Source organism: Ahaetulla prasina, chromosome 3 (genome assembly GCF_028640845.1).
Source record: "Ahaetulla prasina isolate Xishuangbanna chromosome 3, ASM2864084v1, whole genome shotgun sequence".
Taxonomy (NCBI): Eukaryota; Metazoa; Chordata; class Lepidosauria; order Squamata; family Colubridae; genus Ahaetulla; species Ahaetulla prasina.
The window spans coordinates 87,151,321-87,295,499 of NC_080541.1; positions in this window are offsets into that span (position 1 = coordinate 87,151,321).

The window sequence follows — 144,179 nt, forward strand, 5'->3', positions numbered from 1 at the left end:
TGGAAAGCGAGGGGGCAGAAGTCATTGAAATGGTCCAATGGTTTCCCTTAGTTTATGTTTTATTCGTGGTGTTGAAAACAAATCACCTACTATAAATAAAAAAAGAATTTGTCTTTTTTTATATAAATGAAAGAGAGACAAGCCAATCAAGGAATAGACAACCACCCTTTGTTTCTCTTAAGTTAAATATAAAATTGGTCACAATGACTGAGAATTCTGGGACCTGCAGCCCCAACCCATCTGAAGGGCATGAGAGTGGAAATGTTACACTGATCTAATCAAAGGACCATCTAAATTAATCCAAATACTATATTGCCCTCCCTTCCACCTTCATCTGCAGGGGGAAAATCATCTGAAAGTGACCCCTAAAACAAATGACTTCATATCATTCATATATGATATGAAGTCATATATGAAGTCATATATGGGGTTCGGTGTTTTTGATGCCACTGAGTTTCCTCTGTTACAAATGATCAATGGCACATTCCCAATATTGTGAGGAAAGAAATATAACTGTTTGGTAACTGTATGGTTACCAAAATATTGTATTGAATAGCCATATAAGAAAAGACCAGGCATCCTATTTGATGAGATGAAGTACAAAACCTCTTTATGGCTATAAACTGTAAACCTGAATTTAATTAAAACCCTTTTGCTAAGTTTGAGAGGAGATTGTTCCCTTTGACAATGCATCTTCTCTTTGGGATGCATTTCTGTGGTACCAAGTCTGAAAACTACAGAACCAAAATAAGTAAGGTAAACACGGTTTAAATTTACCAGGATACCAATCCTTTTGGCGAAAACCGTGTCCTAACCCTAACAATAATCCTCTGTCTACAGACTAAAAAGTATCAAATAGCCTATGAATGAGCAGAAAGTAACAATTGTATTTGTATACAGTATATTTTCCCCCCTCTCTTTTATATGAAATAAAGGAGTTATGGTTCTAGGGGAGGGATGGGAGTTCATGAATAATTAGTGTATTTTAGCTTATGATGTTAAATGCTATACCCTGCATTTGCTCTGGGAAGTCCGGGGGGGGGAGGGGGGCTGGGGGAAGGGGGGGAAGGGGGAGGGGGGGTCGAGGGCAAAGGAGGGTAAATATTTGTTAAAACTGTGGTACTTTTTTTTAATAGTAATAAAAAAATCCTCTGTCTAAATCAGGTTTAGACACAAATCACCACCCAGATTTGTTGTTTCTGAAGTATGTTCAATGAGTTGATGTAATCAACATTATTTGTGCAATTGATATTATGTCCTAATGATAAAAATGATCTGAATGACAGGAGAATGGTTTACAATTATACAAGTGATGTAGTCAATTATGTAAATTTAGATTGACAGTCTTTTTCCCCAAATGGTCCATGATATCTCTGGTGGCTCAGACTGCTAAGACAGTCTGTTATTAACACAGCTGCTTGCAATTACTACAGGTTCAGATCCCACCAGGCCCAAGGTTGACTCAGCCTTCCATCCTTTATAAGGTAGGTAAAATGAGGACCCAGATTGTTGGGGGCAATAAGTTGACTTTGTATATAATATACAAATGGATGAAGACTATTGCCTGACATAGTGTAAGCCGCCCTGAGTCTTCGGAGAAGGGCGGGATATAAATGCAAATAAAATAAAATAAAATAAATCAAGCTTTTATTATAAAGAGCCATTTAAGCATGACACAGTCCTCCCTACTCTCTCAGAATCAGTTGCATCCTCTCTGTATCCTGTCCTATCACCCCATCTGTGATCTACCCCGAGAGCATGTAAAGGACTATAAGATTAACTCTGACTCATCACCTATAATAAGCTATTCTTTTCAACAAAAGGCACTTTGGAGATTTCTTCTTCCACATTCTGTTTAGATAGTGAATGTTCTAAACTGATGTTGTCATCACCCTCCAGATGAGGTGAAAGGGGAGGAGAAAATCCAATAAAATTGGTGTATGGAAATGAAGTCTTTGAGATTCTCTCGCACAATGTCATCCTTTTTTTTTAATTTAGGAGAGAACAACTTGACAAATACAACTCTGTACTATCTTGGGAGGCAGGGCGGGAGGGGAGCAGAATATAGTAGACTAATTTTGATGGTATTCAGCCCTTTCTGCCTCCCTCCCTCTTCCCTCAGATGCCTTCAAATTGAAGATATGGCTATCCAAGGAAGCGCTGCAGCCCAGGGAGTTCTTGTCAGCCATTAAGGCTTGGCAGCGATAAACACCCCCTTGAGCATCATATACTCTGAAGCACAGATGTGTTAATCCACATTATGATAAACATTACTTAGGGTAATTTTACTTCCACTAGTAAGACACTTTATCAAAGGAGAAGCATATTTTCTTACTTCAGGCAAAAGAAGCAAGCAACTTAAGCAGTTAATAAGCTTGAATTGATCTGTGAAGGGTAACACAGAAGAGATCCATCTGTTTACATTACAACACTCGTTAGCACAGGAAGATATTCTGTCAATAAAGGGCATTTTATGTCTTGCCTGTTAATCACTCTATACTTGCCTTCTCCCCCATGACAAACTTTAAACTAAGGACAGTCAAGGGGAGCAAATTGTTTCAGCCAATTTGCATTGCCTGAATCAATGCACAAACAGAAATGCAATTATCTTTTTGTTTTTTCATATTGCAGAATGTTGCAATGCAACTTTCTATTTCAAGAATTTACACAAACATGCATACCTCAGGGAATTTTGTATACTAACACAAGGGGAAACACTGAGTACGAAACATCAGATTTAGAAAACAACGCCAGAAAACACATAATTGGGAGAAATTGCATAAAACATTGTGTTTATCAGGACAAACAGTATCCCAAACTGCATATATTAAGAGGGAAAATACGTATACAAATATGCAGGTCTTTTTTGTGTCGTATTCTTATTTTTTAGGAGGGAAAAAATCATATCTAATGTTGAAATGGGAAAATACTTTTCTATCATTGAAAGTTGAAGTGTACATGTGCCTGTCTCTACCTTAAATACATCCTAAACCTAGTCTGGGTCATGACATGTATGTGAAATCCAAACAAAAACAAACCAAGTACCCTTGTGAGTAATAAAACAACTGAAATACTGTAACAGCAATATAGACATCAGCAGTGCTCTCAGGGCACAATTTGACAATGTAATCCAGGGCCTCATTTAACAGTATAAAAATCACTAGCCAAACACATCGGCTTCTCTGCTGATCTCTTATTTAGAAGAACTGTCTCCAGCTGACCATTAACTCTCTCAACTACCTCATATTCAAAGACAGCCCCCTCTCCATCTGGGTTATAAAATGAATAGAAACCTTTTCCTTTCCTTCTTCCAGGACAACTCTTTTATCACATTCCAGATAGTTGAGGAAAACCTGTTTCACAGTTCCTTGTGAAATCTTACCAGTGTTTAGAGGTCTCTTAAGTAAAAAATAGAATCATGCTGTTTTAACTTTGAGCTCATTTTTAAACTTACTTTGGGCACGTTTCTTAATGGGGAAACAAGGTAAACGTTAAGGTGAGGAATCAGAATATCTTGGAGATAATCATTAGCTTCCTTGGTAGAATTCATTGTATAGTACCGTAGATTACTGCTAGATGCAATTAGGATCAATCTAATGGGAAAGTATTAGAGAAATGTGAGCAGCTAACATGTAATCCCATCAGATTTATTGTTTTAGTAAGTGGATTAAAAACAAGTCAGTACATTTTATAAGCTATAAGAAAGCCATACACCATTAAACTAAAGTCCCGCATTTTGTTCTATAGTGGTCAACCAGATGCCATTGGAAAAGGTGAGGAGAAAAAAAAAAGGATACACCCTTTTGAGTGCATTCTTTGTTTACAGGCCTACCGTCTCTGATCCTGAATATATAACAACCATTAAAATCAGTGGTGGGATTCAAGTAATTTAACAACTGGTTCTCTGCCCTAATGATTTCTTCCAACAACCAGTTTGTCAAACTGCTCAGAAAGTTAACAACCGGTTCTCCCAAAGTGGTGCGAACTGGCTGAATCCCACCACTGATTAAAATACATACTTTTATAACTTTATTCCTTCTTAAAACTATCTAAATTAATGGTCATCACAACATTTTATGGTAAAGGTTCCCCTTGCACATATGTGCTAGTCGTTGCTGACTCTAGGGGGCGGTGCTCATCTCCGTTTCAAAGCCAAAGAGCCAGCGCTGTCCGAAGAAGTCTCTGTAGTCATGTTGCCGGCATGACTCAACACCAAAGGCGCACGGAACGCTGTTACCTTCCCACCAAGGTGGTCCCTATTTTTTCTACTTGCATTTTTACGTGCTTTCGAAACCGCGAATTTGATAATTTAACTGTTTTTTTTTTTTTTACAAAGATGTACTTTGCTATAGGAGCTGTGGATTTCCACCATTTAATTGGATTATCTCAGGTTCTCCATATTTTCCTCTGTGCATGGCACCAAAAAGCGTAGCTTGTCCTTATTGTGTAATTGCTTTGGGCCTTTGGTTCTTTTGGGCAAATATTTTGTGTGTGTATTTGCTAGCGCTAATGTGATCCTTTTTGAGGTGTGACAAAAAAAATGAGCATGTTTTGCATATATAATGATTTTCTATTTTTTATACAGTTACGTTATTGGCAGGTGTTTTTTTTTTTTGTCAAATCTGCTTTAATGATTTGTTCAAGAAATTTCTTCTTTTTCTGTATATTTTATTTATACATGTTAGGACAATATCTTCTTCCAGCTTTGGAAGATGGACACACAAATAAGGAACATGTTGCTCTCTGATCACAGAAGGAATCTGTTCGTACTTTTTGTACTCCTTACTCCTCAAGATTTCCCAGCCTATTGTATTAGACTCTCTTTAAAAAAATGGATAAGGAGAGAATTTAAGGAATGGAATATGATATCCTTATACCTGTGTAAATCATGTGCCCTGCTGCCACCAAATGATAGCCTCCCTTATTATTCTGCATGCATCTCTTGTCACATGGACCATAAAAAGAGAAGGGAAGAAATGGCACCTTGGAAGGAATCATTTACTTTTGCTTACCTTGTATAAAGAAAAGAAAAGCACCGTATCATTTTAAATTAGGATTGATGGCCTCAGGGAGTTATATAGCATGATATGCTTTTCTCCCAATTTTCCCCAGAAGCTTCATGCATCTTAAAATAAAATAATGCTTCTGTCTTCCCCTGAGATTTCCCTTATCCTCCTTCTAAAACAACAAGAAGAATAGAATATTTAAAACACACAAAGCACTTGATAAATCCAAGGACAAAAGCTAGCAAGGCAGTGTGCAGATCCTCTATGTGTGGTTCAGTCCATGCATATCAGAATGGGAGGAAACACACCTTTCCGGATAGGGCAAACAGATTAGATTAATCTGTTTAATTTTATTAATCTAGATTAATTTGCTTCTACACAGATGTGAAAGATATTAAAGTTATGCCCCACTGATCTCAATTCCAGCATTTGCACATTTTCTATGATAGCCAAACTTTCCCTCTTTGCAGAATGAGACTAAAATCCAATCACATGTTAATTTTCCAGAGAAAATTCCAGAGAACTGCCTCCTTGTTGACATTGCTCAAGTTACCCCAACATCTTACAGACTTCCACGTGTTTACTGCAGGGGTGGGTTCCACTTACTTTTACTACCGGTTTGCAGCGGGACCATGCATGTGTGCAGATCACTCATGATGATGTTGTGGTGGGTGGGTGGAGCCTCCTGCTGGTTTTACTACCGGTTCTATAGAACCGGATTGAACCAGGAGCAACTCACCACTGGTTCACTGCCAATATTAACAGGAAGAATACCTTTGTTGATGTATGTGTTGGTTTCCATACAATAAGCTTTTCTTCCAGAAATAGCTGGATCAAAACATAGCAGTCTTGGGAATCTGATGTCACTTGAGCAATGTTGTCATGAGCACGCTGTTAGGTCTCCCATTAATGTAACACTTAAATATGAGTTGAATTGCTGTCATCTTAGTATATTGATAAAATTGGGATTTGGCAGGTAACCGTAAAAAATTATACAGTTTGTCACACATATATTAGACATTTACCAGAGTAAAGGTGCTGCTTACAGCTTTTATTTGAATTTGTTGTAGGTTGATTGTAGAGAGTGATGATTCTGACATGAGGTCTCCTAGGAATCATGAGGATTCCTAGGAACATAATCACAATCACACCAAGACTGGGAAACAGGAGGTAGAAGCAGTAAAATAGTGAGCTGGAATTAATTCTGCAAACATTATTTTCTTCAACTCAAACCTACTTTCCATATTAGTTTGACTCATAAAATCTGCTTTGCAACCTTTCAGATTGCAGGTTAACATTTAAAAAAATAGAAAAAATAGTCTCTTTCAGTTTGTGTTCAGGTTGTAGTGAATTCATTAAAACTTCTGTGCATTTTTTCTTTTTTTGCAACCATATGAAGATGGTTTGCTACTTCCAGAATACTTTTTCAGCTGCGTGGTCTAATCTACTTTTCTGATACTTTCTAATAATTTCCCATCCAAACTCTATCAAGATCTGATCTACTATAGCATAGCTTTTCATGATCAACGTTGGTTATATGCTATCAAGTAAGAGTATTAGAGTAGAGAGGATTCTGCAACTCTTATATAGCATCCACCCGTATCATATGATCATTTAAAGATATAGCAAGCATTTTCACTTTTTTCTTATTGAAAAATATAAACCAATTTGAATTGAACACTATTTTGTGAGAAAATACACAGAAGCTGCTTTAGAATTAATCAGATTATAGGTACAACCAGACCAGTGGTGAAATCCAATTTTTTTTACTACCAGTTGTGTGGGAGTGGCTTGGTGGGCGTGGAAGGGAAGGATACTGCAAACTCTCCATTCCCAACCCACTGCAGGAGAAGAATACTGCAAAATCCCTATTCTCTCCCCACTCTTGGGGGAAGGATATTGCAAAATCTCCATTCCCACCCCACTCTGGAGTGGTATTTGCGGAGGTGGTATTTGCCGAACTGCTCAAAATTTCCACCACTGGTTCTCCAGAACCTGTCAGAACCTGCTGGATTTCACCCTTGAACTAGACCATGAGTGTCAGTATTGACTGGAAGAAATTTTCTGGGGTTTCAGCCAACATGCCAATGCAGAGCTTTAAAACTTGGGAGTTCCTGTATGATCTGTTGTTGAGCAATATCTTTGCCTTCTAATCTTACTAAGCTGTGCAGCTGAAAACAGGATAAAACCTGTGGTTAGCCTAGAATCCCTTAAGGAAGGAAGCAATGGAAAGCAGACACTTTCACCTCCAAAACCCTGGAATACTTATCTGGTTGGTCTACAACATAGGTCTTCAAACTTGGCAGCTTTAAGATTTGTGGACTTCAACTCCCAGAATTCTTCAGCCAGCATAGCTTTCTGGGAGTTGAAGTCCATAAGTCTTAAAGCTGCGGAGTTTGGGGACCTCTGGTCTACAATGAGTGCAGTTACCCTGGTGAGATTCTTGTAAATAGGCAAATGGCAATAAACATATTGCTCTGGTCAACTCTCAATGCCCTTCTGGCTCCATGCACTTGACAGAACCTGGATAACTGGGACCCATCATACAAACACAGTCATCACTCCTCTTAGGATGCACATTCCCCTGGAAGAATCCCGTTTCTGATTTTGGATCCACTGGTGGGAACTGCTATCAAGGAATAAAAGGATTACTTCACGGGATTTCAAACAATAACACTCAATAAATCAAAGAGTTTCTACCACTGATAATAAAAAGAATAGGAGATTGTATAAATAGAATTTCATTAGCAGTACCAGCTTCTCCTATTAAGAATACAGTCTTGGATTAACAGAAATAACCCAGGTCATTTCAACCATCCTTTGCATTTTGCCAAATCTAATGGGAATTCCCAGATTTCTTTTATCACCCTGTTCCTTTTTTCTACTTCTATTATTTTAAATGTCTTGAAATGTATTTTGCTCTTTCCCCAGGGCAGGGGTCAGCAACCTGCGGCTCTGGAGCTGCATGTGGCTCTTTCATCCCTCTGCTGCAGCTCCCTGTCATTCAAAATATGTGTCACAACTCCAATGTGCAACACCTGCCAGGACAAAATTTATTGAGCTTTTCAACCCCTGGTAGGCCAATCATGGATAAATCCAAGAAAAGAAAAGTTTCAGAAAAAAACAGAACGTTTAATGCAACTACATATGCTAGTTTTGTGGCCACTCAAGAAATAGTCAGGCACGGGAAGGGTTTTGTGGCTTCTTTTCTGTGGGAAACGGGTCCAAATGGCTCTTTTGAGTGTTTAAGATTGCAGACCCCGCCCCAGGGTGTGATAAAATATCCTGTTCTTTCCCCCTGCCAGAACCTATAGATGTGAAAATGTGGAAATGGAAATTCCTTTATAAAGTCATTTAAATTAATCTTGTTAAATTAAGACTATAAGCAAAGTAAATAAACAAATAGGCACAAAAAAGAATAAATAGCCATATTTTAAAAAAGAATCATAACAGTTCATAACCATCTATGTATATGAAAGTAAGTAATGGACATGTTTTTAAAAGCGTAAATATTTACATCCCTAGGATACAAGGAGACTTGGCCATCTAGAGATACATTATTTTCTCAATACCATTCTTTTTTTTTTTTTTAAACAGAATGTGTAGTTTAAGTAAATTTGGTCACAGACCAAACACAAAAAAATGCCGTTTCACATTAACAATAGGACAAGGGACTTCTGCAAGAATAATTCAGTATATATGGATTTCTTTTACAAGCGCAGAGAGGTTGTGAGCTTAGATTGGCAGAGTTCAGGCTTTATTTAAAACTAGTTAATGGAATATGCCCAGCTAGTGGCAGCACTTAGTTTACCTTGATTGAACTCAAAAGTCAAATAGGGTAAGACCTAATTTGTTGGTGATATCAAGAAACACAGGAACTATAGGCTAGACTGAGAATGAAGAGACAAATGTCCTGGAAGAAGGCAATGGCAAATCACTTCTATACTGTTCCCAAGAAAACTTGATGTTAGATATCTATCTGGGAGAGTGGTATTCTGGAATCTGAACTAACTGTATGCTAAAAAGTGGACATTTTATTTATCTATTTGAAACATTTATATATGTTTTATCAACTCTGGATGACTCCCATCCAATTGAAACAGCATCAGTCATAAAATGATGCAATACAATTCTATTAAAACCATAAACATTTTTGAGAGAATATTATACAGAAATACAACATCTCAGCTAAAGAGTTTGAGGACTCAAATTGTACAGTTGTCAGTAAGCAAAGAAAAATAATGGCAATCAAAAGGAACATTAATCACTGAATTATGCATAGAACTTGAGCACAACAAAGTATTTTTTTATATCCAAACACACAGAGTTAGAATAGAATGACCAAGTTGGAAGGGACCTTGGAGGTCTTCAAGTCCCAGCCCCTGTTCAGACAGGAAACCCTACACCACTTCAGACAAATGGTTATCTAATCTCTTCTTAAAAATTTCCAGTGTTGGCAAATTCACAACTTCTGGAGGCAAGTTGTCCCACTAATTAATTGTTCTAACTGTCAGGACATTTCTCCTTAGTTCTTGGTGGAAGCATCTCTTTGTGTTCACTGCCAAATACAAATAGCATCCATGAAGCGAGGGAGGGAGGGAGGGATGGGGTGGAGTTGGTGGGGGCAGATTTGTGAACTGACCTACTTTAAAACTTTAATATCAGCTCAGAAAGGCACGTCATAAAACAAAACTGAACATATCCATTCTTTCCCCCAATATTGTCTACACAATATCTGTAGTGCTGTATTCATAGAAATATCAAAAATAAACAATTCAGTCACACTTTGTTTGTGTATCCGTTGATATATTTTTAAACCTGGGCGGTAAAGCCCTTCTTTATCTAAGACCTGAGACAATTCATCTACAGTTCAGAAATATAGTTCAGTTTGGGTCATTTTTGCCTATCATTTCTCATATGGCTTTTCTTCCCATTCCTGTAGTGAACTGGATTTCTAAAAAAAATGTCTCTACGGAAAAATTGCATTTAAATAGACCAAAGCCGGGGTGTACAATTTATATCTGCATATGTTGACAAGTGCACATAATGCGTGAAAAATACGATGGAAACTCAAGGTGACAATGGGTAAGTGAGTGTGGTCAAAAGAGAAAATGGACTGATCCAGAGATAGATAGATAGATGATAGATAGATAGATAGATAGATAGATAGATAGATAGATAGATAGATAGATAACATCAAAAACATCATCAAAAAAGGACAACAAAGAATGTTCTTTCTGCACCAACTCAGTAAGCTCAAACTGCCCAAGGAGCTGCTGATTCGGTTCTAAAGAGGAATTATTGAGTCTGTCATTTGCACCTCTATAACTGTCTGGTTCGGTTCTGCAACCCAACAAGAAAGACACAGACTTCAGAGGATAATTAGAACTGCAGAAAAAATAATTGCTACCAACCTGCCTTCCATTGAGGACCTGTATACTGCACGAATCAACAAGAGGGCCGTGAAAATATTTACAGATCCCTCACATTCAGGACATAAACTGTTTCAACTCCTTCCCTCAAAACGACGCTATAGAGCACTGCACACCAGAACAACTAGACACCAGAACAGCTTTTTCCCCGAAGGCCATCACTCTGCTAAACAAATAATTCCCTCAACACTGTCAAACTATTTATTAAATCTGCACTACTATTAATCTTCTCATCGTTCCCATCACCAATCTCTTTCCACTTCTGACAGTATGACTGTAACTTTGTTGCTGGCCATCCTTATGATTTATATTGATATATTGACCATCATTTGTGTTGTAAATGTTGTACCTTGATGAAGGTATCTTTTCTTTTATGTACACTGAGAGCATATGCACCAAGACAAATTCCTTGTGTATCCAATCACACTTGGCCAATAAAAAATTCTATTCTATTCTATTCTATTCTATTCTATTCTATTCTATTCTATTCTATTCTATTCTATATAGATATTTAACCGTTACTACCTTTAAAGCGCTCCATGGCTTAGGGCCTGGGTACTTACGGGACCGCCTGCTGTTACCTCATGCCTCCCACCGACCCGTACACACAGAGAGGGACTTCTCAGGGTGCCGTCCGCCAAGCAATGTCGGCTGGCGGCCCCCAGGGGTAGATCCTTCTCTGTGGGGGCTCCTACCCTCTGGAACGAGCTTCCCCCGGGCTTACACCAAATACCTGACCTTCGGACCTCCCGCCGCGAATTAAAAACACATTTATTTATTCGCGTGGGGCTGGCTTAAATTTTATTGGTTTTAAATTTTTATTATTAATTTTTAGTGGGTTTTAGTTTTTATGTTCCAAAGTTTTAGGCCAGTTATGTAATAAGTTTTTTAATTCGTATTTTAATTGTATATTACATTGTCTGTTTTACCTTGGCTGTACACCGCCCTGAGTCCTTCGGGAGAAGGGCGGTATAAAAATTGAATAAATAATAATAATAATAATAATAATAATAATAATAATAATAATAATAATAATAATAATAATAACAACAACCACCTTCCCCTTAAAATGAATCTCCTTTCATCCATCCACTCCTACTTTATCCTAATTGCCAGAAATTGGTGACAGGTAAGGAGGGATTGTGAGCATCTCAGGAAATCTTTAAAACATATTTCCTCTTAAAGTACACATTTCTAAATGTATTTTCTCTTAGGATATTTTCTAACCCCATTTTCTCTTTAAAAACCTCCTCATAAATATGGTTTGAAACTCATGCTAACAGGACAACATTCCAAGGCAAACACCATCCATTCCGTAGCTACATTTCAATCAGCTTCTCAGGTCAGAAGGTGAGGGATTCAGTAAATTTATTCCGGGATTAGGATTACGTTCTTCATTTGGAGAACCTACCCAACTGACAAACTCTTCTAGCATGATTCCTTCCAAGAAGTAAGGAGGGCAGGAAGATGCAAAAGTTTAGCTAATAAATCTCGTAACTCACATTATAAATTACTACTTGAATGATAGCTGTCAGATCATTCTTCTTTTTTTTTAATTAGCTTTCAGGAATGAACTTCAGTTGGTCTTTCTTGCTTCTTGTCATAATATCACTTTATTAAAGATTGCAGGAGGGTGTACGCCTGGAGTTATTTGTAATTATGACTTCTGCTCTAGTATAGGAAGGGCAAGTGGTATCAATTGCTACCTATTTTGTTCTCAGGTCACTATGCTGGTTGTACTGAGTATATACTACTACAACGATATAGATAGCATGTATTTGAATAGAAAACAGTATGAAAGAAGATATGCTTATATTTTATATGTAATAATCCTATGGAGCTGACCAATTTTCCAAACTGGAAAACAATAAATTCTGAATTGTCAAAGCAGCATAAATATATCCAGTTAATTTCAGTGTCTCAATCTGATTCATAAATCAGCCTGAACAATGAAGCACCACAAATTATGATCATTAAGCTATACATGCCAAGATTCCTGTACAAGAGATTTCTAATACATAAAGGTAGAATGAAAAATAATTCATCACCTCCAAAAGTTTAGTTTAATGGGAATAATATAATAAATAAAATAGTTAAATAACTATTGAAACAAGCTTCTGCATTATCTGTATTTACTTGTCCACATAATAATTATCATTTGTTACACACTGCTACCAGTTATAGACAAATTTGTTAATCTCACCCTCAAAGTACCTCACACCTTTTCTTTTCAATGAAATCCCGTCTGTTCCACTTCCTCATTTGAACCAAGTAGATGCCCCTGAAGATATGCTCATCATGCACAAACCTTCCAGTATTGAAGAATATCAAGGATGTGACCCAACATTCATGTGTAGTGTCAATCCTGACAGCAATTTCCCTTGCAATTTCATTCAACAGTTGTCCATTGCTGTTACAGATTGCCCACTTCATTCTTGATCACAAAAACCAGTTCAATCTCTTTAGTTTTCTTGGCACAATAATGCACAGTACTCATGAAAACATAGTCATCCCCATAAACAACCTACATCAGTGGTGAATTTCAATTGGAAGGATTCCTGTGGTGGTTGAAGATTTGATCATGGTGTGTGCTTAAAGTACACTGGTGAGAATTCACAGCAGACTTCTAAATAATGAAAAATAGCAACCCCAAATCTCACAGCAACTATTCACTGAATGAAGGGAATGAAAAGACACAGAATAACATGTTAGTGTCTAGCACATTAGTGCTGCCATCTGTTGTCAATTTATAACACTGGAGGCATTACTTTTCACTGAACCTTACTATTAAGACAGTTTTCTAGCATATGTTCAGATAACACATTTCCAATTATCACAAAAGCTTCAGTGTCTTATATTTGATTTCTTTAGATGTTTTCACGGCAGTCTTTAGATCACAGTGCCAACATATTGAAGAAAGAGAAATGCAACTAATTTTATCAGCACAGAATGGTGATTGGTGAGTCTATTCATCCTTGGAGCAAGGTTTGGTTCAGTTACTGAAGAAGGAATGGGAAGGATTGAAAACTCTGGAAACATACAATAGGAGATAGTGAAATCTTTTAATTGAGAACAGTTCATCTTTGGTATTAAATTACTAATCTCTACTTAGGTTCTGAGCACGAAAGACTTTGCTTTTGAATTGGCATTTCCCTGGATCAGCAGGTGTCATTGTCTAAGAACTTATATGCCATTTCCATTAACTATTTAATGCTGGTAAATGCATACTTTGCAAAGGTATTCTTGGGAAAAACAGTGGGGGCAAAGATTTCTAAACCAAATAATGTATTCTTGTATTTTCTTTCAGGCAAATCCTTACAAGGGTGAAACGGTCCAGTCAAAACCAGTTTTAGAGCTTTTATGTTGATGGAATTTTTATGGTTATTTATTTATCTTCTATCAATCTTTCTATTATCTTATTTATCTACTGTGTTTCCCTCAAAATAAGACTGGGTCTTATATTAATTTTTGTTCCAAAAGATACATTATGGCTTATTTTCCGGTTAGGTCTTATTTTGGGGGAAATACAGTACTAAACGCCTTCATCTGGTTGATAATCTTAACTGGGGCTTATTTTTTGGGGTAGAAGTTATATTACAAGCATCCTGAAAAATCATGCTAGGGCTTATTTTCCAGCTGGGTTTTATTTTTGGGGAAACAGGGTATATCAATGACTACCAAAGACTCTTAACTCTCTACTTCATAAATAGAAGTAAAAGGAAGTATATCTTCAGAGCCATAGTGGTGCAGTGGTTAGAATGCACTACTGCAGGCTAACTCATTGCTCACTCCAGGAGTTAGATCCTCACCAGCTCAAGGTTGACTCAGCCTTCTATCCTTCTGAGGTTGGTAAAATGAGGACATAGATTGTTGGGGGAAATATGCTGACTCTGTAAATTTGCTCAGAGAGGGCTGTAAAACACTGCAAAGTGGTATATAAGTCTAAGTGCTATCTCAATGGTAGAACACTTATTTTGCATATTATATGTCTCAGACCTAACTCCTCATATCTCTAGATGGGACTGAAAAAAACTGTTGGCTTAAACTCTGCTTACCAATATTGACAATAGTATAATTTCTAGCCAAGCATATAGCACACAAAGGTGTATATTTGAAGAAAGATACACAAAAATATGTAGGCAGTTCTGTTCTGATTTTTTTTTTAGCAAATCTGATTTGTTTAGCAAATAAGTATATGCAGAAAAACATGCAGAAAGGGGTTTGTGGTTAAAACTTAACATTAGACAAGTTAAAAAATAGAATGAAACCTAATCAGAGGATTTTTTTTAAATCCATTGTTCCAATTGCACCATCTGGAATATCGGCACATTTACACTGGAACTCAAAGCAACAGCGAGAGTGCAATAGAGGTATCGATTCTGATTCCCCTTTTTAAAGGAATCTGAACATTCCTAGGGAACAATCTGAGGATCAATCCAAGTCTTTTCAGAGTCTATTTTTCTTCAGAATGGGCCTCAACTGCTTTGGGATGAAATACTGTACTTCTGTACCACCCTTAGAGGCTGGTGCCCAATGATAACTGTTTGGCAGTTTTCTACCTCTGATTGTTATCGACATGGATGAAGCACACTCAGTCTCTTATCATGTACTTAGCTAAATTGAATGCATGAAGGAACAAAGCATTTTTGGAAGATCCATTCTCTTTGGGGATAGCTGGCCAGATGCTGAAAGGACCAGAGAAAAATAATTTGCCAACAGCTAGTGTATGAACACAACAAACACTCTCCTACTTTTGAGAGCAGTAGTTTTCTGTAGCCATTGCTAAACTAGTTATAAGAGGATTGATGATATGATGATGATGATAAGAAAGCCACTTTTTTCTCTCTCTTCAGATAAAGGTCTCTGCACCCTAAGTATCAATCCAAAGTAATCCTGATTCCTCTTCAGCAGCTTCTGATCAGAGAAAAGATAAAAGTTGCCGAGAACTGTTTTCATGAGATTGATTGCTTCCATGCCATGTGTCAAGTCTTTTTTGGCATCTGGTTCAGTAAAAGGTGAAAAGTTCATGTCTTATTGCTTTTTCAGTGAATACATAAAGCAGTTGCCTCCTTCACATCACTGTTGAGTCTGTCACTCACCTCTGGTTGTATTTTAACAGCAGTAAGGCAACAGTTAAATTGGCAGCATTAAAAATAGCTTACTTTTATTGAACCTTAGACTGAGCTTGAATACCTGACAATGAAATAGAAAAAAATGCATTTTTCTTCCCCATTTTTTTTGTAACCAAGAAAGCTGATGATAGAAGATTCAATTACCTGATTTTGACCTGAGATTTTCAATAAATATTCTACATATTGTTTGCTTTATTCCCCCATTCGATTCCCCCATACTACCGTCATGTGTTACTATAAGACCACTAATAGACCCAGTTGTTACCTTTTGAAAAGCGTAAAAGACAAAAAAGAGCAATAGTTATCTCTATTCAGTCTGATTACTCTACTTCCTTTTAAGGGAGTCTGAACAGGGAATCGAATTGTAATGAAATGTGTGGATAATCTTGGAGAATGAGGGAAAGAGATACAGCCTGTGAAATAATCAGTCAAGAGAGGCAGGAGCCTCCTGTGCCTTAAAGGTCAGAGAAAGGAACTTAGAAAGGACCCACCCTAATGGAGTGTACAGTTAAAAGTAAAGGAAAAGGTAAAGGTAAAGGTTCCAGTGGTGGGTTTCAAAATGTTGTACTACCGGTTCTGTGGGTGTGGCTTGGTGGCCGTGGCATGGCTTGGTGGGCATGGCTTAGTGGGTGTGGCAGGGAAAGGATACTGCAAAATCCCCATTTCCTCCCGATCAGCTGGGACTCGGGAGGCAGAGAATCGATTGGGGGTGGGGCCAGTCAGAGGTGGTATTTACTGGTTCTCCGAACTACTCAAAATTTCTGCTACCAGTTCTCCAGAACTGGTCTGCTGAAACTCACCTCAGAAAGGTTCCCCTCACACATATGTGCTAGTCATTCCCAATTCTAGGGGGCTGTGCTCATCTCCGTTTCAAAGCTGAAGAGCCAGTGCTGTCTCAAGACGTCTCCTTTGGCATGACGAAATGCCAAAGGTGCATGGAACGCTGTTACCTTCCCACCAAAGGTGGTCCCTATTTTTCTACTTGCAGTTTTTACGTGCTTTCAAACTGCTAGGTTGGCAGAAGCTGGGACAAGTAACGAGAGCTCACCCCATTATGCAGCACTAGGGATTCGAACTGCTGAATTGCCAACCTTTCGATTGACAAGCTCAGTGTCTTAGCCATTGAGCCACCACGTTCCTTACAGTTAAAAGTGGTGGTAGGCAATTTCTACTGTTAATGTAACATTACAATAAAGTAGAATTAGTTCAACTAGTAGTGTTTCCTGCCTGTTTTACTTGAAGGGCTAACAGAAATTCAGTGTTCTTTCCTATAACAAGCAGCCTACCAGTGCTGTGCTTTAAGTAGTGGCATTGCTAGCTACTGTTACCTGCGGTCTCCTTCACCAAGCATTCCTCTGTTGTGAATATTTCAGAATCTTTCCATTTTTGTGTACAGAGTTGTCTTGCAGCCGTGATCATATATAAAACTAATTTTCTATGGCTTTTTTTTTCTAGTTGTATGTCTATTTATCCCAACAAAAAGTATTTTAGTTTCAAAGAGATGTTTATTCTGTGAACGCACAAGAAGATATGTTAACACCCATGCAGCACGTTGTAAATTGTTTTGATTGAATTGATGAGTCTTTTTTTTTTCTATTAAAAATAAATAAAAAAATTTCTCCAAAAAAAAAAAGTATTCTGGTTTCAGTTCCCTTTATATATTTTCTTGATCATCTTCTGCTACCTGAATTGATTAATCAGGTGCCATCGAGTTGTTTTTGACTTCTAGAGAAAAGACAGAATAGTGGATAGATTTTCTCCATGATGATCTGTCCTCAATCTGTTCTTTCAGGTCTCCCAATGATCTGCCACTGTAACTTAAGGCCTCCACCTTGCTGCTGGTTGTCAACCTCTAATATTTCCTTCCATCTTTCCCTGCATTAGAGCCTTTTCCAGATATTTGTGTTTTCCATAGTAAGTTCTTCAGGTAAGGATAATGTAAGCTTGGTCATTTGTGCCTCAAGTGATGACCCCAGTTTGATTTCTTTGATGACCCATTGGTTTGAGTTTTTGGGCTGTCCATGGTATTCTTAGGAGTCTCCTGCAACATCAAAGTTCAGAAGCAGCAATACACTTTCTGTCCTGCTTCTTCAAAGTCCAGCCTATTGTTCCACAGAGTACCACAGGAAACACCATAGCTTGTATAATTCTGATGGTTGTAGATATAAGCACCTGGTATTTGACTGGTGGCTGCTTTATTGAGTGCAAATCTATGGCATATTTTTAGATGAATAGGAAAACTTTTTGGTTGTGGATAACTATGGAATTTTGATTTAATTTTAATCAAACCATTTGCAAATGGTTTTGTTGGGAATAGCATATTGGCCTTGCCTTTTTTCTAGGATTGAGAGAAAGTGATTGGTCCAAAATCATCTATCTGTCTCTGTGCCTAAGGCAGGACTAGAATTCTTAGTCTCTCAGTTTCTATCCTGGGGCTTAACCACTTATACTAATCTCTCTCTCTCTCTCTCCCCTCTCCCGCTCCCCCCTATATAATGCACTTGAAATGTTGCAGTTTGATCATATGTACACCAGGGAAGTGACGGAGCATAAACAGTGTTAATTTTCCCATCTTCTCCAGAAGCTTGCGGTACTAAACTGGAACACTTTTTTGAAAGGGGGAAAAAATATCAGTCCACTAGGACTAGTAAAAATCCAACCATTCATTCTTAGGTAACCAAAAATAGAAAAACTCTTACTTGGTTTCAAATTGATTGTTCTCAGTAATTTTGCAGTTCAGATCTGCAGCCCAAGAATACAAGCAATATTTTGTATTAGGTCTTTTTTGTTGTTGTTGTTGCCTGTTGTTCATCTGGACATGCAAAGATATTCTTTCTTTGATGATCTGCCTCTTATCTCATTTAATATGTGGTTTGCTGATAATCCCTACATTTGACATAAAGAAACATATTATTATCTGCATTCAATTTAGCAATTCTCATCAATTTCAAGAGTTCTCAAACCTCACCTTTCTGACTATCTCACACAGTTTTCTAACCCCAGTTACTTTTTTAAAATTTAAATCCAGTCACCTATTTTATCTTCTAATTTCTTTATATCTTACCAGCAATATTCCAGCATTAGCATTTGCCCTTCTAGTTCAAGCTGACAGCTTGGCAGAAGAATTTATTATCCAGAACAGCCAGTAAAAGAGCATAAAAGGAAGGAAAAGATAGAAGACAGAGTGGTGCTGTATCCCCCTCATTTTCCCAGCAAGTTAGATGATCCAGCTATCCTACTTTTTGAGTCTACTTTTCTAGGATGAGACAGCCCTGAAAAGGTCTGGTTTTGTACCTAAAGCTTTATTTACAAATATACAACCTTCTTCAGCTTGGCTGCTGTCCAGATGTGAATGGATTTCAGCTCACTAAATTCCAAAACCAGCATGATTATTTCTGAAAATTCTGGGAGTTGAAGTCCACAGGCATCCAAATTGCGAAAGTTGAATTAGAATATAAATAGAGATGAACCTTCCCACTTTTTTTTTTTTTTTGTTTACATTTATATCCCGCCCTTCTCCGAAGACTCAGGGTGGCTTACAGTGTATAAGGCAATAGTCTCATTCTATTTTGTATATTTTTTACAAAGTCAATTTATTGCCCCCCCCAACAATCTGGGTCCTCATTTTACCTACCTTATAAAGGATGGAAGGCTGAGTCAGCCTTGGGCCGGGCTTGAACCTGCAGTAATTGCAGGCTACTGTGTTCTAATAACAGGCTTCTTAACAGCCTGAGCTATTCTGGCCCATTTTACTTCTTTTAGTAAAATGAAAAGTTTCTGTAAACATGTTACGGAAACTAAAGAGAACACAATGAATTCTTATAAGACAGCATTGAAGCAAAGATTAAAAAATACATGTACTATTTCATATCAAATTTCTAGACAAAGAGGGCTACCAGCTCCACAGTTCCAGACCCCCCCTTTTTTTAAAAAAATCTGTCTCATTCTCATTTAATTGGCATGGAAATTCACTGCTTTTGATTTTTTTGTTCAAAGAATGTGAAAATACTGATGAAATTTCCCTGGATTTAGTGTAGAGTTGTTAATGAGGGAGCCAAAGGCTGAACATGGATGTCCTGTCTTTTATGAAACATAGTTCTTCTCTCCAGTAGTCCTCAACTTCTCAGATTCCCTCAGAACTATTAAACTTATGATAGACGTCCTTCCCTTGATGTTTGTTTGTTAGAGAAGGAAGCACTGGTGCTACGAAGTGTTAAGAAAAATGTGAGAAAGAGAAAACCCTCATAACAATATGGCATTCTTAAAATTCCAAAAACTCTGAATAGGAAATGGTAAAACCTTTGATATGGAGGAAAGAAGACAAGTTTGAACCGAATCGTGCTTCACAAGGAATGGTTTGCTTATAGAAATTCCACTGAGAATCTAAGGTTGCCACCTTGTTAGTCTTGTTCCTGACATCTAATTACGGGCAGTGCAACACAAAGGAAATAGATTCTCACAGTGATGGTTTAAAAATTGACCAGAGTATAGAAAAATAAATTTGATGCAATCACAGGATGTCACACAAATGATTGGTTTATCCTGCAGCATAGTTATGCTATGCAAATTGCACACGAGACATCTTCAGTTTGTATTTTGCAGGCGGGCTTCAAGTCCACCCCACCCCCCATTTCTTTCAAAAAAAAAATGGAATGGTGAATCTTGGTGTAAAGTAATTATGAACTGTTGCTTTAAATTGATATTCAGTTCTGACAGAGTTTTCTTGATTGCTGAAGTTGTTTTTATCGTAGTGGCAAGCCATTATGGTAATGTGTTTTATTATTTAAAGGATGATTTAATTTTGATAAATATGTTTGCTATCTGATAAATATGTATGTGCCAATGCTATCTGTTATGGAAGACACCCTGTGAAGGTGTTTGCCTGAACAAGTGTACTTTGTGAGTCTTAAATAAATAAATCCACAAGTAATGTGTATTTCAGTAAAAAAAAAAATTGCATTAATGGCTTAACATGTAGGCACATGTTCAAAACTAAGATGAAATATGTACCAGAACCCATTAGCCATCATTTGCAGGAGAAAGTGTTATAGGAATCCAAGGAGAAACAATAGAGAAATAGCCTTTGATTTATATCTACATCAATGAAACATTATCACCTGCCAAATTCAGTATAATTACAATAGGTTATGAACTAGTAATAAATAAAAACAATAACATTCACCAATCATATGCTGCTTTTTAGATTCTAACCAGTTTTTATATACAATACTCAGGCATTCACACAATGCCTTTTAATAAGGGAGAGAGAGGGGAGAGAGAGAGAGAGAGAGAGAGAGAGACCTTACTTACGGGACCGCCTGCTGCCACCGACTACCTCCCACCGACCCGTATGCTCTCACAGGGAGGGACTCCTCAGGGTGCCGTCCACCAGGCAATGCCGACTGGCGACACCCAGGGGAAGGGCCTTCTCTGTGGGTGCTCCCACCCTCTGGAACGAGCTCCCCCCAGGATTACGTCAACTTCCTGACCTCTGAACCTTCCGCCGCGAGCTTAAGACACATCTATTTATTCGTGCAGGGCTGGCCTAGGGTTTGATTTTTATAAATTTAATTTTAATGGGGTTTTGTATTTTAACTATAGTTTTAAATTTGGCCTAATGGAATAAGTTTTTTAAATGTGGTTTTAACATGTATTTATATTATATTTATGTTTTATAAGGCTGTAAACCGCCCTGAGTCCTTCGGGAGATAGGGCGGTATAAAAGTTGAATAAATAAATAAATAAATAAGAGAGAGAGAGAGAGAGAGAATGTAAATGTATGTAATGTATGTAAATACATATATTTATACCATCACATAAAGCATTCTTTACTACTAATAAAGATAGTACTGAGCAACTCATACTATGCCACAAATTCAGCTAAAGCCCAATTTTAACGAAAACATGTGGAAGTTATTCTGAACAAGCTAGAATAGTAATATTCTTACAAGTCAGTCTACCACTGCCTGCATTCCACTAATTAGAATGCACATATAGAATACTCAAAAAGTGAGGAAGAGTATTCCAATTTCATCCTTGTGCTCATTCCATTACCATTTTATAAGTGCAAGAGTTGTGCCAGGAGTTTGGTAGTTTGATTCCCACTGGCTCAAGATTGACTCAGCCTTCCATCCTTCCAAGATCAGTAAAACAAGGATCCAGATTGTTAGGAACAATATGCTGACTCTGTAAACCGCTTAGAGAGGGCTGTAAAGCACTGTGTAGTGGTATATAAGTCTAAGTGCTATTGCTATTGCGATTATGTAGGATGTATGAGCACATAGGTTTACAAAGCTTATTTTTAACAAGTATTTTTCTATATTTAGAGAATCTTCTGAACATGTAAATGGAATATAAATATGGAAGTTGTTCATGTTACATTTGATATACAAAACCTAAATGTCTTTTGCTTGGCAAACATGTCATGGCCTATTTGTATGTATGTGTGTATTTGTGTGTGCTGTTGTTCTTTTAAAGTCAGATGCAACACTTTTCTAAAACATTAATCAGATGTTTTGAGCACATACTAGCTGCTCTCTCTCTCTCTCTCTCTCTCTCTCTCTCTGTGTATATATATATATATTGTTGTGCCTCGTCGTCTCTCCTCTCCTCAGCTGGGCCCTTCCTGTCGCCTCCCGGGCCTGCTATCAGATTCAGAGTCTGATAATGAAGGGGAATGGCCTGGCATGCCTCCAGCCCCCAGCCCTGGCCCCATGCCCGGATAGAATGTCAGGAATGAACAAACAAACCTCACTCCTACAGCGTATGAGCAGCGAGCCAGCCACGTGCTGGAATTATCGGCAGCAGATCCAGAGGAAGGGAATTCACAGTGGATGGATCCTCACTTCTGGAGATCTGAGAGGCGATGTCAGCAGAAGGAAGGGAGGGGCAGGCCTGGATAAGTGCTGAATCATGGAGCCACACCCCACAGCCTACATAAAGGATCAGCTTGAGTCAAGCAACTTTGAGTCAAGCAAAGTCTCCTTTAGTTTGCTGAAGTCACAACTTGGACTCCTGCCTGCCCTGAGAAATCTAAAAGGAATTTGGCAAAGCTGCAGAGGCTTTGTGGCCACGCTTGATACGGACTTCCTAGACCTGGTTGTCGGAGGGGGAGTGGGACACCACACACACACACACACACACACACACACACACACACACACATATATAATGTTTTCGTAGATTTTTACGGGTATAGGTATGTAGGTCTTGGCGTATTCAGGTCTTTTCCCGTGTAAGGTTGAGAGTATCTTGGCAACGTTTTGACGAGGTCTCACTCGTCATCTTCAGACTGGTGCTTACAGCTTCGTGCTTGTGCGAGCAAAGTGTGGTCAGAGCTGTGTCTTGGTTCTTGGGGGGTATCTCCCTTTGGATTAGGTTGGTAATTGTGTTTCTTTGGAATCCGTTACAGCCAACCACCCAGGAGGTTACAGCACAAAACTCAGGATGTCACAATACCAGAGCTCAGGATGTCACCACACAGCCCATTACCCAGGTCGTTACAACACAGAAGACTAATGGGCACACAACTAGGACCACATCCACACAGGATGCTACGAAACAGCCAACTAATCTGCGAACATCCACTCCACCAACCAATCAAGATGTAACAACACAACCAACCTACCCGGTTACAGCAACAAAACCAGCATTCCACACCTCCCCACCAGTATTTATAGAGAGATGGCAGCTCTGACCACGCTTTGTTCGCACAAGCATGAAGCCATAAGCACTAGCCTGAAGATGACGAGTGAGACCTCGTTGAAACATTGCCAAGATACTGTCTACCTTACATGGGAAAAGACCCAAATACGCCAAGACATACATACATATACATACACACATACACACACACACACACACACACACACACACACACACACACATATATATATATATATATATATATATATGTAGGTCTTTGGTTATTCGGGTTTTCTCCCGTGTAAAATTGAAAGTGTCTTGGCGATGTTTCGACGAAGTCTCATTCGTCATCTTCAGGCTTCAGCTTCGTGCTTCTGGGAGCAATGTGTGATTGCAGCTGTTTCTTCCTTTTTAACTGCTAGTGGGGGTTTGAACTGATTGGGTGGGAGCTTGGCTGTGGTCTGATTGGATGGGGTTTTTTTGTGCTCTGATTGGATGGGGGGGTGTCCTGTTTGGGTGGGGGCTTGGTTGTGCTCAGATTAGTCTGAGTTGCAGGGGGATTTGAGCTGGTGAGCTGCATTGCTGTTGTTTGGCTTCGTGTTTGTGGTCGTGCTACATCTTCATAGTGGGTGTCTGTCTGCTGCATGTATGGATTGGAGGGGTTTGAAATGGCTAAGGTTACAGCTGCGGTCTGGCTTCTGGTCCTTTGTTGTGCTTCATGATCAGTGTGGGTTTGGGTCTGCTTTCTGGGTGGATGTGTGGTGGTGACATCCTGTGTGGACCTCGTGAGTGTGGGTCTGGTGTCATTCCTCGTGTTAGGGACTCGTTTGTCAATAAGGGCGGGTTTCCAAATGGCTGGTAGGCGGGAGTTATCATCTCGTTTGTTCATGCTGTGTGGGCGTTTTTCTATCTCGATGGCTTCTCTGATTATTCTGTTATTAAAGTGTTCAGTTTTGGCGATAGTTTTGGTCTTTTTAAAGTCAATATCGTGTCCTGTGGCTTTAAGGTGTTGGACCAGGGAAGAAGTTGGTTCCTCTTTTTTGACTGAGTTCTTGTGTTCTTCAATGCGTGCACTTATTTTTCTGTTGGTTTGTCCAATGTATGTGGTGGGGCAGGCGGTGCATGGGATTTCATATATTCCTTGATTTTCTAACTCAATTTTGTCTTTGGGGTTTCTTAGGATGGTGGATATTTTTCGGTTTGTTCAGAATGCTGTCTTGATGTTATGTTTGTGGAGGATCTTGCTGATTCTGTCTGTGGTGCCTTTTATATATGGGAGGAGGGCTGTGCCGTTTTCTTGTTCTCTGTCTTTGTGCACTCAGACCCATAGTCAGCTATGGATTTGATAGAGCATTGCCAATTTTGACCACTTGTTCTCTGTTTGATAGAAAAGCTGTTATCCAATTGTGGAGGGGTCCTAAGATGCCATAGGATTTTAGTTTTAGGAGAAGTTTATCATGTACTACTGAGTCGAAAGCTTTACAGAAGTCTATGTAGATTGCATTTATTGCTTTGCCCTGATCAAGATTTGTAGTCCATATGTTTTTGCAGTGAAGAAGTTGTAAATTACATAATAAATTTTTTCTGAAACCAAATTGTTTATTAGAGAGTAGGTTGTTTGTTTCTAGATGGAGGGTAATGGATTGGTTGATGATAGATTCCATTACTTTTAGATCAGGCTAGAATGTAATAAGTAGTTTAAAAACTCTTTCATTTCTAATCTTCCTATATTTTCACACCAATGGAATAAACACCTGAAGGCATGTTACTTTTTTTTTTTTAGAATATTGTATACAGAATAAATAGCATCTTTCACGATGGTTTTGAAGATCTGCTTGTTTCTTTCCTCTTTTTTTCCTGCATGGTTTAAGGGTGAAATATCTTACATTGCAATCCAATACATACTTAGAAATAAGTAATCCTGTTCAAGAACCGTATTTCTAGGTAAACATACTTAGACATTTTTATTTATTTTATTTTATTTATTAAAAATAAATATTATTTATTTATTTTATTTCATCAATTATAATTTAGGATAAAAGGTAGGACAGGGAAGCATAAATCTTTGTGCCACATTTTTATTTTAGATGGCTGATTTTCACTGAAAGTGCAAAGATTTGCTTATGTTTAACAGAACTCAGTTACGTAAGAACTGAAATACTGTGGTTTTCTGCTTATACAACCCAAATACTTGCCTTTTTGTTGTTGTTGTTGTTTCTATAGGTTACACTACAGTACAGAATACAATTAGAAGCAAATACACAGAAAAGCAACTTTAATGAAGTTTGGGCTGTATTATAAAACCTTTACTTGGCCAAATATTCGCTAGGATTATGGGGTTACATATCAACTGAATCCTTACCTGAAACAAATTGGCACCCTGATTTGAAGCTAGGCAGAGATAAGCCACCCCAAGACTGGTATTACAGTTACTAGGCTAAAACATGCTTGCCAGCCTGGTTAGGTTCATTAGTGCTTATAGTGCTATTAGTCATGTTGTTGCATTCATACTATGGCCTTTTTCAATTAGGTAATTCCTTATATTCCAATTCATTTTACATAAATTATAATTTAATGATAAGGTAGGCTCATCTAGAAATGAGATAAATATCTGGGTCTCATCTGTTAATTCAATGCAAGTCAGAGATATTATAGAAAGATCTACAAAAATATTGTAGATAAGCCATGGTTATAGATAGTATTTGGAGGATATTTTTATTGCCATACCATACAACTTAAAGCTGTTTTTATATTTAGATTTCTTTAGTAGTATTTTTATGGATATAAGTCCATTGGCACTCATAGGTACCAAAATGATAAAACATGTGATCCCACACACAAATTCCACCCATTCATAATGGCACAAGCTGCACATTACATTCATGCCCCCTCCTGGCTGGTTAGGGCTATCGGTGTGTGTGTGTGTGTGTGTGTGTGTGTGTGTTTGTGTGTGTCATGTGAATGGGACAGATGTTAGTGAATTTATTCTTGGTGGAGGAGTTGTTTTTGGCTCCTTTTAAAAAGACACTAGGGTGCCATCGCTGGACCATACTATTCTAGACAAATTTTGTCCAGTCTCCCACTTCCTGTTCTTGGGAAAGGTGGTTGAACAAGATTGTGGTGTTGCAACTCCAGAGGATCTTGGAGGAAACGGATAATCTGACCCCTTTTCAGTCAGATTTCAGGCCAGAATATGGGATTGGATTGGTTGCACTCATGGATGAACTCTGGTGGAAGCTGGATGGAGATGGTATACCCAGTGGTGGGATTTAGCCTGTTCGCACCACTTCGGGAGAACCAGTTGGCAAACTGGTTGTTGGAAGAAATCATTAGGACAGAGAACCGGCTGTTAAATTACTTGAATCCCACTACTGGGTATACCCATTCTTGCTCTTCTTGACCTGTCAGTGGCTTGCCACACCATTGACTATAGTATCCTTTGGGGCTGATTTACGGAATTGACGGTTGGTAGCACAATTTTTGTGCTGTTTCACCTCCTTCCTCTGAGGCCAGTCCCAATTTGTGCTGGTAAGCAGCGAAATATCTAGCTTGTGGCCCCTGCTTTGCAGGGTGTCCCAGGGTTTGGTGCTGTCTCTGTTCCTTTTTAACGTTTATATGAAATTGCTGGGCAAGACCATCTTTTTTTATTTATTTATTTTTATTTATTTTATTTTGTCACAACAGTTTATATAAGCATAAGCATGAAGTAACTATATAATATATAAGCATATATATGAGTATAAGTATTTTAATAACTATATAAATTGGATATAATGAAAGGAAACAGTAGGACAGGAACGGTAGGAACATTTGTGTTCTTATGCACGCCCCTTACAGACATCTTAGTTGGGTCAACAGTAAACAGTTTTTGGTGAAAGCTTTGGGGATTTTGAGTAGATACCACAGAGTCTGGTAGTGTGTTCCAAGCATTAATAACTCTGTTACTGAAGTCATATTTTCTGCAATCAAGATTGAAGCGGTTAACATTAAGTTTAAATCTATTGTTTGCTCTTGTATTGTTGTGATTGAAGCTGAAGTAATCCTCAACAGGAAGGACATTGCAATAGATCATTCTATGAGTTAAACACAGGTTCTGTCGAAGGCGGCGGAGTTCTAAGTTTTCTAAACCCAAGATTTCAAGTCTGGTGGCATAAGGTATTTTGTTATATTCAGGGGAGTGGAGAACTCTTTTTGTAAAATATTTCTGGACACGTTCAGTTGTATTGATGTCTGAAATGTGGTGAGGGTTCCAGACAGGCGAGCTGTATTCAAGAATTGGTCTAGCAAATGTTTTATAAGCTCTGGTTAGTAGTGTAATGTTTCTGGAGAAGAAGCTACATAAGATTAGCTTTACAACTCTTAATGCCTTTTTTGCGATGTAGTTGCAGTGATGTTTTTTTTGCGATGTAGTTGCAGTGATTTTTTGCGATATAGTTACAGATGTAGTTGCATCTGTAACCACAGGATGAGGTATCACCAGTAGGTTGATGATACCCAGTTATATACCTCCATCTCAAGTGATGCACTTCCGCATCTAACAATCTCCGGATTCCTGTTTGGAGGTCATCTCCTTGGCTCTCTACAGCTTTCCAAAGATAGGGTAACCGTGGCCTTCAATTATAGATACGATATGCAGTGCTAAGCTATTTTTCAAATGGCCTAGTCACAAATATTGTATTTAATTCTAAGTGGGGACAGAATTCTGATTTGTCTCGATCTCATCTTCCTGCCAAATCCTCCTTCAGCTTCTTGCCCCAGGAAAGATGATCACGATAAGAATGACAATGAAGATGACAATGATGATATTTCAAGTTCTCTGGTGACCCAAGCTGTTCCTTCCATGTAAGCCATTGCTGAAACTTATCTTGGTAAATGAATTTTTTTGCAATGCCATCATTTGGGGATGCTGCTGCTCTGATTCATCCTACCATGAACTCCTCTGCAGAGGAAGTAGACACTGAGGACCCTAAAAGAACTTATCTATTGAAGAACGTGGAACAAGTTTCCCAGTTGCTAAAATTGAACAGCGGGGTGTTCAAACATTGCAACCTGTCCTTTAAAAGAATTGGTTATTATTTGGCTGGAAAAGGACATGAACAATGTAGCAATAAAATTACCAAATGATACAAATAATTTAAGCAAACTGCCTGTAAGGATTTTTTTGGGAAAGCAATTATGATACCAGAAGGATGGGCCATGAAATGATAGATGAAATTCAATTTGGTGCAAATGTATGTGTTGAAAAAAAAAATCCCTACAATTACTTAACATTTGTCATATTTTTAATTAGCAACTACATTTAAAAAAGAGATCTTGAATAGTTCCAAGAAAATGTCAATGTAATAAAAATTGAAAATGACGGAGGTATATGATGCATCTTGAGATCTAATGAAATTCTAGTAGTTAATACTGTAATACCTACCAACACAAAGGAATATATAAGCTGAATTATATTTTAAGACATTCCTGTAACTAAACTCTCTCTCTGTCTCATATAATGCTTATTGGCACTGCTGTCAATGCTTTGTGACCGTGATGGTGAATCTATGGCACGGGTGCCCAAAGTGGCATGTGGAGCCATGTCGCCTGGCATGCACAGTGTCGCCCATTCCTCTTCCAGGTTTCTGGCGCACATGTGCACGTGACAATCAGCTGGCCTTTATGCATGCGGAAGTGCCAGAAACTGGAAGAGCTGCTCTTCCATTTTCCGGCATGAGCATGTGTGCCAGCCAGCTGATCATCCTGTGCGCATACACGGCAGTGACTGGAAACCAAAAGTACTATATCCGGTGCATGCACACCCCCTGGGCAGCTCCTCTTCCTGGTCGTGGCCCTGACGAGCACACAAAGTGCTCTCTTTTCGGCACTCGGTGCCAAAAAGGTCCACCATCACTGCTCTATAATTTATCAGCACCATTTAAAAAAGTATTTATGTGATAACTACATTTGTACAGCGGGTCAAAGGCCTTGTAAGGAGCTGTGCTTTATTGTCTGATGGAAAGGAAGGCAGCAGAGAGCTCGAAAACAAAGGTGGGATACTTTCCTTAATATTTCAATAGAGCAAAAAGAGCCATTAATTACCTTGAGTCCTAAACTCACTGGTAGAAAGACAGAACAGTGAGGCAATTTGCCAGTAATCACAACTACTGTTTATTTTAGCATCATCTTTTCCTCAATGGCCAACAAGATGTTTCAGGGAAGCTCACAAGGAAGACAAAATGACTTTATTCGTATCCAGTGGCATAGTGTGTCTGATTAGTATCAGGCAAAATGGCTAGAAAAAATAACGGACCAACCGATTGATTGGAAACCAGAGAAATTCTTGTTAGGAATATTTACCAGACATTATACCAAAGACTTACAATACTTAATCTTACATATCATAACGGCCGCAAGAATTTCATACGCACAAAATTGGAAAAAAGAAAATACACCAACAGAACTGATAAAGAAAATCTTAGATAGTGTCAAGATGGACAAATTAACAAAAGAAATTAAAGAAAAGGAAGATACAGAATATTATGTAATATGGGATAAATGATACAAGTGGCTGGAGACTAGAAAAAATGAATAGTAATGAAAGGGGAGAAACAATAAGTGCAAGATGTATGTAAGATAGTGGATAAAATGTAAAAATTTAATATTATAAGTAATAGGAATGATAGAACAATAAGTGATAATGGGACAAGAAGGATATAAATATTATAAAGGGAATTGGGAGAAAATGTAAATACTAGGAGATCACCGCTATGAAACAATTGAAAAAAGGGAATGTACGTTATGTGTTTTGTGTTTTTTATGTTGTGTTGTGATATAAATAAAAACTTATCAAAATGAAGAAAGAAAGACCAAGTTCACATGTGAAGTTTCAATTAAACGGATTTATTGCTAAAAGTCTATACATAGGAATCTCCACAACTAACAACCAGCACTTGGTTAGACTTAGATAAGGGTCAACAACATTTAAGAGGGGCCAGACTTAGTTTGCTCTTGTGGCTATGTAGGGATTCTAGACTAATTGCCTTTTTCACTCACCCTCTAGGTTCTACCATTCCTTCTCCTACATTCTTGGGATAATTCATATAACCTAATACCATTAGTACCCTTTTGGTAGTTTTATCCAATCTTCCCTAATGACAAAATCTTATTTATTTGATTTGTTTCCCACCTTTGTTTTGTAGAAGACAAGGTGGCATATATACAATATTCTTTCCTCCCTACCCCGCCAAACATCAAACCTACCAGTATGAGGATTGAGAGGCAGATACTAGCTCAAGCTAATCCAAATGAATACCTGAGAACTAGAACACATTTATTTATTTATTTATCAACAAGAACAAGGAAACAAGTAACAGTATAGACATAGACATGGACACATGAAAAAAATTGGCACAAAAAAAAAAGGATATAAATAGGCAAAACATAGCTATAAACACATTGAATGATTACATATAATTGGGAACAGTAGGACAGGGATGGTAGGCACTCTGGTGCGCCCTTAGGGACCCCTTAGGGACCTCTTAGGGACCACCGAAGACAGTTTAAGGTAAAAGGTATGGGGATTAGAGAGACTAGCAACAGGATCAGGTAGAGTGTTCCAGACATTTACTACTCTATTGCAGAAGTCACATTTCCTAGAATTAAGATTAGAGCAAATTACATTGAGTTTAAAACTATTGATAGCCCTTGTGTTATTATGGTTGAAATTAAAGTACTCATGGTTTCCTAAATTTTGCTCCAGCATCTTAATAATTACATCAGACTGGCTCTCGTTTCAAATTACATTTTTTCAGGGTAGAGCTTCCTTATATGCAGTTTTCTTTGCAACATTTTCAAGACTGCTTTTTTTATGGCATATTTTTCAATTTTCCTAGGTAGGTTACACTGCATATAAGTGACTGTATAAAGGTTTCAAGCCACATACTGAGGAAATCCCTAAATTAGGACACAGTTTTCTTTCAACAACCAGACAATATGGGAAATACAATGAAATGTTGATGAACCTATCCTCAGAAGGATTGATCTAATAAAGATGGCTCTTTGTAAAGGCAAATCTTTTCTCTGGTTCCAACCTGGCAGGAACACTAAATACTTGATGGCTTAGATAAATTGAGACAGGAGAATTAAATCATTCATTCACTCAGTCATTCCACTTTTATAACACTTATGCAAGTGACAAATAACAATAAACCATGCCATCAAACAAAATAAAATCCATAATTTATAAAGCATGACTAAAAATGCCTAAACACTAGGAAATAAATGCCTGTTTACAAAATATGGTTTTCTTTGCCTTTTGAGGGACAAAGCTTACCACTTGGAACCACTTATTCCATAAGATGATAGCTTGCAGAGAAATTGTCTGCTTCCTGCTTCATACCCCTCTTACTTTCCTTGGGGATTGGGGATCCTCATAAAATCTTCTTTAGAGCCTTCAACTTAATCATGGACTGGAGAACACAGTTCTAATGTACTGCACAGCCGCTCTGTGAAGGGCTTGACAGGTAATAACCAGACTCTGAATTGGGCACTGAAGCCTACTGACAGGCAATATATCAGTCACAGAATAGAATAGAATAGAATAGAATAGAATAGAATAGAATAATAGAATAGAATAGAATAGAATAGAATAGAATAGAATAGAATAGAATTTTTTATTGGCCAAGTGTGATTGGACACACAAGGAATGTGTCTTGGTGCATATGCTTTCAGTGTACATAAAAGAAAAGATACGTTCATCAAGGTACAACATTTACAACACAATTGATGGTCAATATATCAATATAAATCATAAGGATTGCCAGCAACAAAGTTCCAGTCATACAGTCATAAGTGGAAAGAGATTGGTGATGGGAACGATGAGAAGATTAGTAGTAGTGCAGATTTAGTAAATAGTTTGACAATGTTGAGGGAATTATTTGTTTAGCAGAGTGATGGCCTTCGGGGAAAAACTGTTCTTGTGTCTTGTTGTTCTGGTGTGCAGTGCTCTATAGCGTCGTTTTGAGGGTAGGAGTTGAAACAGTTTATGTCCTGGATGTGAGGGATCTGTAAATATTTTCATGGCCCACTTCTTGATTCATGCAGTATACAGGTCCTCAATGGAAGGCAGGTTGGTAGCAATTATTTTTTCAGTGTATTGTAGATAGCATATCCATAACTAAGAGCCTGATTAAAAAGTAAAAGTAAGGACCACACCAAGTTGAATTCAACTCACATTATCTTCATGGACATGTAATGTAATTTTCTTGGCAATAATACAGAAGTGAGTTGCTATGGCATTCTTATGGATTTGTTTCTTTTAAACTCTTAGTCTACCATACAGCATTTAGCAAAATGTTCAGCTAATATTTTATTTTTTAGTTAAACAAAATTATATGGCCATCAAACTCACACAGGTGACTCTGGGTGGATTATAATGTTAAAAATTTCAACTTAAAAAGCTATAAACCCTCCAACCCCCACATTCAATTCCACTTCCATTCAGGTTGATCAATTCCACTTCCATTCAGGGTCCCCAGGCCTGACAAAACCACAATTTAAGACCTTTTGGAAAAGCAATAGGGTGACAGCCAACTGTACCCCAGGGGAGCCAACTGTACCCCAGGGGAGATGATAAAGAGGGGACCACTACCAAGAAGGCCTTTCTGGTGGTCCCACCAGATGTACTTCCTTAATTGATCTGACCCATATCATACTCTGCCTTTCCATTCTGGTGGGCTGTGTATACAATATAAAACTGATGCTTTTTCACAGTCAACACATACACAATATATTAACATGGCTGAGAGATAGTTAACAGTGTCAAAGAAATGCTGATATATTGGATAACTAAGAGCATGAATGAAGGTCTTCTGGATGTAAAATTGAAACCTGAAGCTTTTCTGGCAGATAACCAGCTGGAAAAAAACACGGGGCTTTGCTTTTATATATAATATTAACTGCAAAGTTATTATATGCCCAAAGATGGAAAGAGGAGTAAAAACCTACAATGGAAGAATGGATTTTAAAACTTATAGAGTTAGCTGAGAGGGTGAAATTGACTGCTTTACTTAGAGACAATAACCTGACTAAATTTCTTGCTATTTGAGAATCACTGCTAGATTTCTTACAAGATAAGGAGAAAAATGACTTTTGACTTTGGGATTTTGAGAATTAGAGTTGATTTGACTAAAGAGATATTGTGTGTTTTTTTAAAAAAAATATGGCTATTCATATTTGATAATTTATTAAGTTATTAGATTAAAATTAAGAGAAGAACATAATATGATGAAAACATCATATAACATGTATATGGTATTTTAGAATGTTTATTATTAGTATTTTCAGATAGCTTAAATATTGATTATTCATTTAAATTACAGTTTCTTGCATCGCATTATCTCTATACTGAAGTTGGGCTTCACTTTTGTTATAGTTTTATCTGATGTATTTTTCCACTTTTAAACTGTCCTGTTATTCTCTTCCCTTTTTCCCTCTTATGTTAGTTTGTATTCAAATTTTTGTTTTTGAAACTTAGTAAAGATATTGGTAAGAAAGGAAGGAAGGAAGGAAGGAAGAGAGAAGGAGAGAGGGAAGAGGGAGGGAGGGAGGGAGGGAGGAAGGAAGGAAGGAAGGAAGGAAGGAAGGAAGGAAGGAAGAATAGAATAGAATAGAATAGAATTTTTATTGGCCAAGTGTGATTGGACACACAAGGAATTTGTCTTACTGCATATGCTCTCAGTGTACATAAAAGAAAAGATACCTTCCTCAAGGTACAACATTTACAACACAAATGATGGTCATAGGGTACAATTTAACACTTAATGATATAACACTTAATGATAATCATAGGGTACAAATAAGCAATCAGGAAAAATCAATATCAATATAAATCATAAGGATTACCAGCAACAAAGTTGCATCATACAGTCATACAGTCATAAGTGGAAAGAGATTGGTGACGGGAACGAAGGAAGGAAGGAGTATATGATATTGGGGAAAAAATAAGCCATATAGGCTTTATCCAGAATGGGACAACACGTCATGGCGAACTTGCCATGGTCAGTGCATCATTGCCAACTTGTCCTTCTTTCTTGCAACTCATTGAGGGATAGCATTCTGACACTTTCCAATCAAACTCCTTATTGATACAGATAAAGAAAACTTTGCCCAGTTTTCTATGAACCAATATTCTATATAATGGTCTTTCTTCCTTCCTTCCTTCCTTCCTTCCTTCCTTCCTTCCTTCCTTCCTTCCTTCCTTCCTTCCTTCCTTCCTTCCTTCCTTCCTTCGTTCCTTCTTCCTTCCTTCCTGCCTTCTCTCCTTCCTTCTTCCTTCCTTCCTTCCTTCCTTCCTTCCTTCCTTCCTTCCTTCCTTCCTTCCTTCCTTCCTTCCTTCCTTCCTTCCTTTCTTTCTTTCTTTCTTTCTTTCCTTCCTTCCTTCCTTCCTTCCTTCCTTCCTTCCTTCCTTCCTTCCTTCCTTCTTTCTTTCTTTCTTTCTTTCTTTCTTTCTCTCCCCCCCCTTTCTTTTTCATGTAATAGCCACCCATCTCCTAACCAACTATGGGCAACTCCAATAAAAAGTTACAACATGTAAAATCTTATTAAACCTATAAGACTATAAAATTTGAGCATTAGAAACAACAAAGGCTTGTTGCCAATCAAACTTCTAATGTGCAATGACCCAATCTTATCCAAGCCCTTGGGGGAAAAACCAAGTCTTCGAAGCTTTATGGAAGGCTATGTTAGATGGTCAATTTCTTTGATCGCAGGTCAAGGTTTCTCATTGGTTTTCTTGCTTTGTTGCTCATCAGACTTATTTTTTTAATTTCTACTTGGATTGAAATTAGATTTTGGGTTGGGATGGGACTAAGTAATAAGATGCTTTTAAACTACACCAGGTTATGTTTTCTTAACCTTTTCAGGTGAATTTGTGTATCTACTATATGTGTGCATGCAACAATGTTTTTTTTTAAATGGCACAGTGACAGAACTTTATATATAATACAATTATTATTGGTAAATTCTCATGTATTAGGATACTATTTCAACTACACTTAATGGGAATAAAGTGCAGCAAGGAGACATATATTGCTTGACTGAAGTGCCTTGCATTAAAAAAACTGCAATGCACTAAAAGGGCACAAAGAATCCTTACCTTGGATGCTTTATGGTTCCAGATAAATAGCCACTCATTTATCCACATATTTGGTCAGTAAGTGATTATGCAGTGATTTTTTTTTCACAAAAAAAAGCACTACTGAGCCTGAGGAAAGGAGTTTCATATAGGGAAGCATTGCCATTTTTCTTCTCTAATGTAAGAGTTAACTTAGAGAGCTTTTCTTTACCTGCTCTTACTAGAGGTTTATGAGCATTTCTATCTCAGAGAATCAGTATATGAGAATAAACTAAAATAAACTTTAATGAAAAGGATAGCAGTGTTCCGATATTTAGAGGCTTCCATAAAGAAGAGGGAGTCAAGCTATTTTCCAAAGCACCTGGGGTCAGGACAAGAAGAAATGGGTGGAAACTAATCAAGGAAAGAAGCAACTTAGTACTAAGGAGAAATTTCCTGACAGTTAGAACAATTAATCAGTGGAAAAACTTGCCTCCCAAAGTTGTGAACACTGGAAGTTTTTAAGAAGAGATTGGAAAACCATTTGTCTGAAATGGCATAGGGTTTGCTTTGCAAGCCCCCTGAGCAGAGGGTTGGACTAGAAGACCTCCAAAGGTCCCTTCCAACTGTATTATTCTATTTATTTATTTATTTATTTATTTATTTATTAAATTTTGTCATATCAGTATATATAGACATTAACATGAAATGAAATAGCTATATAATATATAAGCATATATATGAGCATAAGTATGTAATAACTATATTAATTGGATATAATGAAAAGAAACAATAGGACAGGAATGGTAGGCATTTTGTGCTCTTATGCACGCCCCTTCCAGTCCTCTTAGGAATAGGGTAAGGTCAATAGTAGATAGTCCTCAATGGTAGAAGTCTTGTTAAATATATAACGAAGAAATTCCTTCATTTCACTTCTGTTCCTTATCCGCACTAACACATTGCCTTTAAAATGTATGAAGAGTTAATAACTTTAATTGAGAATTATTTAAAAATATTTAAATATTATTTTTTTAAAAAGCTGGTAATTTAACAAATGCTATTCAGGCAGGTGACATTATTTTATTTATTAGGTTTATTATACAGTGAAAGTCAGCTTGGTGTAGTAGTTAAGTAACTAGTTTAGAAACCGGGAGACTGCGAGTTTTAGCCTTGCCTTAGACACAAAGCCAGCTGGGTGATCTTGGGGTAGTCACTCTCTCTCAGCCCCAGGAAGGAGGCAAGGATAAACCACTTCCAAAATCTTTTCAAGAAAACTACATAGTCTTGTCCAGGCAGTCAAGATTGACTCAAAAGTGTGTTTATGTGTGTGTATCACATGCATCCACAATGAACAATGGATTTTGAAGTTGAACTAATTTATTGTGGCCCGCGAGGGGCCAGCCGATCTGGCAGCAGGTTTGGACAGTGAGGAAGTTGGGGAGGGACATGGGCCAGTCCTGAGCTCTGGGGAAGGCTCTGATGAGGGCTGTGCATCAGAGGCAGAGAGGGGGTCAGAGCCATATGCCAGTTATCAGCTGCCTTTGGAGTCAGACATCAGTGAGGCAGATGAATAGCTGGAGCCTGTTCCCAGTGTGTGTATGTGCAGAATTGCCAGACAAAGGGAACAACTAAAGAACAAGGGTTGATTTAGGAGTAAGGCCACACGTGGACGATGAATGGCTCCTCCCAGTGGGAATAAAAGAGGAGTGAAAGGAAAGTGGAGTTTGCAGGAGACAATTAGTTCATTACTGCATTCTTGCCAAGCATTGCGGTGTCTGAAAGATATCAGCCTGGCCACTCTCCAAGCCTGATAAAGGTCTGTAATTGTGAACTATCTTGAAAGACTGTGGGAGAGGAAAGACTTTGCTGGAGAGGAATTCACTGTAAATTAAATAAAAGGGGTTTATCAGGATGAGGACTTGGCTTCATGCTGCTGGGGAAGCCTAGGTCAGAACATAATTCTTATTTCCTCCCAAGATGTGTTTTCCACTTTCCCCAATTTAAGATCACTTTAGAAAGGTAATTTTCATCTGTGGAATATTTGTCTACCATGGCTTGTAATGCAGTTTGGCACTACCCAGTGTAAAGATAATATCATTTATGACAGCTTGTGCTGTTCTGCTAGGATGCTTGTTCTTCTAGATAAGTCCCAGAACCATTAGCAATGCAGTATGCAGATCCAGCCTGATTGAATCAGTAGAAATGAATTAGCAGCAGTTCTGTTACTGAGAATTTCTCATTGATTAGGCCTAAGCACATCTTTAATAACAGGCAAATATGTAGACTGTACAACATGGATGCAACTGAATAAGACATTTAAGAGGATACTACTTAAGGAAAAGGATAACACTTAGAATCCATTGGCAACGGAAGCATATGGCAGAAAGCTGAGTAGAACATTCAAGGAAGAATGCTCCATTGATGTTTTTGCACTTTATTGTGCTTGATTATCAAACAGTATGATCTATACTAAATCTAGTTAGCAATCAAAACATATTGTTTTGACAGGCTACATTTCCAAATGCTATTTTTTTTTCCATATGTTGCCTGCTTCAGTGCTTTCAGCTATTCAATGTGATAGGGAGGTTTTATAGTGCCTACATTGGGTCTGTGTTCTCTGAAGGTGCGTATGCTGCCCCATATAGGGTTAGTTGGTTTGAGTTGTTTATGTCCTATAATAGGCATAATAAAAGTATGTCAAGATTTGTTACTCTGAAAATGATCTAGGAACTTGGCTTTTTAGCTAGCAAGGGATCTGTGCATCTGATATCACCTGGGAAATAATTTTAATTCTAAGAACTAGATGAAAATCAGAGTACCACACATCTCTGTGTGTGGTACTCTGTGTCCCTCACATCCAGGACATAAACTGTTTCAACTCCTACCCTCAAAACGACGCTATAGAGCACTGCACACCAGAACAACTAGACACAAGAACAGTTTCTTCCCAAAGGCCATCATTCTGCTAAACAAATAATTCCCTCAACACTGTCAAACTATTGACTAAATCTGCACTACTATTAATCTTCTCATCGTTCCCATCACCAATCTCTTTCCACTTATGACTGTATGACTGTAACTTTGTTGCTGGCAATCCTTATGATTTATATTGATATATTGACCATCATTTGTGTTGTAAATGTTGTACCTTGATGAACATATCTTTTCTTTTATGTACACTGAGAGCATATGCACCAAGACAAATTCCTTGTGTTTCCAATCACACTTGGCCAAAAAAAAATTCTATTCTATTCCAACATTCTTCCTCTCCCCCCACAAAATAAAACTAGGAAAAAAACCTTTAACACCTAACACCATATCTACACTGAATAGATTCGGTTTTCATGTCTTTTAGACACTTTTTAAACCTTTCCATCATCCAGGAATGCAACCTGATGCGGTTGTGACTTTATGTTCAGGAGTCTGAGTTTCTTATACCAATAAGAATTGTGATTGATTTGTTTAGGCAAAATTTTGTGAGATGAGGGAAAACTACACAGAAGAATGCAATTCTATCAGCCTGTCTACTTGGAGGAAAGTCTGCCTAAATAGTTAAGACTTCATTTGGGATAAACAGATGCCTAGCATTACAGTTTCAAGAGTTTGAAAAGAAGCTGGAAGCAAAACAGGAACAATAGTCCTAATATTTTATAAGGCAATAATCTGATCCCTTCATCAAGATAAGCTATTCAGTCTTGTACAGGTAGTCCTCAACTTACAACCACAATTGAGCCCAAAATTTATGTTGTTAAATGAAAAATTTGTTAAGTGAGTTTTTTCCCCATTTTATGATGTTTTTGCCAAATTTGTTAAGTGAATTACTGTAGTTATTAAATTAGTAACATGGTTACTAAGTGAATCTGGTTTCCCTATTGACTTTGCCTGTCAGGAGCAAAAGGGGATCACATAAGCCCCCCCAGACACTGCAATCATCATAAATACCCATGTTTTTTCCGAAAATAAGACCGTGTCTTATTTTTTTTCCCCAACAAAAAAGACAACAGGTCTTATTTTTGTGTGTGTGTGTGTGTGTGTGTGTGTGTGTCTTCCACTGACTCTCCTGGTGGTGGAGGCACCGAAAGTCCTGTCCAGCAGGAGCCCGCTGTCAGGTTACTACTTCTGTGGCCACTTGCGGCCACTTGTGCACATTGCCTCCGGCCTCTGTTTTGTTGTCAGAGCAGGGGTGAAATGCTCCTGATTCAGACCGGATCTCCCGATCCAGTAGCGATGGCAGTGGGTGGTTCGGAGAACCAGTAGCAAAAATCCCTGCCACACCCCATGCCCAGCTGAGCCATGCGATCAACTTCTTTGGCTGAAAAAATGCTTTTAAAAGTAAAAAAAAAAGCCTCTGATGATTGCGCGGCTCAGCTGGGATCGTCAGAGGCTTTTAAAACCTCTTCGGCCAAAGAGGCTGTAGAAAAAGTTCTTTTAAAAGGCTCCCCTGACGACCCCAGCTGAGATGCCTGATCATCAGAGGCTTTTTTTTCTTTTAAACACACACACACACAAATGCTTTTAAAAGGAAAAAAAAGCCTCTGATGATCAGGCATCTCAGCTGGGATCATCAGAGGAGCCTTTTAAAAGAATTTTTTCTATAACCTCTTCGGCTGAAGCTTCAGTTTATGCTAAATACAGCATATAGGCCGCTAATCGTAGCCTAGTAACAATTGCCTTGATGCCAAAATATCTGTATTGCTTATTTTTTATAATATTATTTAATCTTTAAATTTAGGACTTCACTAGTTAAGGTACTTCCTTGTCAGTAGAAACCAATTGGGTACTGAAAAAAAAATAGTTCTTCTACCACGCTCCTCAAGCATATTCATGATCAAAATTTCTCATACAAAGATAATTTGAATGTGTATGTTTTTTAAAAATCTGTTCAAGTATTTACCGTGTTTGCTTTGTGCATCTTTAAGTTCCATTTCAATGAGCTTGAATCTGAATGCTCAGCACAGTGTTTTGAAATATTCAAGGAGCTCTTTCATTTCCTTATGCTTCTACTTTATTCAACCCTTTTGCCAAACAGTAAGATACTTGTAGTGCATTAGAATAACATATTAAACCTGGCTATGTTCAATTTCACTACATTCTGAAATGAAAGTAGCACTTAATATATGAATGTAATGGATCCTGGAATTTCTTTTGTAAATCAGGAGAGTTGTAAGCTGAGGCACCAACGTGATTGGATGTGATTTTAACACTTTTATGGTGGTTGCTAAGTGAATGCCACAATTGTAAGTGAATGCAGCGGTCTTTAAACAAACACCAAGGTCATTTAGCAAATCAATATATTGCTATAGGCAGTTTGTGCTGGAAACATTTATCATCCTGTTTCTACTTCTGATTTCATATCTTGCGGTCATTATTTTCAAACAATTTGTATTCTAAGGGTGACATCAAACTTTTAGGTGGGGGGACATTTGGGTAAAAAAAGAACCTGGATTGTTTACATATATTAAGCATGAAAACAGCAGAAAGCGTTTATCGAAATATTTAAAATATTAAAATTTGACCTTGAAAAAATGTATTAAAATGCCTTTTTAAAAGAGAAGAACATCAGTTTTTTAAAAGTAATTAATTAATTAGTCCTAAATCAGTATAATTCTGAATAAACCTCTATCCAGTTTCTAATCAAATTTTTATATCTTCAAATGTACCGGCTGAAATGGGATATAAGTGTCTAGGACACTTCAGTGTGAGTATGAGCCCTGATTTTTAATATAAGCATGTTCTGTTTCCATTATATGAAATTATTATTTTATATACTATGAACAGATTAACTAAAAAATTCAAAAACACTTAAAATTTGCTTGTTTACTGATCTCATATGCACCAAGTTTGCAGATGTTTCTTAGCCATGGATAAAAAAAAAGTATCACAGTTAAAAATAGGCACAATTTAAAATGTTAGCCAAAGTAATAACAATAAATTGTGAGCTTATTATGGCATTTGGACAAAAAAAAGTGCTTCTGAAACTGTTCCATTTATGATGCAAACATCTGATCCTAGAAGGTGATATTTTGCTTGGCCTTTTTAATGTCATGTGAGAAACTAAAATGCCGTGACCTTTTACACATTAGTCCAGCTCTACATATGTTTCATATTGTCCACATTATAATATCCCTGTCATCTTACTCGATTTCCTAGACTGTAAAGGTGACTTGCATATTGCAGTTGAAAGTTGAACAGAGCTGCATGAAGCCTCAAAGGAACACAACTTTTTGATCAACAATTCAAAATACACTTTTAGGGTTGTTTCCTGATGCCAATGAATGCCTCATACTTACACAAGAAGTATACCTAGCCCTTTTGAAGACTCAACTTCACTAGCTTTCTGTGGTCTTCTGCGTACAAGAGACATTTCCACCAATATTTTTCTTCTAATTTTCCATGTATTGAAACATTGGAGGAAAAAAAATAAATTACTGGGGGGAAAAAAAAGAAGAAAAGTAGAAAATTAAATAAGAAAACATCAGTAAATAAACAGGGAATTTAGAACCATGAAATAATCTGAAGCATGGTAGTTATTTATTTATTTTATTTATTTATTTATTTATTTATTATATTTGTATAACGCCCATCTCCCGAAGGACTCAGGGCGGTTCACAGCCAATAAAACAACAGAAAACATATAATACATATAAAACAGCAAAAAGAATAGACAATTAAATTCAGTTGATGCCTTAAAACTTTTAAATACAAATTTAAAACCCCATTTAAACCCCTGATTTAAAAACCCCAATTTAAAACTACGTTCAAGCTAGTCCTGCTCTTCGAAACAGCAACGTCTTCAGCTCGCGGCGGAAGGACCTGAGATCGGGGAGTTGACGAAGCCCCAGAGGGAGCTCGTTCCAGAGGGTAGGGGCCCCCACAGAGAAGGCCCTCCCCCTGGAGGTCGCCAGCCGACATTGTTTAGCTGACAGTATCCGGAGGAGGCCCTCTCTGTGAGAGCGCACTGGTCGGTAAGAGGCTAATGGTGGCAGTAGGCGGTCCCGTAAATATCCCAGCCCTAAGCCATGGAGAGTTAAATGATCATGTAGAGCTCAACACATTTTTGTCATTAAAAAAACAGGAAATCTGTATAAAACTCTCAACAAGACATTAATATGATCATTAATTATCATCATTCTGTGGATAAATGCACATACAGGTAATCCTTGACTTATGATCACAATTGAGCCTGAAATTTCTATTTTTAAGTGAGAAATTGTTAAGTGAGTTTTGCCCCATTTTACAACTTTTCTTGCCACAGTTGTTAAGTGAATCACTGCAGTTGATAAGTTAGTAACCCAGTTATTAAATGAATTTGGCTTCCTCATTGACTTTGCTCGTCAGAAGGTCGCAAAAGGTGGTCATATGACCCCTGGACACTGCAAACGTCATAAATATGAGTCAGCTGCCAAGTGTGAGGATGATCACATGAGGATGGAGATGCTCCAAAGGTCGTAACTGTGAAAAATGATCAAAAGTTATTTTTCAGTGTCGTCTTAACTTTGAATGGTCACCAAATGAACTGTTGTAAGTCGAGAACTATCTGTATAATCATATGAAAAGAGAAAAGGGGGGGGGGGAGGAACAAGAAAAAGAAAAACCAATGAAAACACCACTACAAAAAAATAAAAACAAAAACATTACAAAACAGCTTGATTTCAAATTCCCTCCCATTGTACTTGAACTGATAATTTCAATTAATGTGTTTATAAGCATTGGAATTATTTCTGATTACAGTCCTTATATCAATTGATTTCCTCTTATTCTAAGTTTGCCTTGTTGCATGATATACAACATAAAGGGGAGCCAGTTAGCAAACCATAAATTCAGCCTAGGAAAACAAAATAGCATGAGAAAGTTAAAATTGTGCTGCCTTGATTCACTTTGGTAGAAGAGGGAGGGAAAGGAAAATGCAATCAGTCTTTTTAATGGGCGTGCATAAGAGCACAAACGTGCCTACCGTTCCTGTCCTATTATTTCCTTTCATTATATCTAATTAATATAGTTATTACGTACTTATGCTCATATATATGCTTATATATTATATAGTTGTTACATGTCAATGCTTATATATACTGTTGTGACAAAATAAATAAATAAAATAAATAAATAATTTTGTCCTTGCTGCATATTCCCAAAATTAGGTTTCCCTGTCTGAAATAATCAGTGTCTCTTTTCCAATGTTGAGCCAAAGTTGTCCTCGTGATCATTAGCATATATTTTAGATTATAACACTTTTTTATGCATTCTGCAACAATTCCTAATAAAAAAACTTCTGAGGTTTCACTTCAAATGTTCTTTTTGAATTTTTTAAAACAGTACTATGTATTTTTTCCCAGTATTTTGAGAGTTTTTATAAGATCACCACATATTGCTAAGGTGTTCCTTCTGTATCACAACATCTTTAGATTTTTTTTTATACTGTACAATTGATATACTTTTACAAATACAGATAGTCCTTGCTTAACAACCCTAACTGGGACTGGAATTTCCCTCACTAAGCTAAGCGGTTATTAAGCAAAACATCATATGACTGCATTAGTTAGCAATGGCACATCTGGTTCCAGTTAATAGACAAGGACCTCAGAGAGACATCACATAGCATTGAGTGTGCTAATCAGTAGGAGGTGTTTTTTACAGGACGCAACTGGACTTCTTTGTTTTTTCTTTGAAGACATTTCGCTTCTCATCCAAGAAGCTTCTTCAGCTCTGACTGGATGGTGAAGGATGGAAGGATTTCTAGTCTTTGGAGACAGCTGGTCATTTGCATTCTTTTAGAGAATCTTTGAGGCTACTTGGAGGTTTATCTGTGTCCTCAGGGTCACCTAAGTAGTGCAAATGGGTGTGGAGCCTTCTTGGCTGCAAGATGTTTTCTGCCCTGTGTTCGTTGGCTGCTGAAAACAGGCGCAGGATGTTGGGATTGAGTCTGTGTTGTCTGCATCGCAAACAGCAAAGGATTCCCGTAATCTGCAATTTTTTTGGAAATCAGGAGGAGGAGGAAGATGGTGAAGGTCATCTGGGAAGGGTAGCTGGTGGTCGAGTGCAGGGATGTCAGAAGGACAGAGATGGGATTTAGATAGGCAAAGGGGGGAATTGAAGCGTACAATATGGTTGTAAAATGAAAGCAGGCTGCCAAGCATCCAGATTTTGATCACACAATCATAGGGGTGCTGCAAGGGCTATAACTTTGAGGACCAACTATAAGTACTATTTGCTTGGCGCCATCATAACTTTGGTCATTGAACAAATGATTGCTAAGCAGGGACTACTTTTACTAAGAAAATTATATTCCATCTGTAAACTACTATTTCATACCAATTTTCTCGTAAACTTGAGTTTGGGCTAAACTGTATTGGTTTTGTCATATTTTCTCACTTCGTTGCAATGTAATTGTTTCTTTGAAAATTTGCATCCACTTTATCATGCAATGCCATTTTATCTTTATTATTCAAGGTACTTGATACTAAGTATGTTTTATATATTACTTTTACTTTTTAAAAAAAATCCATCTGTGTCAGTAGAGTCTCCTTTCAAATAAGTAAATATTGATTCAGATAAATTCCTGAACAAGCCTAAACTGTTTGTAGTTTTCTTTTAGCACTACAGAATATACTTTTCTTTTATAAAAATGCCACTAAAAGGTAAAGGGAGATACAACCATTATATTTCTAATAAATACATCATATTTTATCTTTGATGCTTTAAGTATTTGATCATTATTCCTGATGATCACAGAACTAACCACATGAAAGTTTTGAAAATGACCCTTTGAATCGACTTTTTATTGTTCTTCTTACATTATGTAACCAGAAGCACATAAGGAGCAATTTATGAAAACCTTCACACAGATATACTTTTACATTGTTATCAAGTTATTCTTTAAACAAGTTTGAGGAAACAACTTCAAAAGAAATGTGATTAGGTAATAAAGCTGTTGCTCAGGGTGAAAGCCTATATAGAATCTGCCTTCAAAGATGGCTTGGCAGATGGATAAGTCTAAGAAGAAGTTGCTTAATTTTGAGGAAATCTTTTTTTTAAATAAATCATCAATGATGAGCTTTTAATCCATAGGTCTAATACAGAACATCTGGTTTTCAGACTATAAGTTAAACTGTCCTCCACTCTCACTCCCAAGCCATGTTCTTCTGTCATCATTGATAGCTTCAGCTTTGCATCATCCATCAATGACCATTAGGGAATTAAGGCAGTAAGAGCTAACACTATCTCTTCTGTTTGGGATCTTTGAATTAGTCCAGTCCAATGGAGGGTAAGGTGAGGTTGGAACCAACTCTTTGATTAAATGATAGGTTACCTAAGGGGGCACGGTTTCCTCCCTAATAAATTCCCTACCTTTTGATATGATTTGGGCCTTGAATGATATGGTGGAAATTAAATATACAGGTATCCTCAACTTAGTGACCCTTTGAAAGCACAATGGCACTGAAAAAGTGGCTTATGACCGTTTTTCACAATTATGACTGATGCAGCATCTCCATAGTCACGTGATCAACTGTAGCAAAAATAAAATAGTAAAATGGGGCAAACTCACTTAACTGTCTCGTGTAGCAACAGAAACTTTGGGTTTAATTGTGGTCATAAGTTGAGGATGCTGGGTTCTTCACCTTAGTGTTAAATGATCAGAGGTATTTTGTTCCTCATTTAGGCTAAAACTTCAAACTGATCTTCGCAAAATAGACATTCTTTGGGTTGCTAAAGAATAAACAATGGTTACCGCATTTTTGGGACTACAAGACACACCTCCCCCCTCCAAAAAAAAAGTGGATGGAAATGTCTGTGCGTCTTATAGACCGAATATGGGCCCATTTCTAGCCTCCTGAACCTTCTGTGCATCCCGTTTTCATCCTCCCCGGCCCCCAGAAGCACTCAGCAGGCCAAAATGGGCCCATTTTGGTGAAAATGGGATGCACAGATATTGCAAAGTACTTCTGGAGGCCAGGAGGGTGAATATGGGATGCGCAGAGGCCAAAAACTATTTTTTTTTCTTGTTTTCCTCCTCTAAATCTAGGTGCATCTTATAGTCTGAAAAATATGGCATTCCATTTTCTAATTCATACAATTATTTGTCTAACATTAATCACAATCTAAATATATACACAGAAAGAATTATACATATATAACAATAGTAGAAATGCAGCAGGTGAATATACTACCTGAGGTGGACAATGTCAAGGTTCCAGAAAAACCTCTTCTGCATAAAAAAACTCAGAAGCCATTGTTTTTCAGAGTTCTTTATTAGCATGAGGAAACTGGCACACGATGAGTGAAATTCCAAAACTGAACTTCCGGATTCTTTTCCCAGTTATACAAACCCCAAGAGTCCCACCCCCCTGAACCCTTTGATGGTCACATGGTCCCACGTTCTCCCAGTTCATTTCAATATCTTCTCGCCACTCTTCCTGCAGATGTGAACACCATCCGACCTTGACCGCTTGAAGAATGTTACCATACCCCTCAACTCCCCTTCTTCCCCTCACGGGAAAAATGTGGCAGCGTCTGGAACCCTAAAGTCTAGTATGGTTTCCAGACCTGACAGACAATTCAGCTAGAGCTCAAACTAAAGCAGTGCAAATGAAGACATCTATAGGAAATTATACAATCTAAATTATTATAGTAGTAAAGCATCAGAAATCTGTCAATGAATTTTGTTGCATAAGCATTCCAGCAGAAATAAGCAGTGATTACAAAGTGTTAAAAAAAAAAAACCTGTGAATTTTTATCTTCTGCTGACCTTCATCTTCTGCTGACACTTTTGAAAACCCATAGCTAGATGATTTTTACGTCACACACAAATTAGTATGAGGTATTAAAAACAAACTTTAAAAACTCTGATGAAATCAAAGCTCAAACATCTAAGTAAGCTTAAGTCCAAACTAAGCACTTTGAGGGACATTTATTAGATGCGCACTTGGTTATTTACTTTCCACTATTATGGCTCGTTGAATAAAGCAGGATTTTGAATTTGAGACCTTGTGTTAATTTGGCCATATAAAAAAAGCAGAACCAAAAATGTTAAACTTTCTGCTTTAACGGATTGTTTATTTTTTTTTCCATAAATGCACTATTGATAAAGGAAGGAAGAGCTACCAAAACAATGTATAGCATTTGAAACAGAAGGATCATTTTGGACAGTTATAATTTGGAGACACTCATTAGTGTGGGGAAGTAGTTAGGATGTTCAACTCAATGAGGGAAACTCAAGTTGTAATCCATCTCAGTCAAGGAAACTCACTGGGAAACTTTGAGCCAAATATTTTTTTAAATTGCTATGTACATGGCTCTATGTACACTATGACAGGGTTCTCCAACCTTGGCAGCTTTAAGACTTGTGGACTTCAAAGCTGGTTGAGGAACTCTGGGAGTTGAAGTCCACAAGTCTTAAAGTTGCCAAGACTGGAGAACCCTGCACTATGGAATATATATCAAACAAAGCAAATCTCACGTGTTTTTTCTGCAACAAATGCTAACATTTCCTAGGTGACAGATAAATTAAGAGATAGAACCTACTAAAGTCAGGTATCTTGGTTCATTGTTAGGCTTCATACAGTAAATTAAGCTGTAATATAGCTTGTTTGTTCCTGGCTTGGCAAGCCTTGTAAATCCAACTATTACATTTGTAAACCATAATGCTATATGACACAAACACACAAAACATATCTGGAGATTCTTGAAAATACTTCTTTGCACTTGAAAATGCCAGGGCGTGGCTCAACTACCATAGGCAGCCACAGCACTGGCTTGGATGCTCGTTAGCAAATGTATGAATGAATGTCTGAATGCATGAAGGAGGCGGTGGTGGTTCTGCTTGTCTACAGCTACCTTTGAAAAAAAACAGACAGCAACCCTAACTTCACTCTTTCACATTCTGCTTAACAGGGTGGGTTAAAACCTGGAAAATGATAGACAGTGATGCTGAAGATGATGTATTTAAGGTGGAAATGAAGCATCAATCAGTGGTGCATTAGAGATTCAGTGGCAGTGTGGGAATTGAGAAAAGAGAGGGAATTTCAAAGAAAATGTTATTGTGAGACAAACAGTATTTCTGTGGCAGTGTCAAGGAATTTCTTTTTGTCTAGGGGGTGGTATAGATAGTTTTGCTTAGGAAGTGGTGTAAGGTGAAGGCAGTGGTAAAATGTCAATATTCTGGTGGTAAACCAGTGCCCAAAGCACTCCAGAAAATTGACAGCAAATTTTTAATTGAAGCCATTGCTAGAAATATAGCATCAAAGTACGAGACAATTCTAGAGGCCACATCAAAGGCTTGGAGGGGATTGCATGCAGCCAATGGATTATGGGTTCTCCTCCTTTGGATTAAATGAACTTGCTCTCATTTTAAAAATCAGCTTTAATGTGCAGGCTTACATTTAACAACTGTGAAGTCGACAGATATAAGAGAGAAGTATTTTTTTTTTACACTGCTGGTCTGTATTTGCGGAACTCTTTCTCAGCTGATCTGCTATGGCTGTATCACGACAGGTGTTTTAATGGCTGTTTAAAATTCCACTTATTTTCGGTGCTCTTTTCCTAAAGGTTTTAAGACTTATGTGAACCTATACAAAGAAGTACACATTGCTCTCTGTCCTATGCTTTGTGCCGGTAAAATGGCTTTTACTGAAATGAGATCTTATATTTATTATTGTTGCTTAGAAGCCGCAAAGGCCAAAACTATCCAAATAAAAAACTTTTAAATGCCCACCAAGACTTGCAGCATTATCCTCAATGTAATTTTTCGACGTAGTCACGCAAATAACCTGGGCGTCTCCTAATTCTTTCGGACCTGCGGTTCAGTCCTGGGTGGTGTTTTGAGCTGGTCGGAGGGCTGTTTTCTCCTCCCAGCTCTTTCTCTAGGCCATCGGGCCCTGGATTACTGCAGACTCTTTTCTTGGCCATCCGGCCTTGGATTACTTTTTGAGTTTTCCTGCTGTTTCCATCGAACCTGATGGCGCCGCTGGACCTCCGGGACCTCAGCTAAGTCTTGCGCCCCCGGTTATGGTCAGCTGTGGGTTCAAATAAGGAGTGGTCATGATCTGTCTCATTTAGCTCGGGTTTGTTCAGCTATTCGTTTCCTTATCTGATCTATGTGGCGCCCATACCGGTTGTCTTGTAATTCACCAAGTATGACTTTGGACCGTTGCTTTTATGATTTGCCCCGAGCCAACTTGGGCCGCCCCCATAGTTGCGGGCCCACACTCGATCGCCTATGCCCATTTCTCTCGCTTTTTCTAGTTCCCCTGTAACCTCTGGTGTGTAATGGGATTCAAACGGTCAAGTGGGCACCGGAGCTTCCGCCCCATCAATAATTCCTGGGCTTCTGCCTGTAGCAGTGCTTGGGGTTCTGTGCTGAACGCCAGAAAGAAATCTATCTTTGTTTGCCAGTCACCTGGCTTGAGCCTGGACAATGCCTCCTTAGCGCTCGGACGGAACGCTCTGCAAGGCCATTCGGCGCGGGGTGGAAAGGCGCAGAGAGGGCATGTCGGATGCCCTCCTCTGCCAAGTATTCCTCAAACTGGGCTGCCGTGAATTGCGGGCGTTGTCGGACACCAGAGTGTCAGGCAACCCGTGGGTTGCGAATAGGTGGCGAGGGCTGCGATTACTGCCTCGGCGTGGTGGATTTCATGAGTATGATCTCCAACCATTTAGAGAATGCATCGACAACCACTAGGAAGGTTTGGCCGTGGAAAGGGCCAGCAAAATCAATGTGGATTCTTGACCAGGGCCCTTGGGGTTTTCCCATTCCTGACTGGGGCCGTTGGGGGTAGAGGTCTGGACTCTTGGCAAGCCTGGCATTTCCCTACCCTCTCAGCAATCTCTGAGTCCATGAGTGGCCACCACATAGCTTCTTGCTAACCCCTTCATCCTTACGATCCCTGGGTGACCCTCGTGGAGGAGGTCCAATACCTTTCCCTTAATTTATCCGGGATTACCACACGATCACCCCATAACAGGCACCCCTTGAGCCGAGAGCTCATCACGTTTTACAAATTCCTTAAACCGTTAGCCGGCGCAGGCCACCCTCTTGTACCCAACCGAGTACAGTCCTTAACATAATGTCGGTATGATGCCGAGCCACTTCCTTAGATGTGACTGGGCCAGAGTCAAGAGTCAATAAGCAGGATGGGCGTCCCGGGTGGGTCTTGATCGCCCCTGGTAGTGGGCATCTGCTGCTTAGCGTCTGCATGCCCACTTCTTTCCTGGTCGATGCTGCAGCTTGTAGAATAAGCGGCTAAGAAAATAGTCCATCGAGTCAATCGTGGCGAAAGTGCCACAGGCGTTGGTGATCGCCAGCCAGTATTCCTAACAGTGGTCTGTGGTCAGTCACAATTTCAAAGTCTCGCCCAAAAACATATTCATGAAATTTTTTCACCCCTGACACAATTGCTAGCGCTTCTTTATCTAACTGGCTATAGTTCCTCTCTGGGGAGGACATCGTTCTGGAGTAGAAGGCTATAGGGGCTTCTGTGCCGTTTGGCAGCCTATGGCTGAGTACAGCCCCCACCCCGTAAGGGGAGGCACCGCAAACCAGCACTAGTGGTAATGAGCTATGGTACTGGATGAGCAGGCTGTCGCTCGAAAGCAGGTTTTTTACTGCTTCGAAAGCCTTGCTCTCCGACTTCCCCCAAGACCAAGCAGTATTTTTTCCTAGAAGCTTATGCAGCGGTTCAGCAACGGTCGCTTTGTTTTTCAAAAAAACCGCGTAAAAATTCACTAGCCCAGGAATGCCTGTAGCTCTGTTTTGTTTTTGGGCGCTGGAGCCTTTTTGATTGCCTTGACCTTGCTCTCAGTGGGGTGAATTCCTTTCTTGTCTATTCGGTAGCCCAAGAATTCGACGGATTCTACCCCTATCTGGCATTTGTTCACTTTAACCTTTAGTCCGGCTGACCGGAAAATGCCCAGAACCTTTCTCAACCGCTCCCCAATTCCTCGTTTCCGCTGATATCAATACATCATCAAGTAGGAACTACCCTGGGAGCCCTTGCAGAAGTCGTTCCATTAAGTTTTGGAACAGCCCTGGTGCCACACTCACCCCAAATTGTAATCGGGTGCACTTGAAGGCCCCCTGTGAGTTACAATCGTTTGGGCTTGGCTGTGTTGGCGTCTCACGGGCAGTTGTTGGTAGGCTTGAGCCAAGTCTAACTTTGCAAAGACTTGCCCTTGCCCCAAAGAGTGCAGCAAGTGTTGCACCACGGAACTGGGTGGCGCTTTTCTGTAAGGCTTTGTTTAGCGTCGCCTTGTAGTCAGCGCAGATTCTAATTGACCCATCTGGTTTTCAGACTATAAGTTAAACTGTCCTCCACTCTCACTCCCAAGCCATGTTCTTCTGTCATCATTGATAGCTTCAGCTTTGCATCATCCATCAATGACCATTAGGGAATTAAGGCAGTAAGAGCTAACACTATCTCTTCTGTTTGGGATCTTTGAATTAGTCCAGTCCAATGGAGGGTAAGGTGAGGTTGGAACCAACTCTTTGATTAAATGATAGGTTACCTAAGGGGGCACGGTTTCCTCCCTAATAAATTCCCTACCTTTGATATGATTTGGGCCTTGAATGATATGGTGGAAATTAAATATACAGGTATCCTCAACTTAGTGACCCTTTGAAAGCACAATGGCACTGAAAAAGTGGCTTATGACCGTTTTTCACAATTATGACTGATGCAGCATCTCCATAGTCACGTGATCAACTGTAGCAAAAATAAAATAGTAAAATGGGGCAAACTCACTTAACTGTCTCGTGTAGCAACAGAAACTTTGGGTTTAATTGTGGTCATAAGTTGAGGATGCTGGGTTCTTCACCTTAGTGTTAAATGATCAGAGGTATTTTGTTCCTCATTTAGGCTAAAACTTCAAACTGATCTTCGCAAAATAGACATTCTTTGGGTTGCTAAAGAATAAACAATGGTTACCGCATTTTTGGGACTACAAGACACACCTCCCCCCTCCCAAAAAAAAGTGGATGGAAATGTCTGTGCGTCTTATAGACCGAATATGGGCCCATTTCTAGCCTCCTGAACCTTCTGTGCATCCCGTTTTCATCCTCCCCGGCCCCCAGAAGCACTCAGCAGGCCAAAAATGGGCCCATTTTTGGTGAAAATGGGATGCACAGATATTGCAAAGTACTTCTGGAGGCCAGGGAGGGTGAATATGGGATGCGCAGAGGCCAAAAACTATTTTTTTTTCTTGTTTTCCTCCTCTAAATCTAGGTGCATCTTATAGTCTGAAAAATATGGCATTCCATTTTCTAATTCATACAATTATTTGTCTAACATTAATCACAATCTAAATATATACACAGAAAGAATTATACATATATAACAATAGTAGAAATGCAGCAGGTGAATATACTACCTGAGGTGGACAATGTCAAGGTTCCAGAAAAACCTCTTCTGCATAAAAAAACTCAGAAGCCATTGTTTTTCAGAGTTCTTTATTAGCATGAGGAAACTGGCACACGATGAGTGAAATTCCAAAACTGAACTTCCGGATTCTTTTCCCAGTTATACAAACCCCAAGAGTCCCACCCCCCTGAACCCTTTGATGGTCACATGGTCCCACGTTCTCCCAGTTCATTTGAATATCTTCTCGCCACTCTTCCTGCAGATGTGAACACCATCTGACCTTGACCGCTTGAAGAATGTTACCATACCCCTCAACCCCCCTTCTTCCCCTCAGGGGAAAAATGTGGCAGCGCCTGGAACCCTAAAGTCTAGTATGGTTTCCAGGCCTGACAAATTCAGCTAGAGCTCAAACTAAAGCAGTGCAAATGAAGACATCTTGAACTCGTTCATGAGTATGTCTTTCAGGTTACAGTCACTTCTGTAGATGCCAGTCACTCCCATGCCCAGTGCACGAAACCAGTCTAGTCCCAACAAACTAGGCAGGGGCCCTTCGGCGATTGTGATGGGCAGGGTCTTCTTGTGTGGTCCGTACTCGACTCGGACGGAGGTGGTCCCTCGAACAGGGATGCGATTCCCTTGGTAGTCGTGGACTCGTGGTTGTTGCAGGTGGCGCTTGCGACTGATGGCAGTGACGCCAAAGTGTCCCAGGACATGATGGTGATCGCTGACCCGTGTCCGCCAGTCGGCACCGTACTCCTTCTATTTTGGGTTTGGTGAAGATCTTCTTCTCCACTCGGGTTGCGTGTGACCTATGACCACCGTCGTTTGGTTTGAATCGCGCCTTTTTGTTTGAGCCAATCGGGTCGCCTTGCCGATCCAGCGCTCTGATTGGCCGATTTGAATTCCGGGGAAGGTTGGGGAGCTCGACAGACTTGAGCTAGGTGCCCTTCTTCTCACCGCGACATGGTCCTTAAACTTGCAGCGTTGGCGCTGGTGTTGACCTCCGCAACTTCCGCATTCGTCGGTCCTCTTTGCGCGTTTCTCGGTTCGGCAGACCCCTTCCTCATCCTCACCGTCGGATTCGGTCTGGATCTCTTCTTGGTGCACCGGGGTTGACTTTGTGCTCGCCTTTGGTGTGAGAGGCTTTTGCAGTGTCTCCGCCGCTTGGGTGGACATTTCTAGCCTCCTGAACCTTCTTATCTTTTCATCCCGGCCCCCAGAAGCACTCAGCAGGCCAAAAATGGGCCCATTTTTGGTGAAAATGGGATGCACAGATATTGCAAAGTACTTCTGGAGGCCAGGGAGGGTGAATATGGGATGCGCAGAGGCCAAAAACTATTTTTTTTCTTGTTTTCCTCCTCTAAATCTAGGTGCATCTTATAGTCTGAAAAATATGGCATTCCATTTTCTAATTCATACAATTATTTGTCTAACATTAATCACAATCTAAATATATACACAGAAAGAATTATACATATATAACAATAGTAGAAATGCAGCAGGTGAATATACTACCTGAGGTGGACAATGTCAAGGTTCCAGAAAAACCTCTTCTGCATAAAAAAACTCAGAAGCCATTGTTTTTCAGAGTTCTTTATTAGCATGAGGAAACTGGCACACGATGAGTGAAATTCCAAAACTGAACTTCCGGATTCTTTTCCCAGTTATACAAACCCCAAGAGTCCCACCCCCCTGAACCCTTTGATGGTCACATGGTCCCACGTTCTCCCAGTTCATTTGAATATCTTCTCGCCACTCTTCCTGCAGATGTGAACACCATCTGACCTTGACCGCTTGAAGAATGTTACCATACCCCTCAACTCCCCTTCTTCCCCTCACGGGAAAAATGTGGCAGCGTCTGGAACCCTAAAGTCTAGTATGGTTTCCAGGCCTGACAGACAATTCAGCTAGAGCTCAAACTAAAGCAGTGCAAATGAAGACATCTATAGGAAATTATACAATCTAAATATATACACAGAAAGAATTATACATATATAACAATAGTAGAAATGCAGCAGGTGAATATACTACCTGAGGTGGACAATGTCAAGGTTCCAGAAAAACCTCTTCTGCATAAAAACTCAGAAGCCATTGTTTTCAGAGTTCTTTATTAGCATGAGGAAACTCAAGTTGTAATCCATCTCAGTCAAGGAAACTCACTGGGAAACTTTGAGCCAAATATTTTTTTAAATTGCTATGTACATGGCCCTATGTACACTATGACAGGGTTCTCCAACCTTGGCAGCTTTAAGACTTGTGGACTTCAAAGCTGGTTGAGGAACTCTGGGAGTTGAAGTCCACAAGTCTTAAAGTTGCCAAGACTGGAGAACCCTGCACTATGGAATATATATCAAACAAAGCAAATCTCACGTGTTTTTTCTGCAACAAATGCTAACATTTCCTAGGTGACAGATAAATTAAGAGATAGAACCTACTAAAGTCAGGTATCTTGGTTCATTGTTAGGCTTCATACAGTAAATTAAGCTGTAATATAGCTTGTTTGTTCCTGGCTTGGCAAGCCTTGTAAATCCAACTATTACATTTGTAAACCATAATGCTATATGACACAAACACACAAAACATATCTGGAGATTCTTGAAAATACTTCTTTGCACTTGAAAATGCCAGGGTGTGGCTCAGCTACCATAGGCAGCCACAGCACTGGCTTGGATGCTTGTTAGCAAATGTATGAATGAATGTCTGAATGCATGAAGGAGGGGGTGGTGGTTCTGCTTGACTATAGCTACCTTTGAAAAAAAAACAGACAGCAACCCTAACTTCACTCTTTTACATTCTGCTTAACAGGGTGGGTTAAAACCTGGAAAATGATAGACAGTGATGCTGAAGATGATGTATATAAGGTGGAAATGAAGCATCAATCAGTGGTGCGTTAGAGATTCAGTGGCAGTGTGGGAATTGAGAAAAGAGAGGGAATTACAAAGAAAATGTTATTGTGAGACAAACAGTATTTCTGTGGCAGTGTCAAGGAATTTCTTTTTGTCTAGGGGGTGGTATAGATAGTTTTGCTTAGGAAGTGGTGTAAGGTGAAGGCAGTGGTAAAATGTCAATATTCTGGTGGTAAACCAGTGCCCAAAGCACTCCAGAAAATTGACAGCAAATTTTTAATTGAAGCCATTGCTAGAAATATAGCATCAAAGTACGAGACAATTCTAGAGGCCACATCAAAGGCTTGGAGGGGATTGCATGCAGCCAATGGATTATGGGTTCTCCTCCTTTGGATTAAATGAACTTGCTCTCATTTTAAAAATCAGCTTTAATGTGCAGGCTTACATTTAACAACTGTGAAGTCGACAGATATAAGAGAGAAGTATTTTTTTTTTACACTGCTGGTCTGTATTTGCAGAACACTTTCTCAGCTGATCTGCTATGGCTGTATCACGACAGGTGTTTTAATGGCTGTTTAAAATTCCACTTATTTTCGGTGCTCTTTTCCTAAAGGTTTTAAGACTTATGTGAACCTATACAAAGAAGTACACATTGCTCTCTGTCCTATGCTTTGTGCCGGTAAAATGGCTTTTACTGAAATGAGATCTTATATTTATTATTGTTGCTTAGAAGCCGCAAAGGCCAAAAATATCCAAATAAAAAACTTTTAAATGCCCACCAAGACTTGCAGCATTATCCTCAATGTAATTTTCCTAAGTCTGTTTCCCTATCTCCAGAGATCAACGGTGCATGACTAGTTAATTTGTCAAATTAAGCAAATTAAAAGTTTCTCACTTAATTATAACAGACACTACAGCATTTCATCCCACCAAGATACATCAATCTTCACATGCCTGATGCACTTGGGATGTGCAAGAACTATGCATATCAATTGTACCAGTTAGCAATGCTGCCTGGGAATTCTTAGTGGTACGCTCAGTATATTCTAGAGGGAAATAGGATGAATACAGGCCAGGGGTGGGTTCTACTTATCTTTACTACCGGTTCGCAGTGGGATCGTGCTTGTCTGCTTCTGCGCATGCACAGAAGTTTCCTGATGATGTCAGGGTCGGTGGGTGGAGCCTTCCCCCAATTTTATTACCAGTTCACAAGAACCGGTCCAAACCGGGGGGCAACCCACCACTGGTACAGGCACCATATTATTCCTGAAAGAGAACAGAAACAGACTGAAGACTGTCAAAGACAATTCACACATCATTTAAGGTCTCATCCAAATTTTCAGTTTCAATTTCTCACAGATAGATACACGTGAGTGGCCAGCATTAAATGTATTACCTCTGCTATCATGTTCTCTGTTCAAAAAGAAAAAGAAAAAAAAGATCTTTAGTGCAATCACAGAATAAACTAGGCAGAGCATCTTGATATAGTATTTCCTATGATTGTAAATAATGGGGGAAAAAGTGTTCTAATGGAACAACTATTTTCCTAAAAGTTCTTCAATCATTTTACAATAAACACAGCAGAAACATGTAGAATCCATTCTAGAAAGTTACTGTCTAGATATTTTTTGTTGCTCCAGGCTCATATTTTCAGGTTAAAGTCAAATAACATTCTTAAACTACACATTAAAAGTAAAGGTAAATTACTTCACACATATGTGCTAGTCATTCCCAACTCTAGGGGGCAGTGCTCATCTCTGTTTCAAAACTGAAGAGCCAGCGCTGTCCGGAGACGTCTCCGTGGTCATGTGGCCGACATGACTAAATGCCAATGGCGCACGGAATGCTTTTACTGTCCTACCAAAGGTGGTCCCTATTTTTCTAGTATTTTTTTGTGTGCTTTCGAACAGGTGGCAGAAGCTGGGACAAGTAACGGGAGCTCACCCCATAACGCAGCACTAGGGATTCAAATTGCTGAACTGCCAACCTTTTGATAGACAAGCTCAGTGTCTTAGCCACTGAGCCACTGCGTCCCACACTAAAACTACACATTTAAGACTATGTAATCTTCTAATCTCTCTTTTAAACTGTACACTTTAAACAATATTTAGGATGAGAACTTAACTTTAAACATCACTGAGTGAGTTTTTTTTCTGATTTAGAAAAATCTCTTCTACCCACTTTACCAGGGTAACCTTAGTTAATCTCAGATATATATCAATGACAAAAAGCAATAATGAATTGATTTATACATGTTTCCTAGTAAAATAATATCATGCAAATAAAAGGCAAAAATTTCCACCACCATAATGTGCCAAGCTAAGCAAATCATAACCTTTCTTATATTTTGAAATATACTTTCAACAGCATCAGTTGTTGTTTGATCCAAATTTAATTCTTTAAAAAAGGAAAAGAAATTAGGAATCTAGTCTGATTCCTGGAAAGTCAGTATAACATAGTATCTTTGTGGCAAATTACCAATACAATTTGCTTAATTTAATTATAGGTAATCCTCAATTTAGGACCACAATTGGCAGCAGTTCATTAAATTGAGGCACCCAACATGAAAGGACCTAGGCTTCTGACATTTTTCACAGCAGCTGCTAAGGAAATCAAGGTCATTAAGTGGACACATCCAGTCCACAGGCTGTCAGTTTGACATCCCTGTTTTAGAGAGTTGTTGATAAACCAACTTGGGAGTTTATCTGTGTCCTCAGGGTCACCTGAGTAATGCAAATGGGTGTGGAGCCTTCTTGGAACTGCTGAAAGGACTGTGTCATAGGCTGGAGATAGATGAAGTTCTATCCCTCACCCTCTATTGAGAGAAGGCTGTTCAATTTTGAATGGGCTGAATGGTCATAAAATGGAGGACTACATCCATACAAAGACTACCTCTATGGATCTAACTAAGAAATAAGCTAAAGAAATAAGAAATGTGTAGATGTTTTGCAGAAGGGAAGTAGAAGAGATTGTTTTCAGTAATACAAGAACTATAGATAACATTTTTTACTTTTAGAAAAATAACATAGAAGAGAAATAAACTCCGCATCCTGGATTTCACAGCAGCAATACCAGGGGTGAAATCCAGCAGGTTCTGATAGGTTCTGGAGAACTGGTAGTGGAAATTTTGAGTAGTTTGAAGAACCAGCAAATACCACCTCTGGTTGGCCCCAGAGTGGGGTGGGAATGGAGATTTTGCAGTATCCTTCCCCTGCGATGCCCACCAAGCCACACCATGCCCACCAACCCACGGCCACAGAACCAGTAGTAAAAAAATTTGGATTTCACCACTGAGCAATACTACATGTTATGATTGTCATTGTTTTTTGCCTGTTGGGGCTTTTTTCTATCATGTATGATGCAGATGTCCGGCTAGCCTTAAGAGAGGTGTTGCTTGGCCTCCTCTTCTTCGTTGAGAGAACTGAATGTAAATAAATTAATTAACACATCTCATTGAAGAAACTCCATTTATCAGCCAAAGACCCAAGTGATAATCAAATGGTTCAAGAGTTAACTGAAAACAGAAATCTCGTATACAAATTACATGAGCTTCCCTTGGCTTCACAGAGACATTTTAGCTAATTTAAGATGTCAAACTGGAAACCACATGGTGGGGTTGGTGACAATTCAGCTCCAGTATCTTCTAATTCTGGTCTTTAAGATAAAGATAAAATGACATCACAAGCTCCTAGTATGCATTTCTAAGTGTGATTTCTCTGAGCCACATTCATAAATTATGCACCTGATAAAACTGTGTTCTAACTACTTGCCAGTTTAGGTTGAGCTCCATGACAGAATATGACAGTACTGTATGCTCATTGCTACAATACTGAACTATATTATAAAATGCTTTCAGTGTAACTTTTCAGATCTTTTCAAATGCCTGTTTATACCCATTTGGAACCACAATTCCTTTGTTCTCTGACCAGCTTGGAAGTGTACTAACACTCCAATATTGTTGCAGTTTGGAATAGTATTGCTGAACAATTCAACATTTCTTTATAACCTCTTTCTTTGTAAATATGGTTTGCAGTTCTGCGATACTCAGATTCTCCCTGATTAACCTTCCACCAAAGTATTTCTCCTCATGGGGATGGCATATTAGAATTATGCATACTCTCATCCTATTGAAGCTGAGTTGTGAGCTGAAGCTAAGATCTCCTTCAATACACCAAATCCATTCAGGTTCAGAAGCTTTTAGTCTGCTTTGGGACTGTTTCAGATGACATACAAGTGTTTCAACTTCATTTCCATTTGTGAAGAATTGATCAGAGGAGGCTTAGTAGTGTGGCTGGTGGTGACTGATATCAATACTGGCAGTGGCCCATGAGGTTGGTCAGCATATTAAACTCTATACTTTGGGGGCAGTGGTTGTGGCAAGCCTTATATTGCTTTGGGCGTCATTCCTTTTCTCGACTTTTTTTTTAATATGACTAAAGAGGGGAAAATGGGGAATGGAGTCCCAACTCCCAGTGAAGAAAAAAATCCATCATGTTACATACTGTATATCATCAAGTGCCCTTTGTTAGTTGAGATCCATTGCACTGAAATCTCAAAGTGCAAATTTCAAATCATTCCCTCTTTGAATATAAAATATTCGGTTGAAATAAGCTTACAGAATGTACTGCCCCGTACCTCTGCTATATGATAACTGAAGAAGATTACCCTACCCTTAAACAGATCAAGATGCTATTTGATATTAAAATATTGAAGTGGCTTAGGATAAGATGTGGAACAAGGACTGCAGAAAAAGTAAGAGTCTAGCACATTTAGTAATATAATTGCTTCATATCTTCTTCTATAACTGAGTGTCAGAGACGTGTCCTCGGACTGAGCTCAGAAATCTGATCTGAGGTTGATTCAATCAAATTTTCAAACCATCTTTCTAAATCAGAATGATAATGCAAATCAACTTGTTGAGTCAATTTGATGGTGCTTCAGTGATGATAGAAAATCACCCAATTTCATGTTTCAAACTGAAGCAATAAATCTAGTGGACTCAATTTTCTGAATCTATTCTAACCAGAAACATGGTTGAAATTGTCCGTTGGAATTGGATCAGACCCTACTGTTCAGTAAATGTCCCAACCTTATGGGCGTGTATAAGAGCACCAGTGTACCTATTGTCCCTGTCCTAATGTTCCCTTTAATTGTATTCATTTTATGTATTCAATTCATGCTTATACATATATATTAATATGTACTCGACAAAATAAATAAATAAATAAATAAATAAATAAATAAATAAATAAATAAATAAATAAATAAACCTACTTTATCACTGCTAAACAATATAGCTTATCTGTTCTTTATTTTATATTACTGCATATCTAGATGCTCTATTCATTGACTCATGCAAATCTGGCTCATAATATCCAGAAAATGGAAAAATCTTTTGCATTGTTTGTCTTTATCTTGTTTCATCTAGGCTTTACTTGAGTGATCAACCTGTGGTTATTGAGGAAAATTGCATTAGTGAATAGGTGGATGCATCTACACCTGAAATCAGCACAACCAATGATAGCAATATTTATTACTTTGGTAGAACCTCTGTATACTTTTCCACTCGCTGCTATCTTCTTATTTTTATTTTTTTATTTTATTTATTTGTCACAACAGTATATATAAGCATGAAATAACTATACGAATTGGATACAATCAAAGGGAACATTAGGACAGGAATGGTAGGCACACTGGTGCTCTTATGCACGCCCCTTACAGACCTCTTAGGAATGGGGTGAGGTCAATAGTAGATAGTCTTTGGTTAAAGATTTTGGGATTTTGGGAAGAGACCACAGAGTCAGGTAATGCATTCCAGGCATTAATAACTCTGTTACTGTAGTCATATTTTCTACAATCAAGATTGGAGCGGTTCACTTTATGTTTAAATCTATTGTGTGCTCGTGAAGCGATTGAAGCTGAAGTAGTAGTCTTCAGCAGGAAGGACATTGTAGCAGATGATTCTATGAGTTAAACTCAGGTCATGCCGAAGGTGGCAGAGTTCTAAATTTTCTAAACCCAGGATTTCAAGTCTGGTGGCATAAGGTATTTTGTTGTGATCAGAGGAGTGGAGAACTCTTCTTGTAAAATATTTCTGGACATGTTCAATTGTATTAATGTCCAAAATGAGGTGTGGGTTCCAGACAGGCGAGTTGTATTCAAGAATTGGTCTAGCAAATGTTTTGTATGCTCTGGTTAGTAGTGTAATCTTTCTGGAGAAGAAGCTACGCAAGATTAAGTTTACAACTCTTAAAGCCTTTTTGGTGATGTAGTTGCAGTGGGTTTTAGCACTTAGATCGTTTGATATGAAAACTCCAAGGTCTTTGACGAGGTGAGGGTCATCTATAAGGTAATGTCCATTGAGCTTGTATTTAGTATTCTGATTCTTTTTTCCAATGTGTAAGACAGAGCATTTGCTGGTTGAGATTGGGAGTTGCCAAATTTTTGACCATTCCGACACAAAGTCAAGGTCTTTTTGAAGGGTAGCCATGTTGTTGGTAGTGTTAAATAGTTTAACATCATCGGCGAAGAGAACACAGTTACTTATAATATGGTCACAAAGGTCGTTAATGTATAATATGAAGACTGTTGGTCCTAGAATGCTGCCTTGGGGGACGCCGCTATTGACAGGAGCAGGATTTGATAGGCACTGCCTATTTTGACCACTTGTTGTCTGCTTGACAGGAACGCTGTTATCCAATTATGGAGAAGTCTGCAGATGCCGTAGGATTTTAGTTTTAGAAGAAGTTTGTATGTACCACTGAATCAAAAGCTAAGCTTTACAGAAGTCTATGTAAATTGCATCTATTGCTTTACCCTGATCAAGATTTGTAGTCCATATGTTTTTGCAGTGAAGAAGTTGTAAATTACAGGATAAGTTTTTTCTGAAACCAAATTGTTTATTAGAGAGTAGGTTGTTTGTTTCTAGGTGGAGGGTGATGGATTGGTTGATTATTGATTCCATTACTTTGCAGGTGACACAGCATAAAGAAATTTATCTGTAATTTTCAACTAGGTTGGGATCTCCTTTTTTGAAGACAGGGATGACTGTGGCTAGAGACCACAGTTTGGGAAGGGAGCTGGTCCTGAAAGACTTTTCAAAGATTATGCTTAGTGGTTCTGCTATAACAGTGGAGAGCTTTTTTAAGAAGTATGCACATAGACCATCAGGTCCAATAGATAGAGATGGTTTCAGTTTGTGAAGGGCCTTTTCAACATTATGTTCTGTGAAATCTATTTGTGTTAGGTCGTTGTAATTATTGTTGGTACGACTGGGGAATGTTGGGTATGAGCCATTACTGTTAACAAAGACTGAGCCAAACAATGTGTTAAAGAGGTTTGCTTTAACTGTTTCATCATTACATTCTTTACCGTTAGAACTTTTTAGGGGTGGGATGGATCTCGAGTCTTTAAGTTTGTTGTTTACAAAATTATAGAAAACACGATTGGATTTTGTGCACAGAAGGTCTTCTTCTTGTTTGATGTGATAATTGGTGCATTCAATCTTTATTTGGTTGCATATATTTTTGTAGGAGTTTTTAAAGTTGGCTACATAGCCAGTTTTGTTTTTTCGCCAGAGGGATTATTTTTTTTGGATTGGAGCTTTTTTATTGATATGGGTAATTTGTTTTTCCTGGTTTTGGTGGTGGTTTGTGGTATGTATAGTTTAATGACTCTATTGACTTCAAGTAGGAAAACTCTATAGTGGTCTTCAGCAGTTGGTATACCATTATTATGGAGATTATTGTAAGGGCGTATATTGAGACAGAAGTTTATCATGCTGTGGTCACTGTTGGAAAGGGTTCTTTTATTTGTAGTCCATAAATTGAGTTTGTTGTAGCAGAAGATGAGGACAAGGCAGTTGTTGAGTCTTGTATTGTTAGTTACTAGTTGATCAAGGCCTAGATTTGTAACAACATTGTACAGGATAACATAACATAACATAACATCAGAGTTGGAAGGGACCTTGGAGGCCTTCTAGTCCAACCCCCTGCCCAGGCAGGAAACCCTACACCATCTCAGTCAGATGGTTATCCAACATTTTCTTAAAAATTTCCAGTGTTGGAGCATTCACAACTTCTGAAGGCAAGTTGTTCCACTTATTAATTGTTCTAACTGTCAGGAAATTTCTCCTTAGTTCTAAGTTGCTTCTTTCCTTGATCAGTTTCCACCCATTGCTTCTTGTTCTACCCTCAGGTGCTCTGGAGAACAGCCCGACTCCCGCTTTTGTGTGGCATCCCCTGAGATATTGGAACACTGCTATCATGTCTGTCCTGGTCCTTCTTTTAGTTAAACTAGACATACCCAGTTCCTGCAACCGTTCTTCATATGTTTTATCCTCGAGTCTTTAAGTTTGTTGTTTACAAAATTATAGAAAACACGATTGGATTTTGTGCACAGAAGGTCTTCTTCTTGTTTGATGTGATAATTGGTGCATTCAATCTTTATTTGGTTACATATATTTTTGTAGGAGTTTTTAAAGTTGGCTACATAGCCAGTTTTGTTTTTTTCGCCAGAGGGATTATTTTTTTTGGATTGGAGCTTTTTTATTGATATGGGTAATTTGTTTTTCCTGGTTTTGGTGGTGGTTTGTGGTATGCATAGTTTAATGACTCTATTGACTTCAAGTAGGAAAACTCTATAGTGGTCTTCAGCAGTTGGTATACCATTATTATGGAGATTATTGTAAGGGCGTATATTGAGACAGAAGTTTATCATGCTGTGGTCACTGTTGGAAAGGGTTCTTTTATTTGTAGTCCATAAATTGAGCTTGTGTTGTTGCAGAAGATGAGGTCAAGGCAGTTGTTGAGTCTTGTATTGTTAGTTACTAGTTGATCAAGGCCTAGATTTGTAACAACATTGTACAGGATAACATAACATAACATAACATCAGAGTTGGAAGGGACCTTGGAGGCCTTCTAGTCCAACCCCCTGCCCAGGCAGGAAACCCTACACCATCTCAGTCAGATGGTTATCCAACATTTTCTTAAAAATTTCCAGTGTTGGAGCATTCACAACTTCTGAAGGCAAGTTGTTCTAACTGTCAGGAAATTTCTCCTTAGTTCTAAGTTGCTTCTTTCCTTGATCAGTTTCCACCCATTGCTTCTTGTTCTACCCTCAGGTGCTCTGGAGAACAGCCCGACTCCCACTTCTCTGTGGCAGCCCCTGAGATATTGGAACACTGCTATCATGTCTCCTGGTCCTTCTTTTGTTAAACTAGACATACCCAGTTCCTGCAACCGTTCTTCATATGTTTTATCCTCCAGTCCCCTAATCATCTTTGTTGCTCTTCTCTGCACTCTTTCTAGAGTCTCAACATCTTTTTTACATCGTGGCGACCAAAACTGGATGCAATATTCCAAGTGTGGCCTTACCAAGGCATTATAAAGTGGTACTAGCACTTCACGTGATCTTGATTCTATCCCTCTGTTTATGCAGCCCAGAATTGTGTTGGCTTTTTTAACAGCTGCTGCACACTGCTGGCTCATATCTAGATGGTTATCCACTAGGACTCCAAGATCCCTCTCACAGGTACTACTATTGAGCAAGGTACCACATATACGGTACTGGTGCATTTTGTTGCATTTTGGATAGTATGGATGGGTTCAGTTGTACATTCATTTGTTATCCAATTAATAAGAGGTAGGTTGAGGTCACCCAGGAAGTTGAGAGGATACAGGCTAGAGGCAGTCCATGTTAGTAGTGTGGTTAACATGTTCGCATGTGCGATGTCATAGTCGGGGGCTCTGTAGCATAACAAGAAGCGAAGTGTGATGTTAAGGGACAGTTCACAGACAATAGTTTCTGGTAGAGCGAGTTTATGTGCAACCTGAATATTTTTTAGATTCAGTGATTTTTTTGTAAAAGGTAGCCGTTCCACCTCTTCTGTGGGTTTTGCGATCTTTCCAGGCTCCTTTAATTCAATGGCTTCTCCCTTGTTTGTCCATGTCACTGGATCTTGCAGAAGCTGTGATACTCAGCATATTTCTTTGTTTTGCCACAAAGGAGTTCTGGTTTGCTGGCAGTATATTTGGAGACATGCACAGTGCACCAAAGAAGGCCTTTTCAAGATGGATGAATAGAACATTTTCTCCCTTTTTCAATAGATTGGTTTTTTTAGAGACATTATGCCCAATGTCCTTGACACTTTGAGCTTATCCCTGAAATACGACTGGTCATCCAAAAAGTCACATCTGTTGTGTCAAAATGTATGAAAATTCCTAAGATAGAGGCTAATATTCATATTAACCCCCTGGTTGCTGTAAGATACCAAAGATGTTAGTTCGAAGGTCAATTCCACTTGAATTACAAGATAAGCTAATTCAGACCCACACAATTATATTTAATTTTCTTCCAATCTTTTTGATGAATGGTGGAATGGAACAATAGTTGCTAATGTTCTGATTCTTCACGAGTTCTCCTAAATTTATTTCATAATTGAGAATCAATATCACAGATTACTAGCAGAAACTGTAAATCTGAGAAGAAACATTGGAGCAATGAAATAAATTTACTCCCAGGAATTTTTCTGACACCAAAATGGCAAAAAGTCTCAATTCTTTCAAAGATGTTCAGATGTTTAGAGTTTCCCAGAAGTTCACATGATTAGATATTTTTTATTGAATATCTTATGACACTTAAGATGTAAGTGATAATTTATTTTGGGTATTAAACAATTAACTTGAAATTGCTTTTCATACATACAATACCAAATGGTTGACAGATAATGATGCTTAGCTTTTCCTAATTCATGTGCTTGTTAGCATAATCCAGTGGTATTTAGAAAACTGAAGACTGACAACCGATGAGTGTTAATATTTGATGCCTGCCAAATACAGCAAGAGCCACTGATGCTTCAAAGCACACCAATTTTGAATTCCAAGATAAAAATTGACGTTTGAAATGCAAATACAAACTTGAAAATTTGCATTCAACAAAGAGTGGAAATGTATGTTCCTGAATCTGTGTGTCTATATCTTTGTTTCAAATATGAACATATATTTGCCTTGCTGAGAAAGTTATACCACATTTTCTATGCCGTTTATGTTTATATTTCATCACCCATCATATTTTAAGACACTAGATTCTGCTATAGTTCTGACTATAAGATTGTAAATAAATGAGATAATGTGCAAACAAACATCATCTGAGAAGTTGGACTAGTTAAAAAAAAAACCTGACAGTCTGTGGGAGTTTTTTTTTTTGTTTTTGTTTACATTTATACCCCGCCCTTCTCCGAAGACTCAGGGCGGCTTACAGTGTATAAGGCAATAGTCTCATTCTATTTGTATATTTTTACAAAGTCAACTTATTGCCCCCCCAACAATCTGGGTCCTCATTTTACCTACCTTATAAAGGATGGAAGGCTGAGTCAACCTTGGGCCGGGCTTGAACCTGCAGTAATTGCAGGCTTTGTGTTCTTAATAACAGGCTTTACCAGCCTGAGCTATTCCGGCCCCTTTGTGATGAGGAGCTCAAAATAAACATTAAAATGGTTGTAATCTCACAAAGTTGCAAACGTCTCATGAACTTCAAAATCATGTATGGGGAAGGAATAAAAATTTATGATCTCAGAAGATGCTAGCAGTTTAATTTTGATAAATTTTGATGTTGATGCTCCCAGATTCCGTGTGGATATGTGCATCATGTTTCCAAGCCCTCATTGATATGCTCTACAAAGATTTTTGAAAATTATAAGATTGTCCTAGTAAAGGAAGAGGTTGTGAACTGTAATCATATGACATGGCCAAAATATCCATAGCGAGCTAACCACAATAATAACAAAAACAACAAAAATGTGCCACAAAGTCACAGAACAAGCTCTAACCCTTTGAATTTACTTCACAGCCTATAGATAAGAGAGGAACCATATGGCACAAATTTGTGATACTTGTCATTTCAATTCAGTTTATTATGATCAGATCAACCATATCCAGTGGTGGGTTTCTACTGGTTTGCCCCGGTTCAGGCAAACCAGTAGTGGCGGCGGCGGAAGGCTCTGCCCACCCGCCCAGACGTCAACACAGACTCTCTGTGCATGTGCAGAAGGTTCTGCACATGTGCAGAAGAACCACATGCAAGCAAAGCAAGCCTGCAAGCGTGCTCACAGTTTGAACTGGTAGCGAAGGTAAGTGAAACCCTCTACTGGCCATATCCCTATTGTCACTTGACTCCCCTTGCTGTGGATACCCAGGATCATAGGGCAAATAGATTATGCAAAACATTTACAAAAAGGGATATTTTGTTTTTCTTACAGCTGCTCTGGTAGCTAAAATAGGTGACTTGAAATATCAGGAGCCATGTGGATGAGAATTTTGGGGTGAGAGGGAGGAGAATAAAATAACATTTTGCCTTGAGTTTTTTTTAAAAAATGGGGATTACTTTACATAATTATTACACAGAGCTTGAGATAATCATAATGATGATATCAAGTCATCAAGGGCAAAATATATAACATATAGATCAGGGGTGAAATCTACTTACCTTCCTTACCGGTCCGGAATTGCTCACGCGCATGCACCACATACACACACATACCCTTTGTGCATGTGCAACACCTTCTGCACATGTGCAGAGGGTGAAAAATACGTTACTTCCTGGGTAAAACCAGGAAGTAATGACAAGCGGGCAGGTGGGCGGAGCCTTGAGCCGACATTGCTACTGGTTCTCCGAACCAACCACCACGATTGCTACCAGGTCGGCCAGACCAGTGTGAACTGGGAGCATTTCACCCCGATATAGATTACAAGTAGTAGTAGTAGTTGTTGTTGTTTTTAGCAGCAAGCATTTCTCTAAAGCATTTGCAGGTTAAGGTTTTAAAAAAACCCCAAAATGGACATAAAAAGGAGCTCCAATCATTGTGTTAATGGCTAGTGATTTTTTTTGTTTGAATCCTGGACCCTTTTTCATATATACAGAAAATATCCCATAGTAAGTGCTCTGAGAAAAAACACCACTATTGGATTGGATTGTAAAATTAAATGGCAAAACTCTTGTTTTTTATGCCTAACTTTCACTAAATCTTCACACAAAGAGTTTCTGGGCCATTTCAAAATCTGTCACTTTTATGAGGAACAATGATCATCAAAGCAAAATTATTATTATTATTTTTTGTAAAAATCTAAGACTCCCTCCTAACCTGAAAATCTGGGAGCCCGTTATCACCATGAATACTCTGAAGTTTGTAAAATGGGTGTGCGTGCACGCATGCAAAATACAATAAAAGGAGCTGAACAAAATGGGGCTGGAGCTTTTAGATATCATTTTGCAGTAAAGTTGGCTAACAGACTCACTCTGCTGGGGAAGATTGATGGCTACTCTGTGCTCTCAGCCACTCAGCATAATAGTGAGACTTTTGGCCTCTTCCCAACTAAAGACAACGATGAGGAGAGAACATTTCTTCAAGTCTTTTGAAAAGGGGTACTGGGACACCCTGTAACCCTCTTTTGACATGCAGTTGCCAATAACAGCTATAGAAACGCAAGCAAAGGATCAGAGAGCGGGGAAAACCACAGGACTATTCAAAGAGTTACTCCCCGCCTCTAAAAACTAAATAAAGATGAAAATAGGTCAACTTGAAGCCTTGTTTTAAAGATCCTTCAGCATGCCAAGTAAGCAGCATTCATAGCCAAGGACGACAGAGTTTTGAAAAGGGGTATTACAGCACAGAAAGGAATAGTGGAGCTCACTTAAGAATATTTAACCTTGTAGAGTTTCTAAGTCAAAGACTTAGAACTTTAATTTAGACACATCTTTAACTTAAACTGCATATGAATATGCAGAAACAAGGATTGCATGCAGGATTCTTTGGGGGAAGAGAAAGAGATACCGGACCAGGTGATAGCACTGTTTCTCAACTCTAAGATGTGTGGACTCCTCTTCAGCAAGGGAATTCTGGGGGTTTTGGCTGGGGAATTCTGGGAGTTGAAGTCCCCACATTTTAAAGTTGTCAAGATTAAGAAACATTCTTCCAGAGCATTCTGGTTCCAGAGCAGCTCCTGTCCTACTGTTTCCTTTCATTATATCCAATTTATGTAGTTATTACATGCTTATACTCATATATACACATATATTGTATAGTTACTTCATGCTTATTTATTTATTTATTTATTTATTTATTTATTTATTTATTTATTTATTTATTTATTTATTTATATATTTATTTATTAAATTTTTATACCGCCCTTCTCCCGTAGGACTCAGGGAGGTGTACAGCCAAAAATAAAACACAAGATATATACAATTAAAAACAACATTTAAAACATAGCAGATTATAAAAGGCTAATAATTAAAAATTTAGAATTTTAAATTTTAAAATATTAACAAAACCCCAAATTAAAATTCAACACTATTATGCCAGTCCCGCTTGAATGAATAAGTGTGTTTTGAGCTCACGACGGAATGCTTATGCTTATGTATGCTGTTATGACAAATAAATAAATAAATAAATCTCAGATCTTGTGACCAAGGTTATTGGAAGTTCAGCCTGGCAGAATACTAAAGGAAACAGAAATGAATCTATTTGTCTCTTTCTTTGAGTCACAATTACAATTGTTATTATTTCATATATAGAGGGCAAATGCTGCTTTGATAGAGTTTTATAAGTAAAAGAAAGTGGACAGAATCCTAACAAAGAATAGGTAATTGGATGGGAAGAAAAGGAAGGGAAGGAAAAAGAGAGAGTGAGAGAGGGAAAACTGGGAGCAAAACTTCAATCATGGCAAATATTACTCAATGCAGTTGCTACAGCATTGAGAAAGAGAGGTAAGCCAATGAGAGGTCAGTTGATAAAGTGACTGGGAGAATCTTGTTTTTATTAAATAAACAACTGTATTAATCAAACATAAGCCACTTAAAGGAGCCTTTCAGGATTCAAAAATAGGCTGAACAAATCAAGCAATTAAACATATACTTGGAACCAAATTACAATTAGGAATGAAGCAGTTAAACCAAAAGTACAATGGGAAAAAGTGGAGCTTCAAAAAGAAATTTTAATCAGTTAATCAGGGAAAATGCCTGGATTTTTAATTCTTTTTGCCTTGTGAGGAAGACCAGCAGACTTCAACAGATTTGAGCAGATTCCTTCACTGAGGTTCTTTGCTGTTACTACCTTGGTTTTGACTGAGAAATGCATGAAAAGCAAGAGTAGAGCTCTGCATACATTATGGAGAGTGGTCATTGGGGGTCTAGAAATGCTGAGTCAGGAAGGTGAGGTCAGCCCATAAATATTGTTGACAAACTATTTCCCAATCAGTATTTCCTATCAGTCAAAATCGACAATACCTTTTAGCGACAGAAATCACACATGTAGCTCTCTCCCATCCTTAAAAGTTAAACAATCATTAAATATTGTAACAAACAAAGCCAATACTGTACTGCCCGCTTTCATGATACTGAAGTTAGCTACCTATCGAATAGTATGGTGATTCTGAAAGAAAAGAGAAGCTTTATAGATCTGCACTTGGTCATCTAAGGCAGTGTTTCTCAATCTTGGCAACATTGTGATAAATGGACTTCAGCTCCCAGAACTCCCTAGCCGGCATCCACCATTTTCAGTAAAAGACTCTCCACATTCACTTTGGCAGCCATTTTATGAAAAAGCCCATTGCAATTCTCACAATGCTAAAAGTAAAGATGTCCAACTTTCTGCCAAAATCTTGGCAAGAATATGGAAATGCTTTGCTAACTTCTTGAAGGATGGGTTTTGAATCTCAGGCTAGTCTACAATACTGAAATTTATCTGTGTCCCTAACCAAGTCCACTCTGTTTAGGATTGAAAACCTGATAAGGTTAGCAAGTGCTGTCATCACTGCACATGGTCCAAACCAGAGATTTTAATCCTAATCTCTGATCGCTTTCATGTACCTTAATGAAATAAAAGACATTTATGAGACTGATCCATGATTTCTCAACATTTCAGACACATAGTACATATGAAATTTCCCTTGTAACAAGTGAGAAGGGAAACTAACCAGGATCTGATCGTTTGCCCATTTGCTTTCACATGTAAAGCTCTTGGTTTTGTTATTTTCATGCAATTGCTGATAAGGGAGTAAGAGTTGGTATATAACAACTTGGCTTGCATTTCCTATTGAGAATATGACATGGAAACTTGTTTTTCCTCCCTAGTGGTTGTAAAAGAGGAGCTGCTATGTCCTTAGGCACCTCTGCTTTATTGGACTGTTTCTTAGTTGGCAAGAACTATAGGATCATGGCTGTTTGCTAAATTTAGGCACGGAACAGCTCCAATCTTAATCGGTGCCTCTTATGGCTGTCGGAATAATGTAAATATTTAATAAGTAATTCATTTCCAAAGTTCAGCTGATTGGAAAATCACACTTGTAAATGAAAACCAACATCTCAAAGGATATTCTTACTCTTTCAGCTCACATATAATTCGCCTAGAGGATGCTACAAAATGCTTCATATATGCCAAGGTTAGTAGTTGGTTTTTACCAGATGCTTTGCAACCTAGAGACATAAATAAATCCAATAGCAGATGTAGGAATAGGGCTTTGAATACTGATTTATACTCTTAGTATTGATTTTATGGCTTTCCCTGTGAAGTCAACCCAACTTGTTACATTAAGTGCATCACTGTAATCAATATAATTATCAAAAGGAATGTGGCTTCAACTTGAAAAATGATATTAGGGAAGAATTGTTCCTATTTTAAAGAATATTTTAATGAATACAAAGGTATTACTTTAAAAGTATTGTTATCCAGTAGCAGGAAACAGTATTTTTTCCCCTTTTTTCTGTAGTGTGCTGTGAGTAGCATTGATATCTATTTGGGAACATAAAATTGCCTTATAGTGAATCTAAAATTTACTAAATTTACTAAATTACTAAAATTTTCTATACTGAACATTTTACACACCAGAGTTCCAGAGAGAAGACCTTCTCATCTATATAGAGAAATGCCAAAGATCAAATCTTGAATTATACACAGGTAAAACATGTGGTTCCTCAAAGTAGTGTTAAGCACTCTTTCCATATAATGCTATTATTAAAGAGCACAATTCTAGATTTATAAAGTATGGATATAAGTATAATAAAACACACTCCTTGTCTGCCTATGTGTTTCTATAGCAATATGTGAACCTGCTGGATGTTATGTTTTAGCTTAAGGAAAAGCTAATCTATTACGCAAAGTTTCTATAGCCCCTATCAACACACAGCCTAAACGTTGATGGTGAAGAGTATGTAATATAATTCTACCAATTACCAGTTAGTCTGTCTCAATCCAATCCATCTCACAGGATGGTTGTTGCAGGAAAAATAAGAGGAGGAAGGAATATTAGATTATGTTCGCTGCCTTGAGTTATTTATAAAAAAAAATAATGATGGCTAAAAATAAAATCAAATTTTAAAAGTTATATTAAAGGTATTTTATATTAAAGATAAATTAATACCATTAGACTGATAACATCTACATTGATCATCAGCAACTTTTTAGAACATGCAAAGCATGTTCTCCACCTCTAAGTTATCATCCAATCCCAAAAGGACTTGACCTTTGTGCATCAGAAGACAGAATAAAAGAACAGCATCAAGTAATTAGGGCAATGTTTATAACTTATAATCGATCTTTGTTTGTTTTTCCAGAAGGAGGAACTGTCACTGCATTAAAAGAGTTTAGATGAGGAATGGATAGGTGCTCTCTTTAGATCAGGGGTCTCCAACCTTGGTCCCTTTAAGACTTGTGGATTTCAACTCCCAGAGTTCCTCAGCCAGCTTTGCTTTGCTGGCTGAGGGACTCTGGGAGTTGAAGTCCACAAGTCTTAAAGGGACCAAGGTTGGAGACCCCTACTTTAGATGGCTAAAAAAAAAGAACAGAAAATTCTGAACAAGATAAACATAGAGAATATTACAATAATTCAAAGAGTTCTATCGATTATGGGTATATACATACCATACCATTCGCATGATATATATATAAAGTTTGGGAAAAACATGTTTCTCCACCAACGTACATTGAAGATCAGTACTAATATGGAGGAGATTAGCCCATAAACTGCATATTTGCATTTTAGCAACTACAGCTTTTAGTAGGGCAATTCTTTTATTTAATGAACCTTTGTTCATGTGCAGCTATGTGGCCTAATATGACTACACTCTTTGAATAGGATATTACATTGTACTATTCCAAGCAAAAAATAAACATGCTTCCAATTATTATCTTCGCATATGACAGTCCTATTGACAACAGCTCTGAATATTTCTAATTTAAATGCATGCCATATCAATGGTGATATCAGAACCGGTTTACTACCGGTTTGCTGGCTGTGCATGCCCACTGCGCACCACGCACAAAACGTGAGGTGCACACATGCAGTGCACGCCAAAAGGAGGCATGGGGTAAGTAGAACAGTGTGCGGGGAGGTGATCAGCTGTGGCATGCAATCTTTTTTTTTTAACTTTTAAAAGCATTTCGTCCGAATAGGTTGTAAAAAAATGCTTTTAAAAGTAAAAGAAAAAGGCTGATAATCACGTGGCTCAGCTGTGATCATCAGAGCCTTTTTTTACTTTTTAAAAGCATTTTTTAAAAGAAGTGGCAAGTGGGCAAGCAGGCGACAAGGTGATTGGGTGGGTATGGGGGGGGGCAGGGATTTTTGCTACCGGTTCTCCAAACCACCCGCCACCATCGCTACCGGATCGACTGATCTGGTCCGAACCGGAAGCATTTCACCCCTGTGCCATATGTAAATAGATGGTGTTGGTGTATAGAAATCATTCTTCAAGCCTAAAAAAATGGAAGTTACCAGTTCTCCACCGGCAATGCTAGAAAACTAATTTTTTTTAAAATTTCTTTTTGTCACAACAGTATACACAAACAATTGTCATAGATAAAACAACATATTTTGAAGAAAATATATACATATATGTAAAAAAAATATGCATCAACTATATCAATTTGATATGATGAAGGGAACAATAGGACAGGAACGGTAGGCACTTTTGTGCTCTTATGCAGGCCCCTTTTGGTTTTCCCTTTTGGTTTTCCCCGTCACTATACTCTGCTAAACAAATAATTCCATCAACACTGTCAAACTATTTACTGAATCTGCACTACTATTAATCTTCTCATAGTTCCCATCACCAATCTCTTTCCATTTATGACTGTATGACTATAACTTGTTGCTGGCAATTCTTATGATTTATATTGATATATTGACCATCAATTGTGTTGTAAATGTTGTACCTTGATGAACGTATCTTTTCTTTTATGTACACTGAGAGCATATGCACCAAGACAAATTCCTTGTGTGTCCAATCACACTTGGCCAATAAAAATTCTATTCTATTCTATTCTATTCTATTCTATTCTATTCTATTCTATTCTATTCTATTCTATTCTATTCTATTCTATTCTTCTTATGCATTTTAAAGATCGGTTTGTAATTTGGCCCTTGGCAGATAGAGTTAGAAAGCTAACATGAAAGACAGTTTGGTGGAACAGACTGAATGGCCTGTATTTCTAAGTTCTAATACTAGTAGACACCAAGGTATTGCGTAGATGTAACATTTTAGAGTATGAGAAAGAAACATTGCTTTGTATTTTTTTTGGGTGGTGGCGGTGGTATTTTTTTCTGGTAGGCTGCTAGAGCAAAGAATACAAAAATATTGACTGTAAATTAAGTATTGTGGGTGGGGGGAAACCCCTGTAATAAAATACTACAGAACAAGTTTTTGGCTATATTAATTTTTCATTTTTAAAACTGATATATATTTTGTTAAGCAGTCAAGCCACCATAGGAATATTTTGTACTATGACGGATTTCCCTGTTATTAAAGACACAAGTGCAGTGTGACCTTGAAGGAACATAATTCAACCCAGATGAAAAATCAACCATAAGACCTCTCTCTCAATTGTCCTCCAGTGGTAGCTGTATCTTCAGGAGCAGCAATAGAAAAAGGAAAAGGAAAGGAAGCCTTTTCATCCACCTTGATAACAGATCTCTGTTCCTATTCTTGTTAAATTATATCCATATTACTACATGATTAATACTGCTGTGTGCATTTTCCCTCTTTATCAAGTTGGAAGCCTGATGGAAGCCGATCCTTTTTTTACCCCACTGACTGTATGAAATCTGTTCCAAAACAAAAACAGTTTTCAAGTTGGGTTCAATTCCTCATGATCACATGAACACCACCATTTAGTTTTCTTGACAGCTGCCTCAAGTTATGTATATTACTGATGATGACGATGATGATTTGATAAAAGTTCTCGAGACAACATAATGGAGTGAGCAACTTGTCTGAAGAATTATTCTCCTTGTGTGATTTGGCAAAGAATTCCCTTTTATAGAGAATGTGATTTCATTCCATATTTCAGCACCAATTATTGGTAATATTTTTGTTTATTTTTATGGCAACTTTTCCTCTTTTGACAAGCTTTAGCGGTTAATACATCTTTTAATCTCATGTGATTTTATTGATTGCTGCTTATCTTTTTGGGCGGAGTAAAGCTAGATTTCCTTTTTTATTATTATTACTTTTATTAAGTCTATCAAAGAGAATGAAAAAGTGGGGAAGAAGAGAGATGTGTGAAAAGGAAAAAAACATTACTTCCAACTTTTCAGCACAGTAGAATGAAAGTAATAATGTGACAACCTTAACTTTTAATTTTTGCATGCTTAATTAAATTAATTAATTAAATCAATTAATTAAATTAGTTAAATGGCTTAAATAGCCATTTCTACAATTTATCTAATACCAAAATCAGAGTTTCATTTTTTTTCCTGTGTCAAGTACAAAATCTAGAAGTGATTTCCAAGCAGAAACAAAATTTGATATAGGGAGTAAAGCTATAGTTTAGATTGCAGTTGGATTTGTTATTTTCTTTATTTAAGATTTACTAACCTTTGTTGGAACTAGTACATGACCATATACCACATTATCATCCAATTGCATGGTCATTTTTGTCATGCATATCAATGCAAAGTGTCCTTCAGATAAGTAAAACAACTTTCTATTTATGAATGGGTGTCAAATAAGAGCTAGCTGGTCAATCCCTAAATCTCAGATAAATCTAAAGGGATTATGCTATTTGGACATATTGATTCTCAAGGGTATGAAGGGCAAAAGGAATGTAGAGACTTTGCTCAGCAATCACCTGCATGCATTGATGACTTTGTTTTCTTTTGACACTGTGTAGTGTGAACTGGTTTTCGCATCAAGAAATTGAGCAGTGATTGCAAAAAAAAGGATATCCCACTTTTACAAAAGCAGCAAACTTCCAGCCTTTTCCATTATAAGAGTTTGAGCAACAAATGAAGGGTTTTGTTGCCATGTACGGTAGTGTCTATTTCAAAGTAAAAAACTTGATGGAATTCTTGGATTGAAACTTAATCATCCTCTTATTAAATATTACTAATCAGAATTATAAGATACTTGCTGTGAGGAAAATCTGATATACTATAAGCCATAAAACAACTCAGAAATAAATGTTCATCCTGAATTCATTACATATGTATAAAGATTGAGGAGGCATCAGCCAATTGTGAAACTGCTACACACAATCTTAGATTATTTTAACCTTAGACTGTCTACTGTTGACCTCACCCCATTCCTAAGAGGTCTGTAAGGGGCATGCATAAGCACACCAATGTGCCTACCGTCCCTTTCCTAATGTCCCCTTTTATTTGTATCCATTTAATGTATTCATAATCATGTTTATACTTATATCTGTTATCTAATACATGCTTGACTAAACAAACAAACAAACAAACAAACAAATATCAGAGCCTCTCTTGCAGAGGAAGAAAAGTCCAGAAAGGTCTGTGACAACCTCAATGAAGTGGCATAGAAAAGATGTACATGCTACTAGCGCTGTGCAACTAATGCTGTGCAAAGAACTGGACATCTTTTACACAGGTATAAAGCACCTGGAAAACAAGATGAGGCCCAGGAAAATTTTGGAAGCCTTTGGCGAGTTATCTACCTACTAATAAAACTACCACCTAAAACCTATCTCTGGTGAACTCAGAACTTCTTAATCATATGAAATAAATTCAATAAATAAACTTGCAACACTTTGGCAGTGTATGTGTGTGTTTGCAAGTCAGTGTTGACTCCTGGAGACTGCCTGAATAAGTCCCTGTAATTTTCGTGGCAAGATTTCAGGAGTGGCCTGCCATGACTTCCAGAGTTCAGAGAGAGTGATTGGCTCAAGATAATCCAATTGGCTTTGTGCTTGGAAGACTAGAACACAGTCTTCTAGTTTCTAACCTGGTACCTTGATGAAGGCATCTTTTCTTTTCTGTACACTGAGAGCATATGCACCAAGACAAATTCCTTGTGGGTCCAATCACACTTGGCCAATAAAAATTCTATTCTATTCTATTCTATTCTATTCTATTCTATTCTATTCTATTCTATTCTATTCTATTCTATTCTATTCTACTCTACTCTACTCTACTCTACTCTACTCTACTGTACTCTACACCAAACACTTGTATTGGCAGTATGTCTATATATTTCTACATTGTGTTTTTCCTGAAAGCAATTAAGTGGCGGGGTAGGTAAAGCTCCCCCCAGACATGACACTCAACATATTTTCACAAGGTTTGCAGATGTTCTTGGGGAGACATTAATAAGACTAATAAGACTCTCTGCAAAGGAATGGGAAATCTTACTTTCCCATCCCTCTGTTCTCACATTCAGCTGTTATGTATCTGACAAATAACATTGCTGAAAAAAGGTAGATCGTTCCCAATATTCTTTCTTGCATCTGGCATCTTGTGTGGAAAAGGAAAAAAAAAGTATTAAGTTAGTTTCCCTTCCAAAACTTACATAATGTCCTGTAAGCTTAGAGCTGAGACTGAAGAAGCATAATTTTCACCTAGAACAAAGTCTTTGATCTGCATACTTTATTAGAACATTTTTGCTACAGCTTTCAACATGGATTTGAGAGATCGGTAGCTGTATATTATTCATTTATAGATCTCTTTTTAAAATTCCAGATACTTTGTGGTGGTACATGTCCTCTTCTCTACCACACACAGATAATAAAATTTCTCAGAACAGGAAAATCTTGGAAGCAATAGAGAAGAATATTTGTACTTCACAGATGAAATGAGGGGTCTTTGGCGCTTTTTGAGCTTTTTTCTTTCTTTCTTGCAGATGTTTCATTATCCAAACTAGGTAATATCATCAGTGCTGGTAAGGAATGGGGTTTGCTCTCCAAAGAGTAATAAAGAGTGGAGCATCTACCGGTAGTGTTAAGTTTGGGTATTGACGAGGCAGGAGACCAGGTTAGTGACAACAGCTCTTTAATATAGTGTGACCCAGCAAAACTCTGGAGAAAAACCTCTCCTTATATACACTTCAGCCAGAGGCTGCATCCAATCAGAAGCGAGATACTTCCCGCCTAAAACTCCCGCCAAAACTTACAGTAATACATTACACTCCTTCCCTCCCAGAAGGCACTTTGCCAATATTTACATATTACTTCTCGTAGTCCTGCAGGTACGTGGGCGCCTCCTGACTCTCCCGGACCTGCGCAGTTCACTTTCTGGAGTTGAGTCGAGCTTGCCGGAGGGACTTTCGTTCCTCTGAGCTCCTCCTCCCGCCATCCGCCCTGGATTATTGCCGGCTCGGACCTGCTGTCCTCTAGAGGGACCGGAGGGTGTCGCTGGACTTCGCCTGACTCAGATAAGTCTCTGTTTGGTTCTACGCTTTCTGTTTGTTCTCGGCTCCAGTCAGCTGTGGGGTTAATTAAATCATAGTCAGGGCTGGTCTCGCCTAATTCTGCCTTATCGCTCAATCTGTTTCTTAATTGATCTATGTGGCGCCCAAACTCTGCCATCGTCTATTCCCACTAGATAAGATTTGGGGCCCGTTTTGTCTATGACTATCCCCCTCTTCCAGCTTGGGCCGTCGCTGTAATTATGTGCCCACACTGAGTCTCCTATGTTTAATTCCCGGATTCTATCTGGTTTTGTTTTGAACCCGTCCTGCACGTAGTTCGGGTGTAGCCGGTCTAGCGGGCACCGTAGCTTCCGCCCCATTAATAGCTCGGCTGGGCTGCGGCGGTGGCCACACAGGGGTCCTGTGTTGACGGTTAGGAATGCGCCGATCTGTGCCTGCCAATCGCCGGGCCGCTTCGTGATAGCGCTTCTTCGCACTCCGAACACATCGTTCAGCAAGGCCGTTCGACGCAGGGTGGAACGGCGCTGAGAGGGCATGTCGGATGCCCTCTTCAGCCAGGTACCCTTCAAATAATGCTGCGGTGAACTGTGGGCCGTTATCGGACACGAGGGTGTCCGGTAGCCCGTGCGTGGCGAAAAGGTGTTTTAGTGCTGCAATGACAGCTCCAGCGGTTGTGGATTTCATTAGATGATCTCCAGCCATTTGGAGAATGCATCCACCACAATTAGAAATGTTTGGCCGTGGAAGGGCCGGCAAAATCAATGTGTATGCGGGACCAAGGGCCTTGGGGTTTCTCCCACTCCAACACTGGGGCCGAGGTGGTAGTGGTCTGGATTCCTGACATACCTGGCATCGCCAACCCTGTCACCGATTTCCTGTCCATTAGGGGCCACCAAACATAGCTCCTGGCTAGCCCCTTCATCCTTACAATTCCTGGGTGACCCTCATGCAGTAGTTCCAGGACTTTTTCCCTCAGCTTCTCTGGAACTACCACCCTATCCCCCCAGAGCAGGCACCCCCCTTGCACAGACAATTCCCCTCTTTTCTTTACAAATTCTCTAAAACGGTCGCCCGGCGCAGCGGGCCATCCCCTTTGAACCCAACCGATTACAGTTCTTAAAACAATGTCCCGGTAGGAGGCCCGAGCCACTTCCTGCGATGTGACTGGGCCAGAGTCCCAAGAGTCAATTAGTAGAACGGGGGTGCCCGGAGTAGGGTCCTCGATTTCCCCGGGCAATGGGCATCTGCTCAATGCGTCCGCATGCCCCAGCTCTTTTCCAGGTCGATGCTGCAGTTTGTAAGAGTAGGCGGCCAGAAAAATAGTCCATCTGGTCAGCCGGGGTGATAGTGCCACTGGCGTTGGGCGGTCGCCAGCCAGTAATCCCAATAGCGGTCTGTGGTCAGTGATAATTTCAAAGTCTCTCCCAAAAACGAATTCGTGAAATTTTTCACCCTGACACTATTGAGAGCCTCCTATCTAGCTGGCTGTAATTCCTCTCAGCCGGGGACATCGTTCGTGAATAGAACGCTATAGGGGCTTCAGTGCCGTTTGGGAGTCTGTGGCTAAGTACAGCTCCTACTCCATAGGGGGACGCATCACAAACCAATACTAACGGCAGTCTGTTGTTGTATTGTATTAACAGGCTATCGCTTGATAGCAAACTTTTTACTGCCTCAAATGCCCTATTCTCTGACTTCCCCACGACCAAGCAGTGTTTTTCCAAGCAATTTATGCAGCGGTTCAGCAACGGTTGCCTTGTCTTTTAAAAACACGGCGTAAAGTTTACCAGACCCAGGAAAGCCTGGAGTTCTGTCTTGTTTTTGGGTGTTTTTTTTTAAAGGAATACTCTCTTATAAACCTTAATACAGGTTTTGTATATATTAAGAAATAGTTACTTCCTCAAAATTCTCCCTCTTATATCTACAAAAGAAAAAGGGGAAAAAAACCCTGATTATTCCTACATGTATGGCACATTTATGTGTCTCCTTGCCCATTGAGACCCTTGACATACACAAAATATAATAATAATCAAATGTAATAGCATTTTCTTCTGACTAGCATACTTTTCTAGGCAAGAAAAGATATGGCATTCTGGCCAATTGAAATGAAATGAAATTACAGGTTGAAGTAAAATCTGTCAACCTTGATAGGCATTTTTAGCAGCTATCATGGGGATGGATTTTTATCTTATTAAGTTGTTGCTTTTTTAAAAAAAAAATCCACTCAGATTTGTAACTGCATAATTTCCCCTTTTAAGTCTTTTTCCAAAAATAGTTTTGCTCCCACAACATCTGCAGCACGGTGCAGTCTGAACAACCTATGAATGCAAACGACTGTAATGTGAATTTCAAAATTATAGTTCAACAGAGTATCGTTTACACCTACGTGAAATAGAAAACAAAGCTAGGGATCTTGCACTTTCTAGCAATTGCCTCTATAGTTGAATTGAAGAGAATATTTTTTTCTCAACTGAAGAGAAGAGAATGTTTAAGCTCACCTTTGCCAACAGAAGAGCATCATCTTCATATTGTCAGGGACCTTAGCGGTCATCTTAATCTAGTCTAACCTGTGCTCAGGGCAGCTCCATCACAGCATATCTGATAGCTGTTCATCCAGCATAAATATAAAGACCTCCAATCACGGTAAACTGACCACTTTCATTTCCTATCCTTTTTGTTTGGGCTATTGAGATCTCCAGTGGATGCTGAGCCCACATTCTGAAAGTTAGACTTCAAATTCTAAAGCTAGTTTCTACCCAAATGTTCCCAAAATGAAATTTGCTCTTATTTTGTTAGCTTTGTTTTTGGGTGTTTTTTTTTTAAAGGAATACTCATTTTTTAAAGAAAAAAGTCGCTTATATTGATGGTTTAAGTCAAAAAAAGAAAGGAAAAGAAAAGAAAGTGAAATAAAAGGAGCCTTAGGTGGAAACTGAAACAAGAAGCTTTGTCTTAATAGTATTCAGTGGTATATTATTTTAGAGCATGGATGTTCTGTGAAATAATCTGCCAAATGGTAATTGATAGAACTATCATTCATATGTTAGTTTAATCTTTTTAAAAAGCCATCTGGGTCGATAGCCATCATCCCATCTTGTACTAGTAAATCCTTCCTGCTAATTATGTGCTTTTAAGTTGCCTTTTGCTTGTCTAAAAAATGACTGCCATCAATTTTTCCCCTGCTTGTATCTGCATCTTATGGAGGTGGATTTTTTGTGTGTGCCATGATTGAAGGTTGTTTGATGGTGTTGGGATGAACTGTGACAACCATACTTACATCATAATGGAAATGGCTTTTGTTTTCCTAATAAACAGTTAAGATCTCCACTTTGCTTTCCATTTACTCCTGTTTTGCTCCCTATTTTACTTTTTCTGATCCCCAATTAACAAAATAAAGGTACTTTAGGAGAAGAGCAAATAAACTGAAAGACATCCATATCTACAATGTACAAGAGGGATACAAAACTCAAATCACCCATTCCTCACTTATTTAAAAATACAGGCTGGATATTGGCAATGCAGCAGAATTCCAGAAGCTCCATTTCTGATGCAAATGATCTAAAGTAGTATAAAAGTGAGTCTGAAAATATATAAAAGATCATTGGCTTTCCTTGAGCTCACAAAAATCATTGTGTTACAGAACCTTTCAGTGTAATATAATATTTTCCAAAAGAGTAGTTGTGTTGTTCTGTTATATTGAGAGTTGTCATTTGTTTTATAGTGCCAGAAGTCTCCTTGGCATTTTAATAGAGGACTATGGTTTTTCTTTTCTTTTTGCCTTTTTTAAACAAGCTGATGGGTTCCTGATCTCTTTTTGAAACATTGTCTGGAAAATTTCAGAAGAGAATGCCCTGTCTCTCATTAAGGTCATTATTGGATTTCCTTCCTCACTTGTCCCAGAAAAGAATAGTTAATCTCTAAGCATCACTAAAACAACAATTAATAAAATCTCCAGCATGTATCCTGAAATGTATTCTGTGGATATCAGAAATTCTGATAGTCTTCTCTGAAAAACTTTATTCAAAACCCAAATGTGATCTCCTATTAAGAAGAAAGGAGATGGAGTTTTATGGTTTCTGTCCCTCCAGCATTTGTGCTGTGTAATATTACACCAGCCAATGATAAACGAACCAAATTTTGCAACACAAACTATAATCAGGAAGGAAGTCCATAGCCATACAACAGCTAATCAATTAGTCTTTTAAAAGAGCTGTAAATGTCAAATGTGAATTAAAAGCATCCAGCTGTAATTTCAGAGATGCACTTTCCGCAATTTGGCAAGTTTCTCTTTCATTTAAGTTGGTTCTGGGGATACAATAGTGGTGAAAAGTTTAGAATTAATTTTTTGTGTGGAGAAATTTGCCTTTCAAATATTTATCGATTGTAACTACTGGCTAACTGCCCGCTTGTGTGTTTTAACATTATACATGATGGAATTGTGTTAAGAAAAAAAAAACAGACAACTTTTGACAGCAGAGTTGAAACAATGAATGATATGCTGGATTGCAGAAAAGCTGCTGTAGCCATTTTGAAAAATCTGAAATGGCGCACACGTGGCATGCAGTCTTATGGGGCAATTAGTGATCTGAGGAAAAAAAGGAAGAAATCTGTCAACATCAGGATCAGGAACACTAATTTTGTGACTGTACTTCTTTAAGTGAAATATATTAGCCCCACCCTCATTTTGTCTGTTTGATTATTCTCTGGTTCTTTCCTAGTGGTTTTTAAACCGGCGTGTTCAGATTACATAAATATGTATGTGGCCTGGAGACACGATCCCCTATAAGTCATTAATTTCCATTTCATCTGATAAATAATACATTAGCAGTCCTGTTAAAAGAAATATTGTAAGAGGTTTTACCTTACATGTATACTGCATTTTTCATTACAGGAAGATTGAGAAGATGATTGAAACTTTTCTCTGTCAATACCAGCATTTGATGAGAGAATATTCTTAATGAAACACTTGTACATGATGGTCTCTGAAACTTCAAGTTTTTCTCAAGTAAGTTACAGAGTCAAAATGTTTTGATCTTAGTTTGAAATCTAAAATGAAAAAAAAAAAGATTTTCTCTTTCATATGTGACAGACGTTCAAGGACAACTGCTCTTCCCAAAGCACTTCAGTGTTTTGTTTTGTTTTAGAGCTCTTTCAAATATTGGAATATTCTCAAATGATCATTGGTAATCTTCTGATTTTTATTGAAGTTTGAAAATAGTAATATGATCTATTTTCTCAGTACATTATGAGAACCTTCTGTGAGATCCCAAGAAAACCTCTCTTAGACTGAAATTCTTCCTGTGTTTAAAATTTAGATCATACATTACAGGTTTACAGTATATGCCCTCAATATAGGGTCTCAAACAGGTGGCCATCTTGGGAGCTTTCCAAAAAGTTTTGACACAGTGTGTTTAATTCATTAGAATTTTGAAAACATGAGAATAACTTAATACCATATGACATTCCCTTCATTGTGCATGTGCTTTAAAAACAACTTTCAGAAAATGCATTGAGATCTAGAGATCTACTTTTCATAGTTCCTCTATGACAAAATAACCTTTATTTGAAGTAAAACTACCATCGTTCCCAGCTAATCTAAGTAATAGCTATTTTGTTTGTTTGCTTGTTTGGATGGATGGATGGATAGATGGATGGATGGATGGATGGATGGATGGGAGTTGTAATCTGGAGACTATTGGGTCATGGAAGGCAAAAATTCTTCTAATCCCAGAGCATGTAAGTGCACATGCTTATTTGTGTTTCTGCATGTAAGCATATCTACATTCCAGGGATGGGTTCTACTGGTTTGCATTGTGCCCGTGCGCCCGCGCTTGCTCCACTAGCGCATGTGCGCGCTCATCTGCGCATGCACAGAAGCTTCTTTGCATGTGCAGAAGAGTTTTGAATGCCGTTTGGGTCAGCGGGCGGAGCCTCCCACCAGTTTTACTACTGGTTCTATAGAACTGGTCCGAACCGGGGGCAACCCACCACTGCTACATTCACCATTCATCTGACATATGCGCTAGGGAATCTTCTGTACAATGTAAAAAATGAGAACCATCCATTTTATGAGACCATGAGGCTGTAATTTATTCTGAGGGGGTTCGTTCATCTTTAAAAACAACTTTCAGAAAATGCATTGAGATCTAGAGATCTACTTTTCATAGTTCCTCTATGACAAAATAACCTTTATTTGAAGTAAAATCTGTCAACATCAGGATCAGGAACACTAATTTTGTGACTGTACTTTAAGTGAAATATATTAGCCCCACCCTCATTTTGTCCGTTTGATTATTCTCTGGTTCTTTCCTAGTGGTTTTTAAACCGGCGTGTTCAGATTACATAAATATGTATGTGGCCTGGAGACACGATCCCCTATAATTCATTAATTTCCATTTCATCTGATAAATAATACATTAGCAGTCCTGTTAAAAGAAATATTGTAAGAGGTTTTACCTTACATGTATACTGCATTTTTCATTACAGGAAGATTGAGAAGATGATTGAAACTTTTCTCTGTCAATACCAGCATTTGATGAGAGAATATTCTTAATGAAACACTTGTACATGATGGTCTCTGAAACTTCAAGTTTTTCTCAAGTAAGTTACAGAGTCAAAATGTTTTGATCTTAGTTTGAAATCTAAAATGAAAAAAAAAAGATTTTCTCTTTCATTTAAGTTGGTTCTGGGGATACAATAGTGGTGAAAAGTTTAGAATTAATTTTTGTGTGGAGAAATTTGCCTTTCAAATATTGGAATATTCTCAAATGATCATTGGTAATCTTCTGATTTTTATTGAAGTTTGAAAATAGTAATATGATCTATTTTCTCAGTACATTATGAGAACCTTTCAGTGTAATATAATATTTTCCAAAAGAGTAGTTGTGTTGTTCTGTTATATTGAGAGCTGTCATTTGTTTTATAGTGCCAGAAGTCTCCTTGGCATTTTAATAGAGGACTATGGTTTTTCTTTTCTTTTTGCCTTTTTTAAACAAGCTGATGGGTTCCTGATCTCTTTTTGAAACATTGTCTGGAAAATTTCAGAAGAGAATGCCCTGTCTCTCATTAAGGTCATTATTGGATTTCCTTCCTCACTTGTCCCAGAAAAGAATAGTTAATCTCTAAGCATCACTAAAACAACAATTAATAAAATCTCCAGCATGTATCCTGAAATGTATTCTGTGGATATCAGAAATTCTGATAGTCTTCTCTGAAAAACTTTATTCAAAACCCAAATGTGATCTCCTATTAAGAAGAAAGGAGATGGAGTTTTATGGTTTCTGTCCCTCCAGCATTTGTGCTTTGTGTAATATTACACCAGCCAATGATAAACGAACCAAATTTTGCAACACAAACTATAATCAGGAAGGAAGTCCATAGCCATACAACAGCTAATCAATTAGTCTTTTAAAAGAGCTGTAAATGTCAAATGTGAATTAAAAGCATCCAGCTGTAATTTCAGAGATGCACTTTCCGCAATTTGGCAAGTTTCTCTTTCAAATATTGGAATATTCTCAAATGATCATTGGTAATCTTCTGATTTTTATTGAAGTTTGAAAATAGTAATATGATCTATTTTCTCAGTACATTATGAGAACCTTCTGTGAGATCCCAAGAAAACCTCTCTTAGACTGAAATTCTTCCTGTGTTTAAAATTTAGATCATACATTACAGGTTTACAGTATATGCCCTCAATATAGGGTCTCAAACAGGTGGCCATCTTGGGAGCTTTCCAAAAAGTTTTGACACAGTGTGTTTAATTCATTAGAATTTTGAAAACATGAGAATAACTTAATACCATATGACATTCCCTTCATTGTGCATGTGCTTTAAAAACAACTTTCAGAAAATGCATTGAGATCTAGAGATCTACTTTTCATAGTTCCTCTATGACAAAATAACCTTTATTTGAAGTAAAACTACCATCGTTCCCAGCTAATCTAAGTAATAGCTATTTTGTTTGTTTGCTTGTTTGGATGGATGGATGGATAGATGGATGGATGGATGGATGGATGGATGGGAGTTGTAATCTGGAGACTATTGGGTCATGGAAGGCAAAAATTCTTCTAATCCCAGGGTATGTAAGTGCACATGCTTATTTGTGTTTCTGCATGTAAGCATATCTACATTCCAGGGATGGGTTCTACTGGTTCGCATTGTGCCCGTGCGCCCGCGCTTGCTCCACTAGCGCATGTGCGCGCTCATCTGCGCATGCACAGAAGCTTCTTTGCATGTGCAGAAGAGTTTTGAATGCCGTTTGGGTCAGCGGGCGGAGCCTCCCACCAGTTTTACTACTGGTTCTATAGAACTGGTCCGAACCGGGGGCAACCCACCACTGCTACATTCACCATTCATCTGACATATGCGCTAGGGAATCTTCTGTACAATGTAAAAAATGAGAACCATCCATTTTATGAGACCATGAGGCTGTAATTTATTCTGAGGGGGTTCGTTCATCTTTAGAAAGAATCAGTAAGGCCCTGATTTAGTAGATTAAATTGAGAAAAGCAGCCACACCAAAATCTGATGTGCATCTGAATCTATACGGAAGGCCTTTTTAACCTACCTCCTCTATGCATGCACCAATTTGTATGGAAGTCCCTATAATGAATCTATATGCATGAATCTTCACAAAACTATCTTGTACAGCTTCCAGTATTTTATGTCTGTGAGACAAAGTGGAAGAGTGAGTGCATGCCAGAATAAAGATCGGGGGGGGGAGTGCTATAACAGGTTCTGGTGAATACATTACCATATAATTTGTTAATTTCTTGTCACTGAAAAATAGTCATTTAATCGAGAGGCAATACTAAAAATATGAATATAATCACATAGACTTTTGAATTTACCAGCTACCACATGGGCTTGTATATATTTGCACAAGGTAGCTTTGATCTCTTTTGCTTCTTTAAAGGAACTGTATAAAAAAATGATCAACATCTCTGAGGTACAGCTGTGCTAAACTGACCATAATAAAGAAATTCAGATGAACTATCTCCATGTCAGGATTGCATTAGCAGAGGTGGTGATCATTCTTCATCATCTACGCCCTCAAAGTTCTTGCCTTCACGCCATATTTACTCCCAAAGTACAAGTTCCCTATCAAAATGGAAATATAAAGCAGTACTTCGGTCAAAAAAGAAAAAATGCAAGGCAGGAAGAAAAAGATTGCCTTTTATGGCAAAGCTCGCCAGGCTAACAGCCACTTAGAGAAAATACTTAGTGGAGCATCTGACCGAATGTAACTGAACAACTTATTCAGCTATAAGATGACCATTTATTTAGATTAGATAGCAGAAAAATTGTAGATGTTCAAGCAGTGTAGCTGGGAACATGTCAGTTAAATGTCTGGCAGGTGACAAGAGAGCTGCAGAAATATACAGAAAATAAAAAAATAACCAATTCGTGCATGAGAGTGAGCGCGAGTGCGAGTGTCAGAGCAGGTTATTTGGGGGACGTCTTCTCTTTGATTGTTTCCACCATGTAGTCCAATAGAAGGGACATGCAATGGGTCTCATCTTTATGACAATGTCATTTGATGGGCCTCAAGAAGGAGACCTTTTCTGTTGCAGCATCCGTCCTCTAGGACATCCTACTCCCCGACGTCTGCTAGGTACTGACTCTTCTGGCACTCTCCAGAAAACTTTGAAAATATGGCTGATTTCCCAGGCATGTGAGTTGGGAAGTTAATGGGACCAAGAACTGAGCGCTGTCTTTGTGACTATTTTTTGTCTTCAACTGCCACTTTATGTTGTATTTATTGTTGTTGTTTTGGTTGCTTTATCCAGTTTTTAACTTGGTGAGCTGCCCAGAATCGCTACATTTGTGAGATAAGAAGCTGTATAAATCCATTAAAACAAATAATAAATGCTTTAATAAGAATAGAATAGAATAGAATTTTATTGGCCAAGTGTGATTGGACACACAAGGAATTTGTCTTGGTGCATATGCTCTCAGTGTACATAAAAGAAAAGATACGTTCATCAAGGTACAACATTTACAACACAATTGATGATCAATATATCAATATAAATCATAAGGATTGCCAGCAACAAGTTATAGTCATACAGTCATAAGTGGAAAGAGATTGGTGATGGGAACTATGAAACGATTAATAGTAGTGCAGATTCAGTAAATAGTCTGACAGTGTTGAGGGAATTATTTGTTTAGCAGAGTGATGGCCTTCGGGAAAAACTGTTCTTGTGTCTAGTTGTTCTGGTGTGCAGTGCTCTATAGCTGCTTTGAGGGTAGGAGTTGAAACAGTTTATGTCCAGGATGCGAGGGATCTGCAAATATTTTCACGGCCCTCTTCTTGATTCGTGCAGTATACAGGTCCTCAATGGAAGGCAAGTTGGTAGCAATTATTTTTTCTGCAGTTCTAATTATCCTCTGAAGTCTGTGTTTTTCTTGTTGGGTTGCAGAACCGAACCAGACAGTTATAGAGGTGCAAATGACAGACTCAATAATTCCTCTGTAGAACTGGATCAGCAGCTCCTTGGGCAGTTTGAGCTTACTGAGTTGGCGCAGAAAGAACATTCTTTGTTGTCCTTTTTTAATGATGTTTTGATGTTAGCTGTCCATTTGAGATCTTGCGATATGATAGAACCCAGAAATTTGAAGGTTTCTACTGTTGATACTGTGTTGTCAAGTATTGTGAGAGGTGGAAGTATGGAAGGGTTTTTCCTAAAGTCTACCACCATTTCTACGGTTTTGAGTGTGTTCAGTTCCAGATTGTTTTGGTTGCACCACAAGGCTAGTCGTTCGACCTCTCATCTATATGCGGATTCGTCATTGTCTCGAATGAGACCAATCACTGTTGTGTCATCTGCGAACTTCAGTAGCTTAACAAATGGATCATTGGAGATGCAGTCATTGGTATACAGAGAGAAGAGAAGTGGGGAGAGCACACAGCCTTGGGGGGCCCCTGTGCTAATTGTACAGGTATTTGATGTGATCTTGCTTAGCTTCACCTGCTGCTTCCTGTTTGTTAGGAAGCTTGTGATCCACTTACAAGTCTGTTCCGGTACCTGTAGCTGGTTTAGCTTAGTTAGAAGAATGTCTGGAATGATGGTATTGAATGCTGAACTAAAGTCTACAAAGAGGACCCTTGCATAGGTCTTTGGAGACTCAAGATGTTGTAGGATGTAGTGCAGAGCCATATTAACAGCATCATCTGTTGATCTATTTGCTCGGTATGCAAATTGCAAGGGGTCTAAAAGCGGATTCGTGATGGTTTTCAGGTAGGAAAGCACTAGCCTTTCAAAGGTTTTCATGACTACAGATGTTAGAGCAACTGGTCTGTAGTTAGAGCAACTGGTCTGTAAGTTGCTCCATGCTAAATATCGGTATGTATTCATTTATCTTTGGGAGAAATGGCCAATTAAATCAGGAAAACAACAGCATTGTTTTTATTTATCAGACAAATTTATATAGCTATCCAGCTTACTCACAGTGACTCTCGGCAGTTTACATTTACTGTGATGGAAATGTCATGGTCTACAAACTTGCCTGGTCCTGGCTTGTTAACTTTCAGCTTGAAAGCTCCACAATGACTTGATATAATCTTCTTTGGGAAACTTGTGGAATTCCCCGTCCCCCCCACCATTATTTAATTTCCCCATTTTTTTTTACAATAAAAAATATAGAGTATTTATATCTTTCTTTTTCCCACACTGGGAGAATGAAGGCAACTAGATCATCTACTTCAAATTCCCTGGCATTTTAAAATAGGCTATTTAAGTAAACATAAAATTAAAAAAAATGGACATGAAACATCAAATGAACAATGGTAAAATAGTAAATGTTAATGCTGCTATATGAAATATGTGTAGACTTGGATACGACTAATGCTTGATTATATAAATATAAACCTTAGACAACCCAATTTAAAATATTTTAAGATATCCTAAAAGCAGATGGCAATAGCAAACCTGAATTTCTATCAAGGGTTTAATCTATATTTTTACCGAAAGGGGAAGTGGAGTAATTTCACTTATAAAGCAAGTTAGCAATATCTATTCCAAAGTCCCCATATATTTTTATATATATTTTATACTCAGGAATGCTAAAATATCTCACACCTGGAACTATAATGTGGAAACAGGATCACAAAGCACCATTTTTCTGAATTTTAGCTTCCAGCTTTTTTTTTTTCCTTTTGAAAAAGTGTTTCCTAAGGCTTTATTAAAGTATATCGTATCAGCAGGATGCTGTGGGCTCCCAGCATTACAATTATAATTTAGCTGCCTGGGACAAAATTGTATACATAGCTCTACCCTCTCCCCATTTGAGGTAAGCAAAATGGATTTCCTTTACAAAAGGGGGGATTTTTTTGTTTTGTCAGTTGAAATCATAAGTGCAATATCAGCAAAAGCAGCTTAGCTGAAGCCAAGAAGATTTCCAGCTGAATCCAAATTACCGGAGAAGTAGGAGTATTTGTTTGCTGTTCTTTAACTTTGCTGCAAAGATTGGTCCAAATGTTTTTGACAGAAGGTGGCAAGAAACATTTTGATTCAGTACTATACTGTAGGAGAGCTACATCATGTTGCATAGATAGCTGTAAGGGAAGAATCACATGGCCCCCAATCTATCTTATGCAGTATATGCTACAGTGTTGGTTTTAAAATGTTGAGAATTCTCTGTTGCCAGAAAGAATTTGGTATTTCTAGTTCTCTTCTTACTTGGTCCAAGTGCCACACATACATTTTCCCTTGTCTTTTTATTGTTCCAATTCTCATTTCATTTGATAATAGAATGGAATGGAATGGAGTGGAGTGGAGTAGAGTGGAGTGGAGTGGCATGGGTAGGTGAAAAGGAGAGGAGAGGAGAGGAGAGGAGGGGAGAGGAGAAGAGAAGAGAAGAGAAGAGAAGAGAAGAGAAGAGAAGAGAAGAGAAGAGAAGAGAAGAGAAGAGAAGAGAAGAGAATTCTTTATTGGTCAAGTGTGACTGGACACACAAGGAATTTGTCTCCAGCACATAAACTCTCAATATACATACAAACAACAAAATAATAGTTCTGCCTTTGATTTCTTTTCAATGAAAATGAATCTTTAGAAATGAACTGAAGCTCTAATCTATTAGATTAGGGCATCCAATAGGGACTCATTTTAGAATATTGACTGTTCTATATCTAGGTGAAAATAATGACCTTCAAAGAGAAATCTGAGTCATGTCAGTATCACTCAATGGTCCTGGTTATGAAGATGAATGAGTCTTGTTGACAACAGTGACTTGAGGACTTTTGCAAAACAGTTCAAAATTCTCTTAGTGCTCAGGGCATTCAAAGAGCATAATACAATGTCATAAAATTCACATGAAGTATTAAAACACATTTTTAACAGAGGGGAAGGAAGATGATGCCCTAAAAGGAAAACCAGCTATCAATCTCCTAACAAACCCTTGGTGAGGGAAAAATGTAGCAGTCCAGCGTTCAGGGCCGGGATAGAAGGATATGATGCTCTTGCTTGAGTCACATTCATTACTTGTAATGGGGCCTCAACAGAAAAAAAAAGCTCTGGTGGATTGTATCCAGACTTTAGGAAATATGTGGGTGAGCCTGCAGAATTGCTGAAAGATGTTAGAAAGATCTGCAAAATATTTGCAAAAAAAGAAAAGCAGAGTTGGGTGGGGGAAGAGAGATTCTCTGCTCTTAAGAGAATAAGAATAAAGGCAACAGGGTTAGTCTAAAATAGTGTCAAAAGTTTTTTCCTGTTATTTTATTTTTGTTGGGAGAGCATGGTTGGAAATGAAAAAAGTTGCAATAAAAATCTCTGTATTGCTTTTATCTTTTTCTCGTATGTCTGGAGTTTTGCGAGCAACTTTATGTTTTTGAAAATGCGGCTACTCCCAACTACGCTTTTGAAATCACACTTTTTTTTTCAGATGCATCTTTCTAAAGTACACAGTTTTGAGTGGAGTATGACATCCTCACTATCTGACACCATCCTGTCACAATCCATTTTGGCAAATTGTGTCCTTTTGCTTCATTGGACTCTGTGGCTGATTCCATTTTCTTTCCTAGTGGAGAATGGCAGTTACTCATGTTGCCCACTTACTGCACATATAGATGCTGTACATCCGTCTCCTTCTACAAATGGTCTTGGGGAAGGGAAAGATAGATATAAATACACAGTTTGAAGATCAGGACTATGTGGCCTTCAAAAGCTTTAGAGACAATTCCCGAGACTTCCAATTACTATTACCAAATTGCAATTTTTAATTTGACATAAGAATGGAATTCTTAAAACAGTGCTGAAATTTAGGTATATGACCTGCATTTTCTGTCTATTTTATCTTATTTTATTTATTCTGCCGACTGCCAGCAGTTCGATTCTCACCTCTCAAGGTTGACTTAGCCTTCCATCCTTCTGAGATTGGTAAAATGAGGACCCAGATTGTTGGGAGCAATATGCTGACTCTGTAAACCGCTTAGAGAGGCCTGTAAAGCACTATGAAGTGGTATTCTACTGCTATAAATAATTGGTGGGACCTGTAAAGTGTTTGATTGGATACTTGAAGAATATAAGTTGGTATTTAAAATGCCATGCAAGAAAAAAAAAGTCACATCAATAAAATATCAGAAGTACCCACACTTTCTAGAATTAGGACCTGGGTTTGTTTAGATTTTCATGGTTATATTAATGCATTAATGCTAGTCTGATTCCAGGTGTGATAATACAATTTAAATGAGAGAGTTAATGCTTTTGTGCACAGTCAAATAGAGTACGGGGTTAACCACTCCAGTGGTTATAAAACTATAATGGGCATTTTTGTACACTAAGTCTGAGTGGATGTTGACCTTAAGAGTTCCTCTTTTCCAAATGAGAAAAAAAGCTACATGGCAACAACAAACGCACAGGAACATACTGTCACTGCAGCTACCATGGAGACCAGTTGAAGGTTTCCTTCTCTATGGTCACCATCTATCCCTATGCATAGAAATGCAGTTATAAAAATGAGAAACAAAGGAAATCTGTTTTCAGAAAGACTGCATCAAAGGAAGAATATAAATCTTCTTTCGAAGAGTCTATAATCCAGGATTTATGGTAATTTTAATTGAGAGTTCCCACAAATACGGGGCATCCTAGCTATGTCTCAACATAAGAGTTAACTTTCTTTTAGTTTTAAAAGCAGTGGCACAGGGCTGTCAGCCATATGCACAGACCTGGCTCTTCCATCTAACAGATGCACAGTTGCTCAAAATGCCAGAGTAGCAGCTGTCAAAATGTATCAGTTAGTTACAATGATTTCCAACAAATGAAGAAAAAAAAATGTTCTGGCTCTGATATACAGGTAGTCCTTGACTTACAACAGTTCATTTAGTAACTGTTCAAAGTTACAACAGTATTGGGGGAAAAAAAATCTTATGATCTTTTTTCACAGGACCATTATAGCATCCCCATGGTCATGTGATCGAAATTAAGATGTTTGGCAACTGGTTCATACTTATGATGGGGTCACGTGATCACTTTTTGCGACCTTCTGACAAAGAAAGTCAATGGGGAAGCCAGATTCACTTAACAACTGTGTTACTAACTTAACAGCTTCAGTGATTCACTTATCAAACGTAATAAGAAAGGTTGTAAAATGGGGTAAGACTCAATAAATGTCTCACTTAGCACCAAAAATGTTGGCCTCGTTTGTGGTTATAAGTTGAGCACTACCTGTACGCACGTTTGGTTGACTTTCAATTCAGTGTCAAGGCTGATTTTCACAACTTTCTTTGAAATAACACTAGCTCTCAATATCAGATTTTACACTAGGTTCTGCTCCCCTGTGTGTGTGTGTCTAACTTTTTCCTCATATAGGAATAACGCTGTTGTGATGCTACACGACACAGGCGTGTCTCTCAGCCATGATCTTCAGTATGTAGCAAAAATTATGGTTGGTATCATGCAGGCAGGAAAACAAATATTCGAATCTATCCTTATTAGGTGAAGAAAAATTTATTACTTGATTTAAATCCAAGCCTCAGAAAATGTTGGAGAGCAGGAATTAGAGAGAAATAGAAGAGATCTGTAATCATCTGAACTAGGGAGTCTGGAATTCATGATGGAGAGAAATCTGTTTCTATCTCAATACCAGATAGAGGTAACTAACTAACTTGTTAGATTTCAGCTATTATCTCACCCCACCTCTCCCCTCCTCTAAAAGTTAGGAAAGAAAGAAAGAAAAAATATGACTTCTGTAACAGAATCATCAGTGCTTGGAATACTTTACCTGACTCTGTGGTCTCTTCTCATAATCCTAAAAGCTTTAACCAAAAACTTTCTACTATTGACCTCACCCCATTCCTAAGAGGACCATAAGGGGCGTGCATAAGCGCACAAACGTGCCTACCGTTCCTGTCCTATTGTTTTTCTTTTCTTCTTCCTCTCTCTCTCTCTCTCTCTCTCTCTCTCTCTATATATATATATATATATATATATATATATATATATATATATATATATATATATATGCTTATACCTTTATATACTATATAACCTTTCTGTATGATAGTTACATATATTGTTGTGACAAAATAAATAAATAAAATAAAATAAATAAAATTTGAAACCACTTCTTTTTTACTTGCATTCCACATAACAATGGGCTCTAGGGTTTAATTTCAAATGAAACCTAAAGATAACTGTCCCAGAATGATAATGTAGAGCTGGATTTAATTTCTAGTCTTCAAAAGGGCCATTTAAAGTAAAATGTGTCAACAAAATGTTATTTTATGGCAGAATTTTTCATAATTCTGTTAACTTATAGTTCTGCTGGTTGACATCATTCTTGCTTTTATCCCACTTCTCCTATGTCCTTTATGTGCTACTGTCCCTTTTCCCTGTTTGAGGCTGATCTTTTATTTTACAGCTGGACTTTCTCTAAGCAATTAAAAGTCTGTGTGGATATTATTTAGGAGGAAGAAGCATGGCAGCATTATAATAGATGCCAAATTAGAAACTGAGAAAGCTATCAAAGTTCACGATTTTGCAGGCTACTTTTAAAAAAAAAATATAAAACAGGGAGGCATATTCAGTATTTGGATGTTGGTCCTATTATGGAGGAGCAACTACTATCTGCAAATCTGTGGCTTTGTAATTGTGCTATTTTATCAGATTAGTTTAGTAAATCAGGGCTCTTTTTTTTCCTTTGTCATGTTTTTGTCACTCCCTCAGTTCAGTAATTTATTGATGGACTTTATCCCCAAGTAGCAATTGAGTAGAATTGAACAATCAATTTCATGGGTAGAATTTTAAACACAGAAATAGAACCAGAAGTCCCATCTGTTTCCTTCCCGTTGATGTTCATAAAATTCTGAATAATTTGAAATGGCATGCTTTTTAAAAAATAATTACAAATGCTGAAAAAAGATCTTAATAATTGTTTTAAAAAGTTGGCCGTAGGAAGGATGGCAATCTAACTACAGTAATTCAGCTATATGGACTGCATGTCTAAAGATGTTGCATAGACTAATGCTTTCAACTCTCCAACTATGGAGATCTCTATTATTTTTCCTAGATACAGATCTATTTCATAAACAAGAAACATCATGTCATTCAGCCTTTTGTGGAAGATATCACACTTTCCGGCAAAAGGGTTCATGAAAAAAAAAATCCCAGGAGTCAAATATTTCAAAAGAAGGGGAAGAAGTGATTTGCTTGGTTGTTTTATTTTAAATCTGCAAACAATCCACGCTCAGAGATGGAAGTAGAGACTTCCAACCATTTCCAACCATTTTTTTCTTCCCTCTTCTTTCCACACATACTATAACTACTTCTCCTCAAATGAATATCATAGTTTTTCTTGCAGCTGTATAAGAGAGATTTTGACTCCTGCTGTAGAAGCCTGAAGCATGCATGTGAATCTTATGGATGGAAACTCATAGAAGCTAATAATAGATCTGATGGGTAGTAGCAGTTAAAATATACAATTATCTAAAGCAAGAGTGTTCCCCCATGGCTCTATACTTGCCTCAGGCCCTCAGCCCGCTCTTTAGGATTCCCAGATATACTTCTGACCGTGCTACCAAATTGGGTCCGTATGACTGCCAGAAATCAGGCAAGTTGGAAATATATGAATATTTATGCGATAAATAAGTTTTTAAAAATCCACAAGATTAGTAGTGGGATATATAAACAAACATTCTTTCAAATAAGGGGAAATAAGTATATAAAATCAATCTTCTGTCTAAACTGAAAGTACAAATCTGCAGGCAGATTTCAATTGTTTAATAAATACGCAAGTGTTCTTTTTAGCTCCTGTAATTATCTATCAAAATATCAAGAAACTAGGTGCCTGGGAGTTGGCTAAAACAATTATTATACCATAGTAGACTGAAGTTGAAATCTATGTCTGATTTGCAGCATCACATTGGTAAATGTGTGCTATTTGTAAAACATCTGAATTAATCTTAAAAAAAAAAGATAAAAGAGCAAGGAAGATTTTGAACAATATGATTAAACGATTCTTGTGTTGAAACAATTCTTAAATTTATAAGATATTGTCTAGATTTTTCATTTCCTTTTTAAATCCTATGCTTATAAATTCTGAGGTTCCAGTGGTCCCTTTTTGCAGTCCTCAACCCCTTCCTTTCATACTTAGTGAAACCTCAGGCAACCACAAGATTGTCCGTCCCTCTTTAACAGCAAAGCCCACATTGCACTTCACACCCCCACCATCACAATCCTATATTTTCATCTCAGTCGTATCATTCCAAATGGAATGACTACAGATGAAGATTTCGCATAGTCTGCCAAATCAAATGACAAGCAGAATGAAGGGCAAAAAGCAAAAATAGGTGTTTATTTCGAGCTTTGTGCTCTTTTCCTATGCCCTTCTTTATGAGTGTGTGTGAGAGAACACATCTGCCATGCAAACTTATGCTTCTTTTCCTGGGTCTGATACTGCTTTATAAAGAGGACTTTCCCGCGCCCCTCCCCCCAGGCTGTGAATGAGACTTGCCTATAGGTTTTTATCTGATCTGGTCTGATCTGATCTGATCTGCATAATGGCTGCTCCTGGCATTGCCTGCTCCACACTGCTAGCTGCCTGATAAATTTTCCTAATCTCTGCAAAAGCTTGACTTCATTCAGATATCTCATCAGTCTGCTTAGTTGGGAGTAAGTTTTGCTGGACCCATGGGGACTTAGTCCAGAATAGACAGATCCTGGCTGTTATCCCAGCTTCTAGTTGGGCATGAGCTCTGTTATCTATTGCAATGATCTAACTAAGAAACTACCATGTCATGGATTGCTGTAATGTGGCCATTTTTATTCAGGAAGGGCCATTATAGTGCAAACTGGTAAAAGGTATATTGTATCACAGAAGACACAATCCTTCTTCTCAAACAGGTTGAATTCCATACTTCTAACAGATAAACAATCCACAAACATCTTGTTTAAATTCAGCTTTACCCCCCCCGCTGTCCTTTTCTACAGCTAGACACTGATTGAGCACTTTCATTGCCTTACCTGGAGATGACAGAAAAAAGAAATAGTGGTGTATCACTGGTGAATTAATAAGATTAAGACCACTCTAAATCTCTGAATGATGTCTCTCAGTAACTTCTTGTAGATGCTAAACAGAATGGGGCATACAATGAAATGTATAATACACAGCCATGAAATTAAGCAAAAATCCCCCAGGACCATCTTCTGGAGATGGTTAACCAGGTACCAGAACAATTGTGAAGCTATTTCATCCACACCTAATTTAGTCAACTGGAAATCCAATTCTCTGTGGTATTGAAAACTTTAGAACAGTGATGACTAATCTTTTTTGGACCTAGTGGCCAAAGTGGCGTGAATGCGCACACATGAGCCTGAATCCCCAAAATGCAATGGGCATGCAGCCCCCTGCACATGCCCCACCCCTGTGCATGTGTGCATGCCCCCTGCATGCCCCGCACATGCGCACGCGTCCCCCTGCATGTGCCCCCCCATATGCGCAGCAGAAACCCAAAGTCCAGCTGGCCAGCAGGAGGCACATCAGGGGTGAAATGCTCCCGGTTCGGACCGGCTCGCGCGATCCGGTAGCAATGGCGGCTGCTGGTTCGGAGGACCGGTAGCAAAAATCCCTGGCCCCGCTCCCCTGCCTCTGATGAGTCGCACCATCAGCAGAGGGTTTTTTTTTAACTTTTAAAAGCAGGGTTTTCTTCAGCCGAAACATGCCTTTAAAAGTAAAAAAAAGCCTTTGAGGATCCTGCCCCTCAGCTGAGATCGGCAGAGCCTTTAAACTTAAAAATAAATAAATTAAAGGCTCCTTTGGCGATCTCACCTGAGTTCCTCATCAGCAGAACCTTAAAAAACATGTTTTCTGTAGAAAACATGTAGAAAACCTCCTTTTAAGAGATTCTATGGCACTTACCTGATTACTGATCGAACACATGGCTTTTTTCCCAGCCTGAATGCCCCAGTTTCACTTTCAGCACCAGACAGAATCAGTTGCTTAGCTAACCTATTTCATTACTGAGCAACTAATGCTGGCTGGCTTTGCTGGCTGAGGAGCTATGGGAATTGAAGTCCACAAACCTTAAAGTTACTAAGATTGGAGACCCCTGATCTAAAAAAATATAAATAAAATAAAATAATAAAATAAAATAAAATATTTGTGCAGCTTTCTGAGATTTGGTGTGTTTCTGTAGTGTTTCACTCTAACTACACAAACACACAAAATCTCAGAAAGCTGTATGTGGTATTTTGTGTGTGTGTGTGTGTGTGTGTAAAGTGTGAAAATTGGTTTTTGAGCTTTTTGTGGCTGTGTGAAGTGTGAAGTGCAGTTGCTTTTACATTGTGTGTGAGTCAGTTGTGTTGTGGTGTGTGTGTGTAAAGTGTGAAAGTTGGTTTTTGGTACCTCTGATTTTTTTAAATACTTTGTTTATTATTTTTATTATTTATTGTTATCGGCCATGCCCATCCAGTCATCTGACCACCAAGCCATGCCCACCAATTATGCCACGCCCACAGAACTGGTAGGGAAAAATTTTAGATTTCACCCCTGAGGCACATGCACATGTGCAGCGGAGCTGAACTGGGGCAACGGCTCACGTGCCATCAGAGAGGGCACTGTGTGCCACCTCTGGCACACATGCCATAGGTTCGCCATCACGGCTTTAGAAGATCCAGGAGAATTAATGGAGTTCCACTCCATCACTCATCTATCTAAGAAAATGATGTTATCTACTAATCGAAAATTATTTGGATATTTTGGGTCCAATTACTTCATTTTTCAGGAATGGCTTCGTTTACAGAGTATGTCCTCTAAGGAATTTATAACTTTTTGGATGTAACTTGAGCATCAATGTCCATTAAGTGCAATAAGCTTTGAAGGGCAGATGGCGAGCAACCAACATATCATTACAGGGTACATTCAGTTGAGAGCAATTGCTGGTATTTGATCAGATCACCAAGATTTCCTCTTCTTACATTATGGTGTTTTCCCAACATTTAAGCTTTAACAGATTAGCAGGGACATTGTAGGTCATCTAGTCCAACCCCCTGCCCAAGCAGGAGACCCTACACCATTTCTGACTAATGGCTGTCCAATCTCTTCTTGATAGCCTCCAGTGATGAAGGTCCCACAACTTCTGAAGGCAAGCTGCTCCATTGGTTGATTGTTCTCACTGTCAGAAAATTTCTCCTTATTTCTAGGTTGAATCTCTTCTTGATCAGTTTCCATCCATTATTCCTTGCCTGGCCTCCAGATGCTTTGGAAAATAAGTTGCCCCCCCTCCTCTCTGTGGCAGCCCCTCAAATATTGGAACACTGCTATCATGTCTCCCCTGGTCCTTCTCTTCACTAGACTATCTGTGCCCAGTTCCTATAACTGTTCTTCATATGTTTTAGTCACATGCTTCATTATTCTTGGATGGGGTATATGCGAAGGGGTTGGAAAAATTCTTAAAAGTAGGATGTTCAGGAGTGATAGCTGCTTAAATCATCTCCATATCCCATAGGAAGACTTCAATAGCAGTGGCCATCATATCAGTTAGAAAAATAAAACCCTCCTGAAATCCATTTTCCTCCTGAGATGTATAATTCTAATCAGTCTAATCAGACAGGAATAATTCCTTCAAGTGTAAACTTCAAAAGGAAATGGACTAATAATGGCAAGACGGTGCTGTTTTGCTCTGCTGGAGAAGCTATTGTTGGGAAGTTAAAGTGCTGCAGCTGCTCCACCCTCATAGTTAGTAATTGCTGCTTCACAGAGATACTTCTATCTCAGCAAGGTAACCTTTCAAAAACCTGAACAGTTCTAATAATACATTCACAAGAGAAAGCTATAAAGAATTGGAGTGCAGACTTTGAATGGTTTTCCCCCCCCTTAATTGCAATAAATAAATGAAATGTATTCACCTACCCAGACATGAACTGGATCTAGACTGAACTTCATATCTTTGGCTTATGCCTCAGCACAATTGTGAAAATGAAAAAGAGGATAGAATGAATAGGTAGTCCTTGAATTATGACAGTAATGGAAGCTGTCCATTATGGTAGCAAATTTGATCATCATTAACTTAAGCAACAATGTTATTGCTTAATGATGTCTTGTAAACTCACAGGATTCTTTTTTTCCATCATGTATACATCCAAAGTAGACTGTGATGTTTCTCTGTGTCATATATGTGTATGTATGTATTTATATGTGTGTGTTTGTTTGTGTGTGTGTATGATCAATTTATATATATATATGTATGTATTTATATGTATGTATGTATTATATGCATATTGGTTATCTTTTGAGAGCCAAATGCAAGAAAATTTAATTATAATCTATGCTGATTAGTGTACATTTAACGTGACAATAAAGATTCTATTCTATTCTATTCTATTCTATTCTATTCTATTCTATTCTATTCTATTCTATTCTATTCTATTCTATTCTATTCTATTCTATTCTTATTCACATCTGCTCTTCCTAATGCAGTCATTAAACTGAGCATGGGTGCCTCAGGAGTGGGGAGGCCCAGGAAGGCTTAGTGCAGGTTAGAATATTGATTTTGGAAAGTTAAAAGTAGACTAATGGTCCTGATGAATTTGAAATAAGATTTTGAAATTAATTATAAAAATCCTTGCCTTGGGAAAGTGCTGTTGTTTTGAATTTAAAAAAAAAAAATAAGATGGGACTTTGAACATTAGACATCAGAGGGAATCAGAAGGAACTAAAAATTATAATTAAAGAAGAAGGAGACTTAAATTTGACTTTTAAATACAGAATGGAGCAAAATACTGTTTGATGTATTAATACATTGATATCAAATGTATTGATATTTGATACCACAAATATCACAAAGGGATATCAAATTAACTTCTAGGTCCATTGTTCACAAAGGGATATTTGTGAACAATGGACCTAGAAGTTAATTTTGAGTGTCTATCTTACAGACAGACTGTGTTTAAAAGGTATTGTGAAAGAGGAGCATGTTTTACCCGATAAGACTGTGACTGATTTGAAAGTGGATTTAAAAGTGACAAGCTTTTAAAAAACAATATTAAAAAAACAATATGGAAAAAGTATATTTCATTTGGAAATACAAATGAAACTGGCTGATGTCTTAATAATTAGAAAGAGAACACAAAGAGCAAACCAAAAGAGCAATCTGGATACTTTCCTGATTTATTTATTTATTTATTTACTTACTTATTTATTTATTTAATAAATTAGATTTACAAAAGAGACTTGTTAATGTTTTGAACAAATTTCTGAGAAGGGATAAAGAAAAAATGGGGGGGGGGAAATCTAGAACATTATTTGAAGAGATTAAAGATCAAGACTGTTAAAAGTAAAAGGAAAAAATACAAAGTTGATTTATTTGATCCAGGTGAATATATATATATATATATATATATATATATATATATATATATATATATATATATATATATGTATATATTTGTTTTCTGAGGTTTTCACGTGTTTGTATATAGGTCTTTGGTTGTTGGGTTTTCTCCGTGTAAAATTGGAAGTGTCTTGGCGGCGTTTGAGAAGTCTCATTCGTCATCTTCAGGCTTCAGCTTCGTGTTTCTGGGAGCACACATTGCTCCCAGAAGCACGAAGCTGAAGCCTGAAGATGATGAATGAGAATTCGTCAAAATGTCGCCAAGACACTTCCAATTTTACGCGGGAGAAAGCCGAATAACCAAAGACCTACATACAAACACCCGCGAAAACCTCAAAAAACAAATATATATATATACATACAAGCCCCTAAACACAGACCCCACCACCTACCTAGAAAAAACCACTAGATCCAAAATAAAAGCCTCCCCCACCAGCGAAGAAATCCAACAAAGAATCATTCCCAGAGAGAAATCATCCAGATGCCCTAAGCTCTATGGCCTCCCCAAGATACACAAAGAAGGAACCCCACTCAGACCCATAGTCAGCTCCATAGGCTCACCTCTACAAAACCTAGCCAAATTTCTCACCAAACAACTACAGCCCTATGCAGAATCCATCACCTCACACGTAAAAAACTCATTCCAGTTCATAGAGATCATAAAGAAACAAAACTTACAGCCCAGCGACCTACTCGTGCCAATCAAAGAAGCCTTGACAGCTATCCAAAACAAATATAACCCCCCCAAGCACATCCTAGATCTGACCAACCACTGCCTATCCAACACATACTTCATCTATAATGGACAAAAATACAAACAAGTAGAAGGAGCACCCATGGGATCACCCCTCTCACCTGTCATTGCCAATCTCTACATGGAACACTTTGAAACCCAAGCTCTAGAAAAATCTGATCACAAACCCAAACTCTGGCTCAGATATGTAGACGACACCTTCATAATCTGGCCACACGGGAAAGAAAAACTTGACAACTTCCTCACACACAAGAACACAAGAACTCATTCAAAAAAGAGGAACCAACTTCTTCCCTGGTCCAACACTTTAAAGTCATAGGACATGATACTGACTTTAAAAAGACCAGAACTATCGCCAAAACTGAACACTTTAACAACAGAATAATCAGAGAAGCCATTGAGATAGAAAAACGCCCACACAGCATGAACAAACGAGATGACACCTCCCACCTACCAGCCATTTGGAAACCCGCCCTTATTGACAAACGAGTCCCTAACACGAGGAATGACACCAGACCCACACTCACGAGGTCCACACAGGATGTCACCACCGCACATCCACCCAGAAAGCAGACCCAAACCCACACTGATCATGAAGCACAACCAAGGACCAGAAGCCAGACCGCAGCTGCAACATTAGCCATTTCAAACCCCTCCAATCCATACATGCAGCAGACTGACACCCACTATGAAGATGTCACGACCACAAAGCCAAACAACAGCTATGCAGCTCACCAGCTCAAATCCCCCTGCAACACAGACTAAACTGAGCACAAACAAGCCCCCACCAACACAGGACACACCCCAGCCAATCAGAGCCCAGAAAACCCCCCATCCAATCAGAGCACAGCCAAGCTCCCACCCAATCAGTTCAAACCCCCACTAGCAGTTAAAAGGAAGAAACAGCTGCGATCACACATTGCTCCCAGAAGCACGAAGCTGAAGCCTGAAGATGACGAATGAGACTTCGTCGAAACGTCGCCAAGACACTTCCAATTTTACACGGGAGAAAACCCGAACAACCAAAGACCTATATACAAACACCCGTGAAAACCTCAGAAAACACACACACACACACACACACATATATATATATATATATTCTGAGTTATGTGTGTGTGTGTATATATATATATTGTTATCTACAGTAACTTTTAATGGGTTACTATAGATAACAACATATCTATTTTCACCTGGATCAAAAGTCACCTTAATGAACTTTTGCCAACTAGGACTGAATGATGAGATTTTCAGGAACTCTTAATAGATAAAGAGATGGCATATGGGAAAAAATAGATAAAGTTGTAGTTAAAGAGAAAGTGCTAAATTACTAAAATTGTTTTTCTACTTTTATTTCTCTTTTCTTTTCTGCATTTTCTATTTTTCTTTTATTTTTCTTAGCTTGAATTAGTTTTAACTTTTTAATTGTTTAATAAAATTACTATAAAAAGGATATGATTACAACTGAACAATCTCATTTGTATCTTTCATTCGAGATAGTTCATCACAGTAAAGAGAGAAGAACTCTGTTTGCTACCTCTCTTGAGATTTTGTTTTAGCCCCTGTAAAAATAACTATTGGTCACAATTATGCTGTAATAGATATTCAAATTGGTACAGCTATTTTACTACCCTGAAAAGCTGATGTTGGGGAACGGAAGTGTCAGCAGGATCTCTGGATATTTGCTTTTTAGATTTTTCTATCATACTCATAACTGCTGCCTATAAATAATAGGAAAAATGCCATTTTTTATTTGAAAATATTTCTATACTGAAAGTAAAAAAAAATTGGGAAACATCAACTCATAAGCTCACAACTGCACTGCCAATGTGAAAATCTGCCAGAGGCAAGAACAAGAGCTGCTCATTGTTGTATTACAACAGCTTGGGAGGTGGATGAACTTTACAGAAAATAATAATTAACTTGATAGGACAATTAAAAGTGGTAGGCATTTAACATTGATACATTTTTCTAATGAACAAATAGAAACCATATGGTAAGAAGGCTAGAGAAAAGGAACAACTCCTAGATCAGGGGATTTGATGCCTCTTTAGGTTCTGCTGAGCCACAACTTCTACAATTACCATGCTGTATTTGCTCCAACAAATACCAGGAGGCTGGGATACCTAAGGTGGGAGACCCCTTCTTCTTATTATTTTTTAAATAAGGCTGTCTGTTAGGCAGAAAAAAAACTAGTCTGTCTGGATAATGCAGAATGCGGTCACTCATATCATATTCATACTCATAACATAAAGGTAAAGGTTCCCCTTCACATTCCCCTTGCAATGCTCTCTACATGGGGCTGCCCTTGAGGTGCACCCGGAGGCTGCAGTTAGTCCAGAATGCAGCTGTGCGAGTGGTAATGGGAGCCGCTCGTGGCTCCCACGTAACACCACTGCTCCGTAGTCTGCACTCACTGGCTTCCTGTAGTCTTTCGGGTGCGCTTCAAGATCCTGGTTACCACCTTTAAAGCGCTCCATGGCTTAGGACCCGGGTACTTACGAGACCGCCTGCTGTTACCCTATGCCTCCCATCGACCCGTATGCTCTCACAGAGAGGGCCTTCTCAGGGTGCCGTCCGCCAAACAATGTCGGCTGGCGGCCCCCAGGAGTAGGGCCTTTTCTGTGGGAGCACCGACGCTCTGGAACGAACTCCCCCCTGGCTTACGTCAAGTGCCTGATCTTCGGACCTTCCGTCGTGAGCTAAAAACATATTTATTCATTCAAGCAGGACTGGCATAAATAGTGGATTTTAAATTGGGGTTTTAGTAATATTTTAAATTTTTAAATCTTTTAAATTACCGGCCGTTTAGTAATAGTTTATTTTAATTTCTTTTAATTGTATATATTCTGTATTTTATTCCGGCTGTACACCGCCCTGAGTCCTTCGGGAGAAGGGCGGTATAAAAATTTAATAAAAAAAAAAATGTGCTAGTCATTCCCGACTCTAGGGGGCGGTGGTCATCTCCATTTCAAAGCCGAAGAGCCAGCGCTGTCCGAAGACGTCTCCGTGGTCATGTGGCCGGCATGACTCAACGCCAAAGGCGCACGGAACGCTGTTACCTTCCCACCAAAGGTGGTAACTATTTTTTCTACTTGCATTTTTACGTGCTTTCGAAACTGCTAGGTTGGCAGAAGCTGGGACAAGTAACGGGAGCTCCCCGTTACACGGCAACACTAGGGATTCAAACCGCTGAGCTGCCGACCTTTCGATTGACAAGCTCAACGTCCTAGCCCCTGAGCCACTGTGCCCCTTGAGCCACCGCGTCTCTTACTCATAACATAGAGACTGGAAAATCATTTGTCTGAAATGGTATTAGGGCCTGCTGCTTGAGCAGGGGGTTGGACTACAAGACCCTCGAGGTCCCTTCCAACTTTATTATTCTATGTTGTATACTGGGAAATTCTGGGAAACAGATGGGTTTAAAACCCAAGAAAGTTTAATTTACTAGCATTTTCAGCAATATCCCATGAGATGTTGGCAGGGGTGGGATTCAGCCGGTTCGGACCAGTTGAGGCAAACCAGTAGCTCCGACGATCAGCTGCGAGCAAACCAGTTCACTCTGATAATCCCTGCGTTATACCGACCTGTATTTCCTTTGTTTGAAGCCCAGCTGATAGGCGTGACAGAGTGGATTGTCAGGCCTCAGCCGTTTTACTCACCGGGGCTGCAGCAGAAGGTAAGTTTTGGAGCTGTTTTCAAATGCACTGTGTGCATTCGGTACATGTGCAAGTGAAGCTAGCATGCGTGTGTGAAGCATGCATGAAGCAAACTGGTTGTTACACCGGTTGAATCCCACCACTGGATGTTGGTATGGAGAAACATAAGTAAAAGCATTCCAGGAGAATAAAGACAATAGACAGACAAGCGTCTACTTTTCAAACAGTTTAATGAGGAAATTATTCCTTTTGGGGAGAGGGAGAGGTATGGTCACATTTTGCTTATCACTGTGAGAGTGATTCAGAAGAATTTGGGGAGCCTTGATATAGTTGGTTGGCAAACATTATTACATCCCGAAAGGACTGGCTTCTGCCCTTATATGGCATAACTCCAAGGGTTTCCAAAACCAGACAATAGTCTAGGATGCAGAGGAGAAGGGTTGTCCATTAAAGTAGCCTTCACTTCTCCAATCTTATTGCAAAAAAAAAGCACCCACATTTCTAATAAGCTGGATGGCATATTTGGGCTATTGCAAAGCCATTGGATTAGGATGACTACACTGGCAAAGGAAGGTTGGCGAGCAGTCTCGTGTTGCTGTGTGGCTCTGCAAACAGAGACGCGTGGCTGAATCAGACAAAGTGATAAACAGGTCCCTGCATGAAGGGTTCAAGAAGAGCACCATTCTTCTGATAAAGGTGATGTGCCAATATTGCACTTTGTAACCACTAGCTTCATTAGATGACCCTTTCCCCCCCCCCCCCACCCCCCTATTGCTGCAGGGTGAGCACACTTATTGCCACAATTGCTCCTTTTTTTGAGTCACTCTGCTTGCTTTGAAAATCTTTCACACTTTTCTTGTCAGATCCTCAAGCTGGTTGGTTAAGGAAAAGGAGATCCAGAGCTAATGCAAGGGAGTCCATAATAATACATGCCTGTGGCATTTTCAGGGTAATGGGGTGTTGCTTGTCAGATATAAAACCATATGATAAAATCATACTTTACTTGCCTGGGTGAACCAAACCGTACTGGCAGCAGGATCATCTTTTGCCTGCTGTGGTTCATTCCATACAACACTACATGCATAGTTTTGGGATCAGTATCCTGCCTCCTGCTTTAAAGCCTCCTGCTATTATAAGCTGCAGGTACAGAAAAAGGAACAAGCTTTGCCTGCTATAAAGGTTATAAAACCAGAATCCTTAAAGCCTGTTTTCCATCTTCTTCCTCTTATACCCCAAAGCAGTGTTTCTCAATGTTGGCAACTTTATGATGTGTGAACTTCAACTCCCAGAATTCTCTAGCAAGTGAGCTGGCTAAGGAATTCTGGGAATTGAAGTCCACACAAAGTTATTAACATTGAAAAACACTACCCTAGAGAATCAGGCAGAGCTCTGAGGAGATAACATATCTTTACCAAAACACCAGCAGAGATATGTCTATTAAGATTTTTGGCTTGAAGATATCTTTACTTGGCTTGAAGATATCTTTACTATTACATTTTAAGCCAAAAAGAACCAGAAAATGTGTTAACCTCTGTGTGACATTCACTGCTTTGCTCCTTGAAAACCTCTAGAAGCTTCAAGAAGATTGTAGACATGAAGGACTTGTTGCAGGATCAGAAACCATGACACTTAATGATTTAGATTGGCGTATGGTGGGAAATGAACTGTCCAAACAAAAGATCAAAAAGCTGAGAATCCAAGTTTGAAAAAAGTCTGATTGATAAGCACTCAAGAGTCAATGAATAGGCTTTTCAATATAACACAGTTCAGGAGCCAAAACACCAAGTTTTGAAGCAGGAAACTCTATTAAAGTTCATAAGAAATATACAATTATTTCTGTTTCAGAAATCTAACACATAGGACATAACTCATCCACCCAGACATACACTTTGTCCTTTCTAAACCTCTCCTTTTCTTTTTTCTGGTGTGAACATCCAACTAGCAATCTTCCAGCCTTAGCCTTTATTAGTTCCTAAAGGAAGTAATGTTCAAAAAAAAGTAGGCCTACGATTTAGAGATTGGTTGGCCGGTCTCCCACAATTCATCTTTGTAACTGTAATTCATTTAAATTTTAGCAATACTAATAATACTTAGACTTATATACCACTTCAGAGTGCTTTGCAGCCATCCCTAAGCAGTTTACAGAGTCAACATATTACCTCCATAATCTGGGTCCATGGAAGACTGAGTCAACTTTGAGCTGAGTCAATCGAACTTCTGTCAGTGGGCAAAGTTTGCCTGCAATACTGCATTGTAACCACTGTCCCCCTGCACCTTTTAGATAATATTATTTTGTTGACACTAATAGTTTTAAATACTTTGTTGTAATTTTAGATGTTATATATAAAATAGAGGTAGAGGCTGTATCCTCTACCTATTTATACATGTTATAATTATTGTTTAATATAGGCTATTTCCTCTCCCTCAATTATATATGTTGGTCTTTTACAAATGTATTTTAATTCTGCCTTAACCTTATTTTGTTTATTATCTTTATTGTCTGTGACCACAATATACTGAATAATAAATTGAAAGACTGGAAGGGAATTCATAGTTTTAAATATCTGATTACACAAAACATGGCTGAGTTGAATTTGGCACGGCAATAGCATACAACTGTAGAATATGACCCCACATACATGGAACTGAGCACTTTAAAAAAAAAAGTTGAATGATTGTATTCAATGTCCAGTGTACTATGACGTATTATGTACACTCTATTTCCAAACATAGGCAAGCAGTTTGACATCTCACACTGTTTAGAGCAGTGGTCACCAACTGGTGGTCCATGAGAAAATTTTGGTTTTGGTTGTTTTTTATATTGCACTAAACCAGGGGTCCTCAAACTATGGCCACTGGGCCGGATATGTGCAATGAACGTTTGTGTTGCTGCAGAGAGTGTCCCCCTTCGGGGTCTTTTTGTGTAGGTCGGAGGGGGGCAGAAATTCCAACTTGGGGTCTGCTTCAGCCTCCTGGTGTAGGGCTTTGGGCGAAGGCTGAAGGGAAGCACTGCTGGTGGGCGAAGAGCCGGAGGGCCTTTAGCAATAGTAATAATACTTAGACTTATATACCACTTCATAATGCTTTACAGGGACTGCCTCATGGCCTGGAACAGGCTGACCATCTCAGTCCGCTGAGCTTCCAGGCACCAGTACCTGACCTTGCACTCCCGCAGGTCTTCCCTCTGCTTGGAAAGCCTATGCTTGTGGTCCTCAGTGAGGTGCTTCTGCTGAGCCTCCTTCTCAGTCAGATCCAATTTGAACTGAGCTGTTTTGCCAACTCTTTCTCATGGTGGCTGCTTAGCTCTAGCAGTTGCCTCCTGTTGGGGCCCTAAGGAACCCAGGCAGGCAGGCGAGGGGTGGCGAGTAGAGGCTGGCAAGGTACCCCTCAACATGAGTGACATTGAGTTGGCCACACCCATCCAGTCACATGACCACCCTGCCACGCCCACCCTGCCAGTCATTAGATAGATCATATTAGAGGTCTGCAGGATTCAAAATTATGAATTTAGTGGTCCCTGAGGTCTGAAAGGTTGGTGACCCCTGGTTTAGAGTATCATGAATGTTTCTGAGTTATAAATGCATGTTTTATGTACAAAATGTTTTATGTACAGAAAAAAGGTGGAGTAAACTCAACATGAGGCTGATTTATACGGAATATCCAAAGTGGAACATGGCATACTAGCAGCAATGGCTATGGATTATATGTGTGTTTCTCTGTGTGTCTCTGTGTGTGTTTGTGTGTGTGTATGTCATGTGTCGTGTAGTGTTTTGGGAGTGTATGTGAAGAGACATAAAATGCTCTTCTAATAGCTGAGTCAGCCAACCAAAAAAAATGCTCCGCAACAACACTTTGTGTCAAGAACTTTAATGTTAATTATTTTAAATATTGATCAAAGTTCATCCTGTGAAATATTACCCAGCCAGATTTGCTAGATGTATGTACAACCATTATTGTACATTTGCTCTAATAAGCAACAATCACATTCACATTCACAATCACACAGTTTGTTTTTCACTTTCTTTATCTAGAAGGCAACTTTAGCCCATGAGAAGATTGGTAGTAGATCTGACTTGACAGTGTTGGAACATCTTGTTGGTCTACTACATTTTATGTTTTATGTCCTGCCTTTGCAGGTATTCACAATAGTGCCTCAATGGGTCTCTTTATTGCTAAATTGGGTGTGTTACTGCTAAAGTTTTCCCCACTTGATGCTCCTGTCAAATGAAGTGTGATTTATTGGAAATTGCAGCAATTGTTCCTAAGACACATCATGGGAGATCATGCCATCTATATGTCATATGGCAGGACACCAATCCATTGAAAATTCTACTTTTGCTCTTTCCTCTCTTTTCTTCACTTATTTATTGAGTTTTTTTACAGCTTGCTCTACTTAGCACAACAAATCCAATTCCAAACTATGTTTTTCAAAAACTTGAAGGAAAGAGAAAAAGGAAACTGCTAAAACCCCTGTTCAGTTAAATTGAAAGGGAGGATTAAGAACTAATAGGTAAGTGGGTTTTGGAAAAGGAAAAGGAAATTCAAGAAAGAGAAACTGGAAGTGAGCTGCCCCAAAATATGGGTATGCAAAGCATCTTACCTATAGATTCATCAACCATGTTGATTCATTCAACATGTGAATCATTTATTCAAATGTGTTGGGCAATATAGAAATATTTCCTTTCTTGACAAGGCCCTATTTGGTACAGGTTGATATTTAATTGGTGAAATGATACTTTTTGAGGTCAGAGAACATCTTTCAGATACAATCTTGTCATGCAGTTGTTCAAATCACACAAAAGTTGACTAGGTGGTTGTGTATGTCTACGTGGGATAAAAGGAAGAAATAGAAAGGAAATATTTGTTCTGATTATTCAAGCTCCTAATGTGAAATAAGAAAAAGCAACCTGGCATGATAAGAATGAGAAATAGTTAAGAGCTTGTTTTAAAAAAATGCCTTAATTTTGTTATACAAATCTCCTTTGCTTGCATGCAAAGCTGGAATAGGATTGTTGAAGGGTTACTTTTATAAACTGATAAGACCCAATCTGTATTTATTTTGATCGCTGACTGAAGAACTTTTGAAGCCTTGTATTATATCTGGCAAATAGACATCTATTTGCCAGATATACACATCTAACACATCTAACCCAGATTAATAAAACACAGTTCCTGTTTTACATGATATTCCATGCCCTATCCAACCCTGCCAAAACCTGCTTAACTCAGAAACCTAGTTCAAGATGCTAGGCATCCCATATTATGTATTGAAAAGTCTATCTCATTGTAGCTTAGCTTAATAGATTATGCAAACATCACCAGTCAAAACCACTACTATGGTTGTTAGGCCAGAAAATGCTGCAATAAAAATACATAAATCTATAATTAATAAAAGTAAAGTAGATATAAAATACAATACAATTACATACAATAAATATACAGATAACAGTGGAAATCATCACAATTTATACTGATTTTCAGTTATAGCATGGAAACTCAGTTACTCTGGAAAGATAGATCAGGTTCCTGGTCAGAAAGATGAAGTAAGAGATAAGCAGATAAGCACTGTGATTTCTACCAAGATAATTCTTTAAAACGGCACGTATTTTCTGAGATTTCCTGTAAAGAAAGCAATGAGGGAGAAGGAATTTCACAGAACCATCTCCATGTGAGGGTAAATGCTCTCATGCACTTTTTTGTTTTTGTTTTGTTTTTATATTACATCCACAGGACTGCAGCAGAAAACAGTGCATCTAATCAAGGAGTGCGTACCTAGCCAGTGCACCTAGCCAAGGTGACAGCCTCTCAAGATTTCAAAATAAGAATCAAAGAATGCTAAGACAATGGCACATATCCGTTTGACAAAAAATCCACGAATACCATAGATATTAGACTTAAACTGATTTGAGAATGAACATCCCAGATATGTTGTTCAAGATGATACTTGGCATTTTCAAACCCTAATGGACAAAGGCTTTCAGCAGTTCAGCAGTTTGAATCTCACCGGCTCAAGGTTGACCCAGCCGTTGATCCTTCCAAGGTCGGTAAAATGAGGACCCAGATTGTTGGGGGCAACATGCTGACTCTGTAAATCACTTAGAGAGGACTGTGAAGCTTTGTATAAGTCTAAGTGCTATCGCTCTAAGGAGAATTTTAACCAGAAATTAAGGAGATGGAACCCAACTCAGCAGTCCACAGAAACATCATCAATAGGTAGTTGAATGCCCTTAACTTTTGGCAATCACTTTTTTCTTTAGGAGGTCTTGTTCACAATGTGATTTCTCTTCTGTCCCTGCATTTTTCAGCCCTGCTGGTTGTTTTATTTATTTATTTATTTATTTATTTATTTATTTATTTATTTATTTATTTATTTATTTATTTATTTATTTTTGTCATAGCAATATATACAAGCATAACATAGAAGATTATATAATATATAAACATATATATGAGGAGAAACAAGGTAGTATAAACATATATATATATATATATATAGGGGAAGAAACAATAGGACAGAAACGGTAGGCACGTTTGTGCTCTTATGCACGCCCCTTAGAGTCCTCTTAGGAATGTGGTGAGGTCAACAGTGGATAGATTTTGAATAAAGCTTTTGGGGTTATGAGAAGAGACCACAGAGTCAGGTAATGCATTCCAAGCATAGATAATTCTGTTACAGAAATCGTGTTTTCTGCAATCTAAACTGGAGCGGTTGACATTAAGTTTAAATCTGTTGGTAGCTCTTGTGTTATTGTTATTGAAACTGAAGTAGTCATTGGCAGGAAGGACATTACAACGGATGATTCTATGAGCTAAACCCAGGTCCTGTCGAAGGCGATGAAGTTCCAAGTTTTCTAGACCCAGGATATCAAGTCTGGTGGAATAAGGTATTTTATTGGTTACGGAGGAGTGGAGCACTCTTCTCGTAAAATACCTTTGGACACGCTCAACTGTATTGATATCAGATATATGGTATGGGTTCCAAACAGGTGAGCAATAATCAAGAATTGGCCTAGTAAATGTTTTATATGCTCTGGTCAGTAGAGTGGTGTTTTTTGAAAAGAAGCTAAGTAGAGTTAAGTTAACAACTCTTTTGCCACATAAACATGGTTGACTGTGGTAAATATATTCCTCCCTCCCCCCTCTCTCCTACAGTCAACCATTTGAAAGCTCCAGACAGGTCACAATGTTTCCATGATCAATTTCCACTGTCAGATCCAGTGATCCAGTTCTTACCTGCTAATTGCCTGCTTTTATTGGGACGTTCTTCCCAATGGACACTTAAGTTTTTCAAGATTGTTTTCATTTGTGGTGTTTCATTCCCATTTTTTGTTTGTTTCTGTCGTGTCCCACTCCTCTGCTGACGGCCGGGTCAGGGAAATCCGAATCAGGCGTGCCTCTGCAGGTCTGCCAAAGTCCTAGCAAAGTTCTCAAGGCAGGCAGGAGACCAGAAAGTGATTTCAGCAAGATAAGGTAGACTTTGCCTGACTCAGAGAATGCCAGAAAGCAGATCCTTTATATAGGCCATGGGGTGTGGCTCCATGACTCAGCACTTATCCCGGCCTGCCCCTCCCTTCCTTCTGTTGACGCCGCTTATCAATTCTCCTGAAGCGAGGGTCACTCCAGTCTGCAGCTGTTGGTAATTGACCTTCCTCAGGCTCACATGCTGTGGGGGAGGGGAGGGGTTTAGTTGCTCCGTTTGCCTGGGCATGGAGCCAGGGCTGGGAGCTGGAGGTGTTTCTTCTTCCTCAGCCTGTCTGGGCATGGAGCCAGGGCTGGGGCCGGGAGGCATGCTAGGACATTCCTCAGCGTTCAGAAGCAGATAAGAAGGCCCCGGCTGCGGGGAAAGCGGACGAGGCACAACAGTTTCTTCGTTTTGCGCAGAATACAAAAGATGAAAAAGATTTTCTGTTATTGCACAAAACCCTTCATTTTCTTGCTTACTCATGCAAGCCATGAAGAAATATAGGCCAAAGTTCATTTGTAATCCTATAAAGTTGAGGATTCACATAACCATTGCGTCTTTTATATCCCATCCATCAATACTGTTAGCAAAGATGGGACTGCATAAAACCTTCCTGTTTCTTTTTATCTTGAAGCTACGTTACTGATTCATTTATCTTGAGACCTTTTCATTTGATATCATTTTTTACCGTATCTATTTCATTTTTATTTTTGGTTGCTTAAGCTCTACATATTCGAGAAGCGATATGTAAAGATCGCTCCCAGAATTTCTTTCTGCAATTAGTTTAACAAGAATAATATATCTTTCATTCCTCAGATAAAAAGTCATCCATTGCCCTTCACTGCTAATGCTTTGGATAAGGCACAAATCCTACCTTATATGCATTCAAAATATGAGTAGCAAAAAAGCAACATTTTCTAGCTCAATTGCATCCTTACAAGCAGAGGTGGTATTCAGCAGGTTCTGATCAGTTCAGGAGAACTGGTAGAGGAAATTTTGAGTAGTTCAGAGAACCGGTAAATACCACCTCTGACTGGCCCCGCCCCCATCTATTCTCTGCCTCCCGAGTCCCAGCTGATCAGGAAGAAATGGGGATTTTGCAGTAACCTTCCCCTGGAGTGGGGAGGGAATGGAGATTTTACAGTATCCTTTCCCTGCCATGCCCACCAGGGCATGCCCACCGAGCCACACCCACAGAACCGGTAGTAAAAAAGTTTGAATCCCACCACTGCTTACAAGTACTTCCCTGTAAAGCCAGTGAATGGTAGTAAATTGGCTTTCCTTTTGGAACTAAAGTGGAATCAGACACATCTTTATGACTTGCTATGGTAAATGTCCAAGATATTATGAAGGAATGCTTACTAGTGTCTGGCATAATCTGGATTCCATACTCAGTGAAGCTACATTACCAGAAATGTTTAGAGAACCATCTTGCCCAGTACAATGGGCTCAGTTTCAACTGCTGAAACCTGAATAAGGTCCATGGATGAATCTGAATACCTGCTTGTAAGCTCACTTCTGTCCATCTTGATTTGTTAGATTTAAGAAGTCATTAATTGATCCTGGGGGAGGAAAAAAAACTAGAAAGCAGTAGATAACTAAAGATGCTAGCATCCGTTTTCAAGATAAGATGCTGAAGTGAGTGATTTCCAGTCTCTTCTCTGTGTGTTGTTGTTGTTGTTGTTTTGGATAAGGTTTTTTCCTAGGCCATATCGATTTGACGTTAGACCTGCATCAGGAATGGAAATGTTATTTCCTGAAACACATGGGGAGCACATCCCTTTTGATTCTCTTAGATCTTTTAGTAGCTTTGAAACACTTCAGTCATGATATTCTCCTGGACTGCCTGAGCTATCACTTTGAGATACTATTCTATAGTTTTTCCCCTCTTACTTGACTGGCTGTTTCCAGAAGGTGGTGCTGGGGGATTATAAATATGCTGTACAGCAATTGTCTTAACAAGGATCCTTAATTCCTAATTTTGTCCTCTTCTCTGTTTAATATGTACAAGAAACTGCTGGATGGTCATTTAAGGAAGTGGCTGAGTTGACAACAATACTATATGCAGATGATGTTGAGCGTTACCTCTCCTTCCTTTTCGTTTAACCCAAGTCTTGAATTTAATGAACTTGGGTTAAATGAAAAGGAAGGACAGATATAACGCTCAGTATTATCTGCATATTGCCAACTCAACTACTTCCTAAGTACAAGTTAGAGGTGCTATTGGTGGGTATTCTTTTGTCCAGGGTGAATTTTCTAGGATTCAGTCCATTTGGGAAATAGAAATAATAACTTTGAAAGTTTAGGGAGGCAGTTACGGAGTGCCCCTCCTCCGCCTCCTCAAGGTCATCGGAGGCACAGATGACCTCAAGCAAATGGATCACTGTTTATCAGTGTTGACTGACATATCAGTTGCAATACTTTCTTGGTAAAGGTATCCTGTTATTCTGCATGCCCTGACAACCTCTGGTTGGATTATTGCAAAAGATGGATATAGGCCTATTCTGAAGATGCTTTGATACAGAGATAAGTTACTGGAACTAACAGCATCATAGAACAGTGTTTCATCTGCTGATCTGACTGCCAAGTTAAATCTTTAGTGCTGATTTTTAAATTCTTGAACAGCTTAGGGCCAGTATTTTTTTTTATTTTTAAAATGACTTTAGATGCACTACTAAAGGTGAACACAACAGAGGTGAAGAGAAGGGAAAGGAACTTCTGTTATGGGAACCTGCTGATAGAATATTCTCCCTTTAAAGTTATACTGTATATCAGGGGTCTCCAACCTTGTCAACTTTAAAACTTGTGGACTTCAACTCCCAGAGTCCCTCAGCCAGCAAAGCTGGCTGAGGAACTCTGGGAGTTGAAGTCCACAAGTCTTAAAGTTGACAAGGTTGGAGACCCCTGCTGTATATCATACAACCAATTCTCTTCATGCCAGACTAAGATGTTCCTCATCCCCCAGGAATTTCTAGAAGTGTGTAGCCAGTTTGATTTTATATGCCGCCCCTACTCTTCAAGAGTCCAATTTACTTCATTCATTTCATTTTTCTAAGCTATTTTTAACAACTGTATTGTTTGTTCTCCCTGTGTCAGAAAATCATGTTCAAAAAGACAGCTCATCAAGCATTTTGTTGTTGCATGCTAGATTTCCAGGAAAAGGAAGGAGAAGCTGTCTATATGTTGCTCATGACCCCTGTGGAGCTCTCTGGTAACAAACTGCTAATGGGCAGGGAGCTCTAACTTAGGTATGAAGCCCAGCAGGGAGTCTTCCTAGATAACAATTTAGGCAGAAGCCCCTTAGCAAGTTGTCAACCAACCCTGTAATACTTTGTGGCAAACATTGTAAAGTTGTGTGTCACGGTTATCTCTATATTCTGACATGTAACGCAAGGTTTTTACTGTATACCCTCGTCAAGGCCATTGCTCATATGAGGAGAAGGAGATGGGCCAACACAGAGAATGTAACATATTTTTTTACCTTCTACAACTGAGCCATAAATGGGTAAGATTATGCCCATTTTAGTGTGGGATTAGATTGAAATTTAAGGATCGGAATCTAGATAATGGTATGTGATATTAAAGTTTGCGAATAGCTCAACTGTGCATTGTTACCTTGTTTGACATTGTGGGAGTTCTTAGGAATTTTTTGGTCAGGTTTTCACTAACAAAGCAATAAAGTTCTTGTTTCCCTTTTTATTAAACTTTGTCACATGATCTTTCCTTGTATGGGTATTAACTCTCCCACACGTTAAAGCAAATAGAAACCAAATACCATCAGGTCCCACAGGAAGCATCTATCCTTCTGACTCATGGAATGCCATGTTCTCAGCAATCATGTCAAGTTATTTCACTAGCCATCACCATTTCTTTGGTTTTAAAAAATGTTTTTGGAAGATTGCTACTTCTAGAAATGTTTAATATTTTCTAGTACCTCTGTTGCCTGTCCAGAGATCTTTGGCTAGTGGGTAGATGATTTCAGTTATATTTCAAATTTCAAAGCCATTTAAAACATTGGGATCATTAAAATATATATATATAAATGTACAGTTTAAGTTATAACTTAAAAATTAACCATAAACTATAGTAATCATCTACAAAAATCTCACTACCATCACCATCACCAACAACAATCTAAAACCTAGGTAAAGTGCCATGTTTTTATTATTATTTTTTTTCAAATACCAGTAATATATTCCAAATTAGAGAGATTTGTAAAACAGCTGGGAAACTTTTTATCCTTTATAGATTTGGTTGTTGGCCTATGATCTTACTAAATATTCCTTACTAAGGTTCCTGCAAACTAGGAAACATACAAGGCTCTCTATTCCAGTTATAAAACAAGATATGCAGTACTAGAGATATTCTCTCTGAATTAAAAAGGAATTATTAATTATTATGGGCAGCCTTTGCTTAGAACATAATTTCAAATAAATGCTTTGGACGTCATGTTAATAAAAGCACAGCATCTCAGGGCTAGTTAAGAAAGAGTCCCGATATTTTCTAATCTTCTGAATGAAGCTGAAGAAAACATTGGGCTGCTTAAAGAGTCACATGATAAGCTGTTTTCATGGCAGAAATTCTTTCGTTATGGTCCCATTGGATTTTTCATTCATAAAACATAGAATAGGAGAGTTGGAAGGAACCTTAGAGGTTTTCTAGTCCAACCCCTACTTGAGCAGGACATTCTAAACCAGGGGTGAAATGTTAACGGTTCAGGCGGATTCATCCGAACCAGTAGTAAAAAATGATACTAGTTTGCCAAACTGGTAGTAAAAAAATGTAAAAAAATAGTTCCAATGATCAGCTGAGTGATGCACAATCATTGGAACTTTTTTTTTTTTTTTACTTTTTAAGCCTTTTTTTACTACTGGTTTGGGTGAATATGTAGTAAAAAAAATGCTTTAAAAAGTTTTTTAAAAGGCTCAGTTAATTGCATGGCAGAGCTGTGATCATCCAAGCCTTTTTTTTTTACTTTTTAAAAACATTTTTTTACTACCTATTCACCTGAACGGATACTACAAAAATGCTTAAAAAGGTTAAAAAAAAAAAAAGGTTCTCAAGATTACAGCTGTGCCGCGCGATTGTCGGAACCTTTTTTTTATTTTTCTAAAACATTTTTTTACTACCGGTTCAGGCAAATAGGTAGTAAAAAAATGCTTTAAAAAAGTTTTTAAAAGGTTCCGATGATCACACGGCACAGCTGATTCCCCCCCCCCACTGTTTCACTTACCTTCCCAAGCCTCCTTTTGGTGTGTACTGTGCATGTGTGTGCAGTGCGCGTTTGGTGTAAACTATGCATGCGCACGCACAGTGTGTGCTTGGCATGCAGTACACATGCATGGCCAGTGAACCAGTAGCAAACTGGTTCAGATTTCACCACTGCTCTACACTATTTCAGATAAATTATTGTCCAGTCTCTTTTTGAAAACCTCCAGTTATGGATCACTCCGAACTTCTGAAGGCAAGTTATTCCATTGGTTGATTGCTATCATTGTTAGATAATTTCTCCTTAGTTCTAGGTTATTTCTCTCCTTGGTTAGTTTCCATTCTTGCTTCTTCTTTTTATTTTTTGTTTACATTTATTTATTTATTTATTTATTTATTTATTTATTTATTTAATCATATTTATATACCGCCCTATCTCCCGAAGGACTCAGGGCGGTTTACAGGCACTTAAAAAACACATAAACACATAAATACAATATAAAAACAATTAAAAAACTTATTCTATAAGCCCATTATTAAAATATAAAAATAAAACCCAATTAAAACCCATAAATTTAAAATCTAGCTCAGTCCTGCACAATTAAATAGGTATGTTTTAAGCCCGCGGCGGAAGGTCCGAAGGTCCGAAAGCTGACGAAGTCCGGGGGGTAGTTCGTTCCAGAGGGTGGGAGCCCCCACAGAGAAGGCCCTTCCCCTGGGCGTCGCCAGACGACATTGCCTCGCTGACGGCACCCTGAGGAGACCCTCTCTATGAGAGCGCACGGGTCGGTGAGAGGTATTCGGTAGCAGTAGGCGGTCCCGTAAATAGCCCGGCCCTATGCCATGGAGCCCTTTAAAGATTGTCACCAACACCTTGAAGCGCACCCGGAAGGCCACAGGTAGCCAGTGCAGTCTGCGCAGGATAGGTGTAACACGGGAGCCCCGAGGGGCTCCCTCTATCACCCGCGCAGCCGCGTTCTGGACCAACTGAAGCCTCCGGATGCCCCTCAAGGGGAGCCCCATGTAGAGAGCATTGCAGTAATCCAGGCGAGACGTCACGAGTGCGTGGGTGACCGTGCATAGGGCATCCCGGTCCAGAAAGGGGCGCAACTGGCGTACCAGGCGAACCTGGTAGAACGCTCTCCTGGAGACGGCCGTCAAATGATCTTCTAGAGACAGCCGTTCATCCAGGAAGACGCCTAAGTTGCGGACCCTCTCCATCGGGGCCACTGACTCGCCACCGATGGTCAGCCGCGGATTTAGCTGACTGTACCGGGATGCCGGCATCCACAGCCACTCTGTCTTGGCGGGATTGAGCTTGAGCCTGTTTCTCCCCATCCAGACCCGTACGGCCTCCAGACACCGGGACAGCACTTCGATAGCTGCTGGGGTGGTCCGTGTGGAAAAGTACAGCTGGGTGTCATCCGCATACAGCTGGTACCTCACACCGACCCCCCTGATGATCCCCCCCAGCGGCTTCATGTAGATGTTGAACAGAGGGGGCGAGAGGATCGACCCCTGCGGCCCCCCACAAGTGAGGCGCCTCGGGGCCGACCTCTGCCCCCCTGTCAACACCGACTGCGACCGGTCGGAGAGATAGGAGGAGAACCACCGATAAACGGTGCCTCCCACTCCCAATCCCTCCAACCGCGCAGCAGGATACCATGGTCGATGGTATCGAAAGCCGCTGAGAGGTCTAATAGGACCAGGGCAGAGGAACAACCCTATCCCTGGCCCTCCAGAGATCATCCACCAACGCGACCAAAGCCGTCTCCGTGCTGTAACCGGGCCGGAAACCGGACTGAACGGGTCTAGATAGACAGTTTCATCCAGGTGTAAGGGAAACTGATATGCCACCATATTTCTACAACCTTCGCCGCGCGGGTTGGAGACCGGACGATAATTACCTAAAACAGCCGGGTCCAGGAAGGCTTCTTAAGGAGGGCCTCACCACCGCCTCTTTCAAGGCGGCCGGAAGACGCCCTCCACCAAAGAAGCGATCGTAATCGCCTGGAGCCAGCCTCGTGTCACCTCCCGAGTGGCCAGCACCAGCCAGGAGGGCACGGGTCCAGTAAACACGTGGTGGCATTCAGCCTCCCAACAACCTGTCCATGTCCTCGGAGCCACAGGGTCAAACTCATCCCAAACAATGTCACCAAGACCACCCTCAGCATCTCACCCGTGTCACCGCAATCTTGGTCCAGACCATCCCGAAGCTGAACGATTTTATCATATAGATAACCGTTAAACTCCTCAGCACGTCCCTGCAACGGGTCATCCCGCTCCCCCTGGTGTAGGAGGGAGCGGGTCACCCCAAACAGGGCGGCTGGGCGGTTATCTGGCGATGCAATGGGGGAGGAGGGCGAGCTACGCCTCGCTTTCCTCTATGGCACTTGGTAAGTCCTAGTATAGACTTCACTAGTGTCCGATCAGCTTCGAACGGCTAGACCTCCAGGAACTCTCTAGGCGCCTTCTCCAGCGCTTCATCCTCTCAGCTCCTCGGAGAACCAAGGAGCCGGTTGGGACCTGCGCCGGGTCAGAGGCCGCAAAGGCACGACACGTCTGTTCCCCGCCGCGCCCGCTCCCAGGCCGCAACAAGTTCCTCAGCCGAGCCATGAGCCAGACCTCAGGAAATGGCCCAAGCTCCGTCCGAACCCATCCGGGTCCATCAGGCGCCTGGGACGGAACCAACGTGTCGGCTCCGTCTCCCTGCGGTGGTGAATGGCGGTCAGAAAGTCCAGGCGAAGAAGAGTGATTTGACCATGACAAAGGTTCAGTGACTATTTCCTTTAAGTCCAGATCTCTCAACCACTGACCAGAGAGAAAAATCAGGTCCAGAGTGCCACCCCCAATGTGAGTAGGGCCATCAACTACTTGGGTCAGGTCCAAGGCCGTCATGGAAGCCATGAACTCCCGAGCTGCCATCGATGACGAGCCGGAAGATGGCAAGTTAAAGTCCCCCATGACTAAAAGTCTGGGGGTCTCAACTGCCACCCCAGCCAGCACCTCCAGGAGCTCGGGCAGGGCGGCTGTCACGCAGCAAGGAGCCAGGTACGTGACCAGCAAGCCCATCTGACACCTATGACCCCACCTCACAAAGAGGGATTCACACCGCAATCTGAGGTACAGTGGTCTCCTCGGCTCTAGACTCTCTTTAATAACAACCGCCACCCCCACCCCTACCCTGGGCCCTCGGCTGATGGAATGCACGGAAACCCGGTGGGCACATCTCGACCAGGCACGCCTTCAGTGCCCAACCAGGTCTCCGTAATGCCTATAATATCCGCTGCACCCCTGAATCAGATCATGTATTAGGGGGCCTTGAACCCACGGACCGTGCATTGCATAACATCAGGCGAAGGCCCAGGCTCTGAGGGTCTTGACCATCCGGGAACGGGAGAAGGAGGGGATCGGGCGCGATCGCCTGCAGACATCGGCGCCCCCAGAACGATACGGTCCCCCTTCCGCCATATCTGCCCCTCCCACTTACCGTGCAAATGGAACCACCTCACCAAAAGGAACGCAATCCCCCTTATAACCTCCGAACCCATTACTGAACCGCCACGAGCACGCGCAAGGACTGGCTCCCACCCGGCGGGCTACTCCCAATACCCGCCTAACCTCCCACCCCCTCCCGACGGGTTCTCTCCCCACCGTCGAATCCCTCCTCCCAACCCTTAAAATCCCCATTAAAACTCCCTTAAAAATCTCTTAAAACAACTAATTAAAAAGCCCCTAAGCCTCCTATTTTTAGCATGCCACCTCTCGGGGCTCCAAAGCCCGTCCTCAAGGGCCGCCCTCCATAGGATGGAGGGCCAAACCCGCGAGACGGGGGCATCTCGCAGGCAAGAAGGTCAGCCGAACGTCGTTCGCATCACCAAGAAAGTCCGGCAGGAGGCCCATCCTGGGCGGTCAAGATGGTAACAGATGATACAGTGACCACAACCAGTCTGTCAGTCAGTCCTGATGGGAAGCAGTCAATAGTGATCCTCGTGGGGTAGAAAACAAAACCACTCATTCAGTCAGTTCACCACCCCCTATAAATAGTCAGGGGTGGACTAAGGAAGAAGGAGGGGGGGGACGGACCGATGGTAGAGATGTTAAACAAGCCGTCCGCCGCCTTGAAGCGCCGAGGCAGGCCGCCACCACCGGCCACCTCCGCCCGGCCGTCGCCACCAAAAGCGTCCCATCGCCGCCGCATGAGGCCACCGACATCCCCCCCATCTAGGAAGGGACGCCAGTCACTCCATTTATATCCCGCCCTTCTCCGAAGACTCAGGGCGGCTTACAGTGTGTAAGGCAATAGTCTCATTCTATTTGTATATTTACAAAGTCAATTTATTGCCCCCCCAACAATCTGGGTCCTCATTTTACCTACCTTATAAAGGATGGAAGGCTGAGTCAACCTTGGACCTGGTGGGACTAGAACCTGCAGTAATTGCAGGCAGCTGTGTTTTAATAACAGGCTTCTTACAGCCTGAGCCACACCTTGTCTTGTCTTGCCTTTTAGTGCTTTGGAAAATAGTTTGAGCCCATTGTCTTTGTAGGAGCCCCTCAAATACCAGAATACTGATATCATGTCTCCCCTAATCCTTCTTTTCATTAGGCTAGACATACCCAATTCCTGTAACTGTTGTTCATATGTTTCAGCCTCTAGCCCACTAATCATTTTTGTTGCTCTTCTCTGCACTCTTTCCAAAGTCTCAAAATCTTTTTTTTATATTGTGCAGACCAGAACTGGATGCAATATTTCAAGTGAGGTCTTGCTAAGAGTTTGAAAAGTGCTACTAGAATTTCATGTGATCTTGATTCTATCCCTCTATTAATGTAGCCTAGGATTGCATTGGCTTTCTTGGCTGCTGCTGCACAATTGCTGTCTCATATTTAAGTGATTGTCCACTAGATCCTTCTCAAAATTATTGGCATTAAGCTAAGTTTCCTCTAGCCTGCACCTATACAATTGGTTGGTATTTCTTGCCAAGGTGTAGAACCATTCTTTTACCTACATTGAATTTCATTTTGTTAGATAGGGCCCAGTGTTCAAGTCTAATCAAGATCTTTTTGGATCTTGAGCTTGTCTTCTGGTGTGTGTTATATCAGAGGGGTGTAATGCTTCTCTTGGGGCCAAACCACTGCTAAATATATTTCTAAGTTTGCACCGTTCTAATAAGTAAAGTACTACTGGTTTAGTCATGGAGGCCCCCATCAGAGATGTTAATGAGTTCAAAACTAGAAGCCAAATTGCACTGCCTGGCAAATGGGACTGAGTAAACAGCTATTAAACAGTACAAGGCCTTAATCCAGCTTGGAAATGAATTGTTTGTCTGCCTCCAAATTAAAGGCACTTAAGTTACGTGTGACTAACTTGTTCCCATCATTTTAATGGGATTTGTGTGCTTAAACAGTACTAAAACTGCAGTCATGTATATATTGATTTGGAAGCAAATCCCATTAACAATGTATTCTAAATACATATTGCTGGATGGAATACTTGTAGTCCCAAACACATTTGAAAGAAGCCCCACTAAACTCAGTGGGTCCGAGTTTTCAGTAAATATGTATATGATTGGACAATTTCTCTCTCTGCAATGAGATTGGGGGGAATCTTAATCTCTTTAAACACATAGGTGGTTTCCGGAGGTAATGAAGGGTAGTGAGATATCATTAATAAGCCTGCAATATTCAGTTTCCTGCTATTTACATACTTAAGCTTCTTCCGTTATTCATTTTGTAGCATGCATTTAACAAGCCGCAGAGCCTTCCATATTGCATGTATTCTAATTTAAACCACCAAGGGATAGTTGAAAGTTTGTAGCTTTGTAAGACTGAGATATTGTGGTGGTTTGGGGAGATAGAGAGATAGGAGAAAAGACATTGAAGGTAAAAACAAGCAAGAGACTAAAGACAGTTTGCAGAATGAAAAGTTCATTTAATCAGTAATTTGAAAGCAAAAACACCAGGGGACAATCTATATTATCTTTATTTGCTGAACCTTCTCTCTTTTTTGCATGTTTTTACTACTGCCAATTCCACCCCTGCCGTTCGGAGCTGGCAGCTAAATTTCCCTCCCTTTTTCCAGTAACGTTTACTAAATAGCACTCCCTCCCCAAAGTCTCAAGCTGGGATAGAGAAAATCTGAGGGGCCAGAAATTGAGACAGAAAAATGCATTACATTCAAAATCAATGTATGCTCGTTTCGTTTTTTTTTTATTATTCTGGAAGTAGGTTTTTCTGGCTTCCTATAATCTGCCATTGATTTACTTCCAAGAATTGCTAACATTCATTTTGAAATTGAAGCATCTATAGAACAAATTGGCCAGTATCACTCTGTTCACTATCTATTTCTGCATTTTAGAAAAAAGAAGTGGTAAGCTTTTTCTACCTTATTTATAAAGAAATGCTGCCATCTCTACCTCTATTGGCAGGAGAGACATATTACAGGCTTCATCTATTAATGAATGTCATCTGATGAGATCCAGGAAAAGAGTCTTACTGCCAGGTACAAAGCTTTTGGGACATCCTTCTGCCTGAGGTTAGATTTGTCTCTGATCCTAATAGCAATAGCACTTAGACTTATATACCGCTTCATAGTGCTTTTACAGCCCTCTCTAAGCAGTTTACAGCATATTGCCCCCAACAATCTGGGTCCTCATTTTACCCACCTCAGAGGAATGGAAGGGTGAGTCAACCTTGAGCCTGGCGGGATTTGAACTGCTGAACTGCAGCTAGCAGTCAGCTGAAGTAGCCTTCAGTACTGCACTCTAACCATTGCGCCACCTCGGCTCATGACTTGAGGACATGACTTACCTTGCTTGGGTGGTGAGTCTCTCCAATGATTATACTGAACTGTTTTTTTTAATTTCCCACCTTTATTATTTTTTACAAATAAAAATACAATTTCACCATCCTTGAAGATAAACCAACAAATCTAACACACTATTCTCTTCCTATTTTCCCCACAACAACAATCTGGTGAGGTGAATTGGGCTGAAAGAGTCATGGTCTCTTGCTTTCTAGACTGGTGCTTTAACCATTAGACCAAACTGGCTCTTTTTTAAAATTTTGATTGTATTTACCGGATGATTGTATTTGTTTGTATTTAACTCACTTTTTAGCCATGGTTTTTAGAATGGTTATACCGTATCTTTGTTATTTTTATTTACATTTGTATTCTTTTTTGCTGTTGTTTTCAATCGTTGCGATGCCTGGGTGACTATACAAACTGAATAAATAAATAAAAGTGATGTTTGTTTAAAGAACAAATGGAATGAAATTCTGATCCATTTACATTACCTCATTCAATAAATGCAGCTATTCCCAACTTCTATAAGCCATGTAGCTGTTCAAGCTACAGAGTCTCTTGGGGAAAAAGAGGGAATGATCAGACATCCCTTTTGAAGAATAAACTGAGGATCTACAAATAGCCCTGTGTGAATAACTGCTCTCTCTCTATTTTTTAAAAAAATCTGGTTTGTTTTTCATTGCTTTAATCCATTGGCTTAACAATGAATCTCACGCACGTGATTTTTTTTTTAACTCTGTCATCAGGGTTAACAGAGAAGATATATGTTTATATATTTATATTTATGTATTTGTATTTCTGGGGTCTTAAATACACAATATTTATCTTTAAAACACTCTTCTGAGGTATAGAAGATGCTTTTTTTCTTTTTATAAATACATACTTCTGCTATAAGTTCAAATAGCCCCCACCCAAATATTATCAAAAGATAATCATTGAGTTTATCATGATGGAGCGTTCACACTATCAAATCATTAACACATTTATATCCAGACTTGTAAGGTGATTGTTTAACAGCTCTGTCTGAACTGGGCACAAGGGGAAAAGGATTTTTTTCTCATTGCTAATAACTAAAATGGTGTCAGTAGAAGTTTCTCTCTTATGCTCATTCCAAACTGTTTTAACAATTTAGCAATTCTTTATATTTAATTGATATTTAGGAGCACTTAGCCAATTTTAGCCTGGTTTTGAAAAGCTAAGCAGAATCAAACTGTCAATAGAATAATTTAAAAAAATGAAACAAAAAAAATTGTCCCCAGAAGGCAATGGAAATATTGCAGCCAAGGAAGCTAGATGAACATTTCTATGAATTCGCTAGTTGTCAAATGTGACTCAAAGGAGTCTTTATTTTAACGTCAGATAACTCCCTCTTCTCTCCAAGGCTGTAAAATAGATCTGTGTCAAACATCTTTATCAAGATGATTTTACTCTGAGTTTGATTTATGTGGGTAAAATGATACTCCTAAGTGTTTGAATTCTTTAATTGCTTTAGCAACTTTTTAAACAATGCTTCTGTCATTTTCAGGGCATCTGCATGTCTAAGGATCAAATAAGGAATTTTAATTCTAATACGCCTCCTTTTATGGTTCCTCTTGGCTTGGAGTTTGACTGACAGAAGGATCTGAGTTTAGGTAAAGAACACTGCAAGCTTTCTTTCTTTTTCTTTCTTTCTACTTTTTATTATTTCAAACCATGTGAACAATTTGGTAAAACGTGATAAAAGCTGGGCTGGGTCTGATGGATACTAATGACCCAGTGCCCATCAACTGCACAGCAGGCAGGACCGCTTACATACAGCAGCGTTTCTTCAGTTGACACTACAGTTAGAGCTAAGAAAAGACATGAAAATAGACCTGACATTATACAGCAACCTCAGGCGCACCCTCAGGCCCTGGGGTGGGGAACAAAGGAATGGAAAGAAGTTTGACATTGCTTAGTGGAATCTTAGCCCTTAGGAATCTAATTCTGTGGCCAGGAAGAAACACATTTTAATGCATGGGCACTGCCCCCTCATAAAAAGCTTGGCCTGGTCCACAGCAAAAAAGGGAGAGAAGGGCTGGAAAACAGGGGAAGGAACCCACTGTATTCTATTCTAAACACAATGCACGATGAAGCAAACTAAGGAAAAGATGTAAACATACAGACACCCTCAAGGCACAAATTTACTAGAGAAGATGAGTTCATACTGGGCAACTCAACCATTTACTACTGGACATTTCAAATACGATTTTTTTTTTAAAAATGGGTTTCTTATAAAACAATAGACCAGCTTTTCCTGCACAGATTGACTCTTAAGGAATGTGTTTTGTTTTTGTATTTTTTGCTGGTCTGTGCAAATTACAGAGGTAGGAGCTGAAACACTTGCTCCATGGCAAGAGATCCACTTGATGGAAGGTTAAAAAAACAACAACAAATGGACTGTAGATTGCTTTGGCAGGGCCAGACAGAAAGTTACTTGGACAAAAATAAAGCAAAAGAGGAAAAAAAAAACCACCTCGAAAACCCACCTTGTATCTTAAAAAAGAAGGTAAAGAGCATGGCAAACATATCCAAAGCCCTCTTACTTGCTACCATCTGGATTTCAGTTAAAAGAAAGAGAAGAAAAGGGCATATATGGAAATGTTACAATTATGGCAAGTAAACCTGTAATGTATTTTTAAAAGTTTTGGCGGGAAAATAGCACGTTGCTGATTGGTTGAAGCCTCCGGCTAAACTGTATATAAAGAGAGGTTTTTCCCAGCACTGGCTGCTGGGTTCACCATATAGTAAAGAGCTGTTGTCACTATCCTGGTCTCCTGCCTCGTTATTGCCTGAATCTAACACTGGCGACGAAGGTGGGATCTCGAGGCTAAGAGCGCCAGGAAAAGAGCTGAACTCACCAGGAAGACGCGAACCCAGCAAACAAGGGGCGGAAACCCTACAAAAGCCGCCACACCAACGGCTGGTGCGAAATCAACCCCGTCCACAATGAAGAGATCCAGGCTGAGTCGGACGGTGAGGAAGAGGAAGGAGTCTTCCACACCGGGAGGCCGGAGAAAGAAGACCGGGTGACTGCGCAGTTGCGGAGGGCAACACCAACGACAACAATGCAAATTTAAGGATGCGGTGTGTCGGCAGTGCGAAAGGAAGGGGCACCTAGCACAGGCCTCTCGAGCACCCCAACCTTCCCGCCAAAAATTCAAACCGGCCAATCAGAGCGGAACGCGGCGGCCCGTGAGTGGTCAGTTTAAAAAGGCGCGGTTGAATCAGACTGTCGTGAGAGTGGGTCACGCATCAACACGCTTAGAGAAAAAATCTTTACAAAGGCAAAGATTGAGGGGGTGCCGTGCCGATTGGAGGTGGACACCGGCTCAGCGATCACGATCATGTCCTGGGACAATCTCGTGAGAGCCTTACCCGCCCTCGCAAAGCGCAAGCTGCAACCACAGAAATTAAAGGTACAAGACTACCAAGGAATCGCATCCCTGTTCGAGGGGTAACGTCCGCCCACGCCGAGTATGGACAATACAAGAAAACCCTGCCCATCACCATAGTCGATGGGACCCTGCCAAGCTTGTTGGGACTGGACTGGTTCCGAGCATTGGGCATGGGAGTGACTGGAATCTTCAGAAACGAAGTCGACCTCAAAGACGCACTCGTGAAAGAATTTGGGGACGTTTTCAGAGACTGCCTGGGCAAGTACACGGGACCCCTATCTCTTTAACCTAGACCCCAAGTTGCCCCTATCCGTCTAAAGGCTAGGAGGGTCCCGTCACCCTAAAGCCCAGGATTGACCGGGAACTGGACAAGCTAGTAAACCAGGGAATTCTAGTACCAGTTGACCATGGTAAGTGGGAGACCCTATAGTCACCCCAGTCAAACCGGACGGGTCGGTCCGGATTTGCGCTGACTACAAGGCAACGCTAACAAAGCGTTGCAAAGAGTGCTTACCCGTTCGGTGGTACAGCACTTACTGCACTCAATGGGGCAAGGGCAAGTTTTGCCAAGCTAGTCTTGGCCCAAGACTATCAACAGCTGCCGGTAGATAGCAACACAGCCGAAGCGCAGACAATTGTGACTCACAGAGGGGCTTTCAAGTGTACCCGGTTACAGTTTGGGGTTAGTGTGGCTCCAGGATTATTTCAGAATCTAATGGAGCGGTTATTGCAGGGACTACCAGGGGTGGTACCGTACTTTGACGATGTACTGGTATCCGCCGAAAACCTAGAGGAATTAGGGTAAGGCTGCGAAAAGTTTTGGGCATTTTCCGGTCTGCCGGTCTCAAAGTTAAACTGAACAAATGCCAGATCGGGGTTGAGTCTGTGGAATTCCTGGGCTACGGATAGACAGGGAAGGATTCACCCCACTGAGAGCAAGGTACGGGCCATCAGGAAGGCCCCGGTTCCAAAGAACAAAACGGAGTTGCAGGCATTCTTAGGTCTGGTCAATTTCTACGCGGTATTTTTAAGAAATAAGGCAACAGTAGCCGAGCCGCTGCATAAACTACTAGCAAAGACGGCTGCATGGTCTTGGGGAAAGGCGGAAGCTAGGGCATTCCAAGGGGTAAAGAATCTCCTATCGAGTGATAGCCTTCTTATCCAATACAATGGCACGCTGCCATTAGTGTTAAGCTGCGATGCATCTCCCTATGGGGTGGGGGCTGTGCTCAGCCACAGGTTACCAAATGGCACAGAAGCCCCTATTGCATACTACTCCCGAACCATGTCGTCAGCTGAAAGGAATTATAGCCAGCTTGATAAGGAAGCCTTGGCTATAGTCTCCGGAGTAAAGAAATTCCATGAATACGTATTTGGTCGTGATTTCGAAATCATCACGGACCATAGACCTTTGCTAGGCCTGTTGGCAGGCGACCGCCCAACGCCCGTGGCACTTTCGCCCAGACTGACCAGATGGACTATCTTCCTAGCAGCGATTCTTACAAATTACTACACCGCCAGGAAAGGAATTAGGCATGCAGACGCCCTGAGCAGATGCCCGCTACCAGAGACTATCAAGACCCCACTCCGGGATACCAGTTCTGCTAATTGACTCTTGACTCTGGCCCAGTCACATCCAAAGAGGTGGCTCGGCTTTGTATAAGGACATTACAATAAGAACTGTAATTGGTTGGGTACAAGAGGTTGACTGCGCCGGGCGAGCGCTTAAAGAGTTTGTAAAAAACGTGGGAACTCTCAGCTCAAGGGGGTGCCTGCTATGGGGGATCGAGTGGTGATCCCGAGAAATTGAGGAAAAGGTATTGGATCTCCTTCACGAAGGCCACCCAGGGATCGTGGAGAATGAAGGGTCTAGCGAGAAGCTATGTGTGGTGGCCTTAATGGACTCGGAAATTGCTGAAAGGGTAGGGAAATGCCAGGCCTGCCAGAGTCCAGACCGCTACCCCAACGGCCCCGATTCGGGAATGGAGAGACCCCAGGGCCCCTGGTCTAGGATCCATATCGATTTTGCCGGCCCCTTTCACGGCCAAACCTTTCTGGTAGTAGTCGATGCCTACTCCAAATGGCTGGAAATCATTCTCATGAGATCCATGACAGCCGAGGCCGCGATTTCAGTCCTACGGCACTTATTCGTAACCCACGGGTTGCCAGACACGTTAGTTTCCGATAATGGCCCGCAATTCACGGCAACCCAGTTTGAGGATATTTGGCAGAAGAGGCATCCGCATGTCCTCTCGGCGCCTTTCCACCCTCCGACGAATGGCCTTGCAGAACGTTCCGTTCGGAGCGCAAAAGAAGCATTGTCCAGAATCAGGCCAGGCGACTGGCAAACAAAAATCGATACCTTCCTGGCCATCCAACACAGAACCGCCTGTGTCACAACTGGCAGAAGCCCGGCAGAGCTATTAATGGGTCGGAAGCTCAGGTGCCCACTAGACCGCTTAAACCCAAACTACACACCAGACGGTTACAAAGGGCACAGGGTAAAACAAGAGGGATGGCAGTAGGCGACCTAGTGTGGGCACACAACTACAGCGAGGGTCCGACCTGGGTAACAGGAAAATCCTAGAGATAACAGGACCAAAATCATATCTAGTAGAGATAGAGGATGGCCGGGTATGGAAGCGCCACATAGACCAGATAAGGAAACGATAACCGTAAATCAGAAACAGACGAAACAGGCCCTGACTACCCAACTAATGAATCCACAACTGACTCAAACCCGTGGCAAACGCGAGACTTATCTGAGTTCCAGAAGGTCCAGCGACACCAACCGCCCATCCTGAAGACAGCGGGACGACTCTGCAATAATCCAGGGCCGGATGGGAGGAGGAGGAGCTGAGAGGAACAAACAGTCCCTCCGGTCAGCTCGACTCACTCCCAGAAATGAATTGCGAGGTCCGAAAGAGTCAGGAGACGCCCAGTCTACTTGCGTGATTACGTTGAAAAATAAGATGTTAATTTTATGCAAATATTGGTAAAGTGTTTTCTGGGAGGGAAGGAGTGTAATGTATCTTAAAACACTCTTCTGAGGTATAGAAGATGCTTTTTTTCTTTTTATAAATACATACTTCTGCTATAAGTTCAAATAGCCCCCACCCAAATATTATCAAAAGATAATCATTGAGTTTATCATGATGGAGCGTTCACACTATCAAATCATTAACACATTTATATCCAGACTTGTAAGGTGATTGTTTAACAGCTCTGTCTGAACTGGGCACAAGGGGAAAAGGATTTTTTTCTCATTGCTAATAACTAAAATGGTGTCAGTAGAAGTTTCTCTCTTATGCTCATTCCAAACTGTTTTAACAGTTTAGCAATTCTTTATATTTAATTGATATTTAGGAGCAACACTTAGCCAATTTTAGCCTGGTTTTGAAAAGCTAAGCAGAATCAAACTGTCAATAGAATAATTTTAAAAAATGAAACAAAAAAAATTGTCCCCAGAAGGCAATGGAAATATTGCAGCCAAGGAAGCTAGATGAACATTTCTATGAATTTGCTAGTTGTCAAATGTGACTCAAAGGAGTCTTTATTTTAACGTCAGATAACTCCCTCTTCTCTCCAAGGCTGTAAAATAGATCTGTGTCAAACATCTTTATCAAGATGATTTTACTCTGAGTTTGATTTATGTGGGTAAAATGATACTCCTAAGTGTTTGAATTCTTTAATTGCTTTAGCAACTTTTTAAACAATGCTTCTGTCATTTTCAGGGCATCTGCATGTCTAAGGATCAAATAAGGAATTTTAATTCTAATACGCCTCCTTTTATGGTTCCTCTTGGCTTGGAGTTTGACTGACAGAAGGATCTGAGTTTAGGTAAAGAACACTGCAAGCTTTCTTTCTTTTTCTTTCTTTCTACTTTTTATTATTTCAAACCATGTGAACAATTTGGTAAAACGTGATAAAAGCTGGGCTGGGTCTGATGGATACTAATGGCCCAGTGCCCATCAACTGCACAGCAGGCAGGACCGCTTACATACAGCAGCGTTTCTTCAGTTGACACTACAGTTAGAGCTAAGAAAAGACATGAAAATAGACCTGACATTATACAGCAACCTCAGGCGCACCCTCAGGCCCTGGGGTGGGGAACAAAGGAATGGAAAGAAATTTGACATTGCTTAGTGGAATCTTAGCCCTTAGGAACCTAATTCTGTGGCCAGGAAGAAACACATTTTAATGCATGGGCACTGCCCCCTCATAAAAAGCTTGGCCTGGTCCACAGCAAAAAAGGGAGAGAAGGGCTGGAAAACAGGGGAAGGAACCCACTGTATTCTATTCTAAACACAATGCACGATGAAGCAAACTAAGGAACAGATGTAAACATACAGACACCCTCAAGGCACAAATTTACTAGAGAAGATGAGTTCATACTGGGCAACTCAACCATTTACTACTGGACATTTTAAATACGATTTTTTTTTTAAAAAAAGGGTTTCTTATAAAACAATAGACCAGCTTTTCCTGCACAAATTGACTCTTAAGGAATGTGTTTTGTTTTTGTATTTTTTGCTGGTCTGTGCAAATTACAGAGGTAGGAGCTGAAACACTTGCTCCATGGCAAGAGATCCACTTGATGGAAGGTTAAAAAAACAACAACAAATGGACTGTAGATTGCTTTGGCAGGGCCAGACAGAAAGTTACTTGGACAAAAATAAAGCAAAAGAGGAAAAAAAAACCCACCTCGAAAACCCACCTTGTATCTTAAAAAAGAAGGTAAAGAGCATGGCAAACATATCCAAAGCCCTCTTAATTGCTACCATCTGGATTTCAGTTAAAAGAAAGAGAAGAAAAGGGCATATATGGAAATGTTACAATTATGGCAAGTAAACCAATCATTGGTACTTTAGTAAGGCTTTGTGGGCATAGGGCATAGACAAACAGCCACTGCAAGCTTTCAGTCAAATTAGTTGTCTGTCTCTTCTTTGCAGAATCCTGGTTTTTAACTGCTTTTAGTTTTTCTATTTGAACATTAACAGCTCATCCAACCTCAATTGCATACCTTGCCTTTCCTCTATCACAAGCAACACTGGGAGCAACATTCTGAAAAGAAAGGGGAGAATGTCCTTTCGATAACTCAGCATGGTCACAATCAGTAGCTGTTGTGCTTAAATCTGGCTCTGTCAATATACAAAAGTTTCCTTTGATGTTGCTTCTGCAAAACTTTGAAGATGTCTTTCTAACAGTTGTTGGTGATATTGTTGAGTTTGCTATCTTTCCCTGCTTCCGGTATGAAAGAATCTAATGACATTTTATTGAAACATGTGATGACAGAGAACCAGGGGTGAAATGCTACCGGTTCGAACTGGTTCGGTAGCGATGGCGGCGGGTGGTTTGGAGAACTAGTAGCAACGGCAGTGCGAGGCTCTGCCCAGCGGCCTGATCATCATTACTTCCTGGTTTAACCAGGAAGTGATCTGTTTTTTACACTCTGTGCATGCAGATGGTCCATGCGCGCATGAGCGAAGCAAGTGAACTGGCACTTCTGAACCAGTAGGGAAGGTAAGTAAATTTCACCCCTGCAGAGAACCATTGATTCTTATATTGAAAGACCATTCCCACATATACTTTGACCAATTCCTGAAAAATGCAAACAGTCCTTTTGATAAGGAATGCCTAAACTGTTGAAAAGGTTATTTCAGTATCAATATGATACTGAAAAACAGCACCACACAGTTCCAGCTCAGCATTACTTCTTATTACAACATCTTTAAACATACTGTCACGGTTATAAAGTAACAAACGAAAAGGTTCTTGTCTCTCAGCCATTTGCATTATCATATAAATTATGACAGCATAGTAGAAAGGATGAGATGGAACTACTCTATCAATGAAAGGGGAAAATGCAAAGAGTGTTTGCGTTATTTACTTATTTAATCAGTACATAGTTGATTACCAGGCAGATGGGTGCAATCTAAAATAACAATATCAATTGAAATTCATCATAAGTTCAGGAAGTCAGGGAACAACAATCTGACAGCAGCATTAAAATGGGAGAGCACCAAACCATGAAATAGCATTAAAAGCCCAATGGCTTAAAAAAACAACAACCCACAGTCATTGCTGGAGCAAATTACTATACAAACTAAGCCAAATATGAGAAAAGGAGATCATGCACATTCTCATGCCCGTCAAGGGGATAGGATGAAAATTGAGTCTGTATTAATTGAAAAGGAGGGGAGGTGGTGATGGTGGTGGTGATGACGATGATGATGATGATGTTTTATGTTCCATCTTTTCTCTAAGAGCAACAAAGAACAATAAAAATGATTAGGGGACTGTGGGCCAAGACATCAAGAAGGGTTGCTGGAATTGGCTATGTCCAGTCTAGTGAAAAGAAGGTCTAGGGGAGATATGATAGCAGTGTTCCAATATTTGAGGGACTGTCACAAAGATGAGGGGGGTCAACCTATTCTCCAAAGCACCTAAAGGCAGGACAAAAAGCAATGGATGGAAACTAATCAAGGAGAGAAGCAACCTAGAACTATGGACAAATTTTCTGACAGTTAGAATAGTTAATCAGTGGAATGACTTGACTCAAGAAGTTGTGGCTACTCCAACCCTGGAATTTTTTAAGAAGAGATTGGACAACTATTTGTCTGAAATGGTATAGGGTTTCCTGCCTGAGCAGGGGGTTGGACTAGAAGATCTCCAAAGTCCCTTCCAACTCTGTTGTTGTGTTGTGTTGTGTTGTGTTCTGTTAAGAGATTAATCAAGGCACTTTGCAAAGAAGTGAGGATGCTTCAAATCATGTAAACTGGATCAAAATCCCTCAGTAGGCTCAAAGACAAAGATGAATTTGATGATCTCTGCAAACATAGTCCAACACTTTAACCACTATATACGATTGGACATATGGGAGCAGCACGTTTTCAAGAAAATCTTTGTAGGAAGCAGAAGAAGCAGGATTATGTCTTATTTCTGAGGACTAAACAACATTAGAAACAGGAAAGACTGGGAACTCAATGTTTTTTAAAAATACAGTAGAAGGCCTTCAACCAGCTGAGATTAGAAGAGTGAGATACAAAAAAAGTCACATAATATATCAGAATATGGGCAGCTTCTGTTTATGGTGTATGGAGGACATTATGAAGTAATAAGTAACTCCTTGTTTGCTCCTGGGGAGGAAAGCTATGGCAACTCTAGACAGTATACTAAAAAGCAGAGACATCACTCTGCCAACACAAGTGCGTATAGTCAAGGCTATGGTTTTCTCAGTTGCAATGTATGGCTGTGAAAGTTGGACCATAAGAAAGGCTGAGCACCAAAGAATTGAGGCCTTTGAACTCTGGTGCTGGAGAAGACTCCTGTGAGTCCCTTGGACTGCAAGGCGATCAAACCGGTCAGTCCTAGAGTCCTAGATCAACCCTGACTTCTCCTTAGAAGGCCAGATCCAGAAGATGAAATTATTATTATTATTATTATTATTATTTATTGGATTTATAAACCGCCCTTCTCCCGAAGGACTCAGGGCGGTGTACAGCCAGGATAAAAAAGAACAATATACAGTTAAAATACAATTAAAAAACTTATTATACAGTATGGCCGAAATAATTAAGAATTAAGAATCTAAAAACCCCAATTAAAACCAGAGAAAAAATTTAAAATTTAAAATTAAACAATTTAAGAAAGCCCCGCACGAACAAACAAATATGTTTTCAGTTCATGCGAAAAGTCCAAGGTCAGGAATTTGACGAAACCAGGGGAGTTCGTTCCAAAGAGTGGGGCCCCCACAGAGAAGGATCTTCCTCTGGGGGCCGCCAGCCGACATTGTCTGGCGGACGGCACCCTGAGAAGGCCCTCTGTGCGAGCGTACGGGTCGGTGGGAGGCATGAGGTAACAGAAGGCGGTCCCGTAAGTACCCAGGTCCCAAGCCATGGAGCGCTTTAAAGGTGGTTACCAAGACCTTGAAATGCACCCGAAAGGCAACAGGAAGCCAGTGCAGTCTGCGCAGGAGAGGTGTCACATGTGAGCTACGTGTGACTCCCTCTATCACCCGCGCAGCTGCATTCTGGACCAACTGAAGCCTCCGAGTGCATCTCAAGGGGAGCCCCATGTAGAGAGCATTGCAATAATCCAGGCGGGAGGTAACCAGAGCGTGAGTGACTGTGCATAGGGCATCCCGATCAAGGAAGGGGCGCAACTGGCGCACCAGGCGAACCTGGTGAAAGGCTCTCCTGGAGACGGCCGCCAAATGATCTTCAAACGACAGCCGTGCATCCAGGAGAACACCCAAGCTGTGCACTCCCTCCTTTGGGGCCAATAACTCGCCCCCAACAGTCAGCTGCGGCTGCAGCTGACTGTATCGGGGTGCCGGCATCCACAGCCACTCCGTCTTGGAGGGATTGAGCTTGAGCCTGTTCCTCCCCATCCAGACCCGTACGGCTTCCAAACACCGGGACAGCACTTCGACAGCTTCGTTGGGGTGGCCCGGGGTGGAAAAGTACAGCTGAGTATCATCAGCGTACAGTTGATATCTCATTGAAATACTTTGGCCACCTAATGAGAAGGAAGCACTCACTGAAGAAAAGCCTAATGCTGGGAAAGATTAAGGGCAAAAGAAGAAAGGGACGACAGACAAGGAGGTGGCTGGATGGAGTCACTGAAGCAGTAGGCATGAGCTTAAATGGACTCCAGAGGATGGTAGAGGACAGAAAGGCCTGGAGGAACGTTGTCAATGGAGTTGCGATGGGTCGGACATGACTTCGCAACTAACAACATGGGCAGCTTCTGTTTATGGTGTATGGAGGACATTATGAAGTAACAAGTAACATTATGAAATAACAGGCAAGATGTATCATTATATATTTCTTAGCATCCATGGCTATATCTTAAAAACAATGAACATTTTTTTTTGTCACAACAGTATACACAAACAAATGTCATAGATAAAACAGCATATCTTGAAGAATATATATATATATATAATTAAAATTATGCATCAACTATATTAATTGGATATAATGAAGGGAACAATAGGACAGGAACGGTAGGCACATTTGTGCTCTTATGCACGTCCCTTATAGTCCTCTCAGGAATGGGGTGAGGTCAATAGTAGACAGCTTTGGGTTGAAGATTTTGGGATTTTGAGTAGAGACTATGGAGTCAGGTAATGAGTTCCAAGCATTAACAACTCTGTTACAGAAGTCATATTTTCTGCAATCAACTTTGAAGCGGTTGACATTTAGCTTGAATCTATTTTTTGCTCTTGTAATATTGCGATTGAAGCTGAAGTAGTCTTTTATAGGAAGGATATTGCAATAGATGATTTTGTGTGTTAAACATAGGTCATGTCGAAGTCGACGAAGTTGTAAGTTTTCTAATCCCAGGATTTCAAGTCTGTCGATATAAGGTATTTTGTTGTTTTCGGAGGAGTGAAGAACTCTTCTAGTAAAATATTTCTGGACTCGTTCTATTGTGTTTATATCAGAGATGTGGTATGGGTTCCAGACGGATGAGCTGTATTCAAGAATAGGTCTGGCAAATGTTTTGTATGCTCTAGTTAGTAGTGTAGAGTTTTTTGAAAAGCTGTGTAAAATTAGGTTTACAACTCTTAGGGCCTTTTTTGCTATGTAGTTGCAGTGGGCTTTGGCATTAAGGTCATTTGATATGAGAACTCCAAGATCTTTCACAGGGTGAGGGTCGTCAGTTAGGTAATGTCTATCAAGTTTGTACTTGATGTTGGGGTTCTTTTTTCCAATATGTAAGACTGAGCATTTGCTGGTTGAGATTTGGAGTTGCCAAGTTTTAGACCAATCAGAAATTAAGTCGAGGTCTTCTTGAAGGGTAGAAGTATTAAATAGTTTAATATCATTCCAGTTCTCTGAAAATTTTTACCAAGTTCGCTTGGTCCTCCAGTTGCGTCCCTTCCTTGACCGGGATGCCTTATGCACGGTCACTCACGCTCTGGTTACATCTAGGTTGGATTACTGCAATGCTCTCTACATGGGGCTGCCCTTGAGGTGCACCCAGAGGCTACAGTTAGTCCAGAATGCGGCTGCGCGAGTGGTAACAGGAGCCGCTCGTGGCTTCCACGTAACACCACTACTCCGTAGCCTGCACTGGCTTCCTGTGGTTTTCCGGGTGCGCTTCAAGATTTTGGTTACCACCTTTAAAGCGCTCCATGGCTTAGGACCCGGGTACTTACGAGACCGCCTGCTGTTACCTTATGCCTCCCACTGACCCGTACGCTCTCACAGAGAGGGTCTCCTCAGGTGCCGTCCGCCAAACAGTGTCGGCTGGCGGCCCCCAGGAGCAGGGCCTTCTCTGTGGGGGCACCGACGCTCTGGAACGAACTTCCCCCTGGCTTACGTCAAGTGCCTGATCTTCGGACCTTCCGTCGTGAGCTCAAAACACACCTATTTATTCAAGCGGGACTGGCATAATAGTGTCAAATTTTAATTTGGGGTTTTATTAATATTTTTAAAATTTTAAAACTAAATTTTAATATTCAGCCTTTTTGTAATTTGCTAGGTTTTAAATGTTTTAACTTGTATATATTTCGTGTTTTATCTTGGCTGTACACCGCCCTGAGTCCTTCGGGAGAAGGGCGGTATAAAAATTTAATAAAATAAATAAATAAATAAATAAAATAGGCCACAATTAAACTCTTGAGTATCTAAGAAAGATAGAAGATTTACCTATTATTTACATAGAACAATCTTCCTGGAGAACTGCCTATCAGAAATTGTATTAAAAGTTTCACATGTAGAGAAAACATACATCCCTGCCAAATATTTGCTGACAGATTTTATTTTGGAAATAAAAATAAATGTCTTCCTAGTCCATTCTTTCTCTTCACAATACAGCTTGTTTTATTGATATAACACACTGTTCTGACAGTCTATACAAACTGCCAAAGAATCTCTCTTTTGTGTCAAAGCATCTAAATATTGACTCAAAATGATATTAAAATGATATTGTATAGCATATAATTGAGGGAAGGGGGAAAAACACAATAAGATGAATTACTTCAACCATATATTTCAACTCACTTTTCCATGCCTGATTTTACTCCTTCTTCTCTACGTTAGGAAAGAATTTTTTAAAATCAAAATAGCAATACACAATAAAGCAGTGGACTCTTTTTATTATTAGGTTGTGTGAGGGCTGTCTACTCAGCTTTCAAATTGCTTTTTCTTCTGGTATCCTGCCAACTGGAAGAAAATGCACAAAACCTGTGAAGCAAGCCCACTAATAATCTCAGCACATTTGTAAGAATAAACTTCCCTCTTCCCCAGAAAAAAATGGGAAATCCTGGGTACCCATTGATATGAAAAAGCCCCATTTATTAGTTTTCTATCCACTTTATTTATTAATTAGATATTTACCCCGTCTTTATTATTTCCATAAGAAACTCAAGGCATCAAACAAACCTAATTTTTCTTCCTCCTCTTATTTTGCCCACAACCATCATCCTTTGCGGTGAGTTGAGTTGAAAGCGGCTGACTGGTCCATCGCTGCCTAAGGTGGGACTAGAGCTCACAATCCAGGCCAGAACCTTAACTACTGTACCAATCTGGTTCCCCCTGCCATTAAACATCTTTTGGCCATCAAGAGACTATAGCCTGGCTCTCTGTGGTTGGTTTTGAGTCATAGGTTAGTGTTGACCCAAAAAATCTTAGACTATTAAAAAAAAATCAACTTGTGTTTTATTAATCTATAATCAACATAACTTATTTGAGAGGGTATAATGGCTTCCACTACCAGAAGTTAGTTAGACAATACCAGAAGTGAGATATGCAAGAAAGATCTTCATTGATGACTAGGCAGTACTAGACACAATTTAAGATGTTATGTCTGAACTTTAAAACTTGAAATCATTTAGGATCTGCCTGTTTGAGAACCTGTCTCTATCAATATGAACGTGTCCAGCCAGTTAGATCAGAAAGAAAAGTCATTTTGAAGATGACCCATTTCAGCAGAAGACTTTCTATATAGCTCCCAGGCAATGTAGAATGTATCTAAGTATTTGATAATGTAGAGTACCAAAATATCATAGTGTTTTGTCCCAAAGGTGTTTTTTCAAGAGGCAACTGGACTTTCTGGTTTTTCTTTGAAGACATTTTAATTCTTATCCGAGAAGCTTATTCAGCTCTGACTGGATGGGAGGAAGAAAAGGATTTATACTCCTTGAAGACAGCTGGTCATTTGCATTCTTTTAGTGAGTCATTAAGGATACCTGAGTGGTAGAAATGGATGTGGAGCCTTCTTGAAACTATTGAAAGAACTATATTAGATTGGAGATAGATGATGTTGTATCCCTCCCCCTCTGTTGAGAGAGGGCTGTTCAATTTTGACATAGATGGCCTCTTTGACCCCTCTTTCAAACCAGCAGTCCTCTCCGTCCAAAATGTGGACTTTTCTGTCTTCAAAAGAGTGGGCTTTCTCTTGTAAATGCAGATGGACTGCTGAATCTAGTTCTGATGGTTTTTTTCTTCTATGTTGTGCCATACATATATGAAGTGATTGTTTTGTTTCCTCAGTATACAGGCTCACTGCATAGACCTCATAGTGTTTTGCTACAAAATGGCTTTCTCTTTACATAGTAATGTAAAGAACTTTACAAATAGGACTTATCGCTTTCATCTATCAAATGTGTGGATCTGATTTCATATATCACCACTTTTTCTCTCTGTATTTCACGGTAAAGAATGCCAATTTTTTCCAGAAGTTTCGTTATTTGGTATTCAAAGACCAAATCAATTATGTGATGGCAAAGAAACTGTTCTCAGTTCCAATGAAATCTAGATACTCATCTTTAGAAGACTCATAGAATTACAAATAAATTCTTATTGTTCACAGCCTTGTTTATTTTCTTTAAACAGCAAAAAGAAAATAGAAAAACAGCTCGGAGGACATTTAATAAATCTTGTACATTGTTTTGGGATTTCCAAGATCGACAGCTCAGAAGGGGAAAAAACGTTTTCTTCCCTAGAAATTAAATTAAAAAGCTTGAACTACTGGAAATTGTCATGAGATTTCTTTTTAAACACAACATCCTTATTCATTCAATGGCAAGACCATCTGTTGTTTTAATTTGTCTCTTTATCCATTCTCTGGAGCCGCACTTACTTCTTGTATTCAGATAAGGAAACTGCACATGTTTTGCAAAATATATTAATCTGAATTAGGATCTTACTTCTTTGCTGCCTTTATTGCTGATTTCATTCACATTCAGTTGCATTCTGTTCCACTTGTTTTCAAACTAAATGGTTCGCTGTAAAGATAATCTGCAACAATGTGTTCCTGCTAAAACATGTTTCCCCCCCTCTATTTCCCAATCCCAATCCAATGACTGAGATTTTCCTGGCACTTCTCATACCCACTCACCAACTATATATCACTATAGTCACTGTGAGATCACAGGGCTGCAACAGGTCATCTTATAGAGCACTGCACACCAGAACAACTAGACACAAGAACAGTTTTTTCCCGAAGGCCATCACTCTGCTAAACAAATAATTCCCTCAACACTGTCAGACTATTTACTGAATCTGCACTACTATTAATCGTTTCATAGTTCCCATCACCAATCTCTTTCCACTTAGGACTGTATGACTATAACTTGTTGCTGGCAATCCTTATGATTTATATTGATATATTGATCATCAATTGTGTTGTAAATGTTGTACCTTGATGAACGTATCTTTTCTTTTATGTACACTGAGAGCATATGCACCAAGACAAATTCCTTGTGTGTCCAATCACACTTGGCCAATAAAATTCTATTCTATTCTATTCTATTAAGCTAATGAAAATGTCATTCTTCTTGCCTGAGACACTTCTACATCAAAAGTTGTACTTTCTCCAAGTACAAGGATTGAATGAGAAATAATGCCTCCAATGTTTAAGTCTCCAATAACAGTACCAACAACCT